Below are 144179 nucleotides of genomic sequence, written 5' to 3'. Positions count from 1 at the left end.
TCATATGCAAAGCCATGGAAAAAATTATCATGGATATGATTAATAATGACATGAGAATCATTCAGACACTGGATTCAATCCAGTCTGGCTTTGACAAAGGCAGATCATGTCTACTCAACCTGGAGAAATTCTTTGAAAAAGTCACCAAGGAATGGATAAGGGCAAAATTGTTATTACTGCCTACCTTGACATAGCTAAGGCATGTGAATAAAATACTCCACCCGTGTATTGGAAACAAATTCATGGAATTAGGCATTAAACCCTATGATATGCACTGGATAGCTAGCTGGCTCACAGATAAGATGCAGGAAGTTAGGACTGGAGAGACCGCCTCCACAATGTGGCCAGTCACTATCAGTCTGCCTTGGCGCTCTGTACTAGGCTCTCTCTATTTTGGCATTTTCTTCTCAGAAGTCAAACCAATGTCAAAGACCTCTGGCTGACCAAGTTTGCAGATGACTGCAAATTAGGAGCAGTCATAGAATTATCCCCCAAAACACTAACATCCTACAGGAGGACTAACACAGACAAATGCCTGGTGCCAAAACCGTGGCTTAAAATTCAGTGTCAAGAAAGGCATAATAGTACCCTTTGACAAGTCATCCACCCTTGGACACTACCTCATTGATAACATGCCACTAAAAGTAGACTCAGTAGTCAGGGACTTGAGGATGTATGTGGATAGTAATCTGGCTGTTGACCAAAATGTGTCAAATATAGTAAGGAAATCATTCTATGTTGCTCAACTTATAAGCAAGAGCATGGCATCTAGGTCCAAGGAGGTCATTGTTCCTCAGCATCTAGGTCCAAGGAGGTCATTGTTCCTCGACATCTAGGTCCAAGGAGGTCATTGTTCCTTAGCATCTAGGTCCAAGGAGGTCATTGTTCCTCGGCATCGAGGTCCAAGGAGGTCATTGTTCTTCGACATCTAGGTCCAAGGAGGTCATTGTTCCTCGACATCTAGGTCTAAGGAGGTCATTGTTCCTTGGCATCTAGGTCCAAGGAGGTCACTGTTCCTCGACATCTAGGTCCAAGGAGGTCATTTTTCCTTGGTATCTAGGTCCAAGGAGGTCATTGTTCCTTGGCATCTAGGTCCAAGAAGGTCATTGTTCCTCGACATCCAGGTCCAAGGAGGTCATTGTTCCTTGGCATCTAGGTCCAAGGAGGTCATTGTTCCTCGGCATCTAGGTCCAAGGAGGTCATTTGTTCCTCAGCATCTAGGTCCAAGGAGGTCATTGTTCCTCTGTATTTGGATCTGACCAAACCTATCCTTGTGTACAATGTCCTCTTCTGTATCTATCTGTTTAAGCATGTATAGCAACTGGAATATCTGCAGAGGTTCCTCATAAAAAGAATACAGGGTGCAAACAACATGTCCTATGCAGATTGCCTCAAAGCTCTATCTCTATACTCAGTTTCCTAGAGACTGTTCAGAGACAATCTGTATCTAGCATACAAGGCATCCTTCGATCCTGTTCTGATGGACCTTTTGCACAGCCACAAAACCAATAGCATCAGAACTACTCAGTCTAGAGACATGAATTTGCTTGTGACATAAACAGGGAATGCTGGTCTCAAAGAATTACCCTCCTCTGGAACAGGATTCCCATCCATGTGAAGTAGAGTTCTTCTCTAATCCTATTCAAGCATAACTTAGACCAATGCATGGGAAATCAGAAATTCATCCCAGGTCTAGCACCTATGTCTTCAATGCTCCGAGGCAGTCTGTAAATCATATCCTGGCATTCATATACACCTTAAAATTAACTTCTAAGGCTAAAAACATATGGCGTAGATTTAGGATGCTTGGCTAGGCTTATAAATGCTCCAGTGATCATTAGCCAAGTATATACCTATGAATGTAAGTTCAATGATGTCATTGTTCCACTGTACTCAGTCCTCATCAACCAATCATTGAGTACAATGCCCCCTTCAATATGTACCAGACCAGGTATATTTAACAAGTGGAATACCCACAGAGGTAACTCACAAAATGAATACATGGCATTAACAACATCTCCTACGTGGACATCCACAAAGCCCTATCCTTATACTTATTCACCAGCTGACTAGTGACATGTGATCTATGCCTGGCTTACAAAGAATGATCTGGACAGGGATGTGCCAAAGAGACTAGCATTTTTCTGGAATAGGCTTCCCATCCATGTAAAGCAGAGTTCTTCCCTAACCCAATTCAAGCATAACTTGGACCAGTGGCTAGGGAATCAGAACTTTACCCCTGGTCTGGTACCTGTGACTCTAGTAGAGAGAGACAGCCTGTAAAGGTTTGACCACCCATGCTCAAACCTGCACATACTCCTTAAAATAACTCTAGGATATCAAAACCTGTCAGATACAATTTGGAAGCATGGTTAAGTATAAAAAGAGCCCCCTGGGGTCATTAGCCTAGTAATCTCCAATGAACCTATTAACCTATGCCAAGAACAGTGAGGCTATTTCATAAGAAATTTAGGATAAGCTTCTACTACAGTCTCAAACCCAAATATTCACATTTTCACCATGGCTGCAGGTGTTTCATAAGTAACTACACCCAGCGACTGCTTCATCTTACCTTACCTCCCCAGTGTTAGTCGTGTAACAATGTTGTATATTGTATGTAGTAAGTCAGAATCAGATAGCAATGCAAGCTTCCACTTCTGATCCCCACTGTCAACAGGGCTGCTGGTGGTCTTGTAATAATTAGAACCGGCTCCATGTGCAGGTTCCCTACAACCATGGCTGCATGCAGCAGATAACCTTTGTGTGCAGTGCTGTTTGTGAGCTTGCCCAAAGTAAAAGATCCTGGTGGCTGACCATGGCCTTTGTTTGGGACTTGCACTATCTACTAGCTTCACTGATTCATCTGGTCAGGAATTGCATGAGTAGGAGTGAGTGTTGGTTGGGGAGGAGGTCAAGAGAGAAGGCAATAGCGTACTGAGATTTAGGGCTGAAAGGTGTGTGTGGGGGACTATGCCCTTGTTATTTTAATGTGCATCTCTGGAGTAGGAGCATTCAAGGTGAAAGTTCCAAATATGCAATCCCTATCCCCTTTCTTACCCGCAGTGTTGGTTTAAATTTACTGTTAGAATTATGCAGGATGAAAAAAAAAACAGTGTAAGAAACTTCTCTGTGTGGAAGTATTTCAGTTCTTGTATGTCTAGTTAATCAGTATATATTAGAAGAAGAAAAAAGTCAGAAAATGGCAGTAGACTTAACAAACTTAAAAATGTCCTAAATCAAAAAATAATAATATTATACAGAATTATTAACTCTATTAGGTGTTCAGAAGTAATCCGACCAAGTCAGACACTCTGTTTCCAGTCAAAAATTCTTTATTAAGCACACAGACAAGCGATCCAAACAAAACAAAAAATAGAATGATAGTTTCATTCCAAACTTTCTGACTATTATACCTGTTATCAGGTATGGAAGTGGTTTATCAATTATGCAGGATGGAAACTTCATCTGACAGTGGAACAAAAGTTAGTTAGGTGCATGTTTCTCAAAGTCCTGTACTACCTTGGGCTTAACTGCCTTCAGGATTGCTTCACCTCAGCTGATCTCATAAATTCCCTCAATTATATAAGCAAAGTCTTACTGACAATTCTGACAGCACTGTTGAAATCCTCTGCTGATAATGTTTATGCAGCACACAAGGCTGTTGCTAGGGAATTCATTATCCAATACCTTACGGAGATCAAACAATGTTGTTATTTAAGGATGACTTGAAAACTCATCTAGCACAGCTTTCAGAGACTATGGTTATTTATTTTCTTCTATTCATTCATTAGTTGCTACTTTTCAGCTCTTTGTTCTTTTTCTTATCCTGTTTTATTACAGGGACATTCATGGGCTTCTGGAATTATGCACCAATTATAAATCAAGAGTGCCTGTCTATAACTGAAAGGAAAAAAATTAGTTTTAAATTCAGTTAATTAAGAACAGCGAAATGGGCTTTTTTGTAACTGTGAACAGAGAAAATTGATGCACTAATATCTGCTCGAAGTATTCAGAAGCAGAGAACGACAGAATTATATTCACAAGCTTGGCTTGTGAGGAATGACACACTATACTCATCCCATTTATTAATGGCAAAAGTGACAGTGAGCAGCTAAGAGTGTGACTGGCTTACATTTTGAATATAGTTTGCTTGGAAGAGGGAAATTATTGCAATAAATGTGTTTAATGCGATGTCGCATTCTACTCTGCAGTCATCTGTATCTCTTGGCAGCAACATTCATCAGCTCTGAGGTTTTGCAGATGGAGCCACTAAACTTAGTAGCAGTAGTAGGCAATAACTGTCATCCCCAGTATGTAATTAAAAAGGTTATATGTCTGACACATAATTATGGAATTACCAATAATCAGGCATCGCCATCTGTTCCAGCATGCAGGGTTTGTTGATATGGCGATACATGTAAAAGATAATGTTGTAGTATCATTTTAGTGCAAGGACTCCACTAACAACATCAGTCTTGTAAGTCTAGTAGATAAAAATGACAGCAAAATATGACTTCTTTACCTTAATATTTTTAATAATTTTGATTTTAGTATTAGGTTAACTTCAGATGCTGTTACTTCAGCTATGAATACAAAATATGTTGCACCATTTGAAAACATGCACAGAGTATGGGGTATGTACATCAAGAGCATATATCATATGCCACTTACGTTACCATATTATATATTACTTATGTTACCATATTATATACCACTTACGTTGCCATATATGCCACTTGTGTTACCATATTATATGGTACTTATGTTTCCATATTATATGCTACTTATGTTACCATATTATATGCTACTTATGTTGCCATATTATATGCCACTTATGTTACTATATATGCCACTTGAGTTACGATATTATATGCCACTTATGTTGCCATATTATATGCTGCTTATGTTGCCATATTATATGCCACTTATGTTACCATATATGCCACTTGTGTTACCATATTATATGCCATTTATGTTGCCATATTATATGCTACTTATGTTGCCATATCATATGCTACTTATGTTACCATATTATATGCTACTTATGTTGCCATACAAGTGATTATACCTCTCAACCTGAAATAATATAGCAATAACCCACGCCTGGGTGTGGGTAATGCTAAATTTACCCACGGTTGGCGTGGTTGGGCCCGGGGGGCTAAGCCCGAGGGACCAAACAAAGCCAACCGTGGGTAAATTTAGCATTACCCACACCCAGAAGTGGGTTATTGCTATTATATTACGACATTATTTAAGAAAAGAAACTGTCACTTTTCTTAAATAATGGCATAGTATAATGCCTGTTTACTGCCCTTCCGCAGATGTCTGGCATCCGCGTAGTTCTGATGTACTGCGCCTGCGCAGTACATCAGAGTTGGCAAAGCAACGGAGAAAGCAAGATCTCCGTTGCTTTTAGTGTCTCGCTATTTTAAATGAGTTTAACATAGCGAGACAGTTTTAAAATAAGCAACGGACATCTCCGCTGCTTATTTTAAACTGTCTCGCTATGTTAAACTCATTTAACATAGCGAGACACTAAAAAGCAACGGAGATCTTGCTTTCTCGTTGTTTTAACATTGCTCGCTATGTTAAATGGGTTTAACATAGCGAGACAGTTTAAAATAAGCAACGGAGATCTCCGCTTGCTTATTTTAAAGTTGTCTCGCCATGTTAAACCCATTTAACATAGCGAGACAGTGTTTAAAACGAAGTTATACTAATGGAAAAAAGTCCGGGCGACCGGACCTTTTCCATTAGTATAACTCGATTTACAACGGGCACGCTGGCCAATCAGCGTGCACGTTTTGGGGGGATCATGGTATAATTGCAAATAGTTACAAAGACCCTTGAAGACTAGGTACAACTAGGCAACAATCTAATTAGCATGAAATTTGAATACCAATTAGTAAATAAGTCTTCTTGCTTCCAGTAAGAATGCAGATACTAATCAGACATCCATGTTAAAATACAGAGTGGTGATAATGATGGCGGAAAAATATAAGTGTGTGAGGATACAGTGTATTGCAAATTCTGCCGCACAGGGTTATTTACTTTAGCTTTCTTAAATAAAGAGAGGTCAGATATGTGACTTCTTCCTTTAAAGTTTTGGTACCACTAGTATGTCGGTCATGTAGTGTGTTTTTCTGTTTGCTAGACAGTTTCAAAAATCGTATATGATGATGAGAAGGATTCTGAAAATTGTGTGAAGGGATAAATCAAGTCTGAAAATAGGGACATACATCCAAATATAGGTACATCATGTGAACGAGTAAATTAGGCCTGAAAACATAAGAAGCTTAGATGAAACAACCAGCACCCTGGACCAATCCCTGAGCTAGCACCTGACCCTCTTGCTCAAATAGAACTGCTGAAAAAAAAAATAGACTGCTCATGACAGTCTGAAACATACACCCCCTCCCTGCCACAAGTCTTCCTGCATGCAGGTCTGGCAACAGTGTTAGCATTAGATCTAGCAGACATAAGTAAGGTGGCACTGCATGGAGTGAAGGGATCAGTCACTACCACTTCCTGGATAACTAACCCCTTGAACCACACTACCATGATGATCGCTGAGCTGAACACTGGTAGTATAAATGACAAGTGAGATGTACCTGATCCTTTATCTCATTCATTACTGTAAGCAGTATCCATTATGTGAACACAAAGATAGCAAAATAGTGCAATAGCCACAATAAAGGCTTTATTGTGGCTATTGCACTATTTTGCTATCTTTGTGTTCACAGTGTTTAATTAGTTTTGTCGGCTTAGTCCGTACCTTTTTAGTTTCAGAGTATCCATTATGGTAACAAAGTCCTTTATCATTGCAAAGTTTACATCCAGGTGCAGGGACATAATCACTCTACTTTACTTGGCTGTCATCAGGCCAATCCTTGAATACGATCCCCCATTGGGTATGCAGCTGTCCAAACACGTGTCACATCTGGAAGGACCACAACGCTTTCTCACTAAAAAATCAAGGGTCTAAATCACAACGGCTATGCAGACCATATCAAAGCCTTGTCCCTCTGCAAAGAGGCAACATCTGCTTCACTTAAAGAATGTCAGCAAACCCTGTCCTGTCAGACCTATTACACATTGACAAATCCAGTGGTTGCTTGGACACCAGCTCAAGGGATCTCAATTGCTTTTGCAGCACAAATAGAACATGTTAGAGGGACAGGTATTTATCTCTGAGAATACCTCTTCTATGGAATGGCCTTCCAGTCTACATAAAGCAAAGAAGTTATCTGACTTGATCCAAATGTAATTTGGACAAATGGATGTGGCACTGCAAGCTCACCCCTGGTTTAGCACCCATGTCCCTCATTGATATGGGCAACAACTAAATGGTCCAACATTTCCTTGTTCTGCCCACTTCTAGGTTATTTGTACACAAAATCTAAGGGCTAAAAACTACCATGGGAATGCAAGACTACGCTTTTTAAGATTATTAAGATCGATAACCTATTAAGCACCATTGAACCTATAATAAAGCATACATCTTAGCTCTAACTCAATTCAAGCTCAAACAAAGACATATACTGGTCAAATGAGGCCCTAGGCAGGGTAATGGACCTGCTCTCCCATCACCATCCAGCCATTCCAGTGTCCCATTACATGGCTGTCTCTCCCCAGTTTCATGAACACTGTTCAAACCTATCAGTGTGCATACTACTGTCTTCTTTACTTTTACAAGGTTTACAGATATTTGGATTTGATTTAAAACATTTACTTCCTTTTTTTTGCACAAACACTGATGGCCATTAGCTAAAAAAAGTCCCAAATTGAAAACAGACTTAGCATGAGCAACAGTAAACTTCTCTTTTCTTTCAACTCACATTAATTGAAAATACATCTGTGAAACCTCACTTTCATTAAAAATGTATTGGAATTCATATTCACTGAAAATCCATCAAAGCTCACATTTATTGAAAATGCATCTAGACAGTGGAAAATGTGGTGTACCTTGGGCCCTGGGCTGTTTTCAAATCTTGGCCCCCACCACACACACACACAGTATTAGGACTATGGATAAATGCATATGTTATTTGATTCACCTTCCTGATTGTTTTAAATTATATTTCTTATTTGTTTTAAATTACATTTCTTGTTTAATACAGTAACATTTGTTAGAGTGTGTTTTAAATTTATACTTTTGAACATTTTTTTCATTAAGCAGTGAAACAAAACGTATGACCCAATAATGACAAAAGAACCTATTTTAGAATATTTCAACCATAAAAAGCCACACAAAATGCTGTCATTATAATCCAAGAATTTCCATTTTCAACAATTACAGACGAATTACCAACTGATTACACATCACATCTGACTGTGATAAAAATGGCTACTGTAAAGTATTCCAATTTGCCTTACACAAATTCACACTAGACCTGCAAAAACAGACTAATTACGTTTTAAATTTATTAGACCAGCAGGGTCTGAAGTCTCCTAAACCCAGAAATTATAGTTACATCTTTGAATGTATCCTTCTTTGATGCCTCTGTTAAAAATAAATAAATAACGATAATGACCAAAGTCACATATTTCATTTTTTTTCACACAGAAACACAGTAGCCAAAGTATTCTGACTTAATTCACACAAATGTACACTAGTCCTGCCATGCCAGATTAAAGACGGTTTAAAAAAGACCAGTTGATAAGAGTATAAAGTACTTTCATCTACTGAAACCCTCCACTCCCTACAGCAGTTATGGGCACTTTGACTGTGCATACCCCGCTATAGTTATAAATAAGTAAATTACATGTACTTTATTGGTAGCTTTGACTGGACTACATGCAACTGTATAAAGATCACTAACATCATACCATTAGATTCAGTCAGATGTAGCACAGTTTGAACTATTTATGAGAGCATAAGGCATACTAGCAACCTGATAACATATCGGTCAAAATGCACAATCTCTGCAGGAGTAAAAGTCATGTGAATAATTCAACATTAGAGAGAGAATTATTACTAATGCAGAAGCTGCTGCAGCTGGCAAATAACTTTGAATGTCAATGCCTCACCTACAAATGCAGTGCCTGCTGGCCTTGAAGAATAAATTGCCTATGCTGCATTAGAAAAATGGTGTGCTAGTGATATTGCCATAACATTTCCTGAACTAGATCAGCTATGCAATAGGGAGTGGTTGCTACACAACAACAGCAGTTTCATAGTTACTAGACATGCATGGGTGGGGACCATTAAGTGCTTTGCCCAAATTCCCAGTTGCTCCAAAGTACTGTCTGGTTAAGTGGCTTGATCAATGTCACACAGTGAGTAAATAAAGATGGAAAGATTCAAACCCTGCACCCTTGTTACAGGAAGTAGCTCATTAACAACTTGGAGCTTTAGTCCACTTTCACATGACCAGAGTAATAGCTTTTAAATGCATGCATGCATGAATTCTTTGCAATCCCATTTTGTAGAGAAAACTATATTGCAGCAATATGCAACAATGATTCCATAACGGATGTTGAAGATTAGATTGTTCTAATCATCAATCCAAACAATGCAGACTATATGACCTAACAAATGTTGACCTCTTTTCAGCTACTGAAGGCTATAAAGTAGGTACTGCAAACACATACCTCTCAACTGTCCAGATATTTGCAGACTATCCAGATTTTTGTCTCATATTTTTGGCCTGTTCTTTATAAAACTTGTGGTTTTCTAGCAAATCTCAGAGGACTGAAGTCATTAAATAATGACAAAGCTTTGTGTTTCAGATGTCATATCCTTCAGAGAAATACATGCCAACACAAATTTTATTAAATCTTCATATTCTAGCACCTTCCTAAATTTATAAGAGCAATATTTAAAAGTTATCCCAATTTTTGCGCCCCCTTATGTTAGGTTTAGTCTAGGACTCTTGAGTTAAGAAGTTGAGAGATAGGAAATATACTATTAGAATGCTACGTTGGAATACTAAAATGCAACAAGTTTATAGACTACTAAAATGGAACAAGTTAGACTATTGCATGATCCAGGCCTGTAAATGAATTAATTCATTCTTTAGTGAAATGAATAAAATAAAACAGTTAAAGACAATAAAAATACTGCAGCAGCTTTTGTTCACCAACCCACAAGTCATACAAAAATCAGAAATATTACTGCATATAACATGCTTTTGGGGGGAGAACTTACATGCTTCCAGGTTACCTACATCTTATTTCTGATCTTCCTATGTATTTCCTGTAATAAAGAATAGCTATCCTCTATGACATCTCTCAGAACAGGTCTGTCCTACTTGAATGGCCAATAATGCTGTATTGTTGCAATACTTACCTCTAGAGTCAGCAGGACTGGATTGTGGACATATGAGGCCCTATTCATAGCGGTGATTCAGGTCTCCCATCAGCCATAGCAATATCTCAATATTAGGCTGTCTCTCTCCATGTAGTATAAACACTTTTCAAACCTGTCACTGTGCATATACTCTTTTTCTTTCTTTACTATTACAATAATCAAAGACAGTCTGATTTAATTTTAAAACTTATTTCAAATTTTACAGAAAAAAACACTGGCAGTCATTTTATAAACAAAACACTCACATTGAAAGCAGACTTAGCATGAGACAGTAAACTTTTCTTCCCTTGAGACTCTCATTTAGTAAAAATGCATCTGGCAAACCCTTAAATTGCAAGAGACATGCTAGGAATTATTGGACAATCACTGCCTTCAATGTAAAAGCTGTAACTCTGTGCTTGTTTTAATAAGCGCATTAAAGTGAATGTCATCTTTGCACCTGCTCCTCTCAACTTTCTCTTATTTTATCTCAACATTTAGATCTATGGCTCCTAACTCTTCCTAAAACTGGTATTTTGGAAACAAAACAAGTGGATTGTTCTTAATAATTAATGACAATAATTAGAGTTATTTTTTTTTTTACTTCAGGAAATGCATGCTAATTCATATTATTTTACTCTATCAAAATTGCCTTTGAATACCGTTAATATTTCTTTCGTTATTTTTGGGTTTCTCTCTAAATCTGAAAAACATCATTGCTATTTTCTGATCCCACAAGCAACATGTAAAGTGGGAAATAGAATGACTCCAGTGTCAAATAAGCAAAAATCTCTCTTGGATAAGAAAAACCTAATAAACCAATCCACCCACCCCCCCAAAATAAAAATGCCACTTGGAGAAATTCACTAAGAAACGTTTAATGAGTAGTTGAACACAAGTATTTCATATTCAATTTTACTTAGTGAATTTCACCAAATAATGTTTGTCAGTATTGTTTTGGGGTGTTTTACACTTGAGGCTAAGGCAGAGGTTTGGTTATTGTTCTAAAACTAAAGAATTAAAACGTTCTTAACAAAAATATTACATTTCCTTTATAAAATACAAAAATCCATAATCCAAATATAAACACCAAGTGCATAATGACTGCTACATTCACCTTTTCATTAAAATGTTTTGTTAACATTGAGACAAAAACAATACTGTACACTTTTTGATGCATGTCAGTATAAGAATGAATCATCTGAGCCCACAACTGTATCTAGAAACATGACAAATTGAAATTTTAACAACAAATTATTAGTCATCATGAGCAGTGAACACAAGCAGGGATTGGGAAACACACGCAGACTAACAACCAAAAGTTAAAGGTAGTGTTTCCACAAACACCATGACCTGTAAGAGCCACTAAAAAGGGCAGTAGCACCTGTAATGCTATTAAAACTCCTTTAATGAAACCAATAGTTCAGCATTATTGTGAAACTGAATGGCCAGATATAATTGTCTTGTATACAGTTTTAATTCCGTCAGCATATCATGGGGTCAATATATGTACTGGAAATAAAGGTGAACTCCCTTTCAAATAACAGAAAGTGTTAAGAGACAAATGACTTATTAAGAATAAGAAAAATAAAACTCCTAAGGGATGCAAAACAATATAGTGAATGTACTACATATTCGGTCCCTCAGGTGATAACTTCTAATAGATATATAAACTGAATGGTATTAGAGTTCAGTGTAACAACATCAGCCATAAGGGCTAAGATACTGATGACGATTTGTTAGCTGTATACTAGATGTAAAAGGAAAACAATAAAACCATGTTAGAGACATCATTTTTACAGGGATGGCTTTTCTGGATACAACATAATACTGCAGATGTCATACTGCATGTAAAACCTGAGACCTTTATCTGTGTTTCCACCAAGATTTAAAAAGAAAATGAATGGAATGTTAACAGAAATCTAAGATTTAACTCCCTGCTGCTGGGAAATATAGCCATTAGACCTAAGATGAAAAATAGGTGACTCATACATGAAGCAAAATATATTATCAGCCTTGCAGTTACAACATGTATGACTTTTCTTAGGCTAGAAAGCTAGAAAAGGTCAGAAATAAAATTAAGAGATTCTTCAAAGAAATATTTAGCAAAGGCCAAGAAAAGCAGCTATTAGTATGCAAATGTGGTACTGCTTCACTACAACTGTGGGGTCCTGGATTGGAAAAAAGTGATATATATTATTTCTTAATGATAATAATTTAATGTGTTTAGCACCAGTGGTGTGACTCGAGACCTTCCCCCTGGTGTCCATGGTAGTAATAGTCAAATTCAAACCCTCTCTTTTCATTACCTCACGTTTTACCAGAATTGATAGCCTTAACAGAAGATGTATTTTCTGGCCTGGCATCCAAAATCTGCATATCTCTTTCATCTTGCCTGTTTTCTTTGTCTGCTTTTCCCACAACATCACCAAGTTTGTTTCTTGGCTCACTAATAAATGGAACCATATCTGAACATCAGGCTAGCTAGTATTGTAGCCTGTTAATATCCTGAATAACTTTTATTGCCATAACATGCATCAAGGCTGAACCTGAAATTGATAGTTGTGATTAGCTAAACCCAATAAATAAAATAAAAATAAAATACAAAAGTATTCATTTTAGCCTTCTTTTTGATGGATGTGAACATGTCCATTGTAGCATTTATCATAACTGAATTCTTCCATGAACAATTCCTTAAATTAACAAAATTGTTAAGACTAAACGCTGTTGAATGGTAGACCATTATCAGATTTCATGGTATATGGTGTGCCATATAATGAAAAACCTTGACTAACAGAGGTGTTAAAGACTCTACAATTAGGGTATTCATCTATTAGTGGTATCAAACAACAATCAACACTTATATTTACACTTTGTGTTTGAAGCAATTCAGATATTTGGACAGGAACACTTGTATTTTGTGGTTTATTAGTCTAACAAGGTAAACAGTTGTGTAGTAGTTTGCTATGCTGTCATCAGTAAGTGAGAACAAAATCAATCTAAGAAACTTTTTTTGTTTGGCACGTGTCTCAGACATGTTTCATCTGTATTTGCTGCATGCATTTTGTTTAATTTTTTTTGAATTATTACTCTTGTCTATTTCATGTAAAAGCTGCCCTCTGTATAAATTGTTATATCACAACTGCATTTGTCATACCTTTTTTTAATCTCAGCATTGTCATTTTTGTTTATTTTTGTTTCTCTAGCCATATATTGGTTATGAAGATGATCTGTCCTTATTTCTATTTCTTTTAGAGTCAGAGCTTTTAGCATTGCATATCATGTTATCATATTATGTCTATCTTCTTTCTCAGCTGTAACTTTTGGATGCCTGAAAATGTAATCAGCTATATCTGTTAGGTTTAATGCACTCATTTTAATGGGCTATAAGTTCAATGACCATATTTCAATTTATGACGTGTTTTTTATTTGAGGCTGTTAATGATCACTCATTTGATTTGTGGTCTGTTGTCAACGTAAACTGTTTTCTAGGGAAAAAAATCTGTATACATCAAAATGTTCACAGATCTGTGCCATTGTTAATACTGATTATTTTTCTTTTGTGACTATCTGACTGTGATCTGCTTGCAAAAACTATTAACATTTGCCTGCTGTCTTGTACTTGGCTTAGGATTGTGCGTGCCTTGTCCAATGCCTATTGTTTTTGTTTGAATATGAAGTCAGTGCAGGTGGAATTAATTCTCAGCTTCATTTCTAACAGTGTAACCTTTTTCATTAACCTTCTTAATTGTACTGAATCATACTGAAGTCTCTAACGAACCCTGAGTTGGTCTGCCATGGCTAGCGAGTTTCATTCACCTTTCACATCATGCATTGGAAATGTGAATGATTGTTTATATCTGGTGACATGTCTTTCTCTAAGAAGATGAAACCACAACAGAACTCAAGTACAGATTTACTAAATTCACACTTCTCTTTGTTTACTGGTAAGCCATATTTCCATGTTTGTCAAGTACTTTCTAAAAGTACATTTGTGTTCGGCATTATAATTATGTCAACACTAATACTTCTACACTCTGAGAGTAATTTATGTTGCTGGCAGTCTGACCTTAAGTCAGGTTTACAATATTATCCACTGTTAGTCGCAGATGTCTTTATCCCTCTCTATTCCATGCAACAGACTTCAACTCATCCTGTCAGATCCCTAGGAGTTCACAGGCAAGCTTAGAAATGCAATCCAAGATCTCCTTCATGTACCAGGGGCCTTTTTCCAGTGGGCTTAGCATGATACTCCTCCTGTGGGAGGTACCCAGGGAGCGTCCTTAGAAGACCTGAAAATGATCTCAGTTGTCTCCTGTCAACATGGACATTCAATAGTTATTGTCTATGGTCCCACTGTCATATTGCTGAGCTCCTTTCTCTGTCGCAGGTGTATGAGTCCAGCTACCTGCACAGGGTTCCCATTTCTGACACTTGTATCCATGAGCTCATCACGTCAGCCTCTTCACAAAGGTCATGACCATAACTGAGGATGGGTGACGTAGAGTGACTTTAAACTGAGAGATTCATCCCATGACTTTGATTTCCCTTTCTCACCACACTCAAGTACAACACCTGCAGTACTGCTGAAGTGACATCCACCAGGTGAGTAACTGCCCAGTCCACTCTACCTCCACCCATAAGAACAAGACATCAGGATAGCTATAACAATAAATAGCTTATAAACCTGTGTTCATTTGAAATAAATAAGATGCATGAAACACCTCATCAATAAATTATACAAGCACTGTAATGCTCTACATTTTATCAGTCAAAAACTTTACCTATTTTAGGTGTTAAATCACCGCTTTATAATGATGTTATGAGTCAATTAATGCTTTAAGGCCTAGAACTCAGTAATAACTTTATGTACCATATAAATTCTTTGCATTCCCAACATCTGATTTCTGTTCCTGCCTTTTGGATTATCTGTTAATGCTTCCTTTACATGAATTAGTTACATGTCATAAAATGCTTAAACAATGTCCAACTGATATTTTGTTTTACACTCCCTCTCTCTCTCGCCCTCTCTCTCATCCTATGTCTCCTGTATGGGTCACAGCCGATTCCTATAGTGACCTGGTGGACAGATGCTCTACTTTTCTATAACTTTTTCCCAATACAACTTTAGTTTAGGGGGTTGGGGTTGGCATAATGGCTAAGGTGTTCACCTCACAGACACAAGGTACAAGGTTCAGTTGTCACATTTGGTCGCTGCCTGGATATTATCTAGGTGTGTAATAGTATGCAGAATGATTGTCTAATATTTGCTGATGGATAAAGCACTCAAGACAGGAACTATAACTTTTCACACAAAATATTCAACATCTAAAGTGAAACTCTATCAACAAATTGTAAGCTGAGCACCAAAACTCTGTAACTTGTAACAGAGTTTATATTGTACTGGTTCAATGATATTAACATTCACCTGCATTATCTAACAGTAATCATATGTATCAAGATGATTTCATCTGAATTTATTTTATGAGTCAAAAACAGCCTAAACATACCCCATATAATGTTCAACAAAGATGGCTTTTGCTTGGAGATATTCCCTTCCAGAATTATGTCCATATTTTAATTCTGTATGACAACTCTAAGTTTCAGACATGGGGATCAGTTATTCATAAGTTGATCTTTATTCTTTGAAGAGAAATGTGTGTGTGTGTGTGTGTGTGTGTGTGTGTGTGTGTGTGTGTGTGTGTGTGTGTGTGTGTGCATGTGTCAGTGGGTGTGTGTGTGCGGGGGGGGTGTAGATGATAACTGCAGCAATCACAGTTTATTGTTCAGATCCCACCACCATAGACTCACGTGATTTGTCAAAATGAAAACACACAGCAGACCCAGGATATCCACTGTAGTCAAATACATGAGCAGCACCACAATCAGAACTTCTAATGAACTCACTGTTAGGCCATCCTGGAATTTAGTAAATATTGTAACTCTGCATACTCACAAAAAGCAGTCAATGAAGGAAATGAATTGTTTCTCCTTAATGCAAACTGGAGACCATCAGTCATTAAATAAATATACATTTTGCCTTCTCATAAAAGTTTGGAGATGGTTTTAATTTACCCACCAGCTGAGAAATGTGCCATTCTTAAACAAAATCTTATTTTCTGGATAGCATCTTCACATTTCAGCCCAACTCTTGATCTAACTTTCTTTTCCTTCTTGATAGCAACAGTCAACAACATATCGATACTTTGAGTATCCCCTACTACTAATCCGGTCAGGATTGGTATACCAGGAGGTAGAGGAACATGTAGTGTTTGAACTCTTCCGCTGGGAGCCATTTGGCTGCATATCTGACCGAGAGGCAGCGCCAGTATGTTGATTGATTGCCAAACTGCACCTGTATTTTAAAACCTGGCAATGACTGGATTCTCACTGCTTCCCACTCGTTAGGAGTAGCTGAATTTCCGGATAACCATTTGAGAGACTGAATTGACAAAAAATGGACTTGCAAAAACCAAATTCATGATAGCCATTTCCCAGAATATTCCTTTATGCCAGTCTTGGAGTGAGTATATATATATATATATATATATATATATATATATATATATATATATATATACACACGTTTGGGGGATACAGGGGGCTTGCCCTCTCCAAAAATAGAAGTTTAAAGGAAAAGAGTGATGTTTTGAGATTTGCACTTCTAAATTTTCAATCTGTTTTATTCATTTTTTCAGCACTCGGTGTTACAAGTGCCGACATTTCAACAGGGAGTTGAATTTCTGTTTAGTCATAAAAGTGCATAATCCTACAGCAGAAATTCTGAACTCCATATTGATCATTCGTTAATAAATGTATACAGTAGCCATATTGATCATTCGTTAATAAATGTATACAGTACCATAATGGTAAAGACGGAACTACATAAAGGGAGACATTGCTTAAGGTAGCCTGTTAAAGCAGAGTTGAGACATCTAAGGGTTAAAGAGTTCCAGCATTCAAGATCTTGACTTCTCAGAGCACTGCGCCTTTAAAGGGTACATTTAATTGTAACGCAAAAGCTGCTGCAGCAAATAGTAAGCATCAACTCTCCATTTTCATATACAAAATCCAACCTCCTTAATCAAGTTTTGTATTCTACATTCAGAGATGCTACCTATTTAGTATTATTATCCAATATAAATGGAGATATAAACTTTTTACCTTTTTTAACCACTTTTTGGTCAAATAATTCAATGCTGTCACAAGCAAAACAGACAGTGTGTCATAAGCATGTTTACTGTAGCTATCCTGCCCATCAACATTAGCCATAGCGTTTTTCCATCTGAAAACCCAGAAAAAGAGCTTTGACCACTAAGATAAAGTCAGGCATACGGTCTGTGTTCAAGTGCTCAACAATGCACCAGTATTTATATTGCATTCTTCTCCAGTGATAGTGAGAAGAATACCTATTTACCAGAAAAGTTTCTGTCTTTATTCTTATCCATATGAAGAGGACATCCGTCCACCACTTGGGATAGATATGTTTTATACTGAAGATGACATGGCCAACAGCAAAGCGCCAGGCTTTGATTTCTATGTCAAACTTTTTCCACTCATGAATGTCTAATGTCTTGTTAATCAACCTGTTTAATAGCTTAATGGCCAAGATGTAGGACATGAGGGACAGCAGGAATGCTTGCTTCATCCCTTTGTAAAGCCTAATGCAAGGCAACAGTGTACAGTTTGTTAACATCCTGGCACTTAGGGAAGCACACAATGCCTTAAAATTTTCAATATATCTAGCAGAGAACCCACCATGTGCATGACTTTCCAAATGAAGGTCAGTTTGATCAAATCAAATAACCCCTTCTCAAAGGTAACCATAATAATTCCTGCCAAGATGGTGGTATTCTTAATACTCTCAAAGAATAATTACAGCATTCTCCAGTGATCCCTATTGGTTCATAGTTGCATAGGTGTTTATTAGGCTAGTGACCACAAGGTCCTTTTTAAGCCTAGACTTGCACCCCAAATCTCTGATAAGTTCTGGTACCTTTGATAAGTGTAAGTAGGAGCTTGGGAGATGAAACATTTACAAGCAGATGCTTGGGAGATGAAACATTTGCAGGCTGCCTGTGTCTATTAGAGATATAGGTGCCAAACCAGGGATGAATTTTCTGTTCCTCATCCAGTTGTCCAAGTTACACCTCAACTGGGTTATGGAAGACCTCTTCTTCACATGGATGGGAAGGCTGTTCCAGAGATAGGGTAGTCTCTGGAATACATACAAATCTCTCCAGGAGGTCCTAGTTATATCACAGGTAAGGTTTAAGTATTTAAAATTGATAATTCTGGTATTGCTTGTTTTGTGGATATGCAGGAGATGTATTAGAGTGGGGGCTGACAATGCCTTGTATGCTAGGCATAGATCTCCCCTCAACTGCCTGTAGGAGACAGAATACAGGGACTGGGCCTTGAGGTGGTCTGCATTAGACATTTTATTTATGCCCTGTATTCTTTTAGTGAGGGACCTCTGTGGACATTCAAATTTTTGGATATGCCTGGTTAGGCCCATACCAATGGGGGTATTGTACTCAATGATAGATGAATACCAAATACAATGGAACAATGATTTCCTTGGGCCTAGATGCCATACTTTTGTTTATAAGTTTTGCAACACATAATGATTTCCTTACTACTGTAGATATGTGATGGTCAAAGGCTAGATTACTGTCTATGTGGGTCCCCAAGTCCTTGACTACTGGATCAACTCTTAGGGATGTGTTGTCAATAAGATAGTTACCAGGGATCGATGATTTCCCAAAGGATAATAATGCATTTCTTGGCATTTAGTTTTAATCCATGGCTCTGACACCAGTTGTTTGTCTGTGTCAGCCCCTCCTGGAGAACATTTGTGTTGGTGTGGGATTCAATGACAGCTCCTAATTTGCAATCATCTGCAAATTTAGTCAGCCAGAGACCACTTACATCGGCCTTGACTTCTGAGAAGTAAATGCAAAAATGAGTGGTCTAAGAACTGATCCCTGAGGGACTCCACTTGTGGCTGGCCTCTTTGTAGAGGTGGACTCCCCAATTCTAACTTCCTGGGTTCTGTCTGTGAGCCAGTTGGCTATCCATTGGGTGACATACAGGTTTGTAGCTAATTTCCTCAGTTTGTCAACAATGCATGAATGGGGTATTGAGTCAAATGCCTTGCCCAATTCAAGGTAGGCAGTATGAACCTTTTTGCCCTCATCCATTGTTTGGTGACCTTCTCAAAGAAGTCCACCAGGTTGAGTAGGCATGACCTTCCCTTGACAAAATCTAATTTGGTTGGCTCCAATGTCGGGAGGTTCACTATGTCATTATTGATCATTTCCATGATAATTCTTTCCATGGCTTTGCATATGAGACTAGTGAGGGGTCTGTAGTTTCCAGGATCTGTAGATGGCCCTCCTTTGTGCAGAGGGATGACTATTGCTGTTCTCTATTCATGAGGTACACAAGGACTGTTTGGAGGGTACAGTTAAATAGCAATTCCAGAGGCACTGATAGGTCATGTTTCATGGTATTTAGAAGGTATCCAGGGGTATTGTCTGGCCCCATTGATGCAGTATTCCTAGCCTCAGAGAGAGGATTAAGGACCTGTTCTGTAGTGATAGCAGGGGGCATTATATTTGATGGTATTTCCAGAGGGAAAGTTGAGGGGAAGAGGGGATAAAGTTGGAGTTGAATTTGTAGACCAGTAGGTTTGCTATATCTTCTAGCTCACTATAGGTGGCTCTATTTACAATGAGCTCTGCACACAATTGTGTACTGCCTTTGAGGCTGTATACATAGCTAAATAATGCCTTTTGGTTGCCCTTGGCCTGGGAGGAAAAAAATAACTCAAATTTGGCTTTGATAGACTATATTTGTCCTCTGTGCTGTTTGTTTAGCTTGATGAGAATACTTTCATCTTGCTGGGTGCTGCACTCCTATTTTTTATTTTATTTTATTTATTTATTTTACATTTGTTTACTGGGGAGGTCCAACTGGACAGAGCTGTCCGTTTTCAGCAGAGGCCCAGGGAATTTGCCATGATTTTGTTCCTTCTGTTAAACAGCCTATTTATTTTGTGATTCACCAGGATGGCTAGTTTTTTAAGTTAGTTCTGTACTTCTTCCTGGTGGATACAGCTGCATCTATGATATCTGTGAACAATTCTGCATAGGCAGCAGTGCTCTCAGGGTTTATGGGGTCTTGAAATTTTCCCAGGTTATCACTTAATAGCAGGAGGTTAGTCTTAAGAGTTGTTCCTGAATATTCCAGGGTTATCTGGAGTTCCAGGTTTTATTTTTATAGGTTCATAGGTTCATAGGTTTATAGGTTCATAGGTTTATACTAGGCTATCTGCCCTAAGGCATTTATAAGCCTTATATGAAAAAATACTGTGCCCATTAGTTTGTTGTGCCTCTGTCCAGCAGTGACCCAGAGATGATTCGATCTCCCATCCACAGGTCTAGATTTCTCTTGAACAGAGTCAGCGAGGTGCTCTGCCTCACATGGACCGATTTTATTCCACAGCATAGAGTCTCTGAGTGATAAATCTATCCCTCCAGCATGTCCTATTTATATCCCTAAGGTTTAAGTCGCTTGCTCTAGTGGTTTTGGTGGATTTGGATTTTTTGAGGTGGAGCATGTCCATTAATTCCGGGTTGGACATGGCCTTGTATGTCAGGCACATGTCACCTCTGAGCAGACGGTATGCGACTGAATAGAGCTGGAGTTTCTTCAATCTGGCAGCATATGACAGATTTTCTCCAATTGCTGCAGATGTCGGGTGAGATACATCCCGAATGGGGCATCATTGGTCTGATAAGTGAAGAGTACAGGGGAACAATGACCTCACTAGATCTGGATGTGAATCCCTTCATGATCAGGTGGGCAATGTAGAAGGTCTTTCTAACCACTTTAGCAATGTGAGTGTCAAAAAGAGGCCACTGTCAACCTGGGTCCCCAGGTCCCTGATAACCTCTTCTGTGCTTAGTGGATTGCCACCTATATGGTAGCTTGGGGTTACCTTGTTTTTCCGAAGGTATGACTATACATTTTTGGCGTTTAACTTCAGGCCATGGCTCTGGCACCAGCTATCTGTTTCCGTGAGTCCCTTCTGAAGGATATCAGTGTCCCACTATCAGTTTGCAGTCATCTGCAAACTTTGTCAGCCAAAGTCCTCCCATGTTGGCCTGTACAAGTAGATGCCAAACAATAGGGACCGAGCCCTGTGGGACACCACTTGTGACCGGCTTGGAGTCTGACACAGCCAGCAACTCTAACCCTGTGGGTTCTGTCCTTAAGCCAGTTTGCAACCCATCTTGTGACATATGGGTTTACATTTAAGCTGGTAAGTTTTTCTACAATACCGAGTGGGGTATTGTGTAAAGCCTTTGCAAGGTCAAGGTAGGCTGTATGGACTGCCTTTCCTCATCAATGGCCTTGGTGACTATTTCAAGAAGTCGACCAAGTTCAAAGGCATGATCTTCCCTTGACAAAGCCAAACTGGGTCGGGTCCAATGTCTGCAAGTCCCTATATCTTTGTTTATGAGCTCCATTATGATCCTCTCCATAGCTTTGCAGACTAGACTTGTTGAGTGGGACCACAGTTGCCGTCACGCCACTCCTTGGGCACGTATCCTGTGGTAAGGCTGAGATTAAACAGCTGCCTTATGTGCGGGTTTAATTCCTCATTTAGCTCGTGTAGCACACAGCCGGGGACACCATCCGGTCCCATTGATGCTGTGTTTTTAGCTTTAGAGAGAGCAGCTTTCACCTGCGCATTTGAGATGTCCGGGAGGCTACACTGGCTGGGATAGTTATCTCTCCTTTAGGGGGGGGTGGGGTTTGCACTGAACCTGTCTGCCAGTATGTTGGCAATGTCTGTGGGTTCAGTGATTTTTGTATCATTTTGGATTAATTCTGAGCATATCTGTGAGTTTCCACCCAGGTTCCTAACATAGCTGAAAAAGGCCTTATGATTGTCCTTTGAATCCATGGCAATTTTTCTCTCAAAATTGGCCTTAGTTGATTTTATGAGTGCTCGTAATTTTTACTAATAATGATCAGGGGTGACTTCCCTTTTATGGATTTTGTTCTATCATGTAATAGCTTTCTCCTCTTATTGTAAAGTTTGTTAATGGCTGGGGTCCACCAGACTGGACGTTTGCCCTTTGTGGAAAGAGTCTTGGTTTTATTTGGGATTGCCTGATCCATGCAGTCCTGGAGGTGTTCATAGAAGGCATTTGTAAGGGCTTCAGCTTGGGTTGTGGTTTCCTCTGACTCAGGGCCTTGAAGGATACCACACCAGTCTTGAGTAATGTGAAGTCTGCTTTAGAGAAGTTCTTCACTATGGTCTTTTTGTTTGGGGTGGGGGCGGGATGTGGATTTCCAGTGAGATTAGTTTATGATCAGATCTCACCAATGAGGGATATACTTCCGTGTGGAGCATTTTGTCCCCATGTTTGTGACAATGAGATCTAGTATATTTTCTCCTCGGAACAGTGACTAGCTGTTCCATGGCATTTGAATTTATGAACTCCAGGAACCGTTGGGCTAGAAAGTTAGGGCTTGAGTAATGTTCCCAGTCTATATTCGGGTAGTTGAAGTCACCCAATATGATGGTGTTTGGAGATACATTTATACCCTCCAGTGTCTTCAGGAAGGCTGTGTGGGGTTCCTGAGTTTGAGAGGGTGGCCTGTAGCATGCTACAATTTGTAGAGCAGTTTTGCCTATTGTTAGTTGCACCTGGATGGTTTCCGCTTCATGCGTTGCCACCAACCTGGAGGTGTGAGTATCCTTTATGAATATGGATACACCCTCCTTTTGTGGAGTGGTCCGGGTTTTGGGGAACGCATGATATGAGGTAAAACCTAATAGTGCGGGGTGCTCTCAGGAGCCTTGAACCAGGTTTCAGTTACAGCACAGACATCGATGTTCTCCATACTGAGAAGGGCCTCGAAAGTGCATTTTGAGATTTAGACTTATGGCATTGAGCAGCATTACCCTCAATTTCTTCCCATTTTTGTTTTCTAGGGTGGTAGGTTTAGAATTTGAGCCTTGCCTAAAAAGGCACTATGGGGGTGGCAAGAGCCTTAGCCAATATCCGAATCCCAGGGTGACAGGTGCAAGCCTGGCTTGTCAAGCATGTCATCCCAGGCAGACAGACACTGGATCCCCTTTGAATGACACCAGACATTAAGCCAATTGTTAAAGCTGATCATCTTGTCTCTATATTGTGGCATCATTCTTGGTGAAGGAAGGATACTGCTCAGGGTTAGGGTCATACCTGCCTGGGCTACATAATCAGAGAGCTCCTCTATCTCTCTTTCATGCAGTCCAGGGAGTGCGTACGCCTCAGGTCGTTCACACCAGCATGGACAATGACTGTGTCATATTTGTACTTGCTGTGGAGTGACCCAGTGCTTGTGTTATGTGGATTCTAGGCAGCTTACTGTGACCCTCTCCTTGTTCAGCCTGGTGAGTGGGACGTCAGTGTGTCTGACTATGGAGTCACCTATGACAAGTATGTTTGGTGTTGTATTTGGCCTTAAGGGCTGTGACTGCTTTGCACACTGCTTTTGTGGTTTATGTGTTGCTTGAGGTAGCAGTTGTTTGGGTGTCTGCTTTGGAGGCCTCTGCTGTTTAGGTAAATTTTTACTCAGAGCCTCCGAGTATGTCTTTGTGTGTTTATGTGTTTGATTCAGTGGAGTGGTAGCATTATGTGAGGCTGGTTTTGTGGTGTGTGTAGTTGCCTTCTCCTCCTGTCTGGTCTTGCCAGTCCTGAGTTGAGAGAGCTCAGCCTCCAGTTTGGCTAAATAGCTGCATCTCGTATTTGTGTTATGTGGGAGGAGGAGAGGGTTGTCTGTGTACATGAGGCAGTTATAACATTGCCTCAAGATTCCCAGATTCACCAGCTGGACCGGAGACAACTGACCTTTGGACATGCTAGAATAATATTGGGAAATCCTTAATTGAAAACAAGGGCCAGTGGGGAGTGAGGGTGTAGTGCTTTTAATTTTTAGTGCTGACTTATATAATTGCTTTAGTGAGCAAGTGCCAGGTAACTTGAGTGCAATGTGATACAAGTAACTAAATGCAAAAACGACAAACAGTAACTTTCTTTCAAGTGAAACAAGGAAATAAGTACAGTAAGCAATGCAGATATCACTAGTGATCCACAGAAGCGCTGAGAAGTTGCGTATTAGGTGAATTAGCTTCCAGGGAAATAACAAGCAAACAAACAACAAGTATATAAACAAATCTAGATTCAGTAGGCCTGGATCTAGTCTATGATAGAGCAAACAAGGTGAACCAATTTCAGTAAGATACAGTTCAAATATTCAGGCACTATAAACCTTTTACTTCAAAGGAGACCATTTTGTGGTCTGACTTTACCAGAAGGGACATTACACTAGAGGGTGTGCAGCATTCTTCCGTATTAGTGAGGACCAGATCCAGTAAGGATGTACCCCTGGTTGGTGTATTGACAATCTGGTCCAGAGAGTTTGTGTTTATAAAATCCAGGAATTTCTGTGCCTGTAAGTTTGGTGCTATATAGAATTTTCCAGTTAATAGTTTAGTAATTAAAGTCACTCATGAATATGTTACTGGGTTGGAGTGCCAGCATTTTCATTAAGTTTAAATACATATTATGGGTTTCCTGGGTCATAGAGAGGGACCTATAGCTCGCAAGGAAATGGTATTGGATTTTGCCTTTGGTAATTTGAATGTAGAGTAGCTCAAGTGCATTGTCTTGCTTGACCTGCCTATGAGAGTGGCCTGGAATGATATTTGGTATGATTAAGTCGGAAAGGAATTTCTCAGCTCATTATGACAGAATTCTGACATAAATGTTAACATTGTTGTTTAGAAGGGAAATTGGCTTGTAGTTTAGCAACCTATACAGAGCCATATCTCAGTTTGGACAGCAACGTTATTACTGATAGTGTGGTAGATGGCTTCACCTGTACTGGCTTTCGTTTTGGAAACCCTAGTACAATTCCAGTAAATGAAGGTTCACTTCCATTTACCAATGCATTGAAGTCTGCTGTATTGAAGCCATCAGGCCCAGGAGACTTATAATCTGGGAATTTATAAATGTTTTTAACAGAAGTCAACACCAGAAATGTGTGCTGCACGTGCAACACAATGTTCTCTAAGACGTGAGGAGAAGCTGCTATCTAGCAAAAACAATTCAACTTTCCCATCAAAACCTCTTCCACAGGTATACTGTTTAAGCAATAACCGATGACATGGTGTGGTATATTGAATATTTACCTATGGTTGGTGTGGTTTAATCATGAGGGCGAAGCCCGAGTGATTAAATAAAGCCAGCCATGGGTAAATTTCAATATACCACAACCACAGAGTCGGTTATTGCTATTATATAATGACATTATTTAAGAAAAAAATGCTTTTCTTAAAGAATGTCTTTGTATAATGGCGCATTACCATTCTTCCATGGCTGGTGGTATACTGCTGCATTGTTTTGATGTACTGCGCATGCGTATGGGACTTGCATTCCCATGCATACCCAGTACATCAATACTTTGTAAAGGAAGCAATGGAGAAAAGCAAGTCTCCATTGCTCTGTTTTTGTTTTATTTATTTATTTATTTTTATTATTAAAAAAAGTTTGGGCTGCTTTAGGGGTAGGAGAGACAGCGACAGAATGGAGGAAATGCAAAGAAAATCAGGTACGTGTCTTTAGTTTTAAATAACATACCTGATTTTCTTTGTATTCCCTCTATGCTACCTCTTGGGTGTGTCCAGAGTACGGACTATAGTTTTTTTTTATTTTTTGTTGAAAAAAAAATAAAAGTTTTGGAATATACGAACGGAAAGAAGTCCGGGTGACCAAATCTTTCTCCGTTGGTATATTGTGGGATTTACAACGGGCACGGTGGTTGGGCTGGCCAATCAGCGTGCACGATTTTGAATACTAATGGCCAGTCATTGTATAATTATGTATAACTGCCTGACAAAACCTGCTTACTTACAATAAGGGGACCTCTGTCTGATCTCTTCTTCCTTTTGGTGTAGTAGATCGGGATGGTATTTAAATATCACTACCAAATTGTGCAGTCCCGTGTACTTTTCCTATTTAAAATCAAATTCAAATGCAATACCAATTTACCACTAGGACGGTCAGTCACTTAAACGGTTCCCATTCAGAAGCCTGAAACATCATAAGCCTGAAAATCAAAATCCTGAAACCAAAAGCCTGAACATTCAGAAGCCTGAAACATCATAAGCCTGAAAATCAAAATCCTGAAACCAAAAGCCTGAACATTCAGAAGCCTGAAACATCATAAGCCTGAAAATCAAAATCCTGAAACAGAAAGCCTGAACATTCAGAATCCTGAAAACTCAAAATCCTGAAAGCCCAAAATCCCGAAAGACCAAAATCCTGAAACTCAAAATCCTGAAAACACAAATAATGCTAATATGTCACTATAAAGACACTAATATCTACCAACTGACCCTGACCCTAACCCTAACCCTAAGGTCCGTCACTATCGCACACTCACCTGACCCGCGCCCTAACCCTAACTCACTTAAACCGCCCCTAACCCTAAAATAAAACCAACCGCACACTTACCTGACCCCAACGCATGACCTAACACCACAGGGCTAACAATAGCAAAGCCACAATGACATCAGTATGTCTATTTTGTGTTTTCAGGATTTTGAGTTTCAGGATTTTGGTCTTTCGGGATTTTGGGCTTTCAGGATTTTGAGTTTTCAGGATTCTGAATTTTCAGGCTTTTGGTTTCAGGATTTTGATTTTCAGGCTTATGATGTTTCAGGCTTCTGAATGGGAACCACTTAAACAGTGGTTACCAAATGGACAAATGTTTTTCTTAAATATGTTAGCAACTATGTTAGATATCAATGTGACCTTTTTTCTTGGAAACAGCATGCCTTTTGATTTGCAGTCTAGCCAGACCTTACAAATTAACTTGAAGAGTTGGCATGTAAACTATAGCCTTGCTGCATATTAATGCTATAGAAGGAAGGGAACGGTGTATAAATTCTCAGTTTTCAAATGTTTTCTCTACTAAACTATATTTATATAAGGATACTAAACTATATTTATATAAGGAGACTAAAGCATAAAGGAAGGGGCGTTATTATATTATGTACACATATATTATGCTAAAGTTCAGTGGTGATTTTTAAGAACACACCCAAACTACATATGTCCTGTTCTTGTTTACTTAAATTGCCTTCTCTTTTGTAATCTCTTCATTGTGGTAGTGTTCCTTCTATGTAAGCTAATTTACTTTTTGAAATTTTTGAACCATTACTGGTGTCTGACTTCTGACCAAACTGAATCACTCAAAAAAATACTAAGCATATGAATCATGTATTTATTCGTTTGACATAATATTACAGCTAAGTATAGCATTTCACAAAAAGTGACATTATTTGAAATATTCTAGTCAAAAACCCAGTTTTGACACTTACAGACTGACATTCACATCTAAGATTATGTAAATCCTTGATTTTACTGTTATTAGCTCATGATGAGTATACATCTGAGTTTCTAAGGATTTTGTTTTAAAAAAAAATTATAAAAAGTCTAAAACTATTATAAAAACATGGCTATTTGTAGGATCAGAATGGTTGTTGTAAAATAATATGCTGCAATATTCTGAAAAGATTCAGTTTAAAACAAAAAATGCAAAAATCTTTTCTTTTCAGGGTAACAAAGATAAAGGCTGCCAAAAAGACACAATATATAGTGCTGTTTCAAATTACGATTACAACTCCCATAACAGTGAGCATTTCTCTTTTTCTAAATGTTATGGTATAAAGATGACATTAAAATGATTTTTTACTATAATTTCAAGATGCAGCTGTTCCAGCAGCTATGAAGCTGGAAAAACAGTTATCGTTTTGTATACTTAGTCCTGTACAATTTCTTTTACATTTCATTGGAATATATCATACAACTTTACAAGTGCGGACCTTTCTAGATGGAAGTTAAACTAGTCAGAAATGCAAATTCAGGTAAAACCTCCTTGATAAAAGGCAAGAGTAAAACAATCATTTATTTTGCACATTCACAGCATCTCATTTTAGCTCCTGCAGTAAAAGAAACTTCATCAATTCTTTTTTTTTCTAAGTAGAAATGTTTAGGTTTCCTTTCTACTGTTGTTTTTCTTTCAGTTAAAGGTAACTCCAATCAAGAAACTGTTTCTGTAGTCAATAAACTTTCCTTAGCATTTTTTTAGCCAAGTCTGGTCTTTTTATCCTAGAACTAGTCTCTTTAAGTTTTCCTACCAGTAGGTTTCATTAGGTCTTCACTTTAATTCTTTGACAGCGAGCAGAGCATTCATGAAGTCAGTTTTAAAGTTACGTCCTTTATATAATATAGACTGCTGTACTGTTCCTGGACTTGTTTTTCCAGTACTTTGCTCTTTGTCTGCTTCCTGCTTACAATAAAGGTACAGTTATTCTTACTTCATATGCTTACTATAAGTTGATATTATATTTCCATTGTTATACGAAACAGACAAGTAAACAAAAACTCACAAATAAGTAAGTACCATTATTGTCTTGTAGATGCTTTTATTATTTTATTAAGTATTGTTTATTTTTTCCTCTTTTTTTCCTTTGTTATTGATTTTGGTTTGCACAGTGCCAGCTTCTGTACAGCGATGCATTTGTTTTATGTAAGCATCTCCATTTATTTAACAGTATTGTGCTTTCTGACCTTGACTTTGACTTCAGTACCCCCAGCCCCACTTATAGTAAAATGCATGACTATGATATTCTCAGACATTATCTTTTTTTCATAAAATTTTTCCCTCAGGCTTCTTTCTAGAACCTGGATTGTTGCCGTTTTATATTAATCTCAAGTAACGGAGCTCTCCTGGCATAACTGATATAACCAGGCATATAATTTAGACTCCGTATAGCTCAAAAGGCAATTTTGTCTCACCTCTAAGCTTAATTGGTCCTTCACAAAAAATCTGTACCTCTTATATTATTTGTTTTTCCTTCGATAATTTGTTGGCATCTGTTCACCCTTAAATGTGTAATATCAGTAAGAAAAGTCTGTTTGTGTACAGACTGCTTTGTTACTGGTTTTGTTTGTAGTTAAAGACATCAGCAATAAAAGTTCATTCCTGTTCTCTTGCAACCTTTATTTAAGGTAGGCAGTATGATATGAGAGAACCAACACTGCTTTGTTCCTTACGAATGCCTAGTGTTGTTGTGAGGCATTTATTCACTGCATCCTTTCTAAACAATAAATTTATGTGGATTGTGAACTTAGGCATCCCAGCAGCTAAAGTGAGTTCAGCCATAGTCAAAAAACAACCTATGACCTATCGTGACAAGACTATCTCCATCTCATTTCCCTAACCATAAAACTACTTGTACAACATTAGAAAATTATGTCGCACAATGTACAAAATAAATATTAATTGTTTCCCTTTTTTGGAGTGACATTAAGTAAATCTTACAATATGAGGTCTGGCTCAGGTTTCTCATCTCACAGGTCTTCTAGATCATATGACCAAAAATTTTTATAAGAAAGAGGTAACACTAACATGAACCTTTTTTTCTTCCTCAAAACATTTTTAACACTGTGCACTATCTGTTACCTTATAAACATCTTCAAGGCAGAAAAGAAAATGACAGTGACCAATGAAATGCTTATGCATGTTAACCAACCACTGAGTTTTAAGAAAATGACAGTGACCAATGAAATGCTTACGCATGTTAACCAACCACTGAATTTTAAGAAAATGACAGTCTCCAATGAAATGCTTACGCATGTTAACCAACCACTGAATTTTAAGTTGTATTGTAATGCTTTACCTGATGAAATCATTGCTGATCTGTCATGTGACCTCCAAGGTTGCTACAAAAAGACCTATAATTCCTTCAAGTTTAAAAATAAAAGATGAATATATATATAATAATGCTCAGAAAAATAGTATGTGACCTTAAAAATCACACAGACGTTTTAGAAAGCCCATGGATTATACATGTTAAAGTACATCTACCCCTTGGATTAAATGAAAATGTTAAAAAACACAAAACTGAACTGCAGAACAGGAACTACGAAACACCACAGGATTTTAAAACAGCATATATTTTATTCTGGTACCTCGACCTTTCACCTTCTTGGGATAACTTAATTTAACAAATACTATCATATTTATACACTAAGCACTTGAAATCACCCAATAAGACACCATCAATTAAACAATTAAATTGTTTAAACACAAAGTTATAATGGCAAAGAATGATCATATATTGAAAATTGCAAATATTAAATACATAAAAGACCAAAAAATTCCCATATTTGTTATATAGAGCTTATACCCTACATGGTTATCATCATATAAAATGTTATATTATTATTGTTATAATAGCTTAATTAATATAAATATATCATATAGAAAAAATATATTCAACATATTATATACTTGTTATATCTACAAATAACATATATTGTAAAATCCTTTATAGTGTTATATTGCTATCTAAATTCATCCCTCTGGGGTACAAAGTTTGATAATTTATGATCATTCTGTATTCTAACCTAGTCAATTCCCTTTTAAAATTCCCACCATTGATGACATTAGGTCGTGCCAAAACACTAAATGAAAATGTTACCATAAAGCCAGTTCTAAAAAAAAATTAAATAAAATGAAATAATATATATTTTTAATAGTATACATTCACTTTTTAACATTATGTTTTTATGTATAAATACTAAGACTTTTAGCTACCATTTCCTTTAAATAATACTTTTTTATTATTTGACTCATCACATGATTTTAATTGTGTATTTAAATGAGTTTTTTTAAGTCTATTTGCCTGATGAAGTTTGCACGATGAAAGTCTTTTAGTTACTAGCGCAAGTCAATAAATATATTTGCTACATTATGTTAAGTGTTGTGGTGCCAGTTTTATTTTTATTTTCTTTATTATGTTGAGTTTTAGTGTTACCAGCTTAGTGGAATAGTATTTTAGGTAGTAGTTACAAACTGCCAGGCACTGTTAGTCCCATAAAAGCTAAGGACATGTGTAGCCATATTGAAAGAAGATAGATTACCATGTTCAAACCTGTTCTTAGAGAACAATCATATATTGAAAATGAAAGAACAATGTAATATAAAAATGGTAATGTGTTGTCATGCAATGTGAAAAACCTGAGGGGAAACACAGCTGTGGATCCAATGGTCGTGTTCTAGTCATCGGCTAAAACCCCGCTACCTGTGATGAATGTTTCTATAGAATTTAAACAGGAATGCGCCATTGCTGTCACAAATGCATGGATTTGTTGTAAAATGATGGCCTAGAAGGATATTGTTCAAGCATCCTCAATATATTACACAAGGGAAGACAAGTAATATACACTGTCTTTGATGCTAGGAAAGAACAGCCTCCCTATTCTCATGGAATTTCATTGAGCGGTTTCAGAGGGTAACTCCAGCAAAGCTACATTTTAGAATGTTGACTACTGTATGTGAATGGTACATGGGGCTGATAAAACTGAAGACTCCATCTTAAGATTTGTGTTCTGGCCTGGCAGTGATAAAAGGAGTGAAGACTTGGTGAAACACTGTATTGGTTAGTGAATTTTCCAAAATACTGCAAACACTGTTGCTAACAGTGGCTGGCAGTTTGTAACTACTAACTAAAATACTATATTCCACCAAGATGGTAACACTAAAAATCAACATAATAAAGAAAATACAAATAAAACCGGCACCACAACACTTGGCATAATGTAGCAAATGCTGGAAATGGCCACTTGCAACATGAAGCTATATTCATACTGGTTTTGTATGTCTCTTTATGGATCTTGTGTTCTGAACAACAGTGGAATGCCATTCAAAATAACCTGAAGAATAAACTATCCAGTCAATGACATCTAACCAATAACATTAAAATTAAGAAAATGTTTGCAATAATTGGCTTTATTGAAAAATGCATTAGTAAAAATGGTTCATATAGTTCACATCAGGGGAATTTAAAACATTTATGAAACAAAATGTCTTTTAGTATTTCATGCCTGCACATCACAATATAGCTCAGCAAGCTCCTGCCTGGTGCCCTGCAGAGTTCTACAGCAGCAGAGAGACAAAAGAGAGACTTTGGAGTGATTAAGGATCATTTTTCTGCATTTTCTTGCTGCCTTTAGCTAACTCCACCCAAAACTCCAATTTTCTAGAGTTTCTGTGATTTAAAAAGCTTGTTTCAGCTACATATTATACTTATTTTACTGCCTGCACTTTAACAAAGTCGTTTTTGTGTTTAAATTACCTGTTTAACTGTTGTAGGCTACACACTCAAGTGCAATAGTCATTTCTGTGCATTTAAAGTGTTTTGTTGATTGTATCTGCTTTTTTTTCTGAAAAAAAATACTTGTTTTCCCACCTTTCTAAGCTAGTATAGTCCAGTTTTCAGGTTAGTGCTGAATTCTGGGCTGTGTTACAAGTTTCTGTGTTTGTCCATACCTTACTTGGATAGAAGGAAGTGTCTCTGTTCACTGTGAGAGAGGGAGCTTTGGGCAGCCTATCTGTCCCTGGAGGAGTGGTTTCAGCCCATAAATTAGAAGTTTGTTGGCCATTTTGTGTTAATTTCTATCTCTTTCATTTCCCTGCTATAAAACCTGTATTTGTGAGGTTTTTGGGCTAGTATACAGCTCAGCAAGCTCCTGCCTGGTGCCCTGCAGAGTTCTACAGCAGCAGAGAGACAAAAGAGAGACTTTGGAGTGATTAAGTATCATTTTTCTGCATTTTCTTGCTGCCTTTAGCTAACTCCACCTAAAACGCTGATTTTCTAGAGTTTCTGTGATTTAAAAAGCTTGTTTCAGCTACATATTTTACTTATTTTACTGCCTGCACTTTAAGAAAGAAGGTTTTGTGTTTAAATTACCTGTTTTACTGCTGTAGGCTACACACTCAAGTGTGATAGCCATTTCTGTGCATTTAAAGTGTTTTTTTTATTGTATCTGCTTTATTTTCTGAAAAAAAAACAAACAAAAAATTACTTGTTTTCCCACCTTTCTAAGCTAGTATAGTCCAATTTTTAGGTTAGTGCTGAATTCAGGGCTGTGTTACAAGTTTCTGTGTTTGCCCATACCTTACTTGAATATAAGGAAGTTTCTCTATTCACTGTGAGAGAGGAAGCTTTGAGCAGCCTATCTGTCCCTGGAGGAGTGGTTTCAGCCCAGAAATTAGTAGTTTATTGGCCATTTTGGGCTAATTTCTATCTCTTTCATTTCCCTGCTATAAAACCCGCATTTGTGTGGTTTTGCGAGCCGGGCAGCTAGGGTATAACTATTCCCGGCTCCACAAAGTCTACTCTTCAATTTTTCCCTTGAAACTAGACAAACTTTCAACTTAAGCACTCAAACCATTCACTTATCATCCCGGCACTTGCTCAAAACTTATAGCAAGCACTAATAAACCTTAGCACTAGACCCCCCTATACTGTAGAGAAGGACAAGGCTCTCTATTTGACCTTACCAGCCAATCAGTAAAACAGTTCACTGTACCTATCCAGGCATGTCCAAAGGGCAGTTTCAGGTGTACTCTCTGGTCTAACTGGTGAATCTGGGCATTTTGAAGCAATGTTACAATTGCCTCATGTACACAGACAACCCTCTCCTCCTTCCAACAAACACTAATAAATGCGAGAGATGCAATTATACAGCCAAACTGGAGGCTAAGTTCTCTCAACCCAAGACTGGACCAGGCAGTCAAGAGGGGAAGGGAATAACTTGCATCACACCACCAGTCTCACATTGACCTATGAAACCAGCACCGGCAAAAAACACACATAAATACACAAAAACATACTCGGAGTCTCTAAATAAAAATCTGCAAAAGCAACAGAGACCTCCAAAGCAGACATCCAAGCAACCTCCACCCCCCAACACAAACCATGAAATACAAAACCAGTGTGCCATGCAATCACAGCCCTTAAGGCAAAATAACATACCCAACACACTAGTAATAGGCGACTCTATAGTCAGGCACACTGACATCCCACTTACTAGGCTAAACAAGGAGAAGGTTACTGTTAGCTGCCTGTCGGGTGCCAGGATCCGCCACATAACACAAGCACTTAGGTCACTCCAGAACAAGTACAAATATGACTCTGTTATTGTCCATTTTGGTGTGAATGACCTGAGCCGTACCTCCCTGGACTACATGAAAAGAGACATGGAGGAGCTCTCTGATCACGTAGCCCAGGCCGGTATGACCCTGACCCTGAGTAGCATCCTGCCCTCACCAAGAATGATACCATGGTATAGAGAAAAAATGATCAATTTCAACAATTGGCTAAGTTTCAGGTGTCATTCAAAGGGGATCTAGTGTCTGTCAGCCTGGGATGACATGCTTGACAAGCCACGCTACTTCGCTAGAGACGGCTTGCACCTGTCACCCTTAGGCTTTTGAATACTGGCCAAGGCTCTTGCCACCCCCATAGCGCATTTTTTAGGCAAGGCTCAAAAGACAAACCCACCACCATAAATAGCGCAAGTAACAAAAAACTGAGGATAATGCTACTTAATGTCAGAAGTCTAAACCTCCAAATGCATGCACTCCTCAGAATGGAGAAAATTGATATATGTGCAGTAACAGAAACCTAGTTTAAGGCTCCAGAGAGCACCCCAGCACTTCCAGGCTACAAGCCATACCATACATTGTGGCCACAAAACCTGGACCGAAATACAAAAGGCGGGGGAGTATCCATATTCATCAAGGATACCCACACGCCCAGGTTAGTGGCACAGCACGATGCTTCAGAGATCATCCACATGCAACTAACAATGGGCAAAACTGCTATTCAAATTGCAGCTTGCTACAGATAACCCACCATGTCCCAGGACCTCCACTCCGCATTCCTGGAAACACTGGGAAACATAAAGGTCCTACCAAATACACTAATATTGGGTGATTTCAATTAGCCAAACATTAACTGGGAGAACTACCCAAGTACAAACACCCTTGCTCAACATTTCCTAGCATTTATAAACTCAAATGCCATGGATCAACTGGTCAACACCCCCAGCAGAGGTGACAACAAATTGGACCTGGTTATCACCAACATGGGCAACCGGTGTTCCACACCGGACGTCAACCCCTCATTGGTTAGCATTGGTTAGATCTGACCATAAACTAATCACTCTGGATATCCACATTCCACCACCACCCCCAGTCAAAGAAACCACTGTGAAAAACTTTTCAAAAGCAAACTTCACGTTACTTAAGACCGAGGTGGGAAGTTTCAAAGCTCCCATGCTAAAGGATAACACTGTCCAAGCTGCAAAATCCTTTACTAATGCACTCTATGGGCACCTAAAAGACTGCATAGATCATACTATCCCAAACAAAACCAAGAATCACTCCTCCAAGAAAAGGAAACCAGTCTGGTGGAACCCTGCCATAAACAAGCGATACAATAGAAGGAGGAAACTATTACAGAAAAGAGTAAAATCCCAAGAAGGGAAGACATCCCTGATCAGTATCAGCAAGAAACTATGTTCCCTCATAAAATCATCCAAGGCTAGCTTTGAAAGAAAAATTGCGATGGACTCCAAAGATAATTGCAAGGCATTCTTTAGCTATGTCAAGTATCTAAGTGGAAATTCTCAGATTTGCTCTGTGTTAGTGCATAATGGTACAATGGTTACTGAACTGACCGATATAGCCAGCATCCTAGCAGACAGATTCAGTGCAAACTTCACCCCCCTCTCACCCCCAAAATGGCCCATAACTATACCAGAAAAATGTAGTGTCCCTGAAATCACAGACACTCAGGATAAAACAGCCCTCTCCAAAGCCAAAAACACAGCATCAATGGGACCAGAACGGTGTCCCAGGCTGCATCCTACACAAGCTCAAAGATGAACTAACCCCTCACCTAAACACACTGTTCAAACTCAGCCTCTCCACAGGCTACGTACCTATAGAGTGGTGCACAGCAACGGTTATTCCACTCCACAAAGGTGGAGCCACAACGGACCACGGGAACTATCACCCTATAAGCCTGACTAGCTTGATCTGCAAACCTATGGAGCGCATCATCATGGATCTCATTAACAGCGACATTGGGAACCGCCAGAAACTGGACCCGACCCAGTTTGGCTTTGTTAAGTGCAGCTCATGCCTCCTAAACCTGGTGGACTTCTTTGAGACAGTTACTAAGTATATAGATGAGGGAATGGTGGTCCACACAGCCTACCTAGACCTCGCAAAGGCCTTCAACACCATTCCCCACTCAGGCATTATAGACAAGCTCACCACCAGACTGAACATAAATCCCTACATCATGAGATGGGTTGCCAACTGGCTCATAGACAGAACTCACATATGGTAAGAGTTGCGGGATCTAGGTCTGACTCTAAAACGGTTACAAGTGGCATTCCCCAGGGCTCAGTCCTAGGACCCCTCCTGTTCAGCATATACTTCTCAGAGGCACAGGCAAGCACAGGAGGACTATGGCTGACCAACTTCGCAGACAACTGCAAACTAGGGGCTATAATAGACTCTCCAGCTAACACAGACATCCTCCAAAAGGGTCTCACTGAGACAGATACCTGGTGTAAAAACCATGGCCTCAAGCTAAATGCCAAAAAGTGCAAAGTCACCCCCCTTTGGAAAAAACAAGATACCCACAAACTATCACATAGGTGGTAGCCCCCTAAATACGGAAGATGTAATAAGGGATCTGGGGACCCAAGTAGATAGTAACCTCTCCTTTGATAATCACATTGCCAAAGTGGTTAGAAAATCCTTCTATGTGGCCCACCTAATCACAAAAGTGTTTGCATCCAGATTGAAAGAGGTCATTGGGCCCCTCTACGCATCACTCATCAGACCCATCATAGAGTACAATGTCCCATTTGGGATGTACCTTACAAGACACCTGCAACAACTGGAAATACCACAGAAGTACCTCACCAAGAGGATCTCTGGCCTCAAGCAGATACCCTATGCAGCTCGACTGAAGAAACTCCAGCTGTACTCGGTTGCATACTGCCTACTCAGAGGTGATCTCTGCCTGACATACAAGGCCATGTCCAACCCAGAATTGATGGACATGCTCCACCTAAAGAAAACCACATCCCCTCAAGCCACACGCTCCAGGGATCTAAACCTCACCGCAACAATAAATACAACGTGCTGGAGGGATAGATTCTTGTCCCAGACTCTTCCCATGCTCTGGAACAAGATTCCAATCTACATTAGGCAGAGCTCCTCACTAACCCTCTTCAAGAGAAACCTTGATGAGTGGATGGGAAACAGAAAGTTTACCCCGGGGATGACTTCATTGGCTTTGCTGGACAGAGGCACAGGGAACTAATCTAAGGGGTTGGCAAAAGCCAACACATTGCAGCTAGGCTTATAAATGCCTTCGGGCAGATAGCCTAGTACCGACCTATGAACCTATGAACCATACACGTGCTGACTAAAAGATGTAAACAAAATATGGAAGAAAGCTGTGAATATTGGGAACTACTGTGGTATATTCATCTGTCAATGTTGTGAGCTAAAGTGCCATGTTCTTTAGCAGCACAATATGGTTAATTTTATTTTCAGGTGATACAGTCCCACACCTGCAATCTCTAAAACTATTTTGCCAATATTATGACCAGTGCATTTAAATTCTATATTCAATATAACAAGACTAGACATACATACATTTTCCAACAGGCACTTTCATGAATGAGACGCTGATGAGAAGATTTGTAGCAGTAGAGCAGGAAGAAACTAGAGAACAAAGAACTGACAAATGACAACTGGGCCAAATTTTTTTAAGGAAGAGTGTCCGATGCTGTTGATATGTTACACAGAGAGCAGATTAATCTTTTCAAAAGTGCTCAAGAACCAGATGGTCTAGAACAAACTGGAAAATACCTGGCATTAGGAGAACTACCTCATAAGTAATAAGATGTTGCAGAAGTGATGAATATACAGAACAGGATCTTTGGCGACATAAATGAAAACCAAAACTGTATTCAGGGATGGATGTCAGACCAAATCATTAAGCAGAAAAGGATGGAAGAACACAAGCATTCTTAGGCTGAAATGATTGACTGGTTCTATAGCCCAAATGGTATGACAGACCATGTCTTTGACCAGAGAAGGATGGGTAAAAAAACTGGCTCAACAACACTGACAAACAGGGACTTTCAAGATGGCTGTACATTAAGTAATAGTTTAATTTCATCTCTCTCAATGTGAAAACAGAAACTCAGAAAATGAGCCAGTGAATTTGTCTTTTTGAGTAAACTTCAGTTACTGGCTAGTAAGTGCACTGCCTGGATGGCAGCAAAAAAAGAAATTTAAAAAACCTGAAAGAAAATCAACCACAAAAGATGAGGAAAATGTGGAGAAAACTCTGTCTGGGAAGAATCCTGCATCTGTTCAGCAAATAGCAGTTTAAGCTCTAGCTTTGGTGCAAGATATGACTTTGAGTAACCTACAGGAAAAATTAGTTAAATGTGCTCAGGGCTGATTAAAATAAATTAAACACTGAAGTAGTATATCAAATCAAATAACAAAAGACTGTAAAATGGAAGAAGTGTTAAATAGATATTCAGATGAATTGATAAAACTGCAAAAATCAGAGGTCAAAATGAAGAAAAGGCTGACTGAGTATGAGAATTCTCAAGAGGAGATGATTCAAAAATGGTAGAATTATAGGACAGAGCATGTAGGGAAAACCTGAAATTTTCTGTTTTACCTGAGAAACTGGAAGAAACATAGTGTATTAACTTTATGAAAGCACAGATATGCAACTGGACTGGTATTCCACAGCAAGAGTTATTAATTGAAAGGGCAAATTGTGTCTATGCTCTGAACCTGGCCATGAGAAAGCAGCCAAAAATTTTAATAATAAAGATGAATCCTGCCAACAGAAATAGCTGATTCTGACAAAACTATGTCAGAAGGACAAAGTAGTAAAAGTTAGAGACAGTAGAGTGTTTGTGGAAAATGATTGCTCACTGTACACCAGGCAGAAGAGGAGTAAATATATTCCAGCAACAAGAGAATGTTGAGGGGCAGGTGTAAGATTCAAGCTGCTGTATCCAGCTATCTTCAGAATATTTTTCCTTGAGGCTTAAAGTCATTTTTTGATGCAGAACATGCTAAGGAGGAAATACAAAACAAAATTTGTCCAACAAAAAGTGAGGTATCAAACAGAAGGGGACTCTGCTTCATATTCTTCTGATAATAAACCTCATAGAGAGACTATGCCAGTGAAATCTTTTCCAGTTTTCCAAAGGAAAATTCTTGACAGACAGAGAAAAGCACATTAGTTTGCCGGAAGAACCAGGACTACATTGGTAACCAGAGACTAGAGCTGGGAGATGCAGATCAACATGAAGAAAACCTGCAACTCATCAATTAATGAATAAATGTGGGCTTACAAAGCATTAATCACATTTGTGAAATATGGATGAACAAGAAAACATAGAAATATTGGACTTTCTTGACTCTATTAAACTTGTAGGAGACTACACAGCATATGCCCTACTTCATGTCATTGATGTTTGGAAGAACGTTAAGGAGATGGGAAGAAGGAAAGAGGTATTGTAAGTAAAACAATTTTTGCTCTTTACTGTATTGTTATAAAATAGGACATACTGCATGATATATTAAAACATTTTCAGTTATTCTTGTGTGTTATAGGGATACTAAAGTAACCAGGTGCCTTATTTCCTCCCTATTTCTTTTTTCTTATTTACTTTTAAGAAATCTAGGTACTGCAATATAAAAAGAGAAGAAAGTCTGGACAAAAGGATGTTTAATATAATAGGTGGTAATCTTAAAGGATGTTTAATATAATAGGTGGTAATCTTAAAGGATGTTTAATATAATAGGTGGTAATCTTAAGTTATTTAGGTGAGAGAAGAGTTGTAAAGTATTCAGAGCAAGATATAAGTAAACTTGATATGCTTTTTCTTATTTCCGCATAGGGGAATGAGTAAATTAAGGCCCTTGGCTTGATCTCACAACAAGTTTTAAGTGGAAGCAAATAAATAAAAGTACATTGAATGTAAAGAAAGTTTTCCTTTAGCAAATACATTTTTGCAGTGCAACATGAGAAGCTTGTAGCTGAAGGCAACTGCATATCTGGTTCTTATGTTTCCAATTGTCTCTTGAGTGATACTTAAATACAGAGTGAATGTATGGGTATTTGTCTTCTAATAAAAAGATTTCCAGCCTGGATAAACAAAAGCACTGCTGGTGATTCCTTTCTGGATGAGGAACGTAAACATATATTTTTTGTGTGTGACTGATAGAGCTGCTTTCTGTTTTACCTGCTCCATTTTGTTTTCTGTTTTAAGAAATCTGCATGCTTTATGTGAGAGATGTAGTTACACTATGAAATTGGAGACAAAACTCTCACATAAGGTCAGATCAAATGCCAGACAGGTTGTCAGCGCACACACACATTTCCCACACTAAATAAGGACACAACACATAAACCCACATATGCAGAGGTACTCACTAGTAACTTACCAAAAGTCGAGGGGCCTCCCAAATGGAAACCAACATACACACACATAACAATGCAAAAAGCAAACACATCACATAATAACACATACACCAGAGTCTCAACAAATAAGCCCATAAGGTGTAACACCACGAAACCTAATGTATTGGTCATAGGTGATTCCATTGTGAGAAACTTGGATATTCCCCTTGCCAGGCTGGATGAGGATAAAGTTACAGTTAGCTGTCTATCAGGTGCCAGGATTCATCAAGTCACTCAAACATTCAAGTTACTCAACCACAAGTAACTGTATGACTCCGTCATAGTCCATGAAGGGGTGAATGACTTTAGACATATCTCATTGGACTATATGAAGACAGACATTACTGAACTTTCAGATTATGTGCCACAGGCAGGTATAAGCCTAGCCTTAAGCAGTATTATACCTTTGCCAAGGATGATACCACAATGCAAACAAAAATAATTGACTTCAACTATGCAGGTAAAAGCTGTACTCTCTAAAGCCAAAAAGACAGCATCCATGGGAACGGACAACATCCCAGGCTGCGTTTCACACAAACTTCAAAATGAACTGGCTCCCACCCTAAGCACTTTGTTCAATCATAGTCTCACATCAGGCTTTGTGCCCACTGAATGGCACACAGCAACAGTTATCCTACTCCACAAAGGGGGAGCCATCACTGATCCCGGGAACTATTGCCCTATTAGCCTGATGAGCCTTGTCTGTAAGGCCATGGAATGTATCATCATTGAACTCATAAACAAAGACACTGGCAACCTCCAAACTCAAGACCCCACCCAGTTCAGGTTTGTGAAAGGCAGATCATGCCTCCTGAATCTGATCGACTTCTTTGAGGCAGTCACCAAAGCTATAGACATGGGTAAGGTGGTTCACATAGCCTATCTTGACCTCGCCAAGGCTTTTCATACCATCCCCCATTCTGGAATTATAGCTAAACTCACTAAACTAGGTATAAATTCCTACATCACAAGATGGGTTGCAAATTGGCTCACTGACAGAACCCACACTGTAAAAGTTGCAGACTCCAAATCTGACTTCAAACCAGTGACAAGTGGAGTACCACAGGGTTCAGTCCTGGGACCTCTCCTGTTAGGTATCTACTTCTCTGAAGTACAAGCTAACACACAAGGCCTTTGGCTAATGAAGTTCACAGATGACTGCAAACTAGGGGCCATAGTCGAGTCCCCAAATGATGTGGGCATCCTACAGAAGGGCCTCACTGAGAGAGATGTCTGGTGTCATAGCCATGGCCTCAAGCTCAATGCCAAAAAGTGCATTGTCATCCCCTTTGATAAAAACTCTGTACCCATGAACTACCACATAGGCGGCAGTCTACTTAACGCCGAATGTGTGATAAGAGACCCGGGGACCCAGGTGGACAGTAGTCTCTCCTTTGATAATCACATCACCACAGTAGTCAGGAAATCCTTCTATGTGGCACCTCATTAGAAAAGGGTTCTCACCTAGGAAAAAAGAGGTCATTGTTCCCCTCTACTCGACACTCATTAGACCCATTATAGAGTACAACACTCCTTTTGGAATGTACCTCACAAGACATCTGCAGCAGCTGGAAAGGCCACAGAAGTACCTCACAAAGAGGATTAATGGCCTCAAACAGATGCCCTACACTGACCATCTCAAAAAAGTCTAGCTTTACTCCGTAGCATATCGCCTACTCCAAGGTGATCTCTGCCTAACATATAAAGCTATGTCAAACCCAGAACTGTTTGTCATGCTACACCTAAAGAAATCCCAATCCCTCTTAGCTACATGGTCTAGGGACCTAAACCTTGTCACCACAATAAACAGGACATGCTGGAGGGATAGATTCCTGTCCCAGAGACTTCCCATACTCTGAAACAAGCTACCCATCTATGTCAAGCAAAGTTCCTCATTAGCACTCTTGGGTGGCGTAAACAAGGAAACCTCATTGGCTGGGCTTACTTAGGTCCTTGGGCTTATAGCCTAGTACCTAGTACCTACCTATGAACCTATGAACTCCAGCTTTACTCCGTCGCATATCACCTACTCAGAGGTGATCTCTGCCTAACATACAAAACTATGCCAAACCCAAAGCTGTTGGATATGCTCAACTTAAAGAAATCCCCAGTCCCTCTGAGCTACATGCTCTAGGGACCTAAACCTTGTCACCACAATAAAGACAACATGCTGAAGGGATAGATTCCTGTCCCAGAGACTTCCCATACTCTGGAACAAACTGCCTATCTATATCAAACAAAGCTCCTCATTAGGAATCTTCAAGAAAAATCTTGATGATTGGATGGGAAATAGGAAATTCACCCTGGGGATCACCTCTGTGGCTCTGCTCAACAGGGGCACAAGAAAATAATTTTCTTGGGTGGCGAAAGCCAGGGTACCTTTTTGGCTAGGCTTATATAGGCCCTAGCGCCAATAGCCTAGTACCTACCTATGAACCTATGAACAAATGGCTTAGCATCTGGGGTCAGTCCAAGGAGATCCCTTATCTGTCAGCCTGGGAAGACATGGTCGACAAGCCATGCTGCTTTGCCAGAGATGCTCTGCACCTGTATTTTCTAGGCTTTCAGATACTGGCAAAGGCATTACCCACCCCTATTGTGCCTCTTTTAGGCAGTGTCAAAATGACCAACTTCCCAACATAACAAAATCCTCTCTAGCTAAACTGAAGGTATTGCTGCTTAATGCTAGGAATCTAAACAAGAAACTGCACTCCCTGGAAGCACTTCAGCATCTTTGGAAGATGTTGACATCTGTGCAATCATCGAGACATGGTTCAAAGGCATGGAAATCAAACCAGCCATGCAGAGCTACAATGCTTTCTACATGTACAGACCATAACTGAGCATTGAAGAACCAAAGGAGGAGGTGTATCCATCTTCATTAAGGGTAAGTACACCTTGAGACTGGTCAAACAGTTTGACTGTCTTGAGCAACCCCATGTTAAATTAACTATAGGCAAAGCCCCCTACCACATCATAGCTAGCTACAGGCCCCCCACCATGAAACAGAAAAATCATACTACATACCTGGACTTACTGGAGTCGCTTGCCATGCAGCCCAACAGCTTGCTCAGGGTGATTTTAATTATCCTACCATCGACTGGGAAACAAACATGACCATAAACATGTTGGTGCAGATGTTCTTGGACTTTATCAATGCAAATTCTTTGGAACAGCTAGTCAGCACAACCACAAGAGGCTAAAATGTCCTGGACATAGTACTCCCTAACATGGGAGAGCACTGAAGAACCCCCCCCCCCCATTGTGATGTCTGCCCTGGTAAGATCAGACCACAAATCAGACTCATTCAATGTAATTATAAGGCCAGATACCCCATCAAGCTCGAAAATGCTTAAGAATTTTTCAAAGACAAACTACCTCCTACTAAGTGATGATATAAGAAGTTTCAAAGCCCCCTCAAATGCAGATAACACGGACTCCTATGAAGAGGTGTACACCAATGCCCTGTATAACCACTTAAGCAGTTGTATAGAATTGGCTGTACTTAACCAAATTAAAACTAGGTCTTGCCAAAAAAACAAGCCACCCTGGTGTACCCCTAGTATAAACAGGCTATACAACAAGGCAAAGAAATTAATGTCCAAGAACAAGAAGTAACTCACTCCACAGAGGAAGAAATCCCTCTTTAACTTAAACAAATTAGATGATCTTGTCAAGTCCTCCAAAGCTAATTTTGAAGCAAAAATAGCCTTCCTAGCTAAGGATAATCACAAGGCATTCTTTAACAGTGTCTGAAATCTAAAAGGAATGCCCAGCTATGCACTGAACTAGTTGTGGATGGCACCACTCATACTCAAATGAAGGTAACAGCCAACTTGTTAGCTGACAGATTTGGTGCAAACTTTACTCCCCTCTCCCCTCTCCAATCATCACCCAAAGTGTACCTGCCATCATTCCTCAGCCTATTATCTCAAGACCGCAGGTTGTCTCGGTGCTCTCCAAGGCCAAAAACATGGCATTGATGCAACCAGACAACATGCCAGATTGCTTTTAAAACAACTGAAAACATGACCTAGCAGACCCACTTGGATCCCTGTTTAATCACAGCCTGAGAATTGGCTATGTTCCAGCTGAATGACAGACAGCGACAGTAATCTCTCTGCACTAAGGGAGACCATCAACTGACCCTGGAATTATAGGTCCATAAGCTTGACTAGCCTCATTTGCAAGGCCATGGAATGAATCATTATGGACCTTATTAACAAGGACAGAGGTAATCTCCAAACTCTGGACCCAATTCAGTTCAGATTCGTTAAAGGTAGATTATGCCTGTTAAACATGGTTGACGTCTTCAACAAAGTCACCAAGGCCCTGGATGAGGGAAAGACAGTGCATACAGCCTATCTTTTCCTAGCCAAGGCATTTGACACAATCCCCCACTCAGGTATTATAAAGAAATTATCTCAGTTGGGAATTAACCCCTACATTACCAGATGCGTAGCCAATTAGCTCACCAACAGGGCACATACTGTCAAAGTAGGTAACTTTATCTCTAGCAAACGACCAGTCACCACAGGGTTTTGTGCTGGGCTTCTTACAGTTGGGAATTTATTTCTCAGAAGCCTAGGCAAACCTGAACAGCCTGTGGGTCAAAAGGTTCACTGACGACTGTAAAATGGGAGCAATAATTAAGTCCCCCAATGATGTTAATATACTGCAGACAGGGTTAATGCAGACAAATGACTGGTGACAAAGCCACAGGTTAAAGCCAAATGCAAAAAATGCATTATTATTCCCTTTGGGAAAGCTGACCTCACTACTAATTACATTATAGACAGCACTCCCCTAAATTGCTGCACATTCCTAAATCAAACTGCATGAGGTTCACTTGCTCCAGAGATCTTAATGTAGCCTTTGAAATGAACAGGTCATGCTAGACAGATAACATCTCCCAGAGACTGACACTTCTCTGGAGCAAGCTTCCAATTCACGTGAAACAGAGCCCCTTCCTGACCCTCTTCAAAAGCAACCTAAATCTATGGATGGGTGATTGCAAATTCACTCCTGAGGTGGCACCCATGTCCCTACTGGACAAATGAACTCATTATTGACTACCATAGACCCTTACCTCTGTGAACTTCACTCACCTAACAGCTAACAGCTGGGGCAACTCAGGATAAATATGGCTAACCTTGTAATGACTCTAGGGCCATTAGCCAAGTAACCTTCTATGAACCTATGAACCTATGATAAGAGGGCAATAAAGAAACAATCATTTGTCTCTTTCAATGGCTAAAAGATCATTTTTATTGAAAGCATTTGAGTTATTTTCTTCATCTAGGAGAGGAATAAAGATAAGACGAAAACAGACAGCACTCAGTGTAAGTAGAAGCATGGGCTGTGCCATGTATCCTAGCATGGATAACCTTCATTATAGGTCAAGTAAAGCCCATGAGTGCAGCTGTTAATTTGGAGCAATTATTCCTATTAGGAGGGTTAAACTTCATTATTTAAAAATGTACATAGTTCTGTGTGTTTGTATTAAGTTACTAGGTTGTGGGATGTTCTGGGGTGTTTTTTGAGGGTTTTCATTAAAACAAAATGACTTCTAAGATGTGACATAGGTTCAAAAGGATATGACAAGAAACAACTGTATAAAAGATCAACCTGCCAAACTATAGTGTATGCGTGTAACACAAAAGATGAAACTACAAATTAAAACAAAAACTATACATAGCAGGTAGGAATGATAACTTCTTATCATAATGGCATATTATCTTTGAATGTGAATGGTCTTACAGGTGTATACAAAAAGAAGGAGTAGTGAACTATATTAAGACATGCAGAGTGCAAATATATGTGCTACAGGAGACACATTTGGTAAAAACTGAGCATGAAAATTTAATAAAGAAAGGATTTTAAGGTTCATAGGTTCATAGGAAGGTACTAGGCTATCTGCCCGAAGGCATTTATAAGCCTAGCCAGAATGTGTTGGCTTTCACTGCCCCTTTGGATTAGTTCCTTGTGCCCCTGTCCAGCAGAGCCACTGAACTGATCCCTGGGGTAAACATTCTGTTTCCCATCCACTCGTCAAGGTTTCTTTTGAAGAGTATTAGCGAGGAGCTCTGCCTAATGTAGACTGGAATCTTGTTCGAAAGCATGGGAAGTCTCTGGGACAGGAATCTATCCCTCCAGCATGTCCTATTTATTGTTTGGGTGAGGTTTAGATCCCTAGAGCATGTTGCTTGAGGGGATAAGGTTTTCTTTAGGTGGAGCATGTCCATCAATTCTGGGTTGGTCATGGCCTTGTATGTCAGGCAGAGATCACCTCTGAGTAGATGGTATGCAACTGAGTACAGCTGGAGTTTCTTCAGTCGAGCTGCATAGGGCATCTGTTTGAGGCCAGTGATCCTCTTGGTGAGGTACTTCTGTGGTCTTTCCAACTATTGCAGGTGTCTTGTAAGGTACATCCCAAATGGGGCATTGTACTCTATGATGGGTCTGATGAGTGATGAGTAGAGGGGCACAATGACTTCTTTTGATCTGGATGCGAACCCTTTTGTGATTAGGTGGGCCACATAGAAGGATTTTCTAACCACTTTGGCAATGTGATTATCAAAGGTGAGATTACTATCTACTTGGGTCCCCAGATCCCTTATTACGTCTTCCGTATTTAGGGGACTACCACCTATGTGGTAGTTTGTGGGTATTTTGTTTTTTCCAAAAGGGATGACTATGCACTTTTTGGAATTTAGCTTGAGGCCATGATTTTGATACCAGGTATCTGTCTCAGTGAGACCCTTATGGAGGATGTCTGTGTCAGCCAGAGAGTCAATTATAGCCCCTAGTTTGCAGTCGTCTGTGAACTTGGTCAGCCATAGTCCTCCTGTGCTTGCCTGTACCTCTGAGAAGTATATGCCGAACAGGAGAGGTCCTAGGACTGAGACCTGAGGAACGCCACTTGTAACTGGTTTAGAGTTAGAACTAGCTCCCACAACTCTCACCATGTGGGTTCTGTCCGTGAGCCACTAGGTGGTTATTCAGAGGAATATCTTGAACAAAGGAAAAGAGGAGTGCTTATATGAATTGTTAGAAGAGCTCCAATAGTGATCAAAGAGAGGGGGGGGGGAAGAAAAATAATGGTCATTTTGTAGTAGTAAGTGGCTAATGGCAAGAGAAGAGGATTAGACTGTTGGTATTCATATTCCACCTAAAACTGCCACAATGGAGTCTAAGAAATTTCTGCGAGAAGTAATCAGCTTTCAACAGGGAATATTAATTATAAGTGGAGACTGAAATTTGATTTACAACAGAGAGGATGTATCTGGGTGGCCTAGAAAGGAAAATATAACAAAAGAGGGTAGATTTTTGAAAACATTTATGAAACTATTTGATATGGAAGATGAGAATTCAGTAGTACAAGCTTGAAGAATCTAATTCACCAAGGTATAAAAACTGGGCTAGGAAGATATGCATCTAATTGAAAGTCATGATATACATCTAATAACGATTTCAGATCACATGCTAATAATAACGAAAATAAAAATGCAGGGTAATGAAATAAAAATGAGACACTGACACTTCCTAACCTATCTGTTAAACAGAGAACATTTTAAACAATGGGTAGTGGAAATTATTCACGATTTATTAAAAAAGATACAAATCCCTTCAGAAAATATAGATAATAAGTGGGATAAAATGAAAGTGGAATATAAAAATAGGGTCAAAATAAAAGAAAAAGTGATATAGTTAAGAAGTAACACAAATTATTTACAGGGAATGACAAAGGTTAAAGTGGTGCAGAATGGGGGGGGTGTCACAGAATGAGAAGAGGCACAACTGCAGAGTGATAAACAAAAAGGGTTGGGAGGGTGGCCTAATGGTTAAGGTGTTTGCCTTACAAACACAAGGTGAGGGTTTCAGTCTCACAAGGGATAATTGGCTGGGCTTAAAATGGTTCGCAAGGGCAACTAGCCTAGTACTAATCTATTAGTCTTTTTTAAAAGTAAGGGAGTACCTGGATAGCGTGCACGAGTTTAGAAAGATTCCTGTTAAGCAATTGTTTTCTGATAATAACTCTACGGCACATAAACTTTTAGCACAACAGTTCAGGAAACAGAAAGTAGGAAGGGTTGTTGCCAAGCTCAGGAAGCCTATAACAAGGAAAATAACTAGAGATCCTTTTGAGGTATTGGAACTATTTTGGATATTTTATGAAAATGTGTATAAAGGAGAGGAGTTTGGAAATCAAGACAAAATACAAATAGAAGTGTTTATGGAAGATTTAAATATGCCAATGTTAAAGGTGGATGAGGATCAGTTACTAACAGTTAGGGTAGACAGAGATGAGATAAAAAAGAGTGACGTGTTACTAATCTACAGGAAAGTCGCTTGGAATAGATGGTATTCCTGTGTACGTTTGTAAACTAGGAGGGGAGAAAGTGATAAAGATCTGGAAACTTTTGTTTAACTATATTTTAAGAGGAGAAGCACTAACATCCTGGAAGAGGGCTTTGGTGGCTGTAATACCTAAAAAGGGTAAAGACCCATCAGATCCAGCTTCGTACAGGCCCATTTCAGTTCTAATCCATGATTATAAAGTGTTTATGTCTACAATGACTAAAGGAATGGGAAAAGTGATACCAACATTTATAAACATGGATCCAGGTTGTTTTGTGCAGGGGAGGCAAACATTAGATAACATTAACAGAACAATGATGATCCAGAGGGTAGTAGAGTGTAAGAAATACCACTGTTGTTATTGGATCTTAATGCAGAGAAAGCATTCGACAGAGTAAGCTGGGATTTTATGAGTTCAGCAATGGAAGCATTTTCATTCCTTGATGCAATAATGAGGTTAACTAGGAGGATATATGAGGGATCGGAGGTGAAAATTAAAGTGTGTGTGTGTGTGTGTGTGTGTGTGTGTGTGGGGGGGGGTTCCTCTCTGATGAGTTCTCTTTAAACAGAGGAACTGGGCAGGGGTGGCCTCTTTCCCTTTTTATTTGCATTATATTTAGAACTATTGATAAGGAAAATAAGGGACTCAGAAATTATTTGCAGAATATATCATTTTGTACCTAACAAAACAAGAAAAGGATATTTCATTGCTGTGGAATATTCTGAGACAGTTTCTTGGCTTTACAGGATACACAATTAATGAAGATAAAACAAAGGCAATAGCTGTAAACTATGTACCTAAACACAAATTGGTTCAGCAATAAACACATGTATGGGGACATGATAAAATGAAATACTTAGGAGTATAGGTTAAAAAGGGTTCTGTTATGACAACTAAGGATATGTGGGGAAAAAAGTGAGAAACTGGAACATCTTGTTTATGGTTATGGATAGTAAGATACAAGCAGTGAAAATCCTTTAGACCCTTTAGTTTTATAAGCAGGTCAGACATATTTTTATCAACCATATGAAAAGTTGTAGACAATAATTAATAAGGAATTGAAGAAATTTGTCTGGGAGAGGTAGAGGGCAAGGGTTAAGTAGGATACCCTGATTCTCCCAATAGAACAAGGTTGTTTAAGATTATTTGATTTGAAGGGGTATTTCAGAGCTGCACAGTTAAGGCCCGTATATATATATATATATATATATAGCACAAGCAGAAAACTATAATTCAAGGTGGAAAGTGATTATGATGAAACAGGAAGCTCAAGAAACAAGGAGAGACTGGAATTTTGGATGCAGGCCTTTAAGAAGAGTGACAATAATCACACCGAATATTATATCCATAAAATAGCAGAAAGAATCCTAAAAACTAAGCAAACACTGGAATGGAGGAAGGATATTCTGCTGATAGGGGTGACTGCAATTAGGGGTACAGAGTATAGGCAAAAGGGGGTCTGGAATTTACTGGAGCAAAATGGCAAATGAACCAAGGTATTGGGAGCAAATAATTAGAGAAGGAAGTGTAATAGAATGGAAACAGGCCAAGAATACATTTGGACTGTAGGCTAGAGATTTGCTTCCCTATCAAGGATTGATATCAGGGTATTGGCAAAGAAAAGGGAATATGGGGATCCTAAGTAAAAGACCAGCACCGATAGAGTTTTTAGTAAAATCTAAAACAGAAATTGTTGTTAAAAAATATATAATTAGTAAGGAATATAAAATATTGCACGGTAACTATAGGAATCAATCAAAAGAAATTAGAAAGGATTGGGAAGAGAGATTGGATAAATAACTCACAAAGAAACAATGGTAGGATATATGTATGGCTCCCAAATATGCAACAAAGACTAAGATTTAGGATTTTGTTAGGAAGTGTTTGCCTAGGTATTTTTATACCCCAAGCAAACTCTGAGAATTTTTCCTCAGGTAGACAACAAATGTTGGAGGTGTGTTTGGGAGAAAGATGTAAATGGGTAGACATTTTTGGGGAGTGTAATGAGTTTTCAGACTTTAAAAATTCCCTGCAGACTACTCTGACAGAAATAATGGGGTGAGCAAACTGGTGTAATGATTTTTTGAGCTGTGAAATTGTCTAAACATAGGCCTTGCTTAATTTACTTTTTATGGCTGCCCAAAAAACAATTACTAGAAAATAGAACTTAAAGTCTAAACCTACTGTACTAGAAGTAGCGAATATAATAAAAGAGATAAAATAACTGAAAGTGGGATGTTTATGAAAGGGGTAGGTGCAAATTACCTAGAAAAAATGGGAATTGTGGCAACAATACATGCAGAAGAATGTTTTGCAGGAGGAATGAGGTTTAAGGGAAGGTAAGAACTGAATAAGATATGTAATGTTTGATTGGCAATAAGTATACAGAAGATTATATGTGGTGTATAATGTTTGCCACTGAAAATACAGTATGTCAGTATGGTTTGTTTTCATTTATATAAACATATGATTGCCTATGTTATAAGTGATAATTCATTAAAGATGTTTCTTGTTTAAAAAAAAACAAAACAAAAAGAAAACACTGACAACCAGAATAATGGCGCTGCAATGTCTCTACAGGAGACACAATGTCTCTGTCGGGAACTGTTAAGGACATCCTTGTCAGAAGCTAAAGTTAAACACGATGCACTACAAAGTAACATATTGTGAGCTACCATCTTGTATCAAGTAAAGGTAATATGAAATGCTTTCGTATGACAATATCTTACAATCAAAGTTCTTTGATTCGGAGATAGTAATACAAACTCTACCTTGCTAGTGTTTGTAATGAAAACACAGTATTAAGCAATAACCTAAAGCTAATACTACGTTGATTCTCTTTTTCAAGTTAGAAATGAAAACAAAGATGAAATATAGTGTATATTCAGTGAAGTGTATATACATACTTTCACATACACCCCTAGCTGTGCATCATTATAATGCTTGGAGCAGTAAGTAAAGGCTCTAAATGCAGGTATTTATTAAGTATACAAATACGTAACAACCAATATCTTTGTTAGGATTTTCCCAGCAGGGTGATCAGGAGCATGGTCTGTAATGCTCTGCTGGTTTTGAGTTGTAGCATTTGGAATCACTGCATAAGTATACCAACAGTGAAGTTAGGGCCAGTCACTGTATACCTGCATCTAATAAGTACAGCAGCAGCAGTGATGATAGGGCCAAACCCTGCACAGCTGCATGTGTTAAGTGCAACATATTTATTTATTTATTATTTATTTTACATTTGTTAACCGGGAGAGTCCGACTGGATACATGTCCATTTTCAGCGGAGGCCTGGGGAGAAAAGCTCCAAGTACATAACAGACATATGAACATTGTTATTGCAAAAAAAGGAAGATAGTTGAGTTCTAAATACAATATAAAGATACATCACATCTTGGGAAAAAAAACAACAGCAGCATATAAAAAAAAACATAGGTCAGTTACAAAGGCCTTGTTAAAAAGCGGTTAAGGATAGTGAGGTAAGAGAAGGGTAAATGATAGTGGTTAATCAGGTTTGGAACAGGGACATTGCCAGAGAGTATTGAGATGGGGTTTAAGCTTTTTGAATTGTAGGAGTGAGGGTTCTGAGGTGAGCATGGTCGGTAGGGAGTTCCACATTTTACCTACAAAGTTTGAGAATAGAGAATCCCCAGCAGAATTATTGTCTTTGGTAGTTTGACCTAAGATCTTATTGGAGGAGCGTAAAGATTGCAGGTTAATATAGGGGTGAATGATGTTTTTCAGAGCTGGTGTTTTCTCTGGGTGATACAGTATCTGGTGAGCCGTTTTGAGTTGGTTGAAATGGAGTTGGCTGGAAAACTCTAACCACCCTAGTTGCTTCAAGTTAGTGCAGTGGTGCGTTCTAAAGGTGGAATTTGTGGCAAATCTAGCTATGTGATTGTAACAAGAAGCAAGTTTGTTAAGGGTTGTCTTGTTTAGGTTTGTAAAGAGGGGGGAGGCATAGAAAAGAGTTGATAGTAGGTGTGTGCTGGCAATTGTAATTTTAGCGTGAGGAGTGAGAAAGTGTTTAACTTTATAGAGAGAGCCAAGCTTTTTATTGACGGTTTTGATGGTAAGATTGAAATGGGTGTCAAATTTAAGGGAGTTATCAATGGTAACACCTAATAGCTTTGTGTGAGCTTCTGGTGATATAGTGATTCCATTGGAGGATGTAATAGAGAAGGTGGGGGGAAGAGTCTTGTTAGTGGGTGAGAAAGTAAGTAGTTTTGTTTTGTTGGGGTTGAAAACTAGTTGTCGACTTGAGAACCATTTTTCTATTAGGTTGAAGGTGTCTTGGGTTGAAGCAGTGAGGTCTGCCAGGTTGGAGGCAGTGCTGATGATAGTCGAATCATCTGCATATTGAATGCATGTGGCATGGGGGGTGATTGTGGGCAGGTCATTAACAAAGATGGTGAAGAGAAGAGGGCCAAGAATAGATCCTTGGGGAACTCCAAGTGTAACAGGTAGGCATGTAGATAATTTGTCCTGCCATAGAACAGCCTGTTGCCTATTGGACAGGTAGGATTGGAACCATTTCAGCATGGAATTGCTGAGTGATAGTTTTTTTAATGTATGGAGGAGTTGAATGTGGTTCACCATATCAAAGGCCTTGGAGAGGTCTAAGAAAAGAGCAGATGATAGTTTATTATTGTAAGCATTGCATACCTGCATGTGTAAAGTACAGCATCAGTGGTGATAGGGCCAAACCCAGTGTATTGACATGTCTTAAGTACAGCATCAGTGGTTATAAAGCCAAACCCTGCACACCTACATGTGGTAAGTAGAGCAGCAGTGAAGTTAGGGCCAAGCACTGCATATCTGCATGTAAGTACAGCATTAGTGATGATAGGGCCAAACCCAGTGTATTGACATGTGTTAACAGCATCAGTGGTGATAGGGCCAAACCCAGTGTATTGACATGTCTTAAGTACAGCATCAGTGGTTATAAAGCCAAACCCTGCACACCTACATGTGGTAAGTAGAGCAGCAGTGAAGTTAGGGCCAAGCACTGCATACCTGCATGTAAGTACAGCATCAGTGGTGATAGGGCCAAACCCAGCGTATTGACATGTCTTAAGTACAGCATCAGTGGTTATAAAGCCAAACCCTGCACACCTACATGTGGTAAGTAGAGCAGCAGTGAAGTTAGAGCCAAACACTGCATACCTGCATGTAAGTACAGCATCAGTGGTGATAGGGCCAAACCCTGCACACCTGCATATGTTAAGCACAGCAGCAGCATCAGTGATGTTAGGGTCAAGAAGTGCACAACTGCATGTGTTAATGCAACAGCAGTGAAGTAAGAGCCAGGCACTGCATACCTACATGTGTTAAGTACAGCAGCAGAAGTCATGTTAGAACCAAAAAGTGCATGCCTGCATCTAATTAGTGCAGCAGTGGTGACAGGGCCAAACTTTGCACACCTGCATGTATTAAGTAGAGCAACAGTGATGTTAGGGCCAAACACTGCATACCTGCATGCGTTAAATACATCATCAGTGGGGACAGAGCCAAACCTTACATATCCGCATGTAGTTAGTGCAGTAGCAGTGAAGTTAGGGCCAAGCACTGCATGCCTCCTGTATGTGTTAAGTACAGCAGTAGTGAAGATGGAGTAAACACTGTACATGTGCATATTTTAATTACAGCTGCTATGGTGACAGGAAAAAGAACTGCATACCAGCATCTGCTAATTACAACATCTGTGGAGATAGGTTCATAAGTTGGTACTAGGCTAACTGCCCCTATAGGTTCATAGGTTCATAAGTTGGTACTAGGCTAACTGCCCCTATAGGTTCATAGGTTCATAGGTGTGTACTAGGCTAATGGCCATGGAGCCTTTACAAGCCTAGCCCATAGGATTACCCTGGCATCATGCCACTCGGCCTTAGTTCCCAGTGCCTCTGTCGAGTAGAGCCACTGGAGTGATCCCCGGAGTGAATTTTCTATTTCCCATCCACTCATCAAGATTTCTCTTGAAGCGGGCCAGTGAGGTGCGCTGTTTGACATGTATGGGAATTCTATTCCATTGTATGGGCAGTCTCTGGGTTGTGAACCTGTCCCTCTAGCATGTTCTGTTGATTGTGGTAATGAGATAGAGGTCTCTGGAGCATGTGGGGTGGAGGGATTGGGATTTCTTTAGCTGTAGCATTTCTAACAGGGCTGGGTCATACATGGCTTTGTAAGTCAAGCAGAGATCACCTCTGAGGAGGCGATATGAGACAGAGAATAGTTAGAGTTTTTTGAGTCTGTCCATACAGGACAAGTGTTTAAGGCCTAGGATCCTCTTTGTGAGGTACTTTTGTGGCCTCTCCAGTTGTTGCAGGTGTCTAGTGAGGTACATGCCATTGTACTTGATGACTGTCCTAATGAGGGAAGAGTAGAGGGAGACAATGACCTTTTTCTTCCTGGATGCAAAACCCATAGTAATGAGATGTGCCACATAGAAGGACTTTCTGACCACAGTGGCAATGTGGTGGTCAAAAGAGAGGTTGCTGTCAACCTGTGTTCCCAGATCTCTTATAAAGCCTTCTGTGTTCAGTGGACTGCCAGCAATATGGTAATTCATGAAAACCAGATTTTTCCCAAAGGGGATGATGACACATTTTTTGGCATTGAGCTTAAGGCCATGGTTCTGACACCAGTCATTGGTCTCAGTGAGGCCTTTCTGTAGGATGTCAACATCACTTGGGGAGTTAATAATAGCTCCCAACTTGCGATTGTCTGTGAACTTTGTCAGCCAGAGTCCCTTCGTGTTGGCCTGGACCTCAGAGAAGTAGATAGAAGGAGATGACCCAGAACTGAACCCTGTGGGACTCCACTCATGACTGGTCAGCAGTCTGACTTGGAGTCAGCTACTTTAACACTGTGGGTTCTACCTGTGAGCCAGTTTGCAACCCACCTAGTGATACAGGGGTTGATGCCTAGCTCTGATGACTGACTCAAAGAAGTCAACCATGTTGAGCAGGCATGATCTACCCTTCACAAAATCAAACTGTGTGGGATCCAGAGTTTGGAGATTCCCTATATCCTTGTTTATTAGGTCCATGATGATGCGTTCCATAGCTTTGCATATCAGACTCATCAGGCTAATGGGGCAATAGTTCCCAGGGTCTGTAATCACTCCTCCTTTGTGGAGAGGGATGACTGTAGCAGTGCACCATTTGGTAGGGACAAAGCCTGAGGTGAGGCTGTGATTGAACAGGGCACACAGGTGATGTGCCAGTTCACTCTGTATTTCATGTAAAACACAGCCAGGGATATTATCAGGTCCCATAGAAGCTGTATTATTGGCCTTGGACAGTGCTGTTTTAACCTGTGCATCAGTAATACTGTGTGCCTGGCAATCTACTGGTATTATGATTGGTCCTTTGGGGGGGGGGTAAAGTTGGCACTGAATCTGTCAGCCAGTATATTGGCAATATCTGTTGGCTCAGTATAGGAGGTACCATTGTGCAGTATCTCAGAGCAAATCTGGGTATTGCAGTGGAGATTCTTTACATAACTATAGAAGGCATTGTGGTTTTCTTTACTATCTGCTGCAATTCTGTTTTCATAACTAATTTTAAAGGATTTGATGAGGGATTTCAACTTTTTGTTGAGGCTGATAAGGGAGTTTTTCCAGTCTTGGGACTTCACCTTATTCCACATCAGTTTCCTCCTTCTGTTGTAGAGTTTGTTTATGACAACGGACCACCAGATTGGCTTCCTTTTTTTGGAGGAGAGAGTTTTGGTTTTATTGGGTATGGCAAGATCCATGCATTTGTGAACATGTTCATACAGTGCATTAGTGTATGACTTGGCGGTCATGCAACCATTATCCATTTGCATGGGTGCCCTGAAGTTAGCCACCTCTGTTTTTAGGAGCTCATAGTTCGCAGTGGACCATTTTAAGCCAAACCAAATTTCCCATTTGGTGCTTGGACTTAACTATCCTGTTTAAGGTTTAGATTATATTATGTTTATTGATAATAACTGGGGTCATACCATACACATTTTGAAAGACTCCACCATGAGCTAAAAACATGTAGAAGCAGCCTCTGTTCATTAGTAGTATGGGGAAGCCTTGGGATAAATGTCCTATTTCCCATCCATAGATCCAAGTTGTTCTTGAATTTGGACAGTGATGAGCTTTGTTTTACATGAGCTATGTATCTGATCCAGAGCAATGATAGCTTCTGCCAAATATACCTGTCACTCCATACTCTTCTGCTGGAGTTGAAGAAAAGGTTTAGATCCCTGGACAGAGTATTTTTAATGCCATTTAACTTACTAATGTGTAATAAGTCCATCAGTATTGGGTCAAAGGATGGCTTGTATGCCAGACACAGATTACCTCTTACCAGTCTCTTAGAGCTGAGTAAAGTGACAGAACTTTCAGGAGTTCAAAATGGCCGCTGTTCTGTGAGCACTGCTATCACCTAGGTCTCGATATACCATGGATTAAAACAAACCCAGAAGGCAATGCAGAATTAATAATACAGAAATAACTGTAGATATTTACTGCTAATATCATCCAGCAAACAAAAGAGGAAGAAAAAGTGACAGATTCAGCTCAGAAACAGCAGGATTAACTAAGATTTCTGAATAACAGCTTAAGCAATGTGCTACTAAGGCCCTGCATCTGACTGCAAGATTGGTAAAACACTATACAGCAAGATGTCAAAAGAGGAAAATAATATGGAAACAACAACAACTAAGACCAAATTCTCAGTACTAGCCTCACCTGAGAAAGACACAACTTCAAAAAGACAAAAGACAACTAAACAAACTGACAACTCTAAAAATACAAATAAATCCAAGACAGACCAGCCAGCTAATCTGGAAGACATAAAATCTGCCTTATTACTTATCCAGCAAGCATTAAAGGACTTATCATTACAATTTCAAACCTTTGGTGACTCATTCAGCCAAATAATATCCAGAATGGAAAAATCTGAGTCCAAAATAATAGAAAATGAAATAAAAATAGACTCTATTTCTCAAAAAACCGATGCCCATGACAAAGAAATACAAAACTTACAAGCAAAATTAACAGACCTGGAAGCAAGATCTCGAAGGAACAATATCATCATCAGAGGAATGCCTGAAACTGTACTTCATAACAATCTAATACCAACAATCAAGCAAATAATAAATTCCCTCCTAGAAGAATCTGAAGAAATGCAGCAAATAACAATAGAGAGAGCCCACAGAGCCCCGTGGGAAATGCAAACATCACTGAAACCAAGACCTGTCTATATTAAAATATTAAACTACCAAGATGTAAATAAAATCATACTGGCAGCAAAGAAAAAAGGCACACTCACCTGGAATAATAATAAAATCTCCTTTGCTCAAGACCTCCCAATACAAATAAGACAAGCAAGACAACTACTATCTCCATACTGCAGGTTCCTAATAGAAAAAAAATCAAATTCCAGATGAAATATCCAAATCAGTTAATCTTTTACATCAAAGAGGTTAAATACATGGTTGCTAACCCCAAAGAGGCAAAAGAGACATTCCTGGCTGTTTTCAAGCAAATTCCACCTTCAGAAGTGAAATAAATCCACAAGAAAAAGATAAAGGTCCCTTGGATGAAAAAATGACCCCATTCATGAGCACTCTAGCTGGGATCCAACTCTGAAATCTTCCCCTTGCTGTCTAGGCCCTTGGGTCATTGATGTGAGCCATGAGGAACACAGGAAAGGGAAGTACAGCCTGGGTGGGAACCAAAAATGAACTGCTGTTTCTGATGCACGAATATAGGAAGGAAGTTCCCATCTCGGATATTGGCTTGCAAATTCAGTCCCCCTAGGCTTTTGATGGCTTCATTAAGAACAGTCAGACAAAATGGATTTCAGCAAGCTCCAAAGGATTTTACTGCCTGAAAATGAAAATTGATCTGCACCAGCTAAAAGAAGAAAGCTGCACCACAGATGTCAACCAACCTGCAAGCAAAACCTTGAAGAAATAAGGTACTGTTGAACTGAACCATTCACTAAAACAGTACACCCAGTACTGTGTAGGTGAATGAAACTCCAGCCTTAAATAATAGGCAAGAAATAAACTGTCAGAATTATGCTAGCTCATAGATTAATATTGGGAAAAAAAGGAAAAAATTGTTAAATGTTTTATATAAATACTAGAAATGTGTTAAAAGATCCTGGAGAGAAGTAATCTCAGGAAATTAGTAAAATAACCTAACAATCCTGGGATAATGTAAATATAGCCTTAATATGTCAACTATAGCAGAAGGACTGTTTGGCTAAGCTGTTTTTTTTTTGTCTCTCTATACTTCCTACTTCTGTTAAATAGGTGCCAAGTATATATTTTATAACCCACACAGATTGATGTGGAAAAACATCACTATAGGCACCAAAGAAGGCCGAAACCTGAATAAGTAAAGGGGAGGAAAAAGAAGTCAAATGAGAGAAAAATGTAAAAATGACAAGACTGATTGTTTAACAATATTAATATGGTACACATATTGCTATAATTTACTGAGGAATGTATATTAATATGCTGTTTTAAAAATACTATTAGAAAGAATTAGTCACAAGACAAAAACAATACATGCTGTACCTTAAATGCAATACCATCACTGTATAAATAATATGTTGGAAGATGCTAGGGATATTAAGTAGCAGTGTTTGTTGAGGGAACTAGTTTGTTCATCTTTGTCCACATTGTTTATAGTAACACAGGGGGGATACTATGGAGTAAATCTATATCTAAAAAGAAAACACATTCCAAGATTAGACGTAAAGGTAAACCATATAATGAACCTTCATCCTCCCCCCCTGATTATTCCTGGTCCAGGGATATAGTGGTCAGGCACAGTGTAGGGATGGGGATAAATAGATGCTTTCCTAAACCATCACACAGTAACACATACAAAACTAACAAAACAAAACTAATATACATGGCATAGCTAAGGAATACACCTATAAATAAATGTGGGAAATAGAATCATGGAATGTTAAAGGGCTCCAAAACAAGAAGAAAAGAAAACTATTCTTACACCTTACATTAAAAACCACAGCCAACCTCATACTAATACAAGAAACGCACTTGACTGCAGATCAATGGGCAGAAATTAGCAGAAACAAATGGATAAGTCAAATCATAGCTTCAGAAGGGAAAACAAACAGTGCTGGGGCTGCCATAATAATTAAAAAACAATTTAAGGAAAAAATACTTAAAACCAAAGCTGACAAGGAGGGAAGATAGTGCTATGTAACATTTAATAGTCCTACAATACCAAAACCTATAATGGTACTTAATGTTTACGCACCCTGTAATAACCAACAACACTTTTTTATGTCATTATACCCAACCTTAAACCAATTTAAAGATCACTACCTAGTGATTGGAGGTGACTGGAATACATATCAAAACCCAGAAAAGCATAAATCTAATCTGACCAAATCACATAATAAACAAGCCACATTAGCCCTTAATGAACTCAAACAAGATTTCAAACTATATGACCCTTTTAAACATGGGAACAGTGCAGATAAAACAGGGAAATTCACATTCTATTCGCAATGCCACAAAATGTGGTCAAGGATAGACTTCTTCTTAATCTCTGACATATTCATTACCATGGACCCAACAATAACTATACATACCAGGTTCTTTTCAGAACACTCCAAAATCACACTGAACATTAACTGGGACAAAAAGATATATTTAGAGAATAGGGGTCATAATTGGTCATTAAGCCCTAATTTACTTTCCAAAATGGATGTAATAAAAGAAACATAAGCAATACTAAAAATAGCTCTTACAAATATCACTAACTCCCAAGTACCAACTGACATAGAATGGGCTGCAACCAAAGCACAAATCAGAGGATTGTTTATCAAAAAAGCAGCATACAATAAAAAAAATAAAACTGAAAGAGGAGCATATACTGAAAGGGAAAATAGAGCATCTTGAAAAAGAACTAATAAATAACCCTAAGAACCAAACAGAAGCAGAACTTTTAAAACTGCAAAGGGATCTATATATGTTAGAAACCAGGAACCTATCTTTCTATGAAGCCAGAATGTTAGCCACTTAGGCAGAAGAAGCTCAAATACCATCTAGAGCTCTGGCCAGAATTATCTGCCAACACAAAAATCCCTCCAATATATCAGAAATAAACTACAGAGACAAAAACTACACAAAAATGAAGACATTATTAAAACATTTGAACAAATATACTCTCAAATATATGGAGCACAAATACTACAAACCTCAAAGGAAGATAGAACTCTTTTTCTTCAAAAACTGAAATTCCCTAAACTCAATTTAGACCAACAAAAAAAGCTAACTGAGCCAATATCCATCAGTGAAATTATTACAACAATCAAACACTTAAAAGTGCATAAGGCTCCGGGTCCGGATGGACTCACATCAGAATTTTACAAAGCATTTTCCCCCTTGATAGCCAAACTACTATACTATACACTGAATTACATAATAAACTATAAAATAAATGATATCCACTTTAATGCCTCTAAAACTATATTTATATTAAAAGAACACACAGACTCCAAAAACCCCGACAGCTACAGACCCATCTCCCTCTTAAATATAGATACTAAAATATTTACCTCTATACTTGTAAACAGAATGAAAAATCTGATAAAAAAAATCCTCTCCCCAGAACAATCCGGTTTTACACCACATAGACAGACTAGTGACAATACATTAACATTAGATGCACTAATATCCTACGCTAACCGATACAATATCAACATCTACACAATGGTAGTGGATGCCCACAAGGCATTTGATAGGGTTAATCTAGAATTCTTACTCCAAACACTACCCTACTTTAATATACCCAATAACTTCATTCAGATCATCCAAACTCTCTATAGCAACCCATACACATCTCTGTATGTAAATAAAACTTGGTCAAATAGGATCCTAATAAAAAATGGAACAAGACAAGGATGCCCACTATCACCCTTCCTGTTTAACCTATACCTAGAACCACTCTTTCTATACATTAAACAAAATACATATCACAATCCTCCATCAATACACAACTTCAAAATATACCTCTCTGCATTTGCAGATGATCTGAACATATACTGCACTACACCAAATTCAGATATAAACAAAATAATAGCTGCAATTGAACATTTCTCGACTATGTCTAACTACAAACTAAACCTTAATAAAACTAATATTTTCCCCCTAAAAACACCCAAACTCATCTCACTAATACCATTGTTAAACACAATAAAAATTAAAGAAGAAACTAAATACCTGGGAATCACCTTTTTCCAGAGTAACAAAGACTTCTACCAACACAATGTAAACCTTAAATGGCAAAATATAATGCAAGACTGCAAAAGATGGAACAACCTAAAACTACCATTCTTGGCAAAAGTATCAATAATCAAAATGAACATTTTACCTAGATTAATGCATCACAGACAACAATACATAATAAATTTTTCAAACAAATTCATACCTTTCTAGCAAAATTTATATGGGAACCCAAAAAAAAAACAGAATCTCCTATCCAAAATTAACACTCCCCAAAAGCAAAGGAGGACTAAATGTACCAGATTTTAAAATGTACTACTCAATCATTAACACTAACAGAATATTGAGAATAACTGAACATAACCCGTCAATGGAAAATTGGTCTCCTCTCTGGGTGACAATACACTATAGATATATTAAAGCTCTAGGTTTCAATCCCAAAGCACTTCCATTCCTGAAGCAGAAAGAAATACAAACTTATAACATTATAGAGCCCTTAAAACATTCTATCAACCTAGCGCAAAAACTCTTTCAATTCTTGAACCTTAGACATGCCATGACAATACTGCAACCCCTTCATAAAAACCCAAATTTAAAAATAAACAATAAGATGCTGGACTTAGTCCCTTTTCCCAGACTAAAAGATAAAACAATCCAAGATATCTATCCCTACCTTAACTGTTCAATACAAGAAATGAGGACCAACTTAAACCTCCCTAAATCACACATAATAATCCTAAGACAAATCAAAGAACTGTGTTCCAGTTATCTCCAAAATATTACTATGACCAATAGTGACATAGAAACTTGTAGCAGGCTTTGGAAAACTATTATCACAACAAAGAAAATTATTAATAATTCATATAAAATGATAAATGAAATCAAATACCAGAAGGACCTCCTCTTCTCTAACTACTGGAGAAAAATTAAACCATCCATAGATGATCAGCAAATAAGCCAGGCAATCAATCTAACACTGAAGATTCTACCCCTCAAAAAGTTAGCATACACTCAGCTCATGATCAATAATAATGCTTATTTTACACCTGCAATCCTACACAAATTTAACACATCAAAATCATCTTTCTGCCAACACTGTAAGGACCAGATAGCTGACTTAATCCATGTATTTTGGAGCTGTAAATGTGTCTATAAACTCTGGAACTCTCTCAAGGTACAATTACAAAAAACGGGTTATCAAACATCAACATTAACTTGGGAATTCACTCTGTTACACATTCTCCCACCCAACATCCCAAGAAAACAAGCAAATACACTTTTAACAATTTTCCTACTAATGAAACTGTATATAGCTTTTAAATGGCTAGATACGATAAATATCTCTTGGGAGGGCTTTAAACAAGTAGCTATACAACACCTTTTAGCTCATAAAATAGTAATAGATAAAAGAAACAAAAACATGAAATCCAGAGAAATTTGGGAACAAACCTTTAACATCATATTAGCATAATTCATCATGCAGCAACTTAGAAATACACTATAATGGAACCAAAGAACACATACAAGTTCAGATATTAAATAATAACTTGGATATTACGAATGTATATACTGTCTATATAACTGTGGAATTAACAATGAAAGCATCTATGTACATAGTGTAAATAGATATGTTGTATGACCTATATCCTGTGGTATTTGACATCAATGTATAACATATGTATATGTGTGTATGTGTATGTATGTATATATGTGTATGTATGTATATATGTGTGTATGTATGTATGTATGTATATATATATATATATATATATATATGTGTGTGTGTATGTATGTGTATGTATATATATATATATATATATATATATATATATATATATATATATATGCACACGGTCATGTTGTAAGATGGTTTTTATTTGTGACATTTATTAATGTAAAAATAAAAACAAAAATTATTGAAAAAAAAAAAAGTGACAGGACTTTCAGGTAAAGTTGCTAGACCAAAGTAATTTTCTAAGCAAACTGCACTAGCAATAGGCTCTTACTCAGCTGTAGATTATTTTGTTTCTCTAGCAGTTTTCAAGGGGGTGCAGCCATAGTTGGCTACATTATATTGCCTCTATCACTAAATAGCTAGTCCCTCAAACTTTACCCTACATCTGGGGAAACTAATTTAGCCACTTATTTTTAGGGGCGCCATTTTTCAAATGTATACTCTGCTCAGCTATAGCCACGGTGGTACAGCGGTAGCATTGTTGCCTCACAGCAAGAGGTTCTCCTGTTCGATTCTCGGCTGGAGTGCCTTCTGTGTGGAGTCTGCATGTCCTCCCCACGGTCGAGTGGCTTCCGAAAGAAATGCATGAATGGGCGTGTCTTCGCTGAAGGTTGGGCGTTGGGCTGGCAACTCAGCACCATAAAAATCTACTGCCAATCTTTAGCGGACCGGAGTTCCGCTGTGGCGACCCCTAACCGGGAAAAGCCGAAAAGACAAACGACATACTCTGCTCAGCTAGCTGCATAGCACACTGGTGTTTGCATGCCATGTAAGCTGCATTTTGTTTCTACTATTACCAGCGTACTGCTTATGATTGTTGGTCTTGTATCCTTACTTTTCCTCAACAACCTGAATATTTGCCTGTCTGCATGAGTCATTGCTTACATATATGGGGTTTCTATTACGTTGTCGAAAGACAACAATGTTGAACACACAAGAGTGAAACCGGCGGATAGCGACGTTCGGATTGCGGGATCGCAGTACAGTGAAGAATGGAATATTTTCCCTTTCCTCACTGTAGTGCGATCTCGGAGTTTGTATATATATTTAGCAGGGGGGTGTGGGTGGCACAGCCCCCCACAATAAAAGTTTCGAAGTTCGGCCATTTCGCTCTTCTGAGCATTCAAAATTATTGTTTTTCAACAAAGTAATATGAACCCACATATGTGTACTATCCATTGTGTTCACTAGTGAGTTTGTGGACCATTTTACACTGTGTTGCAATGAAAAATAGAAACTGTTGTTCAAGAGTATTTAATTTCTCCGTTTGTGCCTAGAGTAGCATACCATATGTTACAACATTTATCTTGCGGAAATGTATTTTTTTTTACTAGAGTAAATCAAGGTCTGTGTCATTGAACTATAACCCATTTCATTAGTTCATATTGTTATATGATCATTGATTAGCAATTTATATGGTTTTCTTTACTTACTGTCACCTGTTAACTGTTTAATTACTATTTTTGAGGTTCTGAGACAATTATGTACAGGCAATTTGCATGGCTTTCTGTTGTCATACTTTTTATTTGCATCTGCTGTGCTAACCACTCCCTGTTTATCCTATATCTTTTTTGACCCCTCCAATTCCCTTTAAACACTATTGCTGTGCGTCACAACCAGTGCAGCTTTCAATTACAAGGGCTCAGCCAGCCAAACTCAAATCAAAAATACAAACTCCTGAAACTGTACCACCATATTATCATTGTGTATGTGTTATTCTTGGTTTACTTATTTAAACTTGTGTAGCGCTCACCTTTGTAAGCAGGAGTGTATAACACCCGGATGGCATCCGTTGGCAGTATATAGTCTCCCCCACCTTCAAATCCTCCCAACTCCCATACTTTTTCACTACTCAGTAGACATTCTGTCCTGTAAACTCTACTTCACATTAAGGGGCATTAATAAAGTGGGTTGATATTAACAATAACCTTAACTTAAGGACAGGTAATAAATCTGCTGCTTAACGACATTGAGTCTTTGTATACCGGATGTGCGGTACTCCTGTACAATCTCATCAGATAGAACGGTTGCAACTCAAAAGTCATTTTCTAAGCAAACTGCACTAGCAATAGGGTCTTACCCAGCTGTAGATTGTCTACTTTGTTTCCCTAGCAGTTTTCAAGGGGATTGCAACCCACTCTGTTCATCCTCGCTAATGCTCAGGCAAACTCTGTTCCCCTACTCTACCCCCATTACCACCCACCCCACTTTCATTTGTTTTATACCTAGCCTAACCACACCCCAGCCAATCCTCACCACTTTCCCAGAACACCCTGCATTACCTAGCTACCATCTTCACACCTATCTGTCTCCAATTACCCTCCCATCCCCCAACTACCATGAGCTACTTTTATACTATCCTCACCAACACTTTGCTTCTCCACTTTCTATGTCTTACCTACAACTCCGCCTTCCTCCACTTACTCCATGTCAAACACTTCCAAACACCTACTCTCTCACACACCACCCTCCACTCTCAATTCCACACTTATAGTTACATAAGCCCACAACTCTTCAACCACTCAACCTCTCTCCTCAAACCTCTCAAACAATTACACACCCACTATTTTACATCCCCAGCACCCAAATACCTCAAACTAACAAACAAATCTAAACTTCTTCTCCTTCACTCCATCACCCAAATTAAACTCTAGTCTGATATCCACCACAACCCAGGCACCAATAACAGCTATGCTCAGCACCTACTATCCTCCACATGCCCCACTTCCACTACCTGTATTCAACTATTTCTCACTCACATCCCTACCCCCTTCCAAAAAGCCTTTAACTCATATCTACTCCTGTTAAACCTAAACCTCCATAGCATAATAAATAAGACCAGTGAGTTATATGCTATCCTATCCACCTACACATCAGATATAGCTGTGATAGCTGAAACCTGGCTAAAGCCCCACATTAAAGACAGCGAAATTCTAACAATAGGCTATAAAATTATAGAGCAGACAGAATCACCAAATGTGGAGGTGACGCTGCAGTTATGTTTAAAAAATACCCTCAAAGTAGCCTAACTAAACTGTACTCCTGCCAATCTACTCAACTCTGAAATATTAATTACCCACCTTGAAATCAACCCCAACAAAGCAATAATAATAATTGCCATTTACCTCCCTCCCGGCAATAACCTACCTACTATAGAAAATCTACTTTCATGGGCAGCCACTAAATTCACCCAAGAAACTATTGTTCTAGGTGACTTCAACTTAGATTTGCACTCCTGCACTACTGATAACCCATCCAACTTTATTAATCTGTTCAACTTCACCCAAACAATAAACTGCCTGACTTGTGTTGACAAACGCTCTAACAAGCAGTCAACATTAGACTGGATCCTAACCAACAAACCTAACCTAGGCTTCTCAGCCAGGTGCCTACCTGACTCCCTCAGTGATCACTACCCAACCTTTCTTTACAGGAAACGCATGTATACCCAAAGTAACATCCTCTACAAATACATCACTTCCAAGAAAAATTTCTCCCCTACTACTTTCAACCTTCTATTACAACAATGTAACTGGTCCCCACTTAAGCACTTACAATTAGATAATGCTGTGCAATACTTCAGTGAAACCTTCCTTACAATTCTGAATAATCTTGCCCCTACCAGAAAAGTACGTACCAGGACTTAGCCCCTCCCATGGCTAACAAAAGACACCAAGCTACTAATGAGACACAGAGACAAAGCCTGGTCAACTTATCATACATCCAAAGACAAATCTGACCACCTGAACTATCAACAACTAAGAAACTTGACAAAAAAACAAAAACAAATAAAAATAGACAAACAAGTATACTTTCTATCCTGTCAGCAAAAAACAAAACAACCCTCAAAAAGTCTGGCTTTCCATTAACCAACTCTTAAACCCACGATGTACCTCTAACCCCCTTCTGCTACCTCAAAAGACCCATTCCCTATCTCAACTCAATTTAACACCCACTTCATCAGCACCGTCACCTCCCTTCTAGACAACTAACCAACCCAGCCACTTACTGTCCCCACCCCAGCCATAGACAAGCACAGCCCCTTCTCCTTCTCCCCCATACAAACTAAATACATACAAACTCTCTTGTCCAAACTCAAACCATGCTGCACAGCTGCAGACAAACACCCTAATGAATTTGTAAACCTTGCTGCCCCTTCAACTGCATACCCCATTTCAATCCTCATCAACTGCTGTATTAAAGAACATTATGCCCCACTCATTTAGAAAATATCTCATATCACTCCTCTCCACAAAGGTGGCCCCTCCAAAGAACTAACCAACTATCGTCCAATAGACATACTTTCCGCCCTCACAAAAATTACAGAAAAATGCATCCACAACCAGCTCGTAAACGACTTCCTTAACAATAACCTCTTTTCCATCTCTAAGCATGGTTTCAGACCAAAGCACAGTTCCAGCACAGCCCTGCTAACCTTCACTAACACCATCCACCATCTCATGAACGAAGGCCAACATGTCTCTTCCATATTTCTCATCACGTCTAAAGCCTTCAATACCGTATCCCACCAGCTTCTACTAAACAAACTATATTTCTATGGCCTCAGTTGACCCTCACTAACTTGGCTCCACAGCTATCTTTCCAACTGTCAACAGGCTACAATGTGGGAAAACTCTTTCTCCCCCCTACTTCTCATCTCTGTGGGTGTAGCACAAGGTTCTATTCTCGTCCCACTTCTCTTCATCATATTCACAAACAATCTCAGTACAGCAACCCAACATGCCTCCACAGTACAGTATGCACATGATGCTCCTCTCATCTGTTCAGCACCCCCACCCCAAGAAGTCCAAGTAAACATGCAATCTTCTTTTCAGGACTTTGAAACCTACTTCTCCCAACACCAACTCATTTTAAATCCCAACAAAACCAAAATCATAGTTTTCAGTAACAAAAAAACAGGAATTCCCAGCTCACTCTATCAATATTCTCTACAAATGGTACCATAATTGCCCCTACTAACCACACTAAACTTCTAGGTCTTACCATAGATGACAACCTCAAATTTGACATACATATTGACCAAACCATCAAACAAGTCCACATAAAACTAGGCACCCTTTACCAAACCATTCCTAACCCCCAACACCAGGCTAGCCACTGCTCGCACACACCTTCTATCTACCCTTCTCTATGGCTCTCTCATATTTACTAAACTTAGAAAATCTGACCTCAACAATCTAGAATCATGTTACCATAAAATTGCTAAATTTGCATCTAATCACCCAAACAGGTCTCACCACTGCTCAGCTTTTCAATGCTAAACTGGGTAAAACTCCCCAACCTTATATCTCTCAATCTCAACTATCCTTAGCCCACAAAATAATCTACCATCTCAAAAACTGCCCTGATATCTCCTCTTTAGTTCACCTAATACTAACAGCAGATCCCTCAGATCTTCCAACAAACTCCTACTAAAGGTATCCAGCGCCCACAACCATCATGGCGACTACCTCTATTGACACAGAATAGCCAAACTCTGGAACACCCTTCCAGACACAATAACAAAAAATCCAGTACATGTCCAGTTCAAATCACTCCTAAAGGAATACATTACCAGTCACTGGCTATGCTCCTGCCTCTCCCCAGGTTAATCTACCTCCCCGCTCTCATTCACCTTTCTCACCTGACCTTCTACCATCCCTACTGTAAACTTTAATGTATATACCATCTAGTGTTTTCTCTTTCTGCAAAGTAATTTGTACAGTTCTGATTACATTACATTTACTACTACTTGGTTGGTACTAGTACAGTAATTGTACAGTTCCATGGATTGTATTACATTTACTTCTACTTGTTCATGTTTTACTACTGTTGAGTTTTCCCCTGGGCCTCCACCAGGTAACAAGACCTTCCCTTGTACTGTTTATTGATCCTGTAAAATAATTCTCTTGTACTAATTTTTTGCTGTTAATATGGTTTGTTTTTCTTTCTGTCTTTTGTTGTTATGTGGAGCTTTTTTCCCCGGATCACCACTGAAAATGGGCCTCTGACCCAGTTGGACATACCCGGTCAACAAATGTAATAAATAATAATTAAATAAAAAATTTGTATATACATATAAGTGTACATATATAGACATGTAGGGACATATATATATACATATGTAGATATGTAGGGACATATACGTATACATATGTAGATATGTAGGGACATATAAGTGTACATATATAGATACGTAGGGACATATATGTATACATATATAGATATGTAGGGCAGCTGCTTGAATGACCAGCTACACCAACATCCAGAATATCAGTGTAATTATGTTGAAACAAAACATCAACACTTTCTTTCCATGTTCTGGGGATCACCCTGTAGCACAGTGAACCAAATGCAAGTGTTTTTACAAGTGGACCTCCCAAACCCTGCTAAATATATATACTAACAATGAGGCAGTACAATCTCTGAAGAAAGGGAATACTCCCCTACATAGTGACTGTCAATCTTGCATACCTGTCGACCATTTATTTGCATCGACCAAATGGTGTCGCCCAAACAGATGTTGACTTACCTGGTTATTTGACCCACTGCCCACCACTCATTTATAAATAAAGTGATATCTATATCTATTTCTATATCTATAGCTACATCTATACCTGTATTTATGTCTATGTAATGAGTAGGCAGAAATGTAAAATAGTCATTGCTATTTTAAAACTATTATATGGAATTGCTATTTTAAGAGTGCATGCATCCCATAATGATTTATACTTTGAGCCTACTGCCAACGTATTGAAGATGATTGAAGTGCTGACTTCATTTCTCTAATGTTGGCATTTCATATAGACTAAAAGTTCCCTGTTTGAGTAAAAGGCTGGTGAATCATCACAGTAATGGATCTGTCATTCGTTATTTCTGCGTAAACTTTGGTTAGCCCCAGTGCTGTACCATGATCTATTGCCCCTCACCTCTATGTTGAGGATAAAAAAACAACATTCCCTTCTGTAATCAGAAACTCCTGACCTCTCACCAAGGAGTGCCGTGTTTTCAAAGAAGGTCTTTTAAAATCTTTAGCAAGCTACTTCCTATAATTCATACCACAGATGGAAGACTGAAAAAAAAAAGAGCTTCGGTCTTCACATCAAAATCAGAGCAGTCTCAGTATTCATTTCTATATCGGCATTGAGAATGTAGAAATGCCATAATGGAAATAAATGCCTTTTCTACACTACTGACTGAGTGGCATTTGATGATCGAGCCCCATATACATTGTGCCTGAGGTAGCTGCCCCTATTTCCCCACCCTGGCTATGCTTCTATGATTTTACCTTGCAAAGCAATTGTTTTACTGAAATTAAGTCATACAGCCAGAGAAAAAAGAATTTCCATAGTAACAACAAATTTTAACCCACCAGAGCATTTGCATTCTCCAAAACATTTAATTACCATGCCTGGATATAGAGATAGTCAGATAAAAAATGAGAAGAAAGTCCAGGCCAGTCTCTTGTTATGTTCATTTGGAAAAGAGGTGAAAGTAATATATACAGTATAGCTGAATTTCATTTTAAGAAGGTCGGTGGTGGTGCTGCGGTAGCGTTGTCACCTCACAGTAGGACATTGTCCTGTTCGATTCTCAGCTAAAGCGTCTTCTGTGTGGAGACATGCATGAATGGGCGTACCTTCATTGAAGGTTGTGCATCAGAGCTGGCAACTCGGCACGTAAAAATCTACTGGCAATCATTAGCGGACCGTAGTTCCGCTGTGGCGACCCCTAACCGGGAAAAGCCGAAAGACACAACAACAACAACAACAGAGTATTATGATTGAGTATGAGTCAATAATTAATAAACTGAATGAACATTTTAAGCTAAAAGGGAACATAATACATGAAAGGTTGTGGTTTCACAGATGCGTACAACAGTAGCAGAGTTGGGATGGTGTGAGACGGGCTACTAACCTGGGTGCAAAATGTTGGGGGGGGGGTTAATTGACCATCCATCATCCTGATTACTCTTTAGTGCAATACTCACCTTTAAAAGCCAGTATTGCATTTCTGGTCAAACCTAAGCACTGTAGCTCTCTGCGTGTGATCTTTCTTAATCTAAAACCTGTGCACTGTAATGCCCTGTGCAGGCAATGTATAAACTGTAGCAATTATTTGCTACAGTTTAAAAAAAAAAATATATATATATATATATATATATATATATATATATATATATATATATATATATATATATATATATATATATATATATATACATGTATATATATGGGTCTACTTTGAAAGACCGACACGCCAGTTCGCCGACACACAAATCACCGAGACCAGATAACCGACAACACACAAAACTGACAACGCAAAACACCGAACACCATTACACCGAACGTAAACAACACATTACACTACATAGCATAGCCACTAGCCCTAACCCAAACCCTAACCCTAAGGTCCGACACTATCGCACACTCTCCCTACCTGCACCCTAACCCTAACTCACTTAACCCACCCCTAACCCCAAGGTCCGACACTATCGCACACTTCACCTACCTGCACCCTAACCCTAACTCACTTAACCTACCCCTAACCCCAAGGACCGACACTATCGCACACTTCACCTACCTGCACCCTAACCCTAACTCACTTAACTCACCCCTAACCCCAAGGTCCGACACTATCGCACACTTCACCTACCTGCATCCTAACCCTAACTCACTTAACCCACCCCTAACCCCAAGGTCCGACACTATCGCACACTTCATCTACCTGCACCCTAAACCTAACTCACTTAACCCGTCCCTAAACTACAGTCCCTCACTATCACACACTTACCTTACCCGAACTCTAACTCCGACACTAACACACACTCACCTTTCCCACAGCCTAACCCAAAATCCCACAATATCGCACACTTACCTGACCGCTCCTAACTCCGTCACTGTCGCACACTTACCGAGTCGCGATCACACATTACTCTTGTCGGTCTTTCCGCTGTCGGCAAATCACCCTTTCGATAAACTTACCTGTCGGTCGTTTGGTCTTCGTTTTCCGCGTGTCGGGGAATCGTCGGTTCGGTCTTTTAAAGTAGACCCATATATATATATATATATATATATATATATATATATATATATATATATTTTTTTTATAAATCTAAAACATGAGCATCATTGTTCTTTATGCAGGCATGGTATAAACTGTAGCCACTGTTGGCTACATTTGCTACAGTTTGTAGCAAATGCTTGCTACATTTGTAGCCAGCAGTTTGCTTCAGTTTGAAAGAAGAAATTATTTTTTTAACTAAAATTTGATGAAGAAGGGTCAGGGTAAGACAAAGAATCAAGACCTGAGTGGCTAGGGCAGGAGGGAGAAGGGGTGGGTAGTCCATTTGGCGTCATGGTTGATGTATCAGTATGAAGGAAAGGATATTTTTTCTTCACTTAAAGAGCTGAGGGGGCAAGACACTAGTCTGTGGGATCAGCAAACAATGCTGGATGAGCCAACTATGCTAATGGTTTGCATGCCAGGACTGTTAAATGGCTGGTTGAGAGAGCTATGCCTCTGGTGTACAAACCAAGGGTGAATCTGTTGAAGTTTTTAAAGGCACTTGTATGAACTGGCTGAAGATTTTAAGTTTAATGACAAAAAAGCTGAAAACATCATAGATGGAGAGAATTGCACTGGATTGGCTGATTTAGAACTGTCTCAAAAGTTAAAACTTGAAGTGAATATATCCTTAAAAAATCATCAAGGAGACAAAATTAGTCAAGGAAAAAGCACTAATTTAAGCAAATGATATGTGTGATGTCAAACGCAGAGATAATGGCAAGTGTGAACGAAGCGTACATCTGGTGAGACTAAGTGAACGCTCAAAAAGGAGAGTGCCTGTAAACTTGGCAAATGTATGAAGTATGACCATCACCATAATGAGCTGGTGCAGAGAGACCTGCACATTGCAGAAGATATAACAACTGAGCCGTTCTACTATTTGTTGTGGCATCCACTCTGTGGGCCAGTAATCTAGAAGTCTGAATCCTCACCACTGTCAATGTAGAGGGATGCTCACTTGGAACAAAAATAGATACAGTATTTCCAGATGCAGCTCTTTGTATCGAGCACAATTTCCCTTAAGAGCACATAGGAAACACACTCAGTACGGGATCTGGATTTCTTTCTCTCTCTCTCTCTCTCTCTCTCTCTCTCTCTCCCCATCCAGGACCCTAATGAGACTCCCCACTGGTACAACTGTAGAGTTGAGTCCTCAGACAAGCGTCTAAGCCAAGTCCTCCAGCACCCTCTCTGTGAAACTAGTGCTTTGTGTCCCTGTTCCAAGCAATTGACACACACACATACACACACACACACACACACACACACACACACACACACACACACACACACACACACACACACACACACACACGTGCGCGCGCATCTGGGAAAAGCTGGCACAGATTACTAGTTATGCCCCCTTCTGCACAGACTATAAGGTAGTTACACTGCCACCAGTCACTCAAAGCCAGCTACTCTAAGGATCTTATAAGGGTACCCAATTATACTGAGTGAAATTAATATTAATTCCAAAGTTAGTGTTTGACCAAAACAGTAAGGCTTTCAAGAGTGGCCACAGAATCACCAAATAAAAAGAAGTACTCTCAAAGATTAAAATATTCTCTAAAGGACCAGTCACAAAGAAAAGTTTAAACATATTTATTAATAAATAATCAAATAACATGAAAATATGACATATCTATTTACAGTAAACGCCAGAGTTTCAATCATAGGAAATATTAAAATAACACTGACAAATAGATTCACACAGATACAGAAAAACAGTGCATGACTAATCTCACTATATTTTCCTGACTAATCTAAAGAATTACTATTTCCTAGTCACTTACTAGAGCAAGACAAGATGAAGTAGGTGAGGAGTCCTTCTTTGTCAGGTTCCAAAAGCAGAGTTCTCTGAGACTTCAGTCTCATCTAGTAATAAAACATCATTTTTGTCCTGGATTACAGAATGACATCACATACATCTGGTCATCTGACTTTGGTTCCCATACTACTCCCCTTTTCTAGAAGCTGCCATGATAATACACACACGTAGGGCTTTGCTAAGATCTGTTGCATCTTCTGGAAGTCATAAAACCATTTCAACATTTCCACCCGTCCAGGATAGCAATTAGTTCCTTGTTAGATACAATACAGCTGGATTTATAGTCCTTGTTTTCCTAGACATTTTGTCTTTGGCTGCAATCAGAACTGTAAGATACAGTCTTTATGGCTTAAATTAAGTAATTTAATTTCAAACTATTTTTCAAAGTTAGCTGGAGCTGAGCTTAATCTCTTCTCTTCCAGTATTCTCTGTTACAATGTTAATTTCAACAGTTATACTACAGTCTGACATACATTCTATTTCTTTGCTGTCCATCAGGCCCCACTGTCGGTACATTTTAACACCAGCAGCTATACAAATACATTTTTCAGAACAAGCATCTGTACCAATCAGTTTGATATGTGAATGACATATATTTTTTTACAAAACTCCAGCTAATCATACTGGCATATGTTACACTTCTACTGTCCTACTTCTCCTGGCATAACTGGCAAAACCAAGCAACTTCACATCTGTAATCAAAGGTTTGCTATAACCTTTGATTAAAGAAACAAATTCTAAAAATAAGACTGAAAACAATGTTCAGAAAGACATTTTTTTGGTTCATAGATGTATACTGGGCTAACAACCACTGGGGCTTCTATAAGCCTAATTATGCATCCTAAATGTGTTCCACAGGTTTTATGTGTCCTAAAAGTTATTTTAATGTGAACATGTAAGCTGAGGTATAATTTACAGACAGCCTCTGTCCTATAGCAACACAATTACTAGAGCTCATGTGCATTTCTGATTTCTCATCCACTGGTCCAAGTTATGATTGAACAAGATTAGAGAAGAACTCTGCTTCACATCTCCTTCCCCTGTTTCAGGGAATGAGAATTCGATGAGACAAATACTGGTCCCTCCAACATATCCTATTTATGTCACAAGCAAGGTTCAAGTCCCTGGTTTGAGTAGTTTTGATGCTATTTGTTTTGTGGATGTTCATAGATCCATCAGAGTGTGATCCAAGGATGCCTTGTATGTCAGGCACAGATCACCTCTCAGTCTGTTGGAAACCAAGGATAGCAAACAGCACTTTGAAGCAACCTACATAGGACATGTTGTTTATACCCTGCACTCTTTTTATGAGGAACATCTGTAGACATTTCAGTTGCTGCATGTGCCTGGTCAGGTATATACTGAAGGGAACATTGTACTCAATGATGGGTCTGATAAAAGCTGAATACAGAGGAATGATGACATCCTTGGACCTAAATGACATGCTCTTGCTTATAAGTTGAACAAAATGGAATGATTTCCTCACTACCTGAGACACATGTTGGTCAAATGCCAGTTTACTATCCACATAAATCCCCAAATCCCTGACTACTGGCTCCACTCTTAGAGGTGTGCTATCAATGAGGTATTTTCCTAGGGTAGCCAACTTCCCAAAGGGTGTTCATATGCATTTCTTGGCAACGAGTTTTAAGCAGTGGCTTTGACACCTGTCATTTGTCAGTTTTAGTCCTTCATGAAGGATGAAAAGATCTTAGGGATGGAGATTCTGTAATTGCTCCTAGTTTGCAGTCATCTGCTAAAGTGGACAGTCAGATTCCTTTGACACTGACTTTGACTTCTAAGAAGTAAATGCCAAAAAGAGTGAACCCAACAGAGACCCCTGAGGGACTCGGCTAGTGACTGACCTCTTTGTGTAGGTGATCTCCTGTAGCCTAACTTACTGGGTTCTATCTGAGAGCTATCTGGCCATCCAGCATGTAACATGGGGTTTAATTCCTAATTCCATGAGTTTGTTTATAATGCCCGAATAGGGTATTGTATCAAATGCCTTAGCCAGGTCACTGAAGGCAGTATGCATCATTTTGCCATCATCCATTCCCTCAGTGACCTTCCTATATCATTATTAATCATATTCATGATAATTCTATAGATTGCTTTGAATATAGACTAGTCAGACTTATGGTGCTGTAGTTCTCAGGATCCACTGAAGAACTGTTTTTATGCAAAGGGTTGGCTGTTGCAGTCCTCCAGTCATGTGGCACAGAGCCTATCTGGAGGCTAAGGTTAAATAGTTATGCCAAAGGTCCAGATAGGTCGTGCTTCTGGCATTTGCATCCTGGGATATTTTCTGGGCCTACCACTATGGTATTCTTGGACTTAGGGAATATATTCTGGACCTGCTCCCTTGTGATAATTGCAGGAATAAGTTTGATGGTATTACTTGGGGGACAGATAGAGGAGAGGGTGTAACACTGTAACTGAACTAGTTAGCCAACTGATTTGCTATATCTTACAGCTCTATGTAAGTGGCTCCATTAACAATTAGTTCCATGCACTGTTGTGTTCTGCCTTTGAGATTGCAAACATAAATAATGAAAGAACTGTATCAAGAAAAGAAAAACACAAAAGTTAGCACCAGCACCTTACTTTATTCAGCAACACTGATCTGGTACCTCGGCAGTTCGCCTTCAAGGATCAAAGTGAAACAATTTCAGCTGATATTTATACTAAAGCAAACAGCCATTAACATGATCCAATAATTCAATCAAACAATTTTAACATCAATTATACAAAGTCTATGAATACAAAACATATAAATATTTAAATACATATACATTGTCATTTAATATATAATATATTATAACTTATTATAATTTATTCTTTCAAAACAGACTATCCATATAACATTAAAAATGTATTAATCAACAGGAACTTAATCAATTTACCTATTAATTACCAAGTTCTTGATTTAAACCTAAGGGCAACAATGTCTGAAATTTAAATATCATCCTAATTTCCACCTCTAATAGTTTACTAATATAGTCTCCCCCCTAGGTAGAAAGGGTTTAGCAAGTACACAGAAAATCAAATCACAATCAGAACCACCATGCATTTCATAGAAGTGTTTGGCTATAGGACTTAGATTATTATGATTTCTCACATCCCTAAGATGTTCAAGAACCCGAATCCTAACCATACGTTTAGTTTGCCCTATATACCACTTGGTATTAGATTCATCGATAGGTACTAGGCTATCTGCCTGAGGCCATTTATAAGCCTAGCCAGAGTGTGCCAGCTTTTGCCGCCCCATTGATTAATTAACTGAGCCTCTGCCAAGAAGAGCCAATGAAGTGATCCCAGGGGTGTATTTTCTGTTACTCATCCACTCGTCAAGGTTTCTCTTGAAGAGTGTTAGTGAGGGTCTCTGCCTAATGTAGTTAGGAATTTTGTTCCAAAGCATGGGGAGTCTCTGTGACAGGAATCTATCCCTCCAGCATGTTATATTTATTGTTGTGGTAAGGTTTAGCTCACTAGAGCGAGTGGCTCACAGTGACTTGGATTTCTTTAGGTGGAGCATGTCCATCAATTCTGAGTTGGACATGGCTTTGTAAGTCAGGCAGAGATCACCTCTGAGTAAGCGATTTGTGACTGAGTACAGTTGGAGTTTTTCCAGTCAGGCTGCATAGGACATATGTTTGAGGCCAGTAATCCTCTTGGTGAGGTACTTTTGTGGTCTTTCCAGCTGCTGGAAGTGTCTTGTGAGGTACATCCCAAATGGGGCATTGTACCCTATGATGGGTCTGATGAGTGACGAGTAGAGGGGCACTATAATCTCTTTATTTCTAGATGCAAATCCTTTAGTAATTAGATGGGCTACATAGAAGGATTTTCTAACTACTTTGGCAATATGATTGTCAAAGGAGAGATTACTATCTATCTGGGTCCCCAGATCTCTTATTACCTCTTCTATATTAAGGGGACTGCCACCTATGTGGTAATTCATGGGTGTTTTGTTTTTCCCAAATGGGATGACTATACATTTTTTTGGCATTTAGCTTAAGACCATGACTTTGACACCAGGTATCCATCTCAGTAAGGCCCTTTTGGAGAATGTCAGTGTCAGCCGGAGAGTCAATTATCGCTCCCAGTTTGCAGTCATCGGCGAACTTGGTTAGCCATAGTCCTCCTGTGTTTGCCTGTACTTCTGAGAAGTATATGCAGAAGAGTAGGAGTCACAGGACTGAGCCTTGTGGGACACCACTTGTGACTGGTTTAGAGTTGGACCTGGAGCCCGCTATTCTTACCGTGTGAGTTCTATTTATAAGCCAGTTGGCAACCCGTCTCGTGACTTAGGGGTTTATGTTCAGGCTGGTGAGTTTTTCTATAATTCCTGAGTGGGGAATGGTGTCAAAAGCCTTGGTGAGGTCAAGCTAGGCTGTGTGAACTACCTTCCCCTCATCTATGGCCTTGGTGATTGTCTCAAATAAGTCAACCAGGTTTAGTAGGCATGATCTGCCCTTAACAAAGCCAAACTGGGTCGGGTCAAGTGTTTGGAGGTTCTCAATGTCTTTGTTACTGAGATCCATGATGATGCGCTTCATAGCCTTGCAGACCAGGCTAGCCAGGCTTATGGAGCGATAGTTACCAGGGTCAGTTGTGGCCCCTCCTTTGTGGAGTGGAATAACCGTTGCTGTGCACCATTCTATGGGCATGTAGCCTGTGGAGAGGCTGAGGTCGAACAGTGTGTTTAGGTGGGGGGGTTAGTTTGTTCTGTGGTTCAGCTACATCCCGGAATATACACAACTCCTGTTGATCTGCAATTAAAAAAATACTTAAAGTTAAATAATTTCCCATTAATAAGGGAACCAGATAAATTCTTAACTCTAGTACATATACTACAATAGCCACAAGGAAAAGTCCCTAGTGGCAAACCAATGTTTGGCCCAACAACAAAATTATGGTTTAACACTTCTTTCAGATTTTTTGCTTTTCTAAACAACAAGGTAACATTTCTAGGAAAAAAGTGGCCTATGTTTTCATCTTCAGCAATAATATACCAAAATCTTCTTACAATGTTTAATAAAATTTCAGTAAATAATGAATATCTAGTAACATAGTATAACTTATTACTCCCATCAGTACAATTAGAAGAATCTTTTGTGTTTTTCATAACTAATGAAAGCCTTGTGGTTGTCCTAAGCCTGGGAGGCTATCTTTGCCTCAGAATTGTCCTTGTAATACTTAACTTGCCCTCTTAGTTGTTTGTTTACCCTGATGAGTTTTTTTTCTTGTTGGGTGTTGCAATTCCTAATTTTAGCTATGATTTTTTTCTTTTGTTGTACATTCCATTTAAGTTTAATTTCCACCAGGGTGGCTTGTTTTTTGCGTTTGTTCTGGGCTTGTTTCTGGTAGGCACAGCTGTCTCTATGCATCTATTAATACGATTGTTCAGGGTTTTTGTGTACAATTCTGCACAGGCAGGTGTGTTCTCCGGGTTTGGAAGGGTTTAAAAATTTTATCAGGTAATCATTTAATAATAGTAAGTTTGCCAAAGAGTAGTTCTTGACTGTTACAGGGTCTGTAGGGGTCACAGCATTGATATTTATTTCAAAAAAGACTGCTATATGGTCTGACCATACCAATGAGGACACTACATTGTTGGGAGGGGAGGAGGAGGTGCAGTATTCTCCATATTTGTGAGTACCAGATCCTGTATGCATGCACCCGTAGTGGGCCAAATGGACTTACTAGCCCAGAGTGTTTGTATTTGCAAGGAATGTCTAGTCTTGCAAGTCAGGGGCCATTTAGGATTTCCACTTTATAGAGGTGTAATTAAAGTTCCCCATGAATATGGTAGTCAGTTAAATGTGTCTCTAGTAGGTCTAAGTGTGAGCAATGGTTTCTCTGGGTCATAGATGGTGACCTATAGCTTGCAGGAACATGATATGGGACTCTACTTATGGTAATTTGGGCTTGAAGAAGCTCAGGCATGTCTTCTTGTTTCATTAGTCTTGAGGTGTGTATGTTTTTTATGTAGATCAAGACACCACCACCTTTAATCGGCTCTCTATTGAAATGTTGGCAGTCGAAATGCTGAGTGCTGAGAAGCTGGGCAAAAAAAGATCTAAAACACAGGAAAAGAGTGAATCTCAAAATCACTCTTCTCCCAAAAAATTATTTTTTTGCAGGGGGGGGGGGGGCAAGAGCCCCCTGCACGCTCCACACCCCTGAATTTATATATAGCAACTCTGAGATTGCCATACATAGGAGAAAATTAAATATTTCACGAAATGACATCTTAGACATAATATATACAAGTATGATATTTCTGCCATTCAGTCTTCATGTTTCAAGACTTGCTGTAGCAGGTTATGACATTTCAAATTGTAACCCTTTTAGTCTTTAATCTTTGCATGTGCAGTAGCCAGTCTAAATGTGTGGAAGGCATATTATTACTGCACTGATGGGGTGTTCTCCTTGGATTTAAACCATGTCTCAGTAACTGCACAGATGTCTGCATTCTCCAAGGTGGGCAGAGCTTGGAAGGACTGGAATTTCTTGTTTAGACCCTGGCACTGAATAATAGCACTTTTACATTTTCTTTGGTTGATTTTGTTAAATTGGAAGGTGTGTCAGTTTGTCGATCCCTAACAAAGGGCATTATGAGGTTGGGCAATGTTTTAGCCAATATTCAAAAGCCTAGCAAGGCAGGTGCAGACCATCCTTGGCAAGGCAGAGTGGTCCATTGGCCACATTCTCCCATGCTGACAAACACTGTACCCCCTATGAATGACACCAGGAACTAAGCCAATTACTAAAGTCAATCATCTTCTCTTCATACAGTGGCTTCATCCTTGAAAGTAAAATGGTGCTCAATGCTAGGCTCCTACCAGTCTAAGACACATAGTCCACGAGCTCCATAATGTGTCAGGTCATTTGCATCCACATAGACTATAACTTGATTAGTACTGGTATTTGTGGTTTAGTGTGACCTGACTACATAAGTGACTTGGAGGATCCTGGTCCCTTATAGGGAACTAACTGTGATTTTCTCTTTGTTCAGCCTGGTTAGTGGGGAATCTATATGCCTCACACTGGAGCCTCCTATCAATAGAATATTGGGTAGTATGACACTTTCATTATGGGGGCATAGTTAAGGCTCCATGGGATATGCTTGTATGTGAGATGTTGGGTGTTACTCATCAGTGTTTGGGGGTTTGCTGAGGATAACTGGGGGATCTTTGGATTTAGGAAGATTGTTTTTAGTGCCTCAGCATATGGTGGTCTACATGTCAGGTGCATACTATGTGTGTGTGTGTGTGTGTGTGTGTGTGTGTGTGTGTGTGTGTGTGTGTGTGTGTGTGTTTGTGTGTGTGTGTGTGTGTGTGTGTGTATGTGTGTGTACATGCGTTTGTGTTACTGACAACCTGATTGCTATTTTGAGTGGTTGTATGCAAGAGTTTTGATCCAGTGGCATTGTGTTATTACATTAGTATTGGTTTCTCTAAGGATTAGTTGGTTGTCCGAGAACATGATACTATTGCTACATTGTCTCAGGATGTCCATATCCATCAGAGTGATGATGGAGAAATTGTGAAGGTGCATATCTGTGATGTAAAGCCCTTCTAGGTGAACTACAAGGGTGTGGTGCAAAAGGGGTTAAGAAGCTAGCTTGGGTGCTTTTGAGGCTAGAAGCAAAAACTAGGCTGTGTAGGAGTAGACCTGTGGGGCAGTGCTCCTCAGAGCACAGACTAGTTGCTCTTTGTGAAATTGATTTACTTGGGTACAGTTTTAGAGGTAGTTTTGTGGGGAAAATTTTGCTAAAAAGAGCTGTGTCTATATAAGGCACTGTTAAATGCCAATAACCCTCTGGGCAATTAAGCAACCTTACTACCTCTGTGTTTCCCAGCTTGGAAAGACCAAACTACCCCCTTTAATTACTAAATAAGCAATCCCAAGTTTACTTAATCTAAAACCACACAAAGGTTGGCAAAAAGTGAAAAGGTAAGAGAAACAAATTCAATAAGTGGCTAAGACAACACTTTTACGGTGATTTTCAAGTAATTAATCTAGCAGCAAGGACACTGGAAAAGAAATGCATTTTACAGTCTAAAATGCAGATGCATGCAATAAATAATTCACTAAAACAACAGCAGTCCAATTAAACAACTTAGAGAAGTGCAATTATTCAAGTAAAAGTACTTATCTCAGTCTGGATAACACTAGATCCAAGCAAAAGCACTCTGAGCACACAGGCATGGATAACAAGCATTGCTGAGCTCTGTGGGAGTGAGCCAAGAACCAAGAGCCACATAAATGAACTGAATTTATAGAAGCAATGCATCAGTGGGGGCTGTGGCAGACACAAGACAGGACAAAAAGATCAATATAATAAACAGAAAGGCACTGAAAAGTAATTTTAAGCAGGCAAATAATACACTGAATATAAGACTCTAGTAGCAAAACTGAAATTAAAAAATGTAGAAGTACAAATCCTGCAGAAAAAATTACAGGACTACAACTATTGCAATCCTACTAGAGTCTAAGCTACTAGACCAGGCAAAAAATTGCCAGTATCATTGTTTATGAGAAAATACAGTAATAAATGATAAATGAAGCTAAGTTCCAGGAGTAGTTCACAATTCTTCATCACAGACAGAGTTCAAAACACAAACAGCTAACTTTTTCAAGTAATTATATTCATGCAAATAGAAGTGCAGTGCAGTGTAGTAATGATCTTACAATAATTCACATTTCTCCCAAAATTACAAATTAAGCTACAAGACTGAGGTCCCAGAACAAGTGAAAAATGCAGGCAGATACATTTTTTTGGCTAAAGCACAGAAAACTGAAGAAAAGTACAAAAATAACACTATCGTCATATAGGACACTATATATGCAACTGAAAATATTTAAGCAGAAGTGAAATAAAAACTTTTTTCTTTTTGTTTAACATAAAGTTTGTTGTTTCTCACAACTGAGGGTTTTTCACACTTCTCAACGTCTTAATTAAAAGACTGGGTTCAGTTACTGCCATGTCTGATGATGAAGCCTACCGCCAATTTAGAAATCTTAGTCATGGATATAGAACGAGTTTTAAGAATGATGCACCGATCAGTGTTACTGTGATATCAGTTGGGGGATATTATTGTCTTTGGGGGGATTTTATGACTGCACCTAGTTTACAATCATCTGCAAACCAGGTCAGCCAGAGGTCCTTGCTGATGGCCTTGACTTCAGATGAGTAGATGCCAAAAAAAAGCTGGCCCAGCACAGAGCCCAGAGTGACTCCACTAGTGACCAGCCTTTTTGTGGAGGTGGTCTCCCCTTTTCTAACGTATTGGTCCTGTCTGAGAACCACCCAGTTAGTCAGTGGGTGACAAAGGGGTCCACCATGTCTCTTTTCATGTAGTTCAGGGAGTTATGTCTCATATCATTTACACCCCATGGACTGTGACTGAGCCATACTAGTTCTTGTGGTCCAGTGACCTGAGTAAATGCATCATCTGGTGGATTCAGGCACCTTACGGATCCTTCCAACTGACCATGATTTTCTCCTTACTCCCCCTGGTGGGTGGGGCAACTATATTTCTCACATTGGAGTCTCTTATGAAAAAATATCAGGTCGTGTGGTGGCTTGCCTTATGGGCTTAGAAGATGAAGCATTGTGAGATGTGACTGTATTTGTTATAGAGGGTGTTGTTTTGTGGTATGATTTTGGGAATGCTGAGTGTAATTGCTGTAGATGAAATGTCTGCAAGGTATTTGGGGTTTAGGCAGATTACATTTAAGATCCTCGGCATATGTGGGCCTATGTGATTGATCCTTACTGTGTGGGTTGGTGTAGTATGTATTACTAACAACCTGATGCCATTTTCTTGTCTCCTGTCTGTTTGTCTATAGGGCTGTAAAATGAGTTTTATGTTGTTTTCTTCTCCCTTGGTTACTCATCATGACAGGTTTTTCCACATTATGATGACATCATTCTTTATTACTCAATAACATACCTCATAGCATGGTAATTATGTTAATGAGATGTTATACTGCAGTTGTCTAAGAACTGCTGCCATAGTGCTTTGCATTATCAAACATGGTCAGCATTGTTATGCTTGACCTTGCCTTTGCATGATTTGGGAAGTAATATACAAGGTGCACCCTGCACAGACACCACCACAAAACTCTCAGGGCCACATGCCCACACTGGTAATGCTTCATATCATGCAGCCATGCTGCCTGATGGTGAACATCATGTGATATTCAGTACATGTGACTGAGTGCTGCCTGAGGGTGAACATCATGTGATATTCAGTATATGTGACTGAGTGCTGCCTGACGGTGAACATCATGTGATATTCAGTACATGTAACTGAGTGCTGCCTGACGGTGAGCATCATGTGATATTCAGTACATGTGACTGAGTGCTGCCTGATGATGAACATCATGTGATATTCAGTACATGTGAATGAGTGCTGCCTGACGGTGAACATCATGTGATATTCAGTACATGCGACTGAGTGCTGCCTGACGGCGAACATCATGTGATATTCAGCACATGACTGAGTGCTGCCTGATGGTGAACATCATGTGATATTCAGTACGTGTGACTGAGTGCTGCCTGATGGTGAACATCATGTGATATTCAGTACATGTCACTGAGTGCTGCCTGATGGTGAACATCATGTGATATTCAGTACGTGTGACTGAGTGCACATAGCTACAATTTTCCTAATTCTGATCAGTAGATTAGATATGTTGATTTCAGCAGGACTCTTAAGGGGGCAGCCAGGAAACTAAAATCTCCCTCAACCTGTTCATAGGTTCATAGGTTCATAGGATGGTGCTAGGCTATCGGCCCTAGGGCCTATATAAGCCTAGCCATAACAATTTCCTGGCTATTTCTTCCCACAGTATTTACTTGCCTGGACCCCTGTCTAGCAGGGTGGCTGACTTGATCTCCAGGGTGAATTTCCTATCTCCCATCCAATCATCAAGGTTCCTTTTGAAGAGGGTCAAAGAGGTGCTCTGCTTAACATGTGTGGGCAGTCTATTCCACAGTCTGGGGAGTCTCTGGGTCAGGAACCTATCCCTCCAGCATGTTTTGTTCATTGTGATGAAAAGGTTTAGATCCCTGAACAGTGTGCCTCTGAGGGATTGGAATTTCTTTAAGTGTCCAACAGCTCTGGGTTTGACATGGCCTTGTATGTTAAGCAGAGATCACCTCTGAGTAGACAATATGCGACAGAGTATAGGTGGAGTTTTTTTAGACGGTCAACATAGGGCATCTGCTTTAGTCCTGTGATTCTTTTAGTGAGGTATTTCTGTGGCCTTTCCAGTTGTTGCAGATGTCTTGAGAGGTACATACCAAATGGGGCATTGTATTCTATAATAGGTCTAATGAGAGATGAGTACAGTGGGACAATGACCTCCTTTTTTTCTGGATGAAAAGCCCTTAGTGATGAGATGTGCCACATAGAAGGATTTCCTGACTGTTGTGGCGATGTGGTTATCAAAGGTGAGACCACTGTCTACCTGTGTCCCTAAGTCTCTTATCACACTTTCGGTGTTTAGTGTACTGCCACCTATGTGGTAATTCACGAGTACATATTTTTTCCCAAAGGGGATAACTATACATTTCTTGGCATTGAGCCTGAGCCCATGGCTCTGGCACCAAGCATCTGTTTCTGTAAGGCCCTTTTGTAGAATATCCACATCATTTGGGGATTCAATAATGGCTCTCACTTTGCAGTCATCTGCGAACTTTGTTAGCCATAGTCCCTTGGTGTTGGCCTGTACTTCAGAGAAGTAGATGCCAAACAAGAGCATTCACAGGATTAAACCCTGAGGTACTCCACTTGTCACTTGTCTGGAGCTGGATTTGGAGTTGCCTACTTTTACAGTGTGGGTTCTGTCAGTAAGCCAGTTGGCAACCCGTCGAGTGATTTAGGGATTAAGGCCCAGCTTAGTAAGTTTATATATGATTCCAGAGTGGGGGATTGTGTCAAAGGCCTTGGCGAGGTCCAGATAGGCTGTTTGGACCACCTTATCCTTGTCCGTGGCTCTAGAGACTGATGTGAAGAAGTTAATCAGGTTCAGGAGACAAGATCGACCCTTCACAAACCCAAACTGCATGGGGTCCAGTGTTTGAAGGTTGCCAATGTCTTTATTTATAGGTTCCATGATAATACATTCTATGGCCTTGCAGATCAGGCTCGTCCGGCTGATGGGGCAGTAGTTTCCTGGATCCAAGGTGGATCTCCCCTTGTGGAGTGGGATTACTGTAGCTGTGCGCCACTCAGTGGGCACGAAGCCTGAGGTGAGGCTGAGATTAAACATGACACTTAGGTGAGGTGCTAGTTTATTTTGTAGTTCATGTAGTACACAGCCTGGGATGTCATCTGGTCCCAAGGATGCTGTATTCGTAGATTTGGAAAGTGCATTTTTTACATGTGTGGCCATTATTACCAGAATTTGGCAATCTTTCAGTATTGAGATGGGCCCTTTAGGGGTGAGAGGGGGATAAAATGTGAATGGAATCGATCTGCCAGGATATTGGAAATATCCTTGGGATCAGTATATTTAATGCCATTCTGTTGTAGCTCAGAGCAGATCTGAGCATTGCCATTTAGATTCTTGACATAGCTATAGAATGCCTTGTGGTTGTCTTTGGAATCATTGGCAATTTTATTTTCGCAACTAGCTTTGGAGGATTTTATGAGGGATTTCAGCTTCTTACTGAGGCTGGTAAGGAAGTTTTTTGCATCCTGGGATTTTCCTCTTTTCTGCAACAGTTTCTTCCTTTTGTTCTAAAGTTTGTTTAAGGCAAGGGGACCACCAGATTGGCTTACTTTTTTTGGAGGAGAGTGTCTTGGTTCTATTGTTGCACAGGGACTATACCAGTATTATAGCCCCTTGTAAGACTGATGCCTGGCATCGTCTTGCAGGGATAGTGAATGAGGTCTCTACCAATTCCTGCACTAGCAAACAATGTAGGCACAGGTAATGGTGAACTGCAATGACTCCACCCACATTATGCTCCACCAATGAGGGGCAGAGGTTAGGGAGCTGGAACCATTATTCTATTGTACATATTCTGTACTTGGGTAAACACTGTATTGTCTATCACCTGTTGCTTAGTTACCTTCTGTAGTCAGAGATATATAGCACTGATTATAATCCAATTTATGTTTTGCAATGCCTGAGGAGATAGAAATGAATCAGTCAACCTAAGGAGACATGACAGGCTCTCTGGGTGGCCACTTAGGTGCAGTTTATCTCTAATACACGTCCTAATCTGCTGTATTTGTCTTTTCTTTGTCTTTCTGCAGGGGAGGTCTGATGCAGACCGAGGTTAAGTAATGGTTACCTAGGTATGTATTGGCAACTGTACCTGCTGGTGGGTCAGCTGCAGTCCCAAGGTATATTATTCTACAGGGAGATAATGATAATTTTGGGGTCAGAAGATCCTTTTCTGTGACTGGGCTGAAGGGGTTCACTTCAGTCACCTACTGACAGGTACAGCACAGTGACATTTTGAAGTGTCTCTTTGCACTGCTGATACAGTTGCATGACTGGCCAGCCCCATCCATTGGGCAACCAGAGCTAGTATCCACCCAAGATCTCAGAGATGATTGACATCTGGTTGGATATTCTTCTCAGCCAGTGAAGCTGCCCCTCTGTTTGCCTCCTTATCTTCTGTCATAGTACTCCCCTTCCTTATCTAGCTCTCCTAATAACTGGTTTATACTCTAGTCCTCTTCATCACCAGTTGTCTGCCCTCTGTCATTCTCCATTTCTACATCTTATGTCGGTTCCTTTCCTACCAGTCTCTGCCTGCATTGTATATTTGTCTGCCCCTGTTTCTTTCCCTATGCCAAACTTACTCCCTGCACTTGCTCCTTATTACCTTCACCCTACGCCCTTCTTATACAAATAAAAAATGGGTCCCTGTCCCACAAAATACCCTTCTTCTCTCTTAGTGTCTATCTTCCCGTTGTGCTCACCCTCAATGTATTCTTCTGCTTGCTTTAGCCCATTTTTGACTTTTCTACCTCCCCAGTTTCTCCCCATTTATACGATGACATGATGTTGTACTTTTCTCTGGTTAGTTATTGCGGTCATCTGTCAGTGCTGTGCAGCCATTATGTGGCTTTTTGTTGCACATGTGAATGCAAATAATGTTAGTTATGCCACTTCCCTTAACGTTTCACTTTGGTCAAATGACCACCCAGAACATCATTTCTGACATTATTGCAGTTGTGATGGTTTAGTATCAGCCCTTTTTGTGACTTGATGGTACTATACAGGGTCTTATTAATTCTGAATTGGCATCAGGCCACATTGCAATGACTCCTTTGTACTATTTATAGCAGTACTGTAGTGTTATATCTCTTTTTGAATGCACCAATATATATAACCATTAAATTACAGGTCACAAAAGTAAATCAGTTGAAAGAATATCCAGGTTTATTAATATATGTAATAAACATTTTAGTAGATAAAGAACCAATTAAATATGTATTACCATACACTTAAAATAGGTTTAAAGTTATAAATCATCACTATATGAATTTTATTGAAAATATATGATCCAGATTAATTATACAAATATGATATGCTCAACTAAGAAACCTATTCTGAATTTTTTTAGAAAAGGATTCATCACCTTTTTTGGATGATTTTCGCATATATGTTTTTTTACTGTATATTCCACACACCTCATAAAATTAGAAGAATAATTAAGAAGAATGACATTTGTTAGTGGAGGTGCAATGAAGTCATTAATGCATACTGGGAACATTATTGTATAACTGTAAAATGATATCATAATTTTAGTAAAGCTTTCAGATACTTAGTCATTACAGACAGATATAGTTCAGCTACCAAAATTGCTACTTTTATTAGGGGAGATCAGAAACTACTATTATGGTGTTTGTTAGCTGTGTCTAGAAAAATGATTACTAGAAGTCAGGGGAAAAAATACTGCTACATCATTCAAGTGATTTTTAAATATAGTTACTGTTACCTATGAAAGAAAAGTAGATGCTATTCCAAAGATTTAGTAGTGGATTATAAATTTGAGCAAAATTGGCAATATTACCAGAAAAAAATGGAAGAGCATTTTGTGATTTTAAGAAAATAACATTGAATTAGGCTTTGGTTTAAAAAATAAATGGAAAGATAATATATTCAACTACTTTGAAATATATAAATATATCCCAAGTAGACAGTGTAGCTAACAGTTTGTCCAGTAATTCCTTGAGTATTTACTTTATTATTTATATTTCAGTTTGGTTAGATATATGGTAAAGCTTATTTATTGTAATACTCAAACTGTAATGATTGTTGGATTTGGAAAAAGTAAATAAAAATACCATTTATCAAGATGAACTAATATATAACAGACTAAAAATCATTTGTCTAACAGCAGATGTGACAATAAAGGGAATACAACTGAATGTAATCTACCTTACAAATCAGTAAACACAGGTGTTAGTGAATGTAATACAGTGGTTGACTTGAATGAATGCATGATAATTGACAGTACTTAATTCAGATTCCAGTTAATTGAAGAAGGTTTATTGACATCCTGTTTTACTGAAAGAAGCTTTGAGCTATTATGCAGGCTTCTTGCTGGGTGCATTTTGAATTTATTAGCATACTTTTTCATATTTGTCTCTGGCTTATATTGATATATAGTTTTACTGCAATAGCGAAAGCCGAGTTCTGTGAAAGACCACATAACTGAATCCAGAAATGTCGAATTAGCTGTTGTGATGGTATGCTGTGTTACTGGACAGCTGGAGATTCAGGTAAGTGTTTATATTTTAAGGGTTAGAGGTAGGGATTTTATTGTATGTTAGTGTGGTGGGAAGTTGTACGCGTAAGTTAAGGTATGTAGGTAAGAGTGTGTGTGTGTAAGTATTGAGAATGGTGTTGTTTGTATGTACGTGATGTGTTTTTCTGTGAGAGGAATTTGATTGTGTAGTGGTGGGTTTCATGTCTGTATCATTTTTAGTGCAATCTCGTAGTTCATATATATAAGTAGTGGGGGTGTGGGGGGTGCAGTGGGGCTTGCCCCCCTGCTTATATGTAGGGTAGGTGAGTGTGTCTGTGTTGTTTTATCTGTGTGTGTTTTGTTTGTTTGTTGTAGTGTGGAGAGGAAGATGTATGTATGTTTGTTTGGCGTAGGGTGTGTTTACAAGCAGTGGTTTTGAATTTCGCCGTTTTGGGGTTTCGGTATTTTGATTTTCCGGTTTTATAGTCTTGAGATTATGAAATTCGATATTTCAGTATTTCAAGATTATAAAGTGAATATATATATATATATATATATATATATATATATATATATATATATATATATATATATATATTTTTTTTATAAATTTATATATATATATATATATATATATATATATATATATATATGTACATAGAGAGAGAGAGAGAGAGATATTCATAGTCATACATTCTTACTAGGCTAATGACCTGGCGAGGCCTTTGTAAGCCTAGCTACATTTTCCTAAAAGAATGATGATATCTTGTTTCTAAATAGGACATAGGATGGTGAGAGCCAGAAATCTATAAGCTACCTCTGTCCACAGGGGACACGGATGCCAGACCTGGTGTAAATTTCCTATTCTCCATCCATTGGTCTAGGTTGCATTTAAACTGGGAATATATGCCACAGTGGTGCAGCTGTTGCATTATCACCTCACATCAAGAGGTTCTCTAGTTCGATTCTCAGCCGGGGTGCCTTCTGTGCGGAGTCTGCATGTCCTCTCTGTGTTCATGTGGGTTTCCTCTGGGTGCTCTGGTTTCCTCCCATGGCACAAAAACATGCATCTTGAGCATTTCTCCCTGGGCCTGTGGTGAAAATTGGCTTTTTTCCAAGTTGGACTTTTCCAGTAAACAAATAATAAATAGATGTTATTAGATATTATTTGTATATGTTGATATATTCTGATAAAGTTTTGTTTTAGTCTTACTATAGTAGAGGAGCTTTTTCTTTCTCCCCGGCCTCCACCAAATGGACATGTATCCAGTTGGACTAGCCCGGTTAACAAATGTAAAATAACAAAATAAAATAAATATGGATGGGAAGCCTTTTCCATAGTAGTGTCAGACTTTGGGACACATGACTGTCTCTCCAGCATGTTCTGTTAAAATCACAGACCAAATTCAATACGAATAAAAGAGTCAGTACATATCTAAATATATCTGTAAAGGCCATCCTCCACAAAAACACTTTTTTATTAGCAGTTGGTTAATTGTTTATGGATTTCTGCATTTTGGGTTTCCCTACAGGTACTTCGTTCATATGATTTTTATTAAATGAAATTAATCTGCTGACCTCATACACTTGAGGATTATTAATTGACTTCAGTATACCATAGTGAAATTAATTTCTGGAGTTGAAAATTTACTAATATAGGCAAAGTCTCATAGGTTGGTATTAGGCTATCGGCTATAGGACCTATACAAGCCTAACCATAACAATTCCCTGGCTATTTCTTCCCTCAGTATTTACTTCCCTGGACCCCTGTCTAGCAGGGTGGCTGACGTGATCTCCAGGGTGAATTTCCTATCTCCCATCCAAACATCAAGGTTCCTTTTGAAGAGGGTCAAAGAGGTGCTCTGCTTAACATGTGTGGGCAGTCTGTTGCACATTCTGGGGAGTCTCTGGGTCAGGAACCTATCCCTCCAGCATGTTTTGTTCATTGGGATGACAAGGTTTAGATCCCTGAACACTGTGCCTCTGAGGGATTGGGATTTCTTTAAGTGTAGCATGTCCAACAGCTCTGGGTCTGACATGGCCTTGTATGTTAAGCAGAGATCACCTCTGAGTAGACAATAAGTGACAGAGTATAGGTGGAGTTTTTTTTAGATGGTCAGCATAGGGCATCTGCTTTAGGCCTGTGATTCTTTTAGTGAGGTATTTCTGTGGCCTTTCCAGTTGTTGCAGATGTCTTGAGAGGTACATACCAAATGGGGCATTGTATTCTATAATAGGTCTAATGAGGGATGAGTACAGTGGGACAATGACCTCCTTTTTTTCTGGATGAAAAGCCCTTAGTGATGAGGTGTGCCACATAGAAGGATTTCCTGACTGTTGTGGTGATGTGGTTTTCGAAGGTGAGACCACTGTCCACCTGTGTCCCTAAGTCTCTTATCACACTTTCGGTGTTTAGTGTACTGCCACCTATGCAGTAATTCACAAGTACAGGCTTTTTCCCAAAGGGGATAACTATACATTTCTTGGCATTGAGCTTGAGCCCATGGCTCTGGCACCAAGCATCTGTTTCTGTAAGGCCCTTTTGTAGAATATCCACATCATTTGGGGATTCAATAATGGCTCTCACTTTGCAGTCATCTGCGAACTTTGTTAGCCAGCGTCCCTTAGTGTTGGCCTGTACTTCAGATAAGTAGATGCCAAACAAGACCGTTCCCAGGATTAAACCCTGAGGTACTCCACTTGTCACTTGTCTGGAGCTGGATTTGGAGTCGGATACTTTTACAGTGTGGGTGCTGTCAGCAAGCCAGTTGGCAACCCATCACATGATTTAGGGATTAAGGCCCAGCTTAGTATGTTTATCTATGATTCCAGAGTGGGGGATGGTGTCTAAGGCCTTGGTGAGGTCCAGATAGGCTGTTTGGACCACCTTACCCTTGTCCATGGCTCTAGAGACTGATTTGAAGAAGTTAATCAGGCTCAGGAGACAAGATCGGCCCTTCACAAACCCAAACTGCATGGGGTCCAGTGTTTGAAGGTTGCCAATGTCTTTGTTTATAAGTTCCATGATAATACATTCCATGGCCTTGCAGATCAGGCTCATCAGACTAATGGGGCAGTAGTTCTCTGGATCCAAGGTGGATCCTCCCTTGTTGAGTGGGATTACTGTAGCTGTGCACCACTCAGTGGGCACGAAGTCTGAGGTGATGCTATGATTAAACATGACACTTAGGTGAGATGCCAGTTTATTTTGTAGTTCATGTAGTACACAGCCTGGGATGTCATCTGGTCCCATGGATGCTGTATTCTTAGCTTTGGAGAGTACATGTTTTACCTATGTGGCCATTATTACTGGAATTTGGCAATCTTTCAGTATTGAGATAGGCTCTTTTGGGGTGAGAGGGGGATAAAGTTTGCATGGAATCGATCTGCCAGGATATTGGAAATATCCTTGGGATCAGTATATTTAATGCCATTCTGTTGTAGCTCAGAGCAAATCTGAGCATTGCCATTTAGATTCTTGACATAGCTATAGAATGCCTTGTGGCTGTCTTTGGAATCTTTGGCAATTTTATTTTCGCAACTAGCTTTGGAGGATTTTATGAGGGATCTCAGCTTCTTACTGAGGCTGGTAAGGGAGTTTTTTGCATCATGGGATTTTCCTCTTTTCTGCAACAGTTTCTTCCTTTTATTCTAAAGTTTGTTTAAGGCAAGGGGACCACCAGATCGGCTTGCTGTTTTTGGAGGACAGCATCTTGGTTCTATTGTTGCACAGGAACTATACCAGTATTATAGCCCCTTATAAGACTGATGCCTGGCATCATCTTTCAAAGATAGTGACTGAGGTCTCTACCAATTCCCGCACTAGCAAACAGTGTAGGCACAGGTAATGGTGAACTGCAATGACTCCACCCACATTATGCTCCACCAATGAGGGGCAGAGGTTAGGGAGATGGAACCATTATTCTATTGTACATATTCTGTACTTGGGTAAACACTGTATTGTCTATCACCTGTTGCTTAGTTACCTTCTGTTGCAGAGATATATAGCACTGATTATAATCCAATTTATGTTTTGCAATGCCTGAGGAGATAGAAATGAATCAGTCAAGCTAAAGAGACATGACAGGCTCTCTGGGTGGCCACTTAGGTGCAGTTTATCTCTAATACACGTCCTAATCTGCTGTATTTGTCTTTTCTTTGTCTTTCTGCAGGGGCAGGTCTGATGCAAACTGAGGTTAAGTAATGGTTACCTAGGTAAGTATTGGCAACTGTACCTGCTGGTGGGTCAGCTGCAGTCCCAGGGTATATTATTCTATAGGGATATAATGATAATTTTGGGGTCAGAGGATCCTTTTCTGTGACTGGGCTGAAGGGGTTCACTTCAGTCACCTACTGACAGGTACAGCACACTGACATTTTGAAGTGTCTCTTTGCACTGCTGATACAGTTGCATGACTGGCCGGCCTCATCCATTGGGCAACCAGAGCTAGTATCCACACAAGATCTCAGAGATGATTGACATCTGGTTGGATATTCCTCTCAGCCAGTGAAGCTGCCCCTCTGTTTGCCTCCTTATCTTCTGTCATAGTACTCCCCTTCCTTATCTAGCTCTCCTAATAACTGGTTTATACTCTAGTCCTCTTCATCACCAGTTGTCTGCCCTCTGTCATTCTCCATTTCTACATCTTATGTCGGTTCCTTTCCAACCAGTCTCTGCCTGCATTGTATATTTGTCTGCCCCTGTTTCTTTCCCTATGCCAAACTTACTCCCTGCACTTGTTCCTTATTACCTTCACCCTACGCCATTCTTATAAAAATAAAAAATGGGTCCCTGTCCCACAAAATACCCTTCTTCTCTCTTAGTGTCTTCCTCTTTTTCTCTTGTTTCCATTTTGATTTTTCCCATCCTTTCTCCCTAATGCCATTTTTCCTTGTTATTTCCCTCTTATCGCATCATATGTGGCTTTGTTCTTTGCATATTTGCTATGCCATTTTTAACCTTTCACTTGGTTAATTCCACTCTCATGCCTGCATTATATTTCCTTTCTTCTTTTTACTTGATGTCTATTCTTTTATTCTAAAATTTATGGCCTTGCAGACCATTTTTTTTAGTACTGTAATTTTTCTTAATGTAATTCTTTAAATTTCCCATACCATAAATCAGTAAAATTATTTTAAAATGGTTATTAATTTTGTAATAAACATATTAGTTATAAAAAATTAAATAGGTTTATTATAATAACTATTTAAGTTTATAAATTACCCTTAATTTCAAATATGATCCATTAATTAACAAACATATTCTGAATTTAGAAAATTCAACTTTTTGAGATTTCACTATATATGTTTTAAATTTTATTACTGTATTCAAACCTAATAATTAAGAAAATAATTATGAATGAATTTTTATGAAATGACATTAATGTATAGAAATGATAATAACTTAGAAAGATTAGATATTTTAGAAATTAAGAATATAGTTATAAACAATTTATTTATAATCAATTATAAGGTAATTATATGTTAAATGATTTAGTCAAAAAATCTAGCAAATCGGAAAATTGTAAAATATTATTGACTTTAAATATAAAATTTCATAAAATTATAGTGTTTTCAAAGTTTAGTAATTGCAATTTAAAAATGGAAGATATTTAATTAAGAAATTTTTTTGGGTTTGAAAAAATTAAAGTGGAAAATAAATAAACTTTAAATATTAAATATAAAACATACAATAAAGTTTCCAAAGTTGTTCAGTAATTATTATTATTTTATTGGTTAGATTATTTAAGCTTTTTATTGTATAGTAAATTAATTATTAGGTATTAAAAAGTATAAATCATAAAGATGAATAATATATACATTAAAATAATAATATATACAGATTAAATATAAACTGAATGTAATAATTACAATATTACATATTAAATGAATTAAACAGTGTTGAATTAATAATGATTAACTTGAAGTAATAATTAGATTAAGATTAATAATTTATTGAAACTTTATGAATAATCTTGTTTTATGCAAGCTTGTTGCAGTTCAATTTTAGATATTTTTATTTATTCTGTTATATTTTATTTTTATTGAATAAGCGAGTTCTTGAATGACAAAGAAGTCAAAAATTTAATAAACTTATTAATGTGTATTACTTTGTGATGGTAGTGTATTATGAAGGGTTAGGTAAGGTTTTTTTAAGGTTAGTAGGTGGAGTTTTGTAATTGGATTATGAATATTTAGTATGTAGTATTGGAATGGTGTGTTAATTAGAATGTGTTTTTTGTGAGGAATTTGTTTGTAGGTGGGATTCTGTTGTTTTGTGAATTTTTGTTTTTAATGTTGTATTCAGTGGGGTTGGTTGCAGTTAGGGTGGCTGTTTGTAGGTTGTGTTTGTTTTTTTTTGGTGTGTGGTTTGTATGTAGTTTGTGGGAGGTTGTTTTTGGGGTTGAAAGGTTTTTGATATTTGGTTTTGGGGGTTTTTTGGATTATGGTTTATATTAGTTTTTGATTTAAGTTATTATATTTATTGTATATATATATATATATATATATATATATATATATATATATATATTATATTTTATTTTATAATTTATATATATATATATATATATATAATATTAGAGTGGAATTGATTATATATTATAGGAATAAATGGAGTTTTACTATTTTTCTAAATGAGTTGTGTAATAGATGTTTAAGAATTATTAAATTTTAATAGGGAGGGAGCCAGATGGTTAAATTCTTGGGCCCATGCCTAGGTATTTAACTTCAATTTGCAAGTTTTTAAATTTGTATATATCACATGGGTGTTATTATTCTCCCCCTTTCTTATGAGTTGAGCCTGTTTCATGGGTCCTCTGGTCTCTGGTTTCCTTTAGGGCACCATGGTCTGGTTTCTCCCGGCGAAAATTTTTTCAGTGGTTCGAAACTATAAGTGTTTTCATAAATATGTATATTTTAATATTTTTTTGTCTTGTATTTTATTAAATTTTGGTCATGATGGACATGTTCCTTGGACTCAGTAACAATTAAATAAATTAAAGCTTATGAAATCAATAAATAATTCTGGGAGCTTTTTTGCATCTGGAAAATGACTTCCATGCTAGAGTCAAACATATCAAATAATTTAAAGCAACATAAATATTTATTAGGTGAATTGTTTATGGTTCAATTGGTTTACAGTTCTGCATTTTGTTTTAAAGAATTAACTGTTATAAAATTTAGATATTAAATGATTGTTTCCAGAATCATTTTGGATTAAATTTCTAATTAAAGTTGCATGGTTGAATTTCTTATGGCAAAGCCCAAAACTTAATTTTTTTTCCACCTAATTCAATTGCCGTTTACATTAATGATCTCATGGATTTAGCCCAATCCAGGGTTATTTCAAGCCAAAAGGTCTCTTACCATTGGGAGTCGGTTCTGCGCTGGTCGGATCCTTCCAGTGGGGTCTCTGGGATGAAACTTTAATCCCTCCAACAGTTTCAGGGTTTGGTTTTTGGGAAAGTGCCAGGTCTGGGATCTGTTGCATTGCGTTCTGGTAGAATATTAAAAAAGTTAGTGATTTTAAACGGTAGATAGGGTTTTTCTTAGGGCCCTGGGATTTCTTTGGCCTTTTTTGTTAGAGGTTTGTTTATTGTGCATGTATTCTTATAGGTCAAAAGATGGGCATTGTTTATAAGGGCTCTTTTTAGGGATGTAAGTGGTTTTTTGTTTTTGGAGGATTCCCTTGTGGAGGGTTTCTGGAATGCCATTTGGGATGTTTTAGGACACTTTGTTCCTGTCTCACCTTTGTTTAAAATTATTTGTCCAGATATAAATTTTACGGGAAAGCAGTTGGCCCAAGTTCTTTTGTGGCCCTTTGTGACACCACATATTTAGGTTCAAAGGTATTTCCAATTTGGATTTTAATGGCCTTTAGTTCTTACTTAAGCAGATGCCCAAGGTTGGCCTGTACTTCAATAGGTTTTAAACCCTTTGGGTTATAGTGGCTCCTTTACATTTGGGTTGTTAGTTGGACCTTACATTTTTGGGTTAAGCCAACTATTATCTAGTTCGAGTGGATGTTAGGTTGGGGTCCAAGGGTGTTGAGCCTTGCCTCCAAAAGGTGATTTAATTAACCAGGCTCAGAGAAGATGATTCCAAAACGGCATGGGTAAGGGTTGAAGGTCCAAATCTTGTTTTCTCCCTTAATGTTCAAGTGTTTGAAATTTAAATAATGGCAGTCGCCCTGACCAATGGGCCTTTTTGGATAGGTGCTTCCCTTTTTTAGTGGGTACAGTAGTGTGCAAGATTAGCAGACACCTGGTGAGGGATTTTTATATTGACCGTTCTTGTTATGGATTGCGTAGTTCAGCTTGGGGCATTGTCCTGGTGGATTTTACTGGAATTGCATTTTATTTGGTATGTTTAAGGGGATGATCAGTTGATGGTTCTTAGCTGAGAGGAAATTTCTTGGCCATAAATTTAAATTTGGGGGAAAATTGAGATCTCTTTAGTGAAGCAAAATTGCTTGGATCTTGAATATTGGAATTTTGGCATATCTTTGAGATTTTTGGGAAAATTTTTACTGCTTAAGGAGTTTTGCATCATGGGATTTTCCTCTTTTCTGCAACAGTTTCTTCCTTTTATTCTAAAGTTTGTTTAAGGCAAGGGGACCACCAGATCAGCTTGCTTTTTTTGGAGGAGAGCATCTTGGTTCCATTGTTGCACAGGAACTATACCAGTATTATAGCCCCTTGTAAGACTGGTGCCTGGCATCATCTTTCAAAGATAGTGACTGAGGTCTCTACCAATTCCCGCACTAGCAAACAGTGTAGGCACAGGTAATGGTGAACTAAAATGACTCCACCCACATTATGCTCCACCAATGAGTAGGGAGGAGGTTAGGGAGATGGAACCATTATTCTATTGTACATATTCTGTACTTGGGTAAACACTGTATTGTCTATCACCTGTTGCTTAGTTACCTTCTGTAGTCAGAGATATATAGCACTGATTATAATCCAATTTATGTTTTGCAATGCCTGAGGAGATAGAAATGAATCAGTCAACCTAAGGAGACATGACAGGCTCTCTGGGTGGCCACTTAGGTGCAGTTTATCTCTAATACACGTCCTAATCTGCTGTATTTGTCTTTTCTTTGTCTTTCTGCAGGGGAGGTCTGATGCAGACTGAGGTTAAGTAATGGGTACCTAGGTATGTATTGGCAACTGTACCTGCTGGTGGGTCAGCTGCAGTCCCAAGGTATATTATTCTACAGGGAGATAATGATAATTTTGGGGTCAGAGGATCCTTTTCTGTGACTGGGCTGAAGGGGTTCACTTCAGTCACCTACTGACAGGTACAGCACACTGACATTTTGAAGTGTCTCTTTGCACTGCTGATACAGTTGCATGACTGGCCGGCCTCATCCATTGGGCAACCAGAGCTAGTATCCACACAAGATCTCAGAGATGATTGACATCTGGTTGGATATTCCTCTCAGCCAGTGAAGCTGCCCCTCTGTTTGCCCCCTTATCTTCTGTCATGGTACTCCCCTTCCTTATCTAGCTCTCCTAATAACTGGTTTATACTCTAGTCCTCTTCATCACCAGTTGTCTGCCCTCTGTCATTCTCCATTTCTACATCTTATGTTGGTTCCTTTCCAACCAGTCTCTGCCTGCATTGTATATTTGTCTGCTCCTGTTTCTTTCCCTATGCCAAACTTCCTCCCTGCACTTGCTCCTTATTACCTTCACCCTACGCCCTTCTTATAAAAATAAAAAAATGGGTCCCTGTCCCACAAAATACCCTTCTTCTCTCTTAGTGTCTGTCGTCCCATTGTGCTCACCCTCGTTGTATTCTTCTGCTTGCTTTAGACCATTTTTTACTTTTCTACCTCCCCATTTTCTCCCCATTTATACGATGACACGATGCAGTACTTTTCTCTGCTTAGTTATTGCGGCCATCTGTCAGTGCTGTGCAGCCATTATGTGGCTTTTTGTTGCACACGTGAATGCAAATAATGTTAGTTATGCCAGTTGCTTGAACCTTTCACTTTGGTCAAATGATCACCCACAACATCATTTCTGACATTACTGCAGTTGTGATGGTTTAGCATCAGCTCTTTCTGTGACTTGATGGTACTAAACACATTCTTATTTATTCTGAATTGGCATCAGGCCACTTTGCAATGACTCATTTGTACTATTTATAGCAGTACTGTAATGTTATATCTCTTTTTGAATGCCCCAATATATATGTTCATTAAATTACAGGTCACAAAAGTAAATCAGCTGAAAGAATATCCAGGTTTACTAATGTATGTAATAAACATTTTAGTAGATAAATAACCAATTAAATATGTACTACCATACACTTTAAATAGGTTTAAAGTTATAAATCATCACTATATGAATTTTATTGAAAATATATGATCCAGATTAATTATGCAAATATGATATGCTGAGCTAAGAAGCTTATTCTGAATTTTTTTAGGAGAGGGTTCATCACCTTTTTTGGAAGATTTTTGCATATATGTTTCTTTACTGCATATTACACACACCTCATAAAATTAGAAGAATAATTAACAAGAATGACATTTGTTAGTGGAGGTGCAATGAAGTCATTAATGCATATTGGGAACATTATTGTATAACTGTAAAATGATATCATAATTTTAGTAAAGCTTTCAGATACTTTGTCATTACAGACAGATATAGTTCAGCTACCAAAATTGCTACTTTTATTAGGGGAGATCAGAAACTACTATTATGGTGTTTGTTAGTTGTGTCTAGAAAAATAACTACTAGAAGTCAGGGGAAAAAATACTGCTACATCATTCAAGTGATTTTTAAATATAGTTACTGTTACCTATGAAAGAAAAGTAGATGCTATTCCAAAGATTTAGTAGTGGATTATAAATTTTAGCAAAATTGGCAATATTACCATAAAAAATGGAAGAACATTTTGTGATTTTAAGAAAATAACATTGTATTAGGCTTTGGTTTAAAAAATAAATGGAAAGATAATCTACAGGATTCACGAAGCCTCCGTGTAAAAGTTACAAGGCTTACACGGAGGCTGCAGTTAAACGGTGTGACGTCAGCATGTCATGCATATGCATGAGGGCATGCTGAATCACACCTAAGGCTAACACGGTCCGTGTAAGACAGTAGGGGGCTTGTCCGTAAGGTAAGCCCTGCAAACGGACACGCCCCCAGAAGAGTAAAAGTCCCGAAAGTAAACCACCACGACAGAGTCCGAGTAAATGTGAATAAACACAACACAACACATGCCCCCACAGACTATGAACATAAAATGTATAAATGAACATCTTATATTTGTTTTTATAAGTTGTAAAGATGTTTGCCCGTGAGTGCGCTCGTTTGCGCGGGCGTGCCCATCGCTTAGCCACAGTTAGCAGTCAGTGGAAAAGCATATAAGAACTAAATATGCAAAGTAAGCCAAGAAGCAATAGCGTAGCAGTAGAGACATCGGCTGAAGAGGAGGCAGTCATGGTTCAAGCCCCTACAACATCAATTTTTATTTTTAGTGAAATAAGCACGAAACAAGTCCCTGACATATATGTACATATATAAAATTATACTTTCTGTAAAATGTAATGGATTGGGCCATGTATTTTGAAGAAATGTGAGATAAAAAAAAATGGCAGATGTGCCTATAGCTGAGCTACAGTCTAACAAGTTGAGGATATCTGCTTGTAGGTGAACAGTGTTTTAACAGGTGTAAAATGAGTGCCCGTAGGTGAGCAGTGTTACAACAGATGTAAAATGAGTGCCCGTAGGTGAGCAGTGGTTTAATAGGTGTAAAATGAGTGCCCGGGGTTGAGCAGCGTTTTAACACGCTGAAACTGTGTGCCTGTAGCTGAGTTGAGCATAATATGCATGCTGACAGCCAAACCACGTGTAAACCAGCGTGATCTGTTTGCGCGGAGCTGCGCACCGCGCCAACAAGCTAACTGACGGGCAACGTTGAACAAGCTGTATCAAAACTGCCTTTACACAGACAAACATCCTAGCCTGTGTAGACAGTCATAAAATATAAAAAGCAATGGCCAGGATACCATGCATCATAGTCAAAGTACTGAACCACTAAGCCATGACAGTTGCACTTAGAAATGCAGTAATAGCATATATATAGGAATGAATAGAAAGAGGAGCATGACAAAGCAGGTTTTGTGAAGCTGATATAATTCCAAAATGGCCAATCACAGATAAGTGCAGGAAAAACGGCATATATAAGCCCCATAGGCGGGAATACACAGCATAACCGATTGTGGAACTGACTTGCAGCCAGGATGTCAGGTGTAGGAGAGGGTAGTTGCTTCCGAGCACAGAGGTGGGGCATTGAGGAGTCCAAATATATGGTTTGGCTCCTCGTCCATAATCATGAGGCCCAACTCATGCAGGGCCAGGTCCTGTGGGGAGCATATAGGGCTGAGGCATGGGACCAGTTGGCACATGATCTCACCAGTGCCACAGGAATACCAAGGACTGGTGAGCAGGTCCGTCACCACCATGTGGACTTGAAGAGATGGAAGCAGGACCAATTGAACCATTGGATCCAGGAGGCCCGGCAAATGCCCAACGCCCCACTACTGAGTAAGTTACATGTAATTATTTATGTAAGAAATTAACCTAGCTGATATTATGGAGATGTGTATTCCAGTATTACTTCATTTATATTACAGCTGCAGGTGTCCGTTCTGTGAACCGTCGAGCCTATGGCGATAGGCTGGTGCAGTTGCGCCACCAGGCAGGTCAGTAATTCTCTCCCTGTAACTGTAAATAAATATATAAGTATGACAGTTAGCAAAAGAGTGCAGTGTAGTCACTAATTAATAAAATGTGCAAGTAACAGTGTAAGAGAGTTTGCAAGTATTGCTTGATTACAAAAGTGTGATGCAGCCTGTAATCCAAACATAAACATGAAACAAGTCTGAAATAAAGATGTCCCACCTGTAATATAATAGTACATAACCTGCAGCAGGTTGAAAAGTACAGCTTCAGAAGCTGAGTAAAACACATGTGTGAAATATATCCCTGTTGAAATTCTGAAACATGACATAAGTGAGACTGTTGGAAAGGATTGTTATAACTAAAGGTAAAACATGTCAATAAAGCCTAGAATTAAGTACCATCCTGAATTGTAAAAATAAAACAAGTGAGAGAGTGTGAGAAAGAGGTATGAATCCACCAATAAAGTAGTAATAACTCCTGAATAAAGTATACTGCAGTCAGTACAGAATGAAATGAATGTGACAGGCAGAACCAAACAGCAACATGTGTTGAAAAAAGTACTGAAGCTGGAATGTGTGTCCCAAAATCTGGATATGTTGCTCTCAGTCTGCAATATGCAGATAGTATGGTTGTCTGAAATACCAAACATCCACAGTTGTCTATAGCTATATAAAGGAAATGTAGCAGGATGATGTAGCTGAACAGAGCCAGATATGAATGTGTGTGAATAAATATGAAATGTATATTGATGTAGCAGTAACATTCCTATCACCGACCTGAAGTAGTTATCACATAGGAAACTGTAGGCAGTCCTGTAGTGTGTATATATCTGCAGCTAGTAGAAATGTACAGCATATGTATAGGTATTTGAAGTTGTTAATTAAATATTTCTTCACCCTACCCTATAACCACAAATAATCCATTCCACGTGAAATGGGTATGTGCATTCACAATTAACATCCCTGGACATTTGTCCTGTTGGTTCATACATATTTGCATGTACGTTGATGCATCTGCCCTGTTCATACATCCAAACCTGATGGCCTGTTGCCATCAATCAACCCTGCATGTTGTTGGATTGTGCATTGCTGTTCAAATTATGCATGTGTTATGCTTGCTGTTCAATGGCTTGAATTTATGGGTGTTTGGTTAATGGGAATACTAATGCATGCTGTTACAACTAATTGTGAATGGTATTGTATGTTACTAACCCAAACTGTCATAACATAATGCAAAACATAGGACGACAGGGAAGGTGGGTTCCAGTGAACCCACCTCTCTCACCTCAGCTGGCGAGTGCACCTGGCAGTAGTGCCCAGGCCGGACCCTCCTCCGGTGGCCGTGTGCCACCTGCAGGTGGAAGCACTGCAGGGATGGGACTCGTCCCCCCTCTGCAAGCGTGGCCGGAGGAGAACATCCACTCACCCTCCGTAGTGTCTGGACTGTGGTGCGTAGGGAGATCCGGCACGCTGTGCTTGGGCCCCTACGCCAGCTTGAGGCATGGGTGGCACAACTCACAGGCGTGCCTGCTGCCCGGCCTACACAGCCCCCAGCACAGCCCCGTCCTGGGCAGTGAAGGCACAGTGGCAACTGCCCATGGGTGAGGATCTCAGTTCCACTGTTGCCATCTGTGGGCTCATGGGCTCGAGATATCCAAACATCCGTCCCCGTCAATTGTGTAACCCCCCCACATGTGTCATACACCACCCCCATATGCGTCTTGTTTGTCTTGTCTGTTAACCTCCCCTACCTACCTCCCCAGCTATACCGACTTCCTGTACCTGACATACCACTCTCATCTGAAAAAAAAAGGGGCACTCTGTACCCACAAAAAAATTACGCCCCATACATAGCTGCCCATTTTGCACACATGTCTGCTGGACATGTAAACTGGCAATTACAATTGGCTGTACAACAAATATTATTGTTGTCCTCACACCTCTCTCAGGGGTGGAAGGTTTCAAATTTCACACCAAATTACAAACATATGCACAGCTGTTGCTGACGAAGAAATGGGCAGCTATGGGCCTTTCCTACATCCCTCCTGCAAAACCCGAGCTTGTTTTCCTACTGTCCTACCCTCTTTGTGACCCCTTTTCACCACTTTCCTATCTCCCCATTTTCTTTTCTTTCAAAGAAAATAGCTGGTGTCGCGAGAGTAAGCACTTTTAAGCGGGTGTGCTGGTTGCTGCAAGCGGCATAAAGCGTGACCTCCGCGCAAACCAGCGCTAACCCACTTACAACTGCTTAAAAGTGCCTTAGTCACTCTGAATGACAAGGCCTGTAGTTTTCTCAGCAGCAAAATAAAATACCTCCCTCAGTCTCGAATCCAGGACCTTGGAAACACTAGTCTGCCTGACTTACCACTAAGCCATGAGTGCTATACAAGAACAATGTGCTAAAAGAAATATATCATAAAATAGTAGGAATTAATGTAAAGGGAATATAGCAAGTCTAGTACACAATATTTACTGTCAAATCTAGTGGATTTGTAAAATAGTACTGTGTGCTGAGAAACAGTCATGCTAGTTGGTAGCTACTAGGTAATAATGTCACAGTAGCATCTGGCAAGCCACACACATACTCAGAGCAGGATAAACACTGCCATAGTTGAATAGTTAAGAGTTCAGACATAGCAACTGTGACTGAGTTACAGGGATGTCCCTGATGTGAAAACAAATGTCAACTGTGCCCCACTGACACCCTGTCAAATGTACTAACAGTAGGCAGAATGGTGTAACTACACATGCAATGGTAACTATGACTGACTGAAGGTATACACCACCTGCACTGCACAAATGGTGTACTAATATATATTCTTGAAATAACCCACAGTCACAACTGCAGAGTATCAGAATATGTCACTGGAGTAACCCACTGCTATGTACCATTCCATGAGGCTGATAAAAGATGCACCGGAGAGTATCTGAGGCCTGCTCAGCAGCATGATCAAATACCCCTGTAAGTGTCAAGGCCCACACCATGGCCAGACCATACTGCATGCAGTAACACCCTACCACAACAAACACATAGGGAATTGCTGGCCAAACAGATTTATCAAGCATTACAAGCTGTGAATGTAAATGGAAAATAGGAAAGCCATATCAACACATTACAGGAAAGACACCTAGCAGGCATACAAGGAGTGAATGTAAAGGCCAAATATTGAAGCCATAGCAACAGATTGCAAGAGCCACTGCTATATACCAGTTACACCACAATCCCCACAGGAAAGCACACACACCCATATACACAGTATTACTAGTCGTAGGTGTCAGTTTACATACACACAGAGAACAGGACACTGGAGGAAGGAATACTCAGCTTACAGAACAACATGCATTGCAGTGTCTACAACACAGCCTGAAATATGAGAGACATACTGACCCTTACACTCACAGAACAGTGTCCACAGCAAACCAGCATGGTCCTCACCCTGATAATCTGAAAGGGCTATGCCTACCTAACAGACCTTTTTATAGCACAGGCCTGTAATCACAATGAGAACTGCAATCACTACACAACAGGCTGCATGCAATTAGTAAATGCTGGCTAACAATTGGTGCAGAGGCCATCACATGGACATGTGCAGATACCTACAAAAGCATCCTGTACTCCCAGTCCACACATGCAATACTGTCATTGCACCTGCTGGGGTTAGAGAGAGAGAGGGAGAGAGAGAGAGAGAGAGAAAAAAGAAAGAAAGAAAGAAAGAAAGAAAGAAAGAAAGAAAGAAAGAAAGAAAGAAAGAAAGAGAAAGAAAAAAAAACAGAAACAACAAAGCAAAGAGGCTGACAGCAGGCCAAGCAACTGCAAGCCTACACAAACAGCTGCAACAAACACAGGTAATGTAAAGTACTACTATAATACTCTACATACTGTGAACCCTCCAGATGTGTTATTGGTCTGTATCTATGTATATGAAGATGTGCATAGGTACGGGGACATACTGAAACTGTCACTGAAGGCTCCACATACATATGTATGTGACGGTAGCTATGTGCACATAGCAATGTAGGTTGTAGTGCAATGTACAAGTAGGTTGTACAGTAATGGGTGTTCAGCAGTACGTTACTGTGTGTATACATATGTGGAACTAAAAAGGAGTATATATATATATATATATATATATATATATATATATATATATATATATAAAACATGTGTATACGTATGTATATCGAGATATGTATGTATATATATATATATATATATATATATATATAAAATATGCATATGTGTATACATAGATAGAGAGGGATGTAGAAATACATAGACAGATATAGTTTCACAGTGGCATAGTTTAGTACTAGGCTATCTGCAGACAGTGTATAGAATAGATTTAGAAACTTGCGCCTCTGTATAGTAGTGACACAGTGAAGACCCCCTACATAATAGCATTAGTTTACTGTGCCTCTGTCTAGTAGTGACACAGAGAAGACCCCTGCTGTAAACCTATGATCTCCCATCCACTTGTCAAGAATGCACATGAAGAGTGTCAGTGAGGGTCTCTGCCTAACATGAACTGGGATCCTGTTCCACAGTATGGGAAGCCTCTTAGTGATGGATCTGTCCCTACAGTATATCCTATTCATATGTGTGCTGAGGTTTAAATCCGTAGCTGTCATGCTTCTGATGGATTTGGATTGTATGAGGTGGAACATGTCCATCACTACCAGATTGGACATGGCCTACTACATCAGGCACAGATCACCCCTACGTAGGCAGTATGCTATGGAATAGAGCATGAGTTACGTTAGTCTGGCAGCATATGACAGTTGTTGCAGACCCTTGATCCTCCTGGTGATGTAACCCTAGCTGTTGCAAGTGCCAGGTGAGGTACATACCAAATGGGGCATAGTACACAGTCATGGGCCTGATAAGGGAGGAGTATAGGGGTACAATGACCCCTTTTGATGTGGATGTGAATCCCTTCATGATAAGGTGGGCAAGGTAGGAAGTCCATCCAACCACTTTGGCAACGTGGGTGTCAAATGAGAGGTCAGCATTGCACAGTGTCACCAGGTCTCCGATTACTTTGTCTGTACTCAGTGGGTTATTGTCTATGTGATAATATGTAGGTACCTTGTCCATCCAAAAGGGTATGAGTATACATTACGTGGCATGCAGTGTCAGGCCATGACTCCAGCACCAGTTGTTGGTGTCCGTGAGGCCTGTCAGTAGGATGTATGTGTCAGCAGGTGTATCGCCTATGGCGCCTAGTATGCAGTCATCTTTGAACATTGTCAGCCACTACCCTCCCATGTCTGCTTCCACATCTGAGAATGATATGCGGAACATGAGCTGTCCCAGGACAGAGCCCTGTGGGACACCACATGTGACTGGCTCTGAGTCTGACATGGCACCAGTGAGGTTGACTATAGGGTTTCTATCCGTTAGCTGGTTTGCAACCCATCATGTGACATATGGATTTACATGTCAGCTGTTGATCATGTCTATGATGGCAGAGTGCGGTATTGTGTCGAATGCTGTAGGCAAGTCCAGGTAGGCTGTATGGACTGCTGTGCCCTCAGCAATGGCTGTAGTGACTGATTTGAAAAGGTCAACCAGGTTCATAAGGCAGGATCTGCCCTCTACAAAGACAAACTGTGTGGGATCAAGTGTCTAAGTCCCCAATGTCTCTGTGTATGGGTACCATAATGATCCTTTCCATAATGTTGCAGACCAGGCTGGTTAAGCTTATGGGGGGTAGTTACCAGGGTCTGTAGAGGTGCCTCCTGTGTGGAGTGGACTACTGTTGCTGTATGCCAGTGTCCAGGTACATATGCTGTAGCAAGGCTACGGCTGAATAGCATGTAATGTGCATGTGTAGCTCCTCTTGCAGTTCACGTAGCATGCAACCTGCAATACCGTTGGGTCCCATTGATGCTGTGTTTACAGCTCCACTGAGGGTCGTTCCCAGCTGGACATCTGAGATGACAGGGAGGTTACAGTCAGCTGGGATAAGTAATTCCACATGTGTGTGTGAGGGAGGGGAGAAACCTGCACTGAACCTGTCTGCCAGACTGTTGGCATTATCTGTGTGTTCAGCGTAGTGTATGTCACTGTGAACTAACTGTGAACACAATTGAGGGTTCCCACCCAGGTGTGTAACATAGCAGAGGAAGGCCGTGTGGTTATCTGTAGTGACCATAGCGATGTCCCTCTCATTGTTGGCCTTGCATGTTTGTACAACAAAACTTATCTTTCTACTACTGCTGATGAGAGATGCCATAGCTCTATGGAAGTATGCTCTGCCGTGCAGTAGCTACCTTCTGTTGTTATACAATTTGTTCAATGCTGGGGTCCACCACACAGGACGCCTGCCCTTGGTATAGTGGGTCATGGTTTCATTTGTGATTGCATGATCCATGCATTCTTGGAGATGTCTGTAGAAGCATATGTGAAGGTGTCTGCATTGTGGGAAGTGGATTACACTGGCCCAGTGGGCATGAAGGATACCAACTCAGTTATGAGACATGTAAAGTCAGCATGTGAGAGGTTTCCCACTGTAGTCTTTTGTGTTGTGGGGAGGTGGGATATGTATATCCAGGGGGATTAGTCTGTGGTCAGATGTGACTAGTGAGGGGTATACTTCCAGTGTGTAGCACACTGTCCCCATGTTTGTGATGATCAGGTCTAGTATATTATCTCCTGTTGTGGGAGAGGTAACTAGCTGTTCCATTGCATTTGACATAGTGAATTCCGGGAACCTTTGGGCTAGGGTGTTTGGGGTAGAATAATGCACACAGTGTATGTTAGGGTAGTCGCAGTATCCCAATATGATGGTGTGTGGTGGGACATTCATATCCTCCAATGTCTACAGGAAGGCTGACTGTGGTCCCTGAGATTGGGAGAGTGGTCTGTAACATGCTACCAGTTGTATAGCAGGTTTGCCTACGGTTATCTGCACCTGGATGGTCTGTGATGCTTCATGTGTTGCCACTAACCTGGAGGTGTGTGTGTCCTCCATGAATATGGACACACCCCCTCCCTTTTTGTTTTGTCCCGAGTCCTGGGGCCAAAACGCATGATACGGGGTATAGCCTGGTACCGCTGGTGTGCTCTCAGGAGCCTTGAACCAGGTTTTCACTTACTGCACAGACATCGAGATTGGTAGAATATGTACGTACAGATATATGTAATACACACATACATATATAGATATCTGTAGAGACTTATACACATACAGATAGATCTGACTGACAACAGATATGTCTGTACATGACTATCTCTCACTCTCTGTCCCACCCCCCTCACACTCACCCTGTGTCTCTCTCTCTCACTCTCTCCCCCTCTCTCCCCACATCTATATGTATATATCTACATATTATATATACATATATACAAACAGATATATATCCATATACAGATATAAATTTATCAATACATATATATATATACATATATATATACATATATAGACTGTGTGAGGCACATGTGTGCAGATGTCTTGCTACAGGTGCCTGGTGTCACAGGCATGGAGTGAACACCAGTGTGGATACTGGAGTACCATACCCCATTCAAAAACACTGACACCAGTAACCACCACATATGTACATGCCTGCCCACCACTGCATGTGTCAGGGGGGAACAGGGTCAACAAGTGTACAATAGACTCCACATCGATATACACAGTGGCACACTAGTCCTGTAATACCTGTACATGGAATGTTTCAGCGGACATGGTGTGTCAGCTATGGACATGTAGGTCACTGTACCCCTCCACACCCCACAATGTCCTACACGGTATGTACCTCCCATGACAGCTACAGATATGGTGAAGGACACAGACATATGCAAGTAACTGTGTCAATGCACTCAAACACCACAGAGCGCACACAGACTACCTACATAGAGGTTACCACTGCTGGATATACATAGTTCGGTCACACCCATGACAGTTGTCTACCAACCATGGTAACACCTCCAACATCCATAACACAAATTACCTATGTCTGTCGTCCTTGTTACTGCAGTATAGAGCACATGGTGGAGGTACGGGACCCTACCCACAGATATAACATATCCTGTAGTAGACCACACAGAATTAAGAAGCAAGGCTCCCCATGAGTAGATGTCAGACATACCCCTGCTGAATGTTATGCTGATAGGTAATATGCCATATGAGTCACCCTGTTTAACTGTTTGTAAGGAGCAGGTACGATCATAACACATGTGTCACAAGGGGCAGGGTAGCATAACAGTATGCTGCTGTAGGCCCAGGGCCAAATGCACACTACCTACCTAGGACACAATGCACACCCATGAACACATTGCAAACAGAATATGTGAGGTGGAATGAGTGTGCTAGTGACTGGGTGCATGTTGTGTACTGGTGTGATTGCTCACCATGACTGTCTGTCTGTCATGGTAGTGTGTGTCCTTGGTGTGAGGCCAGAGACAGGTGTGTGGGGTATTGCGATCAACACATACTACATTGCCATATGTTGTGCTGTGTTACCCTGTATGTCACTGTGGTGTAGGTAGGGTTATGGTATGTAAGAGTAGTGTGCATTACCAGTGAAATATGTAACGTGCATTGTGTGCAGTGCATGGGCTGATAATGTTCCCCATACAGTACCTTGATTCAACCCCCCAGTGTGAGGTTGTGTATTGTACCTGAAACAGTGCGTTGACTGCTGCAGTATACTAGTCTGTTGTATGGAGTATGCCAGGTACTGTTGCACAGTTGTCAGATGGGCACTGATATCTGGTCATGTACATGTGTATCCCCCAATAGACAGACAGATGCTATATATGGTGCCTAAGTTATATCACTGCAGTCAAGTATTATGTGTATTATGTGTGCTATAGTCTGCTGACAGATATTGCTGACATATTTCCCTTCTCCTTTTCAGGGCCATGGTTCACCAGCGGAAGCCAGTCTACTCTGCTGCAGAGGAGGAGGAGATACACCAGAGTCTGGTGCGGGATTTCACTGTACTCTTTTCCCACACCAGCCAGAACCAGCAGGAGAGGGCTGCACTGTGGCAAGACCTGGTCCATCGGGTAAATGACATAGGCACACATAACCGGACATATGAGCAGGTACGCCATCACTGCAGTGATTTAATTAGAAATGTCCATCAGCGTGCATCGGATATCCACAGGCAGCAGCTTGCCACAGGTGGTGGGGTGGCTAGACATCCCCCCCTCACCAGACTGGAGGGACTACTCCTGAGTGTTGTGGCTCCAGCACAGCAGCAACAACAACAGCATACATGTGTAATGATGGAAGCTGGAGCCACACAGCAGCAGGACACAGAGCGTGCAGGTAACATGTCATGTGTATAGTTGACCATTCTGTATACTGTTAGGTTATGCATGTGTGGGGTGTGTCCTCGATTTGTAGCTGTAATCTTGGTAATTATTGTGCATTAGTGATAACCTCATTATCTGCAGTACACCTGTGGAAGCTAACTGTTGCACTACTGAACTGTATCATGCCCACAGTATCAATGGCACAGTTGTGCCCACTGACGATAAATGTCTCTTTTCCGCAGGTCCCTCTGGTGTAACAGCAAGGCAGCCTATCTGGTGAGTGTGTAATACCATTACCTTCACTACTCTGTATACTAATAATAATAATAGGCTGAAGCAGTAGTGCTATATGTTTGATTGCAGGTGTGTTTGTGTCTGTGGGTTGATATCTCATATACTGAGGTGTGTGCATGTGTGCATGTGTGCATGTGTGCATGTGCCCATGTGTGCATGTGTGCATGTGCCCATGTGTGCATGTGTGCATGTGTCCATGTGTGCATGTGTGCATGTGCCCATGTGCGCATGTGTGCATGTGTGCATGTGCTCATGTGTGCATGTGTGCATGTGCCCATGTGTGCATGTGCACATGTGCGCATGTGTGCATCAGTGGTGGCATTGTGTACACATTGTAAACTGTGTTTCCTGTCTTACTCCCACAGGTTCTGGTGCTGCTCTGGTGTCATGCAGCAGTGAACCTGAATCAGCTGCTGTGGATAGTGATAATGATGATACCTGTGTAATGGCACAGGTAGGTGTGCCAGGGTCCATCATTGGTCAGCCAATTGACACTACACACTTGTTGACCCCATCAATGCGCACAGTCATCCTGCCAATACATTCTTTGTCACCAATGTCCGTAGGTGATGGACAGGATACAGTGGGCATTAACCAGGGTAATGTGGTACCGGTGGCACATGCATCCCCACACTGCAGCCATGGCCAGGGCCCTGACATGGTACCACACAGGCAGATGTCCATGGGTTCTCGTGGGAGCATCAGTGGGCGTACCGCCCCTGTCAGACATGCCCACAGAGGTCTTTCAACCCCAGCTATGTTTCGGGCTGTAATGCAGGCACAGTCATGTATGGAACGGTACACCAGAAAGGGTCTGAGGGAGCTGATAGCATGTCACACAGCTATGAGTGACAGTATGCGTGATGTTGCGGCTGCCATCCGAAACTTCACCAAGGTCATTGACAGACGTTGGGGGGACACATTAGATCTGTTCCACAACTATATGTCCATGAGCCAGGGCAATGGTGGACGGTTGAGGCATCGACGTGGCCGTATGCCAGCAACAGCAGCAGCTGGCAGCCGTCGAGGAAGACAACAGGGCCACGGCCGCTCACATAGTGCCAGCAGCAGCCCCAGCAATGCTGGGTCTGTGCTGTCATCAGACCGCCCCAGGAGACCATGTGCACGTGGTACTGGACAGTCCCAACAGGGACCTGTCTCCAGTCAACAAACACCTGCTTCTGATGACAGTATCCAGCCTGGCTTGGTACCTGATACGGTCCGTAGCACCCCTGCCAGGCACAGGTACCGTGTCCGTGGCCACAGACACTGATCTGTATGACCTGGCAGGTACAGTCTGTGGCTGTCCACAAACACCTATATATGGCAGCCATGAGGTGGGACTGTGTGCATTCATACACACATGCAAAGTGATAACACCTAGGGCTACCGCATACACGCACACACTGCATCAACATTGCCCCATCTTGTACTGCTGTCCCTCACCAACACACACACACAGACATGTCAATTGGTTGTATCAGTGGCAGACTCAGGCATACCAGGTACACACCCTGTGCATATGATGAAACTGTGCCACCTCCTGCAATCTGTAAAATCGGTGCAGGAACAGGTTAACATGGTGCTGATGCACAAGGTGACTACATAGACGTATTATAATAGTATGATGTTGACAACAATACAGTGTAATTATAGCATTGTGGGTATATACCAGCATGCCTGATGCAATTACAGTATGAATGTCATTGTATTGTTTTGTACACCCATAGTAATTACCACAGTGTTCTGTCTGCACATCTTTGCATACTGGTGGTGAGGCTGTGAAGGGATGGCCACCTACATAGGTAGCACAGGGGATACAACAATGTACATATTGATACTCAATGATGGCCATGTCAGCTGCGAGTTGCATGCTGTCCACACACAACTCTGCAATGCAGATGTTTCAGGATGTTGATATCTGTGCAGTACTACACAACAGGTTCAAAGCTCACAAGAACACACTAGCACTACAAGGTCACACCTCATACCATGCATAACAGCACCAAAACACAGAACTAACTATGACAGGAGGGAGAGTGTCCATACATGTCAAGGATACTGTGGTGCCAGGACAGGTAGCATACATCATACTAAGTCTGGAACTGCTGAGTGAGGGCTCAGTGTCTGTTATTTGACATGTGTATTATTACAGGTATGAGCACTTGGGTATCAGGCCAGTTATTCAACATTACGAAGGTTTGTGGTCTATACACTTGTGGGGGGTGGAGCTGGACCCAGCCCGTCTGACCTGGGAATGTCTGGGTACTGGCTTAGATTGCCTGCATATATGCACTGTTACATACTAGAAGTCGTACACCTTGTTTGTTGTAGCATAGTCTATTAGGCCATGCCTGCTGACTGTAGCTTTGTTTGTATGCATGTTTGCCTGTTATGTTCCTGAAACACCGATTCCACCTGCAGTGCAGATATACAGTGCCTCTGTGGATCCCTAGTGACATCTGTGTTGCTTACTGTACTGATGTCCATGTGTCACTTGACAGAACATCCCTGTTTGTCCTGTTTGCATGTAGCTTGCCTGTAACACATTGCATATGACTTACCTCACATTTGCTCAAGACAGCATTCATATATGCCAGCACTAACAAATCAGGAGCACTACACCCTCACATAGTCACCTTGAGTACCTTGTTCCCCATTGGCCCTATGTGTCGTTACTTAGTATGGGAGTCACAATGCTATGGTAGCATGTGCAAAGGTCACCTGTCGATCTACTCTCAGGTCCAGTTGGTGAATCTGTGAGTCATGTGGCAATGTTACAGCTGCCTCATGTACACAGACAACCCTCTCCCCTTCCCATACATGTACAACACATGTGAGAGATGCAACCACATAGCCAAACTGGGGCTAAGCTCTGTTTACACAGCACTGGCATTCCCTGTCAGGTGGAGTGGGATACTACAGTGAATACAGTACCAGTCTCCCATAGACCTGCCACGACCACAATCCAAACACAGAAACACACAGGTACATTATTGGGCTCTCAGAATAGCATCCTGCCTGAGCAGCTGACACCTGCATAGCAGACAAACCAGCAAACATTACGCCAGAGCAGAGCACATGCAACACATAGCTCACAAAGCCTGTGTGCCAAACAGTGTCAGGCCATACGGCTAGACAACACACCTGCTACAGTTGTATGAGGTACCTCTATTGTCACGTACACGGTGGTCCTGCTCCCAGGCTGAACAAGGTGACGGTCATGCTGAGCTGCCCGTTGGGCACTATGATCCACCACATAACACAAGCAAAGCGGTCACTCCAAGGCATGTAGAAGTATGACTCAGTCATTGTCTGTGCCAGTGTGTATGACCTCTGACGCACCTCCCTGGACTACATGTTAGGGGACATAGAGGGGCTCTCTGAGCTTGTGGCACAGGCTGGTATGACCCTGGCCTTGAGTAGCATCTCACCCTCACAATGAGTGCTGCCACAATATGTAGACAGGATCATCGGTTTCTGCACTTAACGTATCTTTCAGTGACATCCAAAGGGGATCCAATGCTTGTCAGTGTGGGATTACATGCTGGACATGCCACATTGCTTTGCTTGGGACAGCTTGCACCTGTCACCCATGGGCCGTTGTATATTGGCAGAGGCTGTTGCTACACACATAGTGCCTTTGTATGCAAGGCTGACATTACATAGCCACCTACACAGGTATCACACGGGATGGGACACTAATAGCAATGCTACTCAACAGCAGCAGTGTAAACCTCAAGATGCATGCAGTGGAAACTGTCCTTAGCATGGGGTACAGCAATATCTGTGCAGTAACAGACTCCTGGTACAAGGCTCCCAGGTGCACACCATCAGTGCCAGGTCATTCCTGATACCATGCTTGTCATCACCTACACATGCACCAAAACAGAACAGGGGGGATATATCCAAAGGCACCTCAGATACACACACCCCCAGGTTGGTGGCACTGCATAAAGCATCAGAGCCTCTCCATGTGCAACACACAGTGGGTTATAGTGCCTTCAGGTTCATAGCCTGGCACACACCACACTCCCATACCCAGGAAATCCACTTGGCCTTCCTGACAACACTGGGAATATCACGGTCTCTACACACACCATTATATGGTTGTACTGCAACTACCCAAACATACAGTGTGAGCATTATTCTAGCTGCAAGACCCTATCTGAAGGTTTCTTATCATTCATTCCCTGCATTGCTATGGAAAAACTTGTTACCACTCCCACAAGTGGTGACAACATGCTGCACCTGTTCATCACCAACATGTGGACTATATGCTCCAGACCAATCATGTATCCCTCGCTGGTGGGATGACACCATCTACAACCCACACTGTATAGTCACATACCACATGCAGCCCCTGCACAGAACACCACAGTCATACAGTTGTCTGATGCATATTCCATGTATTCACATGAGGCAGGCTTCGGACATGGGAACTCTTGCAGTTCACAGGTACATATGTGTAGGTGGCACACACATACATCATGTGTGCATTGACATTACTGATATAATGTATGTTGTGCAATATTGGGAACAACACCCCACACACATGGACAAACTGTGTGACAAAAATACACATGGCATTTGTAGGATACAAACCCCTACCTAACTATGTTAGATCACTTGTGAGAGTCGCAGTAGCAGAGTGTACTATTTGCATTACTGGGAGGATTGCTTTCTCCTGCTGTACTTATAGGGTTCTGACATCATCAGTGTTTAGACAGTGGAATATGCAGCATGTGTTGTGTAGTAATAGTTGCCAAAAGGGACATTTCTTATACACATGGAATTGCACACACTACTCCCCCACACACAGTCACACACACACTGGGCACTTGCAGGATTCAAACCCCTACCTAACTATGTTATGACACTGATGAGAGACACATTAGCAGAGCGCACTAGTTGCATTAGTGGGGGGATTGCTTTCTCCTGCCGTACTTATAGGGTGCTGACATCATCAGTGTTTAGACAGTTGAATATGCAGCATGTGTTGTGTAGTAATAGTTGCCAAAAGGGACATTTCTTATACACATGGAATTGCACACATTACTCCCCCCCACACACACTGAGCACTTGCAGGATCCAAACCCCTACCTAACTATGTTATGACACTAGTGAGAGATGCATTAACAGAGCGCACTATTTGCATTACTGGGGGGATTGTTTTCTCCTGCTGTACTTATAGGGTGCTGACATCATCGGTGTTTAGACAGTGGAATATGCAGCATGTTTTGTGTAGTAATAGTTGCCAAAAGGGACATTTCTCATACACATGGAATTGCACACACTACTCCCCCACACACAGTCACACACACACTAGGCACTTGCAGGATTCAAATCCCTACCTATGTTATGACTCTAGTGAGAGACGCATTAGCAGAGCGCGTTAGTTGCATTACTGGGGGGGTTGCTTTCTCCTGCTGTACTTATAGGGTGCTGACATCATCAGTGTTTAGACAGTGGAATATGCAGCATGTTTTGTGTAGTAATAGTTGCCAAAAGGGACATTTTTCATACACATGGAATTGCACACACTACTCCCCCACACACAGTCACACACACACTGAGCACTTGCAGGATTCAAACCCCTACCTAACTATGTGATGACACTTGTTAGAGACACAGTAGCGGAGTGCGCTATTCACATTACTGGGTATAACACCTGCTCCTGACATATGTATAGTGTGCTGACATCATTATGGATGAAGAAGTATGTACATCTGTTACTATCCATCAGTAAGGGGGAGGGCATATTTATGCATTAACTTTGCACAGGCGCAGTGGCCTACTGTACTGTGGAGGCAGACGCCAAATACACTGTGGATAGTCTTCTGTATTCCCTAGGGACAACAGTCAGGTATTGCACTCTACGGCCATATGTTTACCTGTCAGATGCAAGTACCTGTTGCTCATATACTGTTTGTGGGTTTTTATTGCCATAGCCTTTCCTATCTCTATAAACAACGTGTGTACTGTGGGAGATGTTTGCATATGAGTGGGATCCAGTACTTTACTTATGTCTCTGTTGTAACTTCACTGTGTGCACTGGGCAGATGTCTGTATTGTGGGAGGTTCCTGTGTTAACACATAGAAATGCCAGATATGTGTGTGCAACTGCTGAACTGTGACATGGCCTAAGTGTGTGAGCATGCCCAGTTCACAGTTTGTATGGCTTCTTGACTGCCACATCTCATTTATCTAAGTGCTTGAGCATGCCCAGTGTGACCTTTCCTTATGTTTGGATCTGTGGACCACCACATTTCTGTTTGTGTGTGGACGCCATCTATATATCACATGTACAGTTGAGTGTTGGACATCAGGTTGTGTTCTTACTGCCCAACTGCTGTGTGTCTGAACCTAACAGGCATTATGCTGTGCCTGCAGGGTCGCCATGGGATAGTTTGCATACAGTTGTCATCATCCTTCCCTGCTGACCAAACAGTTGTATTGTTGTATAGTGTACTGGTGCAAAACTTTCACTGTGGTGGACAGTATAATTGGTTTCAGTCCTATCACTGCTTGTAATGTTTATAGTGAGCACACCAGACTGGTTGAGGGCCAGTTGTGCAGATATGACCATGTTGCATTTTGTTCAGATATGGACAGCTTAGTACATGATTGTCCGACATTGTTAATGTATTCCACAACTTGTGGGGACAGTGACAAACAATGGCCATGTGCCCTAGTCCATTTGTAATGCTAGTCAGAGAGTGTTTGTCCTTCAACACACATTTACTGGTGTTTGCCATGACATATGTCATTGTTAGTGTGCTGTGCCTCTGTCTACCCGTGACATACAGGTGATATCCAGGGTACACCTACCATCTCCCATCCAGTCATCATGATTCCTCTGGATGACATTCACTGAGGGACTCCCTGGATATCCTGTAGTGGGAGTTTAGTCGTGAGTGGAATGAGCTTCTTGGTTATGGACCAATCAGTACAGCATGTCCTGTTTATGTCTGTGCTGGGGTTCAAGCCTGTCAGCTGCATAGGTCACCAGCTTTCAGTGTTTACATGGTGCCAAATGTCCATTGATACCAGGTTGGTCATGGCTCTATACATCAGGCACAGTTCACCTCCAGCCAGGCAGTATGGCACTGTGTGGAGCTGCAGTTTCTTTACTCAGGCGACACATGGCATCTGTTACAGCTCTGCGATCCTCCTGGTGGGGTATTTGTGTGGTCTTTCCAGTTGCTGCAGGTGTCTGCTACGGTACATCCCTGAAGGGCCATTGTACACAATTGTGGGGCTGCTGATGGATGACTGGAGAGGCACATTGACTTACCCTAACCAAGCTGTGCTTTCCTTCATGATTAGGTGGGTATATGGTATGTTTCTGTAACCACTACAGACACATGGTTGTCACATGCAGGATATCTATCACCTTGTGTCCCCAGGTCTCTTATTGCTCCTGATGTACTTACTGGGTTAACACCTATGTGGTAATTTCTGGCCATGTACTGTGTTTCCACAGGGGTTGACTATACACTATTCTGCATTTAGCTTGTTGACATGGCTGTGGCACCACTTGTGTGTTTCTATGTGTGTCTTTTGTAGGTTGCTTGTGTCAGCTGGAGGGTCCGATATGGTGGCCAGTTTGTAGTCCTCTGCAAACCTGTTCAGACAGAGTCCTTCCATGTTGGCCTGTACCTATGTGACATATATAGCATACAAGAGGGGTCCCAGGACCATGCCTTGTGGGATGCCAGTTGTACCTGGTTTGCAGTCTGCCATGGCTACAGCATATCTGCCAGGTCAGTTCTGTCCTTGAGCTGGTTTGCAACCCATCTACTTGCATAGGGGTTTATGGTTAGGCTGGTGAACTTATCTGTACCGCCAACTAGGGTATTGTATGGAAGGGTTTAGCAAGGTCCAGATAGGCTGTGTGATCAACATTCCCCACATCAATGGGCTTGGTGCACATTTCACATGAGTCAGACATGTGTAAGGGGCAGGATCTGCCCTATGACAGCCACACTGGGTAGGGTCCAATGTCTGTAGGTACCCAATCTCGTTATTCATGGGATCCATGATCATCCTCTCCATTACTTTGCCAACCTAGATATTTGGGGTTGAGGGGTGATAGCTTGCAGTATCCATTCAGGCACCCCCTTTGTGGTGTGGGACCACTGTTGCTGTACACCGCTCTTTGGGTACATATCCTGTGGTAGGACTGATACTGCACAGTAATGCTATTTGCTGTTCCATTCTTCTTACAGTACTTGTTGGACACAACCCAGGACACCATCTGGTACCATTGATGCTGTGTGCTGTGCTTTGTGGATGCTGGCTGTTACCTCAGCATCTGCAATGTTGGGGGGCCAGCACTCTCCTGGGATAGATATTTGGCAGTTAGGTGCTGGTGGGGAGTTTGCAAAGAATCTGTTAGGTAGGATGTTGGCAATGTGTGTGGGTTTGGTGTATTGTTTGTGATATTAGAGTGCTGCAGAGCATATCTGTGGATTATCACCATGGTTCCTACCATCAGGTAGGACAGCTGTGTAATAATTCTTTGTGTCCTGCACAATTTGTATCATCATAGGTTCATAGGTTCATACTAGGCTATCTGCCCTGGCCTTGTTTGAGCACGGACAGACTGTGTGTGGGTCTCAACACCCCTTGCAATGTGCATATTATGCCCACGTAGGGTTTACTTTCCTAGATGTGACACAGGGATGGCCCCCAGTGTACACCTACTATCTCCCATGCACTTCAACGGATTTCTCTTGTTGAGTTTGTGTTTGGAGCTCAGCCTATCATGGACTGGGATTCTGTTCCAGAGTGTCCTGAGCCTCTGGGTTATGGATCTGTCCCTCCAGCACATCCTATTAATCTATGTGTAGAGGTTCAGATATCTCACTGTGGTGTGTCTGCTGGATTTGGGGTTTCTGCAGTGGAGCATGTCCATTCATTCTGGATTGGACATGGCCTTGTACATCAGGCATACATCACCTCTGACTGTGCAGTATGCTTCTGAATTGGGCTGTGGTTTCTTCAGCCAGGCTGCAGATGTCCAATGTTTGGACCCTTTATCCTGTTGGTGGGGTACATTTGGGGTCTTTCTGACTGCTGCATGTGTAAGGTAAGGTACATGCGAATTGGGGCATAGTTGTCACGTATGGGCCTGAGAAGGGTATGGGGGCACAGTGACCTCTGTAGCTCTACATGTGCATCTTTTCATATTAAGATTGGCAATATAGCAGATCTTCCTGGCCACCTTGGCAATGTGTGTGTCACATGACAGGTTACCGTCCACTTGTGTCCCTAGGTCCATGATTACTTCTTCCATACATAATGGATTGCCACCTTTGTCATACTTTGTGTGTGCCTTGTTTGGTATTTGTTGGGACATTCATACTCTGAAGTGTCTTCAGGAAGGCTGGCTGGGGTACCTGGGTTTGTGTGTGGGGTCTGTAGCAGGCTTCAAACAGGTACACAGTTTGAGACAGTGTTACTTGCCCGTGGATAGTCCATGCTGCTTCTTGCTGTGGTACCAACCTGGGGGTGTGGTTATTTTTGATAATTACTGGTAGCCACACTCCTATTGTCATGTGTTCCATGTTTTGGAGCTGTAGAGCATGGTATGAGGCATAACCTGGTAGTATTAGGGTGCTCTTCTGGGCCTTGCCCAGATTTCTGTTACAGAACGCATATTACCATTCTCCATGCTGTGGTGGGTTTGGTCTGCATGCACCTTGCAGGTTAGACTTCTGGCATTGGGTAGCATTACGTCCAGGTTATTATCCCTTGGGCTACCTATGTTGGTGGGTTTGCATTTCCAGACTTACCTATTCCAGGCACAGTGGGGGTAACAGCAGCCTTTGCCAGTATCTACACAGCCAGGTGTGCTGGGTGCGTGCCATCCCTAGCAGGTGGGGCATCATGTCTTGCTCGGCATGTCAGCCCAGGCTGTCAGCCATCTGTTCCCCCTTGCTAACAGCAATACCTCAGCCATTTATTGTACTTGATCTTGTTGTCTTCATAGTGTGGCATCATGCTTGGTGAGGGTGAGATATTAGGTTGGGTCTTCATGTTTGCATATACTAGATGGTGTTACATTGCTTAGCACATGGCAATCATGCCTCAGGTGGTGCTGCAGGGCTGCCTCTGTCGGATGCACACATTACACTCCCTGTACATGTTTGAGAGCAGGTTATGTCATGTTAGGCATCCCTGTTACTATATGAGTGAGTCAGAGAGGGGTATCATTCCCAGGGTTCCTACTGAGCCAGTGTATGTGCTATGCGTTGGCTCTTTGCCAAGGCCAGGGCATACTGGGCATGCCTCCTTCTGCCTACTGGGGCAGGCTCAGGTTGTTCCTCCTCTGAGTCACGCTCTGCCTGTGATGGCCTTGGCAATGGTGGGGGGCTGTTTGGCCCAGCCCTATGCTGGTCCTGCTGCAGCTGTTTTTGCAGGATCATATTATGTAGCATAGCACATACTATGACAATTTGGGTACATGTAGTTGGTGAGTACTGCAAGGCTCCACCAGATGTGTCCAGGCACCGGAACCGTGACTTGAGCAGCCCAAACACATGCTCTATTACATTACGTGTTTGTGCGTGTGCCTCATTATAGCGTTCCTGTTCAGGTGTGTGTGCATTTCTGATGGGTGTCATCAGCCACGGCTCCAGTGCATAACCTGCATCCCCCACTAGATGTCCATGTGGGATGTCCCCATTGGCAAATGTCTGGTACAGCTGCATCAAATGCCAGATATGGGAATCATGGTAGCTCCTAGGGCAGCCAGCACACACATTCATTATTATGCCCTGGGCATCACACACGACCTGGCAGTTGATGGAGGGGAAGCCCTTGCGGTTAATGTAGGCCTTACCCCGCCCACCGGCTGGTGCTTTGATGCGTATATGCATGCAGTCTATTGCACCCACTACCTCAGGGTATTCCGCTATTTGCTGGAAGAGACGCATATTGCTGGCCAATTCCTCACAGGCATTGGGGAAATATACATGATCACCGACATGTGCTGACATGGCATCCAGGAACTGGTGCAGTACCCTGGAGGCTGATGCCTGTTATATCCCCATCATATCACCAGTTGGTCTCTGGAAGGTACCTGTTGCTAGTATTCTTAGGCCAACACATACCTTGGTTTCCACTGGGATGGGTTCCCATCTGTTGGTTCTGTGTGTGAGGCATGGCCTGCACAGCTCAACAATTTGCTGCAGGAGGTCTCTGTCCACTCTATAGCGCTCCACTATCTCCAGCTCATGTAACCCCTGGTAGGTGACCCTGGGCCTGTACACTCTTCTCCGTCTCCTCACTGTGGGTTGTCTGGCAGCATTTCCATTGTCACCACCCTCAGCAAGTCTCCTATGTCTCCTTATGACAGCTATGGCAGCCCCTAGCATGTTTGGTCTGAGTGCAGCTTTTTAAGTTTTCTCTTCTACTAGCTTACTCCTGTCTTGCTGTGTCTCTTGAGAGAAACATACTGCAATGCTGTTTGCAGTGTTTTAAGTGCTGGGCTGGGCTTGTATTCTGCCTGTGTAATTGCCTGCTTCTAACTGTTTTCACCTGCTACCTCTACAGGTATTCCCTGCTAGTTTCCTACTATTTCTTCTGCTTCCTTTTCCTCTCTGTTTCCTCAGGGGGAGCAGCGCGCATACCAGCAAAAATACGCTCACAGTGGCTACCACGCGCACACACATGCTTACACGGAATAGAATCTACTTATTCGGGTTAAAACGCACGCACACCAGTGCAAACAGGTTTACAGATCTTTAAACAGGCTCCTACATGCTTACTCTGTCTTACACATGCGCACTCTGTCTTACTCGCGACTCCCAGTGCGCACACACGTGCATGCACGTACAGCAAGAAACTTTGGTGTTGGCCACAGTGTACACCTTCCATTTCTTGACTTTCCCATGCTTATCTGTTGACACTCCTCTTTTTCTGCTGTGTGATTGATATGTTTCACATACCACTTTGCTCCAATGAGCTTGATTTCTTCCTGACATTCCCCCCTGTGATGTCACCTATCTCCTACTCTGTTACTCCCCCTTATCTAACTCTTACACTACACGGACTGTGCTCATTTGCTATGTGACAGTGTGATTCACTATCCTACCATTCATTTACATAGGATTGCCTACTAATGCTTAGTTACATGTCTTACACTCAGCTTCCCCCCTTAGCAACCACTAGACGGTGGCCATGTTGTTTTTGGTCTGCTAGTCCCTGCATTGCAAATCCATGCATTACATAAAACCCACATTTGTGGGTTTCAAACCTTCATTTTTTCAGTTTTATATAGCGCAGCCCGTTTGCGCGGGGCTGCGCTGCGTTTAAACATCGCCGATCTCCGAAAAAAAAAAATTTTTTTCATGTTTGCATTGGTTTACCATGCCAATGGCCACATATTTGGCCATTGGCATGCTGTCTGCAACATTTGCAGAGTTTATTTGGAGCTGTCATGGCTCCGTTGTGTTATTTGCAGTAACATACTCAGTTGTCAACTGAGTACATTTCTGCAACTAACACGACTCTTACACGGGCTGGTTTCAGCTTCGTGGATCGCTTAATCTACCTCATTTGCATGCCTTTCGGCTGCAAGTGGGGTGATTAGCATATCCATGCCCTGCCCATGTAAGAGTCGTTTTAGCTTTCTCTTACACGGGATTTCGGGCTGTTCCTGGATCGCGATGGCTGCATGGAGTCTTACACGGCTCTTAGACTCCGTGCAAGCCATCGTGAATCCTGCCCAATATATTCATCTACTTCTAAATATATAAATATATCAGAAGTAGTCAGTGTAGCTGACAGTTTGTCCAGTAATTTCTTGAGTATTTACTTTATTTATATTTCAGTTTGGTTAGATATATGGTAAAGCTTATGTATTGTAATACTCAAACTGTAATGATTATTGGATTTGGAAAAAGTAAATAAAAAATACCATTTATCAAGATGAACTAATATAAGACAGACTAAAAATCATTTGACTAACAACAGATGTGACAATAAAGGGAATACAACTGAATGTAATCTACCTTACAAATCACTAAACACAGGTGTCAGTAAATGTAATATAGTGGTTGACTTGAATTAATGTATGATAATTGACAGTACTTAATTCAAATTCCAGTTAATTGAAGAAGGTTTATTGACATCCTGTTTTACTGAAAGACGTTTTGAGCTATTATGCAGGCTTCTTGCTGGGTGCATTTTGAATTTATTAGCATACTTTTTCATATTTGTCTCTGGCTTATATTGATATATAGTTTTACAGCCGAACAGTGATGCAGATGGTGTGGAGTTTACTTAAAAGATAAAATTTTCTTATGGTTTTGTGTCTGTGGCAATATATATATATATATATATATATATATATATATATATATATATATATATATATATATGGGTTCACTTTATAATCTCAAAATACTGAAATATTGAATTTCAGTATTTCGAGACTATAATAGCGAAAGCCGAGTTCTGCGAAAGACCACATAACTGAATCCAGAAATGTCGAATCAACGGTTGTGGTGGTCTGCTGTGTTACTGGATAGCTGGAGATTCAGGTAAGTGTTTATATTTTAAGTGTTTTGGGTAGGAATTTTAGTGTATGTTAGTGTGTTGGGAAGTTGTAGGTATAGGTTACGGTATGTAGGTAAGAGTGTGAGTGTGTAAGTGTTGAGAATGGTGGTATTTGTATGTATGTGATGTGTTTTTGTGTGAGGGGAATTTGATTGTGTAATGGTGGGTTTCATGTCTGTATCATTTTAGTGCAATCTCGTAGTTGGTATATATAAGTAGTGGGGGTGTGGGGGTGCAGTGGGGCTTCCCCCCCTGCTTATATGTAGGGTAGGTGAGTGTGTCTGTGTTGTTTTATTTGTGTGTGTTTTGTTTGTTTGTTGTAGTGTGGGGAGGAAGATGTATGTATGTTTGTGTGGTGTAGGGTGTGTTTACAAGCTGTGGTTTTGAATTTCACCATTTTGGGGTTTCGGTATTTTGATTTTCCGGTTTTATACTCTCGAGATTATGAAATTCGATATTTCAGTATTTCAAGATTATAAAGTGAATCTATATATATATATATGTGTCTGCGTGTGGGGCCTTTGTAAGCCTAGCCACGTTTTCCTAAAAGAATGATGATATCTTGTTTCTAAATAGGACATAGGATGGTGAGAGCCAGAAATCTATAAGCTACCTCTGTCCACAGGGAACATGGATGCCAGACCTGGTGTAAATTACCTATTCTCCATCCATTGGTCTAGATTGCATTTAAATTGGGTAATATATGCCACAGTGGTGCAGCAGTTGCATTGTCACCTCACAGCAAGAGATTCTCTGGTTCGATTCTCAGCCAGGGTGCCTTCTGTGTGGAGTCTGCATGTCCTCCCTGTGTTCGTGTGGGTTTCCTCTGGGTGCTCCAGTTTCCTCCCTTGGTACAAAAACATGCATCTTAAGCATTTCTCCCTGGGCCTGTGGTGAGAATTGGCTTTGTTCTAAGTTGGACTTTCCCAGTAAACAAATAATAAATACATATGGATGGGAAGCCTTTTCCATAGGAGTGTCAGACTCTGGGACACATGGCTGTCTCTCCAGCATGTTCTGTTAAAGTCACAGACCAAATTCAATACATATAAAAGAGTCAGTACATATTTAAATATATCTGTAAAGGCCATCCTCCACAAAAACACTTTTTTATTAGCAGTTGGTTAATTGTTTATGGATTTCTGCATTTTGGGTTTCCCCTACAGTTGCTTCATTCATACGATTTTTATTAAATGAAATTAATCTGCTGACCTCATACACTTGAGGATTATTAATTGATTTCAGTATACCATAGAGAAATTAATTACTGGAGTTGAAAATTTACTAATATAGGCAAAGTCTCATAGGTTGGTATTAGGCTATCGGCCCTAGGGCCTATACAAGCCTAGCCATAACAATTCCCTGGCTATTTCTTCCCACAGTATTTACTTCCCTGGACCCCTGTCTAGCAGGGTAACTGACATGATTCCCGGGGTGAATTTCCTATCTCCCATCCAGTCATCAAGGTTTCTTTTGAAGAGGGCCAAAGAGGCGCTCTGCTTGACATGTATGGGCAGTCTATTCCAGAGTCTGGGAAGTCCCTGGGTCAGGAACCTATCCCTCCAGCATGTTTTGTTCATTGTGATGACAAGGTTTATATCCCTGGAGCATGTGTCTCTGAGAGATTGGGATTTCTTTAAGTGTAGCATGTCCAAAGGCAACAGTTTCCCAAGAAAGTTGTTGGTGAATGTTCTCCCATCCAACTAGGTGAGTTTTCTACAATGGGAATGAGCATATAGGTTCATAGATTAGTACTAGGATAACTACCCTTGCGAGCCAATTTAATCCTAGCTAATTATCCCTTGTGAGGCTCAAACCCTGCACCTTGTGTTTGTAAGAGCAAACACCTTAACCATTAGGCCACCCTCCCAACCCCTTACAATGTACAATATATTGCATAGGTATATCTATTTTTATCACAATCAGTTTCTGGCCAGTGAAATAGCTCTTACATTCAGGTAGAGACAATATGTAAATATTAATTATTAAATTAGTTGCATCTTTGAATAAATTATTTAAGACTACTAACAATAACATTCAGAGAAACAGTATATTATGAAGAAAAAGTCAAGGAGTAAATAAACAACTACTAAAAGAAAAAATATATACAGATACAACGCTGTATAACAAAGAGATTTGTGAAAAAGTAAGTATGCAAAATAATTTTTCAAAAATGAAAACAGCTGGAAAATAATATCATAAAACTGTGAAATTAATAAATAAAAAAGTATATAAAAAGGTGAAAAAAGAAAAGTAATATCTCTTTAGACCTGTAAATTGGATCACTCAGTACTCAGACATAATAATAAAGGTGTCAAGGAGTAGGTACACAAATTATTTGTTATTCCCTCGAGTAGCTTATCTTAACAATGAATTCCATCTCATTCAAACATTGCCTGGAGAAATGCAAAAGAGATGGAGAAGTTCATCAGAATGGTTAGACCATCCATTATGGCACTGAATCTTTTCACATGTGACATAAATATAAAGAAAAGAAACAGCGAACATGAACTGTTTATCTAGACTTTACAAAAGATTTGCATATAGTTAAGCATAAAAGCTGATAAAAAAAATGACCATATTAAGAATAAATACCTATGTCATAGACTAGGTACAAGAATGTATAACATTTAGGTTCATAGGTTCATATGTATGTACTAGGTTAATGGCCTTGGGACCTTTACAAGCCTAGCCAAAGGATTGCCCTGGCATCATGCCACCTGACTTTAGATCCCAGTGCCTCTGTCGAGTAGAGCCACTGTAGTTATCCCCGTGGTGAATTTTCTATTTCCCATCCACTCATCAAAATTTCTCTTGAAGAGGGCCAGTGAGGTGCTCTGCTTGACATGTATGGGAAGTCTGTTCCATAGCATGGACAGTTTCTGGGTTATGAACCCTTCCCTACAGTACGTTATGTTGATTGTGGTAATGAGGATGAGGTCTCTGGAGCATGTGGTGTGGAGGGATTGGGATTTCTTTAGATATAGCATTTCTAACAGGGCTGGGTCAGACATGGCTTTGTAAGTCAAGCAGAGATAGCCTTGAAGTAGGCGATATGAGACAGAATAGTTGGAGTTTTTGAGACAGTCAATATAAGACAAGTGTTTAAGGCCTAGGATCTTCTTTATGAGGTACCTTTATGGCCTCACCAGTTTACGCAGGTGTCTAGTGAGGTATATGCCAAATGGGACATTGTGTTCGATGATTGGCCTGATGAGAGAAGAGTAGATGGAGGCAATGACCTCTTTCTTCCTGGATGCAAAACCCTTAGTGATAAGATGTGCCACATAGGAGGACTTTCTGACCACAGTGGCAATGTGGTGATCAAAACAGAGGTTGCTGTCAACCTGTATTCCCAGATCTCTTATAACATCTTATGTGTTCAGTGGACTACTATCGATGTGATAATTCATGGGAACCCATTTTTTTCCAAAGGGGCTGACACATTTTTTGACATTGAGCTTAAGGCTATGGTTCTGACACCAGTCGTTGGTTTCAGTGAGGCCATTCTGTTGGATGTCAATATCACTTGGGGAGTTAATAATAGCTCCCAACTTGCAATCATCTTCAAACTTTGTCAGCCAGAGTCCCTTTGTGTTGCCCTGGACTTCAGAGAAGTAGATACCAAACAGGAGAGGACCCAAGACCGAACCCTGTGGGACTCCACTCATGACTAGTTGGCAGTCTGAGTTGAAGTCAGCTACTTTCACACTGTGGGTTCTATCTGTGATCCAGTTTGCAACCCACCTAGTGATATAGGGGTTGATGCCTAGCTTAGTGAGTTTTTCTATGATTCCTGAGTGGGGAATGGTATCAAAGGCCTTGGCCAGATCAAGGTAGGCTGTATGAACCACCTTGCCTTTGTCCACAGCTCTGGTGACTGACTCAAACAAATTAACCAAGTTGAGCAGGCATGACCTACCCTTCACAAAACCAAACTGTTTGGGATCCAGAGTTTGGAGATTCCCTATATCATTGTTTATTAGGTCCATGATGATGCATTCCATAGCTTTGCATATCAGACTCATCCGGCTAATAGGGCGATAGTTCCCAGGGTCTGTAGTCACTCCTCCTTTGTGGAGAGGGATGATGGTAGCAGTGCACCATTCAGTAAGGACAAAGCCTGAGTTGAGGCTGTGATTGAACAGGGCACATAGGTGAGGTGCCAGTTCACTCTGTAGTTCATGTAGAACACAGCCAGGGATATTGTCAGCTCCCATAGAAGCTGTATTCTTGGCCTTGGACATTGCTGTTTTAACATGTGCAGCAGTAATACTGGGTGCCGGGCAATCTACTGCTATTGGGATTGGTCCTTTGGGGGGAAGAGAGGGACAAAGTTGGCACTGAATCTGTCAGCCAGTAATCTGGCAATATCTGTTGGCTCAGTATAGGAGGTACCATTGTTCAGTAGCTCAGAGCAAATCCTGGTATTGCTGTAGAGATTATTTACATAACTATTTTTTATTTTATTTATTTTACATTTGTTGACCGGGCTAGTCCAACTGGATACATGTCCATTTTCAGTAGAGGCCCGGGGAGAAAAGCTCCAGAAAAAAAAACATAATTAAAAGTAATATAAGTCTACAAAAGGCATCAACATACAATATTACAACATTCAGTTAAAGTTTACATTAAAAAAAAAATTGTAAAATTGAATTAAATAGTCAAATATGGAAAATAGTACTCAAGACTCATAAGCATTAGTATTTAAGTAAAAAAGATAGGTTAGTTTATAGAGTGTAGAATATAGAGGTTTATAGGTAGGAATATAGTGGTTATAGAGTGTAACAGTCGGTGAAGAATAACAGTTAGGCAGGGTTGGTACAAGAGCATAACCAGTGGTTGGTGAGAAAAAATTTTAGATTAGTTTTGAATTGTGGGAGAGAGGTCTGAGAAGTAAGATCATGTGGTAGTTGATTCCATACTTTACCAACAGAGTTAGAGAACAAGGAGTCACCTGCTAGGTTTTTTGATAAGGTAGTATGAATTCACATTTTGTTTGAGGAGCGTAGATTCTTCAGGTTATTATATGGTATGATGAGGGCAGAAAGAATTGGAGTGTTGCTGGGTTGGTATAGGGCTTTATGGGCTATTGTAATTTGGTTAAATTGTAGCTGGTTAAGGAGTTCAAGCCAGCCCAGTTGTTTTAGATTCAGACAGTGATGAGTCCTGAAAGGTGAATTTGTAGCAAATCTAGCAATATTGTTATATGATATGGCTAATTTGTTGAGATTATTTTTAGAAAGGTTAGTATATATGGGGGAAGCATAGAATAGGGTAGAGATTAAGTGGGTTCTAGCTGTTGCGGTCCTGGCTTCAGGTGTAAGGAAAGGTTTAATTCTATAAAGGGATCCTAGTTTTCTGTTAATTGATTTTATTGTAGTATTTATGTGGGTGTCATAGTTTAGGTGATTATCAATTGTAATTCCTAGGAGTTTGGTGGTGGGGTCGGGAGATATAAGGGTGCCATTATTGGCTGTAAGAATGAAGTGTAGAGATGTAGACATTTGGGTAGGTGTAAAGAGCAAAAGTTTGTTTTTTTTTCGGATTAAGGAGAAGACAACGGTTAGAGAACCATTGTTCTACAGTGCTGAAAGCTTTTTGTGTAAGGGAATGAAGTTCGGTTTGGGATGTGGCTGAACAAATTACGGTAGAGTCATCTGCATATTGAATGCAGGTGGAGAGTGGAGTGGATAGATGGAGGTCATTTATAAAAATGGAAAACAGTAGAGGGCCTAATATGGAACCCTGAGGGACACCTAGAGAGATGGGGAGGAGATTCGAAAGATGATTTTGCCAGAGAACTGCCTGTTGTCTGTTTTCAAGGTAGGATGTAAAGTAGTTCATAGCTAGGCTGTCAAGTGAGAGGGACTTTAGTAGGTGTAGGAGGAGTTGGTGGTTAACCATGTCGAAGGCTTTTGATAGGTCAACAAAGAAAGCAGAAGAAAGCATATTATTGTTGCGATTTTTGTTGATACAGTTAGTGAAGGATAGCAAGGCTGTGGTGGTACTATGGAATGGGTGGAAACCATGTTGACAGTTAGCTAGTAGATTGTGATGGAGAAGGTGGTTAAGTAATTGTTTGTGGATACATTTCTCCATTATTTTAGCAAGTGGAGAGAGTAGAGCTATGGGGCGAAAGTTGGAGAAATCATTGGAGTTTCCACCTTTGTAAAGAGGAATTATGTAAGAAATTTTCCAGATAGATGGGATAGTGCTTTCTTTTATGGTTCTATTGATCAATATGGAGATGGGATAAGCAATAGCCTTAGCTCCTTTTTGCAGGAATTCTGCTGGGAGTTTATCAGCTGAGGGGGTATTAGGTTTTAGTTTTTGGATTAGGGAACATATATAGGATGTGGGTATTGGTTCTCGGTGGAATAATGGGGGAGGAATGGAAGAAGGAATAGGCAGATTAGAGGTGTCAGGGGATAGATGGTTTGCAAGATTCAGTATAGAAGTAGTAAAGAAAGAGTTGAAGGCATTTGCTGTTTGTGTTGGGCAGTCAGGGTTGGAGCCTAGAGGATTAGGTGTGGCAGTTTGCCTGGGTATAGAAGTTTCTTAATACTAGTCCAAACTTTTTGTGGTTCTTTGAGGGATGATTGTTGTAGCTGGAGATAGAAGTTCCTTTTATCTAATAGGATGGCTTTTTTTGTCATATTTCTTTGTTGTCTAAAGGGTTGGTGATCAATGGTATTCTTTCTGGTACGCCATTTAGCCCAAGATTTATTTCTGCAAAGGATTAGTTTCCTAGTTTGATTAGAGAGCCATTGAGCTGGTTTAGTATTGTTTCTAATACAGCATGTTGGGGCATGATGGTCCAGGATTGCTAAGAAAGTGGTATTGAAGTATTCCACTGCCTCGTTTATAGGGAGAGATTTAAGAGGTGACCAGTTACATTGTTTAAGTTCAGTTTGGAACAGTTCAGGGTAAAAATGTTTTTTGGTACGGACTATTCTGACAGAAATAGGGATAGTTTGGCTAATTTTATGTCTGGTAATATATATTAGTGAATGGTCACTTAGGTCATCTGGAAGGGTTCCTGTTGTATATGTTTGTCGTGGGCTATTTGTAAGTATCCAATCAAAGGTGCTTTCTTTATTATTAAGTTTATTTATTCTGGTGCGAGAGTTTATAGCTTGTGAGAAGCCATGCAGGTTGATCAGGGAGGTGAGATTAGTGCAGCTGCATAAATTCCAGTCTATGTTAAAGTCACCTAGGACTATAGTTTCTTGAGGGAGGTTTGAAGAAAGCCAGTTTAGAAGGTATTCTAGTATACTGTGTTTTTTTTCCTGGGGGAAGATAGGAGCAGATGATGTTTATTGATTTGTGTGAGTTAAGCTGTAGTTTAGAGATAATTATTTCTGCACTATTATCTGAGGGTAGGTTAAGCTTTACACTGCTAATTTGTAGTCCTGCTTTGAAGAGAATTGCTACCCCTCCACCTTTTTTGCTTGTGCGGTCACGACGAAGGATGCCATAACCTGGGGGGATAAGTTCATTGTCTTTTATTGTGGGTTTAAGCCATGTTTCTGATAAACAGAGGATGTCAAACTGATGTACATCTAGAAGGGCATGAACCTGGGGAATTTTGTTGCAAATACTGCGTATGTTTAGATGGCCTATAGTAAGTGAATTGGAGGGTTTGGTTGAGGGTAAGGGGATTGTTTTATGTTGGTCGCAGTTTGTGGTTGGTATAGAAGATCTTGTGGTTGTCTTTACTATCTGCTGCAATTCTGTTTTCATAGCTAGCTTTAGAGGATTTGATGAGAGATCTCAACTTTTTGTTGAGGCTGATAAGGAAGTTTTTCAGAACTGAGACTTCACCTTATTCTGCATTAGTTTTCTCCTTCTGTAGTAGAGTTTGTTTATAGCAGGAGACCACCAGATTGGCTTCCTTTTTATGGAGGACAGAGTCTTGATTCTATTGGGTATGGTAAGATCCATGCATTTGTGTACATGTTCATACAGTCCATTGGTGTATGATTTGGCAGTCATACAACTATTCTTCATTTGCATGGGTGCCGTGAAATTAGCCACCTCTGTTTTTAGGACCCTAAAATCAGATTTGGAGGTAGTTACCTTTGCGGGGGTGGAGGGGTGGGAGGGATGTGGATTTCCAAGGTGATTAGTTTGTGGTCCGATCTAACCAGGGAGGAGTTGACCATTGGTGTAGAGCAATGGTTGCCCATGTTAGTAATGCCCAGGTCATGGATGTTGCTACCTCTAGTGAGGGTAAGAATGAGCTGGTCCAGGGCATTGGAATTAATGAATTCCAGGAAATGCTAGGGAAGTTTATTGGTACATGAGTAGTTTTCCAAGTTAATGGAGGGGTAGTTGAAGTTGCCCAGTATGAGAGTGTTAGGTTGGACCCTAATATTCTCCAAGGTGCTTAGGAACATGGAGTGTGAGTCTTGGGACATGGTTGGAGACCTATAGGAGGCTATGACCTGAATCGCTGTCTTACCAAATGCTAGTTGCACCTGAAGTATCTCTGATGCGTTATGTTGGACTACCAGTCTGGAGGTGTGCACATCCTTTATGAATATGGAAACACCACTGCCTTTGGAGCTTCGGTCTAAGTTCTGGGGCCAAAAGGTGTGGAATGAGTTACAGCCTAGTAGTGCAGGGGTGCTTTCTGCTGCCTTGAACCAGGTCTCTGTTACAGCACAAATATCAATGTTCTCCATTTTAAGGAGTGCTTTGAGTGAGTGCATTTTGAGGTTTAGACTTCTAGCGTTGAACAGCATGACCCTCAGATTGCATTTGTTTGTTACTGTTATGGTGGTAATTTGGTCTTTGGAACACTGCCTAAAAAAGGCACTATAGGGGTGGCAAGAGCCTTGGCCAGTATCTGGAAGCCCAGGGGTGACAGGTGCAGGCCATATCTGGCAAAGGATTGATTTCTGTCAATCATATCATCCCAGGCAGAAAGATACTGGATCCTCTTAGAATGACACCAGAAACTTAGTTGTTGAAATCAATCATTTTCTGCTTGTACTGTGGTATCATTCTGGGTGATGGTAAGATGCTTCTCAGGGCTAGGGTCATACCCATCTGAGCGATATAATCCGAGAGCTCCTCCATGTCTCTTTTCATGTAGCCCAGGGAGGTACATCTCGAGTCATTCACACCCACATGTACAATGACAGAGTCATACTTGTACCTGTTGTTGAGGGACCCGAGTGCGTACATTATGTGGTGGATCCTGGCACATGATAGGCAGCTGACTGTTAATTTCTCCTTATTCAACCTAGTGAGTGAGACATCAATATGCCTCACTATCGAGTCACCTATGACTAGTGTGTTGGGCATGCTGTTTTGCCTTAGGGGTTTTGGTTGAGTGACACACTGTTTAGGAGAGTTATGTGTCTTGTGATTAGTGTTGTGTTGGTCAGGTTCATTTCTGCCTTAGAGGTCTCTGCTGTTTGGGTAGATTGAGAGCCTCCGTGAAGGTGGGTGTGTGGTCTGTGTTTTTATGTGAAGGCAGTGCTGGTGTGTTTTCTGGAAGGCTATGTGTTCCATGTGGTGTCGTGCAAATGTTGACCTTCTGCTCTTGACCAGCTATTGCGGTCTTGGCTAGAGAGTGAGAGGCTTCCAATTTGGATATATAAGTGCATCTCTCGTAAGTCTGAGTGTTGGGAGGTAAGAGGAGAGAGTTGTCAGTGTACATGAGACAGTTGCTACATTGCCTCAGGATGTCCAAGTTCACCAGGTTAATAGGAGAAAGTACAGGGAACTGACCTTTAGACATGCTTGGAGGGGTGGGCATTAATGATAAGTACTGGAGCTGTTTCCTTGTAAAACATTTCTTGCTGGTAGCACTTTTGTGTGTTACAATAATTGTTACAAGAAGTCTGGTAAAATGCTAGACTAATAAGCTAGTAAAAGTGCAGGAGAAGAGAGAAGTGGCAGATCTAAGGGAAAATTGAAGACCAGATTTTGGCACCACTCAGAAGCTTACAAACAGTTCTGGATACAGCAAGTCTGCATCTGGACTAGACTAGTTACTGGAAAGGTGGGAAATAAGCACAAATGTGGGCTTTTAAACCAAAAAGTTGAAAGAGATGGAAAAACTGCCCAAACGGCCAATAAACTACACTTTCTGAGCCACAAACCACTCCTCTTATGGTAGATAGGCTGCCTAGTGCTTACCACTCCCACTGATAAACTAGAAGGCTTCCCTCCAACACAGAAAGGCATGGGGTGCTCAGAAGCTTACATACAGTCTTGGATACAGCAAATCTGTATATGGACTAGACTAGTTACAGTAAAGACAGGAAAAAGCACAAATGCAGGCTTTTAAACCAGAAAGTTGAAAGAGATGGAAAAACTGCCCAAACGGCCAATAAACTACAATTTCTGGGCCAGAAACCACTCCTCTTGTGGTAGATAGGTTACCTACTGCTTACCACTCCCACTGACAAGCTAGACGTCTTCCCTCCAACACAGAAAGGCTTGGGGGGCTCAGAAGCTTACAAACAGTCCTTGATATAGCAAATCTGTATCTAGACTAGACTAGTTACAGGAAAGGCAGGAAACAAGCTCAAATGGATGTGTTTAAATCAGAAAGTTGAAAGTGATGGAAAAAACTGCTCAAACAGCCAATAAACTACAATTTCTGGGTCAGAAACCCCCCCTCTTGTGGTAGATAGGCTACCTAGTGCTTACCAATCCCACTGATAAGCTAAAAATCTTCCCTCCAACACAGAATAGCTTGGGGGGGCTCAGAAGCTTGCAAACATCTTGGATACAACAAATCTGTATCTGGACTAGACTAGTTACAGGAAAAGCAGGAAACAAGCTCAAACATGGGCTTTTAAACCAGAAAAGTTGAAGAAGATGGAAAAGCTGCCCAAAGGGCCAGCAATTACAATTTCTGGGCCAGAAATTACACTTCTTGTGGTAGATAGGTTACGTAGTGCATACCACTCCCACTGATAAACTAAAAGGCTTCCCTCCAACACAGAAAGGCTTGGAGAGCTCAGAAACTTACAAACAGTCCTGGATACAGCAAATCTGTATTTGGACGAGTCTAGTTCCAGAAAAGGTGGGAAACAAGTGCAAATGTGGCCTTTTAATCAGAAACTAGAAAGAGAAGGAAAAAACTGCCCATAGGCCAATAAACTACAATTTCTGGGCCAGAAACCACTCCTCTTGTGGTAGACAGGCTACCTAGTGCTTATGGTAAAAATGCAATTACAGTAATGAAACAGTATCTATCAATGAAAAATACAGTTATAATACTATAAAACAGTACATAATGAATACAGTAAAACAGTAAAATAATCTTTATAACAGTGCAAAACATAGTAGATTAGCTGTACAGCACAATTATAAGTGTTAAAGAAGTGAATCTTAAGGAATTTCTGCTTTGTCCCAGTGATAAATCACCATTCCACAGCCTGGTAAATACAAGTACAGTCCCCTGCAGACACAGGGTTTATATACCAGAAAGGATGGAAGAATCTAGAATCTCAAATTACTACCCAGTCCTGTTAGCCCCTGCTCTTACAACCAATCACTCATGCTAGAGAAGGTCAGGAAACCATGTTACTGTCAATAACAAAGAAGACAAGACACTATCAGCAGAAGATGGCTGCCAGAAGCACAGGAAACTCAACAAACAAAACTATTAGGCCTGGATAACAGCAGGCCTCTATCCAGATTATGCTAACTGAGTAGAACACAGAAACCTCACAATAAATGCACAGAAAATCACAGATAGAACCATCACAAACAGGAAATACAAGTCTCAATATGAAAAAGCAGTTTACAGTTTAGTAATTCAGTAAAAATGCAATTACAGTAATGAACACTATTACAGCTAATAGCTCTAGCTACTAAATGAAAGTTTTAAAAAGATAAATGAGTAAGGAGACTCTAAAGAATGATTTTAACTGCAAACAAATCAGTTATATGATACCTGACTAGAACACAGAAACCTCACAAAAATGCACAGAAAAGCACAGATGGAGCACTCACAAACAGAAAATACAACTCTCAGTATCAAAAAGCAGTTTACAGTTAAGTAATTCAGTAAAAATGCAATTACAGTAATGAAACTGTATCTAGCAATGAAAAATACAGTTAAAACAGTATAAAACAGTACACAAATGCAGTGAAACAGTAAAAAAAGCTCTATAACGGAGTTGACAAATTAAAATAAACAGAGTCTCTGTAGCAGGAAAACACTAGAAAGATACATTGTTTCATTGCTAAAAGCTTATCCTTAATTATTATGTGGGCCAAATGTCAGCTAAGATAAAGTAATGAAATATGCAAACAATATTTTGTTTTTGAGCATCTCTACCACATTTCTACCTACAGCAAGCCAATGTCAAAATTCAGTTCAGCAGAGCTTTTTATTACTTTCTTGAAAATAACCACTCAAATCGCTAAAAGAATACAGGGTGTAAGTAAAATGTCCTTTGCAGGCTGCCTCAAGGCCCTATCCCTGTATTCTGTCTCCTACAAGCTTTTGAGGAGAGATCTATGCCTGGCATACAGGGCATTGTCAGACTCCACTTTGATGCACCTCCTGCATATCCACAAAACAAACAGCACCAGAATTACCTGTTCAAGAGACTTAAACATTGCTTGCGATATAAATAGGACCTGCTGGAGAGATAGGTATGTATTCCAGATACTACTGCTTCGATGGGACAGGCTCCCCATCCATGTGAAGCAGAGTTCCTCCCTAATCCAATTCAAGTGCAACTTGGACAATTGGATGGGGAATTGGAAATTCATCCCTGGCTTTGAACCTATGTCTCTAATGGACAGATGCATCTTGTAAATGGTTCATCTCCCAGGCCTTTCTGTGTAAATGTTTCATCTCCCCAGACCCAGCTTACACTTATCAAGAGTATCAGAACTTGTGTAGAGATTTGGGATGCATGGCTAGGCTTAAAAAGGCCCTTGTGGTCATTAGCCAAGTAAATACCTATAAACCTAAATGTGAACAAATATGCATAAGTGATAAGACCACATCTAACTATGCTGTTGCTGTCATATTAAGGGGATTAATGTAGCTATGGTAGCAACATTACTGTCATACTGAGTGGGTTAATGATGCCATAGGAGCAGCATTGCTGCCATATTGTGGAGAATGTTTGCTGCCTAACACTTTTATTTACTAGTAATACAGAGGTAGGTGCATGTGTGTGTGTGTGTGTGTGTGTGTGTGTGTGTGTGTGTGTGTGTGTGTGTGTGTGTGTGTGTGTGCATGTGTGTGTGTGTGTGTGTGTGTGTGTGTGTGTGTGTGTGTGTGTGTGTGTGTGTGTGTGTGTGTGTGTGAGCGCACACATGCGTGTGTGTGTGTGTGTGTGTGTGTGTGTGTGTGTGTGTGTGTGTGTGTGTGTGTGTGTGTGTGTGTGTGTGTGTATCTCTGTGTTCTAACAATGCAGGGCGAGTTCTAGTGATGCAGAGCATATGTGTGGTCTCATTATTTTTGGTTTTGTCCAGAATTCTTGAACAAAAAAGTTGGAAACTATTTTTATTTGTTCGTTGTAAAAGTTGTGGCTTTTGGACTAATTGGTATGAAGTCATTAAATAATGCCAGGCATGTGAGTTTCAAACGTTGTATCTTCAGAACATACTTGTTGATGTAAATTTTGTTATTCTAGCAACTTTTTAACTATATAAGAGAAACATTTAAAATCTTGAAATCTGTCACTGATTTCTGGGTCTTTGTCTCTGATTCTTGAGTTTGGAAGTTACGATGGCAGTGGTTCCGGGCCACTATGAGATGTATTGTATGGTTCTGACAGAAGAGAAGTGAAATGCATTTCTGACCCATTATTCATGAATATGATCATTCGCTTGATCTCAAGCAAATATGAGAGGTGTACAGTCATACAATTAGCTGTGTGTGTGTAAACACTTGGGTCCTGCAACCTACAGTAGTTATGGTGTAAAGGAAGGAATCAGTTGTAGTAAACAGGGGAATCATCATATTAGCCATGTTCTTTCGGTAAAATCCTTGGTCTCTTGTTTTGTGAATAACAGTAAGCTTATTATTTGTGCTTTGAGTTAACTGGACACTATGAAGTCTAGGATTTATTTTAATGTCAATATTTGTTGTTATGTATGTTAATAATACTCTCCAAATAGACTCCTTAAACAGAATACTCTCAACCTCTCACTTTAATCTACTCTGTGTTTCACTGGAACTAAGTAAAATGCAATGTAAACAAATGAAGCTTTTCTCCCCGGGCCGCCACTGAAAATCGATATTGCCCAGTCAGACTTTCCCAGTAAACAAAAATAAATAAGTTCTTCTGCTAAGGCTACTTAAATATTTATAAGCTCATTGCTGAGACATGGTACACCTTCATAGCAGCAGACTCGGTGTTTGCCCATGTTATTGATTAACAGATGAATAAAATCAGTAACACAGAAGACTTTTTAAAACAACATTCTTCATATTGTACAGAATTATATAGAAGTAAATTCCTTCAAAGGACAGATATCAGTAACATCTGGCCAGCTTGCTGTAATAAAAGTTAAACCTTTTTTCCAAAAACAGATTTAGAAACCCATTTAACAAATTGAATATAACAAAGTCGCTATGAGAATTTTTTGACTCTTTAAATTAGAATCAACTGAATTTGAAATAGAACTCATACTGTCCAATGCAGAAAAAAATGAAGACGTCCTGCTTACCATTTTTTCAGATGGCTTTGAAACTGTAGTAAGAAACTTGTATACATTAGTTAGGTAATGTATATCAATATCGAAACAGACAAATCTAAAATACAAACCAGTGAGTTCTTAATCATTCTAAAGGCAGCAAACCACCTTTAAGTAAAAAAAAAAAATCATACTACTGGATGTATTTCACTTGTAGATTAATTTAGCTCTTTTAGGTAATAAGGCACTAATTTTCATTTACTGCCATGAAAAGGAAGTGGCTTGCAAACAGCAAGCAAAGAACTGAGTCCTTCATTCAGAGTTTTAGAAAGGGGTAAACAGATTTACCTAAAGAGCCCAGAGGTGTCGAATTCGACAGCCCAGTTGGGATCTTTTTCTGAGGAATTTACCTGGTACAAATACCTGCAAAACAGAGTTCAGTTCCGGGCCTAGTTGAGGCCTTCAGCCAATGATTCTTTAAAGGCTGTGTATTGCAGGAAAGGCTGTATACAATTTTGTAAGTATGGTTAGCAGAACCCCAATGTACCCTTTGTTTATTTGAAGAAAAGAGCATTAAAAGCAAAGTGAGTTGCCAGGTTTTATTTTTTCTATACATTTGTAATTTTTTTTAATATAACTGGTCAATTTGTGCCTCCATTTTCTTATATCTATATCTATATCGATAACTATGTATCCTTATGTATCCATATTTATAGACAGATACATATATATAGATAAATAATAGATAATTACAAGGATGCAGATGTGTATATGTTGTTACAGACCATGCCTATGTTTCAAATAACGCCAATTGCTCAGCTACTTCCTCTGGCTTCATTAGACTGCACTGTAACCAATATTATTGGCATACATTTTTTTTCTGTTTATTATCTTACAAGTCTTCTGGGCCTATATTTTGTAAATTTAAACTTCTTTTTTAGATTTTCTCATTTTAAATGCGCATTTATAATTGAATTAATTTCACACATCCAAATATAATTACAATGACATCAATAAATTAGACACACATATTTGTCTTCATTCCAGCACATACAAACCCAGTGTCCCTGTATGTCCCTAATTTAACTTTGCAATTACTTTATTTTTACTCCCAGGTTTGATTCCATGCATGTTTACTTTGAAAAATGGCTTAACTGTGAGGAAGATAGTTAACTAGGAGATGCCCCCTGGTTATTTAGAAAAGAGAAGAGTTATTCTTAACACATTAATTTCATAAGTTTATAAGTGGCCTGATTCATTGTGCCTTTTTCAGTCATAACCTGACCAAGAGCCAAACTCTGCACGAAATACATACAATATAATATTCTACTGGTACACTGTTACTGTTTAGTAAATTTCAGACCAACATTATGCCATGAGAGGAATGTTAGTTTGGAGTGTATGATACTTTTGCCAGTACTGACCCAAAATGTAAGACAGCATAAACTGAATTAGTCTGCAAATTTTCAATTAAGCCAGGACTTTCTAACTGGTGATTTCAATATATTAAGGGGGGGGGTCTAGATGTACTCCCAGATATCTAAATTTGTAAACATAGTCAATATTGCCAAATAACTTAACTCCGGTTATATGTGAATTTGCTATCACCTTGAAATCTCAAGATGAAGAAAATACATTCTGAGCTCAGTTATTCTACAAATTCAAGTGAATTAAGTTTGGTTATTTGATTTTAATTAAAGTAAGTTTGCTGCATTTTGAACAAACTACTTATTAAAAACTAATTGGTTTATATTTTTGATTTGCTTTGTTATTGATGCACAGATCATTGAAAAGACACTGCAGTTCACATTGTTAAGGTTCTGCTGTTAAATTGTGCTGTTTTTAAGAATATTTTACACTTTAAACCTGCTTTTGAGCTGTTGTTCTTGCTAGATTGTGTTTGTTGTACTGCATCCAGACCTGGCCAGAACTGTATATTCACTGCTGAGAACCAAACTGCACTTTATCTGAAAAATTTGCCAGTGCTGTTTCAGTAATCTGTCTAGTAATTGTTTGTGACTTTGTTCTTGGTCTGAAGGTATCAGTACCCTGGACTCTTGCTACAACCATTTTCTTTTATTTCCCACACTTTCTGTTTGCCTTCTAGCTTTGATCTGTTGTTTCTGCTTTGTAGGTGGTTCAAGCCAGTGCTTTTACATTTCAAAGTCTTTGGTCTACTCCCAAATGGCAGTAGAGAGGGGCCAGGCCACTTCTCAGTTGGGATACACTGTTTGAAACCTCAGAGTGCTTGCTTGCTATTGGCTACATGGCTAATTTGTTTGTTTGAACTTTGTATCTGCTGTATAAAGTCATTGCATTTGTGTGACACTGTCAGGGCACAGAGTTGGTTGTAAGTGCCCTGTGAGGATGCAGACACCTAGAATATAATTTTTTCCTATGCAACTTCCTCTCTAATTTCATAAATCCCTAGCCACACACTAATCAAATGATGGCACAATAATCTCCCCTGACCCATCTACAAAACTATTAGGTGTCATCATAGACAATAATCTCAAATTTGACCTACATGTTAACCAAACTATCAAAACCATCAATAAAAAACTAGGGTCACTTTACAGAATAAAAGCCTTCCTAACCCCTCCAGCTAAAATTGCCATAGCTCGCTCTCACCTTCTTTCAACCCTTCTGTATGCATCCCCTCTACTCTCGAATTTGAACAAGACTGTCCTTAACAAACTTTCAATTTGCTACAACCACATTGCCAGGTTTGCCACTGGGCTGCCTTTTAGGACACATCATTGCATCAATCTAAATCAGCTTGGTTGGCTTGAACTACCCAGCCTAATCCAGTATAACCAACTGATTATGGCCTATAAAATCCTCTATAATCCGGACAATACTCCTGCACTTAAAAATATTATCACCCCCTATAACAATCCTAGACCGCTTCGATCCTCTAACAAG

Source organism: Protopterus annectens, chromosome 8.part0 (genome assembly GCF_019279795.1).
Source record: "Protopterus annectens isolate FY-2018-M chromosome 8.part0, PAN1.0, whole genome shotgun sequence".
Lineage (NCBI taxonomy): Eukaryota > Metazoa > Chordata > Ceratodontiformes > Protopteridae > Protopterus > Protopterus annectens.
The sequence above is the reverse complement of the archived record's forward strand: the minus strand, read 5'-3'. Positions refer to the sequence as shown.